Source organism: Scomber japonicus, chromosome 13 (assembly GCF_027409825.1).
Source record: "Scomber japonicus isolate fScoJap1 chromosome 13, fScoJap1.pri, whole genome shotgun sequence".
NCBI classification, from domain to species: domain Eukaryota; kingdom Metazoa; phylum Chordata; class Actinopteri; order Scombriformes; family Scombridae; genus Scomber; species Scomber japonicus.
Window position 1 is genome coordinate 6,890,274 of NC_070590.1, and position 139,046 is coordinate 7,029,319.

Sequence of the window (139,046 nt, forward strand, 5' to 3'; positions counted from 1 at the left end):
TAAAGAAATGAAATGTAGTCAGCTGCAAGCAAGCCAAACCTACAAGACAGAGTTTGATCATCAACTCTTGCTATACTACAGGATGTAATTTGAAAATTGTAATTTATTTATTTATTTAATGTAAGAAGAGGTGTCATTTAAAGGATTTGCCCATTTTTCTATAATTTTCTTATCACAAAGAGTTTGGGCATGTTAGTTTAGACATGGCTCCAAAGACTAATAGCAGTGATCCTGTTTTCAGTCTCTGGAGAGTAGTTCAGTGTAAAGCCCAATCTCCAACGGGTCCGTCAGCGGTGCGTTATAGCTACAAAAATCGGGCCGTTTGGTTGTGCTGCTACTACAGTAATTACGGTAGACTAAAGGCACTCGTTCAGATTTGATTGGGCTGCCGTAATTACTGTATTAACAGTGCAACTTCATTTTAAAAGGCAGATTTCTCTCCCAGAGCTCCGCTGTTGTAACGCCCCCGGTGTGAGTTGACACCGGGCAGAGGACGGAGCTAAACCGTGGCGCAGCTGTTCCGCGCCGCTGATGGACCCGGTGGAAATCCCCAGTAAGGCAGACACCACCACAACTTTATACTGAAGTTTTTCTTATAACAAAGTCAAGAGATTGTGATACTGTATGTAGCACAACAAGCTAGTGAAGCTCTGTAATCATGACTGCATTCCCGCACATGCTCAGTGGCATCTGCTTTACACTGAACTACTCTCCAGAGACTGAAAATGGAATCGCTGCTATTAGTCTTTGGAGCCATGTCTAAACTACCATGCCCAAACACCTTTTCTTAAATTAAATAAATAAATAAATAACATTTTCACATTATACCCTGCAGCATAGCGAGAGTTGATTGTCAAACTCTGTATTGTAGGTTTGGCTTGCTGACAGCTGACTCAATTTATTAGTTCCTTGGGGCCATTTCTATCTCAAGATCTCAACTTGCCCAAACTCTTTGTGGTGAATGAAAAAGTCACCCAGTGCAGCAGTGTGGCTCAATGATGTGCCTTTAATGGGTTTTTCACAATAAAGGAGCTCTAAGGGCACAGAGGAGTAAGATAGCCTGCATCAAGCACACAAAATACTTGTGAATAAGATTGCATGAGATTTATTGACAATATGGTAAATAATAAAATCCTTCCTTCTTCCTCTCTTCGTTCCTTTCCTTCCTCACTTCCATCCTTCCTCCCTTCTTCCTCCCTTCCTTCCTTTCCTTCCTACCTTCCTTCCTTTCCTTCCTTCCTTTCCTTCCTTCCTTTCCTTCCTACCTACCTTCCTTTCCTTCCTTCCTCTCTTCCATCCTTCCTCCCTTCTACCTCCCTTCCATCCTTCCTTCCTTCTTCCCTTCCATCCTTCCTCCCTTCCTTCCTTGACTCGAGGACAACAGGAGGATTAAGCAGCAGCAGCATACACCAGTATGAATTGTTGTAAGCCACTGGGGAGTTTTGTGTGGCACTGGAAAAGGAGTGAGCATCGTGTCCTGTGTCGGCCGCAGAGGAGCGACACTACGGCTAGACAAAGGGGCATACCAGTAAGAATCAACATATGATACTAAATCAATGGTAACACCCCACCTGTATGCTGCTGGACAGTGGTATCTCCCAGTTAAACAGCATATATATAGTTGTAGTCATAGCAATAAGAGTACCAGTAAACCTACTAGTTAGTAACAGCATACATATATTTTAATAACTTCTAATAATGCTGATACAATATGACTAAGACACTATTTGAAAAACAGGAAACAGCGAAGTAGATAGCAGTAGTAGTGCTTATGTCAGCATATAATTAAATGGCACAAGCTGACCACAAAATATGAGAACAGCTATTTTGCAGGTCATATGAGGACAAGCAAGTTAAGTTAAACTTAAGATGCACTTTTCTCACAAGTCACATCTTCAAATGACTGAAAAAACGTCTGTGCACACTTTGCAACATGTGACAGTTGCGATGGAGGAAAGCGCAACTTGAAATAAAACAATGTCACTTTACTTCTGAAAAGTTATGACTTCAATCTAATGCCACATGGGTTTTCATTGTTTTCACTTTTCTTTTTTACCAAAAGATGAAAAACATCTTTGGATGATCCAAAATACAAAATAACAGGGTCAAATATATTTATATAATTCAACAAAATTGCCTCAAAGGTTTCTTTTTTTTTACAATCTACACAACACCTTTTATAGTCGCACCCGTGATCTGAATAAGAATAAATGCCTCCCCAACAACTTAGCATTCTTCAACTTTCTCTAGTTGTTTTACAGGAAGTCAATAATTTCATGACACATGCACAAGTACTCAATTAATAAGCATAGTGTCAGGATGAATTTCTGCCTAGTCTTCAGTTTTTATAGCAATTGTGAGGTCAGTAAATATAATAAACCTTAACCTTAGTTAACCTTAATACTTCTGCTTATGTAAATTGTTAGTTTTTAGCGCCTATTGTCTTTAATATTACAGCTTCACACCCAAAGTCAGCTGGGATTGGCTCCAGTGCCCCTCTAGAGGATAAGCAGTTAAGAAAATGAGTGTCTCAATATTGCATTTTTTGTGGTTATATATTATTTCTATTGCACAATAGATAGGTTTTGTTGTCTTTTGTTGCTTGTCATTAACACCTCACTGTACATCCTGTGATCTGCATGTGAAATAATACACGTAACACTTTCTGACTTGTTCTGCGTTAGGGTTAGGGTTATCTATCTGTCATATCTGATCTAATCACTTCTAAATTGGATCAAAAAGCTGCCAAAGACTGTGTTAAATACCTCGCTGAAGCACTTTTTCTCCTGGATACAGTTATGGAAAACTATGAATGCACATCAAAAACTGTACTGAGGTGCAGGACTGTATAGCCAGGTTTTTCAGACTACTGTACCAATTCAGCTCCCTAAGACCTATTTTTTAACATCATATTTATGTTATAAGGAGCTGCAGGTCCATCATCAGCACATTTAAAACCAAATTAAAATGTCTGCTAATAGCTTCCTGGCACGGTAACCACTGAGTCAGTGCATTGTCTGTAACCACAGACTCTACATTGTATGTGATGTGCTTTTTTTTTGCTTTGTATTGTTACTGTAGTTATTGTGCTGTTATATGTTACAATATTGACCTACTGAAGTGATTGCCAATGGAAAGTAGCTATAAGGTTAGGGTTAGGGTTATCATAAAGCACATCAAATGGTAACTAATTAATTTAACACAGTGCACAGTTCCACTCAATAAATGACTTCCAGTTTTTAGCATGTTTAATTTTCACTACATCATGCTGTGTCAGTGAAGTGGCTGACTGGCTGTGAGATGTTAATCACAGTTTGTACAAGTGTCAAAGCAAGTCAGCACTCAGTCAAGCAATGCAATCATTAGACATTCATTACATAATGTTTGTTTCTATTGACATAAAGCAGTATGTGTGATTGCAGCAAAAAGAATCAAACCATGATGCCACCGACAGATGTTTTGAGCTTCAACCTACCTTGTTCGTTTATCCACTTGTTGATGAGGACGAAGATGAGGCTGATCATCACACTCACGAAAATGATCCCGAGTATCACCCATAACCAGAGATACTGACGCAAAAAACTCATCATGACCATTCTGCTCGACACCACAGGCGATTGAATAGAAAAGAAAAAAATCACATTAGGGCTTTTAAAACTTCTAACGCACACCAATAAAACATCTGAGCCACTGCTTTTTAGTATACTAGCGCTGTGGATCGGAAAGAAGACCATTCACCACTTCCTCTTTTTGAGAGTTGACTAAGTCTTAAGGTTATTTTGGTATACAGACTAGCATTCTGCGAATCAAACAATCCTCCTGACAATACACAGGGACTTTTTTTTTCTCATAAAGAAGTCTAGTTTCTGTTGCAATTTTAAAAAAGAGACATGAGCTGAGACTTTTACAGATACTCAGTTAATGCATCTGGGCCTGTTAACTTGACACAAGACTTGAAAGGGGAAGGCAGCTATTGTACTAATTGTTCATGCCAGCGACAAAGACGTGTTGACACTCCCATATCTCTGTGAACACAATGATATAAACACTCTTTTTTTTTCACAGTTTATCTGCAGAGCCCATATCCTCTCAATGCAACAGCTTCCTGCTGACTTCCAACAGAAAGACAGAGGGATGAGAAAACTTTGAACTGCTGCTGATTCAAAAGGAAGTGATAATAAAAGTGGCTTGAATTCATGTATATCCATATTTGAAGTTGTTGTTTCAGTCTTTATTTCTATTCATTTCTATTAAATTAATGATATTTATAATAAATCAATCCAATCCATCGATCTGCTTGTTTAGGATTCTTCTAAGCACATTTTTTTTAATTCTTCCAAAATACTGCAAAATCAGGCCTCACCTTTTCCGAGAGAACAGCTCACGGCTTCACTGCTCAGTAAACAGATGATGAGAGCGGATGGCGAGATGTGACAGGAATCACCATGTCCTGTATTTGCATGACAGTTTCGAATTTTAGTATAGTACAATAAAGAAGTAGGGAGGCTGAGACTGTACTATCCCCACCCTCTGCCATGCTCCAGTGACCTCAGAAAGAGGGCGTGTGCTTCTTTGTGTGTCTAGGAGAGTGAAAGAGACATACCTAGTGTAAACATCTGGGTGAGATTTTGTGATGGTGTTTTGGAGGAAGGTGAAGATGTTGTGCAATAAAGGAATATAGTTCATGTTTTGTGACTGATGTTGTCAAAGCTATATTTCAATTCTGGTTATCGTTGTTTAGTTTCAGTTCCTCTTATGTTTGCACATTACATTGTTTTGTATTTTTTTTAACCACTGTTATGATCTATCTCTCTGGTTATAATACAATAGGACACACATCATCCTTTAGTTTTAACAGAAGATGAGTTTATTAATACAAATTAACCAAATTAGACTACAAATAGTCATAACAGAGACTGTGTGAATCACAGGTGTCAGTTGTGTGTGATGATGCATGAGTGCAGGGTGTGTGTGTGTGTGTGTGTGTGTGTGTGGGTGTTGTAGGGTGCAAAATGAAACATAAGGATGAACTTTAACAGCATGAACCAAACCAAGAAAGTAGAGGGTGTCCGAGTCAGAGAGATAGAGAGAGAGACAGACAGACAGACAGACAGACAGAGAGAGAGAGAGAGAGAGAGAGACAGACAGACAGACAGACAGACAGACAGACAGACAGACAGACAGACAGACAGACAGACAGACAGACAGAGAGAGACAGACAGAGCGACAGAGAGAAAGAGGGAGAGAAAGGGCGGGAGAGACAGAGACACACAGAGATAGAGAGAGAGAGAGAGAGAGAGAGAGAGAGAGAGAGAGACAGACAGAGAGAGACAGAGAAAGAGAGAGACAGACAGACAGAGAGAGAGAGAGAGAGAAAGAGAGAGAGAGAGATAGCGAGAGAGAGAGAGAGAGAGAGAGACAGAGAGAGAGAGAGCTGTGCTGCAACCCGGACTAAAACAACATGGGAACACCTGAGCGTGTTCCCACCTCCAAAAGTAAACAGGCAGGTGAAGAATACAGCAAACACCACCACACTCTGTCATAGAGAGATTTTAAAGAAGTGATTTTTAATTGTTCAGTTTTTATAGAATAAATCTCAGTGGTTTACTGTAATACTTTAACTTGACCCCTCAACGACTCCCAAACAAAAAAGGAAATCATTTATTTTCACTATGTTTCGATCCATAAGTAACACAATAACTTAATATATGACTATGTTGGTCATGGGTTTCATACACTTCAACAAACATCAACATCAAAATATCATCAGATAGGGGGTTTAATTTGTGTCAGTTTAGGGGTCCCAATGTGAAAATCTTTGAGAAGCTCTACAGTAAATGCCTCATATTTATAAATATGTAAATCATGGTGACAGTAACTGGCTGGCAAATGTCAAAAAAAGAGGGAAGTTTAATTTGAATGAAGAACTTGATACTTTCTATTCCTCTGGAGAAAAAAAATCAATGTAAATTATTTGTGGCACATTCAAGCTTGTTAAATTTAGTGCACAATAAACAGGAAATAGGTGGTTGGTCTGTAAAATATTAGCATGTGTGTTTATAAGCTGTTCACAGTAATAATCTTTGTATTTCCATTTTATGTTACTCTATACTTCCTCTTCACTACATTTCACAGGGTAATATTGAGGTAACATTTCAGATTTACAGCTCCACCAAATAGTGATTTTCCCTCTAAACTTCTCACGTGGTTTCATTTCAATAAATGTTCAAATGATCCAATATTTCAGCAAAAATAAAAATTAGAAAAAAAGTTTCTTCTTTCCACTCCCATTAATCATCTCACCACCCCTCACATTTATCTGCTGACCCTTTGGAGGGGCCCCACCCCTAGGTTGGGAACCACTGGACTAAACTAGCTAACTGTATATAAAGTAGTGTAAACTAGCTAACTGTATATAAAGTAGTATAAACTAGCTAACTGTATATAAAGTAGTATAAACTAGCTAACTGTATATAAAGTAGTGTAAACTAGCTAACTGTATATAAAGTAGTATAAACTAGCTAACTGTATATAAAGTAGTGTAAACTAGTTAACTGTATATAAAGTAGTATAAACTAGCTAACTGTATATAAAGTAGTGTAAACTAGTTAACTGTATATAAAGTAGTATAAACTAGCTAACTGTATATAAAGTAGTGTAAACTAGCTAACTGTATATAAAGTAGTGTAAACTAGCTAACTGTATATAAAGTAGTATAAACTAGCTCCACCTCCAGCGGCTACAACAGTAACATGCTGCTCTAACACTGATGCATATTTAATAATATATCAGTCAGAGGGACCAAACCACTACTTTCACTGTAATACTTTAACTACATCACTCATAATACTGCAGTACTTTTACTGTAATACTTTAACTACAACACTCAACATACTTATGTATTTTTACTGTAATACTTTAACTACATAAAGCTCATAATACTTATGTACTTTTACTGTAATACTGCAACTACTTTTACTAAATGATTTGAATACTTCTTCCACCAGGGTATTTTCCATGTAGCAGCAGTAGTAGTAGCAGTAGTAGTAGTAGTAGTAGAAGTATTAATAGTGATAATAGTAGTAATAGTAGTGGTAGTACTTTTCCTGCAAGATTTATACTTATAACAGAGTATTTATACATTGCAGTTTTGGTACTTTTACTGCATTAAAGGATCTTCCACCACTTATAAAGCTTATGGATCTTATTTTGAAGGTCCCGCCGGAAGTCACCCTCCCCCGTCCCCTTCTCTAGCTTAACCATAGTTGTGATGTTAGCTTGTTTTCTTCTTCTTGGGCACTGCTAGCTCTTATCCCCTTACTGCTCTGGTGATTGTCTGGACCCCCCCTTTCGGGAAACCATGGCCGAGCAGGCCTCGGGATCCTCTCCGTCGTCCCAACATGACGGTAAATGTCTTCACTGTTTTTGTAGAGGTGGTGGTGTGTTGTTTTTATGTGTGTTTCGTAGGGGCGGCCTCTGCATCCTTCACAACATTAGCCTGTTAGCATCATCAGGGCGACGTGTCACTGCCTCATACTGTGCGTTTTATATCACTGTGCAGCGGCTGCCTTCACTAATACCGACTCTAACTAATAACTAGGAGGTTATTTAAGCTGTGTATTAATGCATATGAGCGTGTTATTGCTGCTACTACAGAATAAATTATATCTAAAGGTCGGCACTGGCCTCTCTGTGTGTGAGCCTGGCCCAGTTAGTGTTTAACCTGGATCATATGGGTCTTATCAGCCCCATTACAATGTGCTGTGTTTGGCCTACACACTCAGGGGGGAGTGGAGGGGGGCTGGACCCATAAATACAGGAGGTTGATTCATCCTGCAGGATGTTTCTCTCTCTCTCTCTCTTTCGCTCTCTCTCGCTCTCTCTGCTTGTCAAACATAGGTTCGTGGACCAGCTTGGGGTCACTGCAGAGAGAGTCTGACAGCTACTAGATAATAAGAAGTCTGTGTTGGTGTTTTGGGGGTCAATCATGCATGACTATTATCCATCTTAACAGTATCTCTCTCTCTCTCTCTCTCTCTCTCTCTCTGCTTGTCAAACATGGGTTCGTGGACCAGTCTGGGGTCACTACAGACAGATATAGTCTGATAATAAGTTCAGTTTAATCATGTTTCTGCTCCAGTTTGCACTCAAAATGTGTTTGTTATTAGCATATGTGGAAGTTTTGGGGGTCAATCATGCATGACTACTATCCATTGTTATAGTCTATAACTACAAATATCTTAAATTAAGTGTTCCTCCTGTTCATACTGGCCATTTAAAATATACCTTCATAATGCATTTACATTGTAAGTGATGGATGACAGAATCTACAGTCCTCCTTCTGTGCAATAACACATTAAAAAGTTGATTTGAAGTGAATGTGAAGGATCATATGGGTCTTATCTGCCACACTGGACCCATAAATACAGGAGGTTGATTCATCCTGCAGGAGCTTTCTCTCTCTATCTCTCTCTGCTTGTCAAACATGGATTCGTGGACCAGTCTGGGGTCACTGCAGACAGAGATAGTCTGATAATAAGTTCAGTTTAATCATGTTTCTGCTCCAGTTTCACTCAAAATGTGTTTGTTATTAGCTGATGTGGAAATTTGGGGGTCAATCATGCATGACTACTATCCATTGTTACAGTCTATAGTTACAAATATCTTAAATTAAGTGCTTGTTTTTCTTGCTGTAATCATTCCTCCTGTTCATACTGACCATTAAAAGATACTTTCATAATGCATTTACATTGTAAGTGATGGAGGCCAAAATCTACAGTCCTCCTTCTGTGCAATGATACATTAAAAAGTTGATTTGAAGCAAATATGAAGCTTTAAATCAAGTCGATATTTGTCAATGTTGCAGTGTTTTTAGTGTCAAAGTCCCTCTTTGTGTTACTATACTTTACAGGGAAGCACAAAAAGGGAATTTGATGCTAAAAAGACTGTAAATGTGACTAACTCAGACTGCTGAAGCCTCATATAAGCTTCACATCTACTTTTTAAATGACTGTGTGGACTCACTGTGGATTCTGGCCTCCATCACTTAACATTGAAACACATTTAAAGGAAATTCAAATGTCAGTATGTCAGTCAGTATGAAGAGGAGGAACGATTACAGCGAGGAAAACCTCTTTCATGAATCCTATTTCCACCCTGTAATATCACTACTATGGAAACATGACAAACCCCCCAAAATAACTTGATTTATCAGTGGGGTTTTCCATGACTAATCGCCATTAATCGGTTAGTTTTTTTTGGTCTATAAAATGTCAGGGAATGGTGACAAATCCAAGATACAACTTAAAATCATTTGGTTTTTATCCTGACCGGCAGTCCCTCTGGAAGATATTCAGTTTTCTGTCACAGAGGACTTAAAATATTCACATTTTAAAAGCTGGAATTTGGGGTATTTTGTTCTTTTAAAAAATGACTAAAATGATAAATTGAGTGTCAAATTATCATAAGAGTTGGCAATGGATCATCTGTCCGTTAACTAATTGACTAATTCTTGCTGTTATTAAGCACCCGAAGCACCGATCACTCTCTGTTTGTGTCAGCCGTTGGAGAACATTCATTTATAATCTTCCAGTTTGACCTTTTAGGAGGAGCTTTATTCCATAGTGTTATTACTCAGCAGCTCACTCAAGAAGTTGTAGCTCTTTCCTATATTGTTTAGTTTGCTGTCATTTTATTTTATGTTACATGGTGAAATTTTTACATTTTTTTAAGGTGGAGGCTTCTAAAATTAAGCTAATCAGGTTTTCTGCCTCTCCAAATCTGACAATTTGAGCGACATCCCTTGTATGAAAACTGCTCTATAGATTCTTTAATCACTCTTCTTCTTCTTCTTCTCCTTCTTCTTCTTCTTCTTCTTTTTGTTTTTTTCTGACTCTCCAAATCTGACAATTTCAGCTACATCCCTTGTATGAAAACTGCTCTATAGATTCTTTAATCATTCTTCTTCTTCTTCTTCTTCTTCTTCTTCTTATTTTTAAATTGACCCGCTAGCCGGCTGCAGCCCGTCTGTGAGGAGTTTGCATGTTCTCTTCAGGCCTTTGTGGGTTTTCTCGGGGTTCTCCAGCTTCCTCCCACAGACCAGAAACATGCAGCTTTGGTTAATTGGTCAATCTGAGTTGTCCATAAGTGTGAATGTGAGTGTGAATGGTCTGTCTGTCTACTATATGTTGGCCCTGTGATGAACTGGTGACCCCTGTGAACTTATGTGCGATAAGCAGTTTGGAAAATGGGTGGATTATTATTTTTTGATTTGTGCATAATAAACTAGGGATGCACCAATATATATTTATCAAATATTGGTATTTGGCCCTTTTTTTGACATTAGGCTTTACGCCGATCTGATCGGCTATATCGGATCGGCCGATATTTAGCATTTTATGCAATTAGTGAGATCGGCTGTAATGTCTTAATTCGCCGATCCGATCAATGACGTCATGTTGAAACTTTTTGCAGATGCTCCCGTTGCATAGATTGCAGATGGCTTGTGTTTTATCGGTCTCATTTACTCTGAAGAAGTACCACACCACCGACATGTTTGTTTGAATCCGACAGTTAGTTTTGAGTCCTGTCAGGATGTGATGGACAATAAAGTTTTTTGAATCTTGAATCATTAGCTCTCGGATTCAAACAAACATGTGGGTGTTGTAGGCAGACAGATGTATTCCTGTCATCCAGTCTGCGTCCACGTGGTGCGTTCAAGTTCAGTACACTTCATTGTTGAAATATCCTAATTGGGGAAACTCCGACCTCTGAGTAAAATTTGGAACAGCTCTTACTAGTATATAAAAATGATCGATTTTTGGCCACTTTTATCAATATTGGGAATATTATTATTATAATATAGTTTAATATAAGTAACTATGACGATTAAAGGTGTGATTTAAGATGAGCCTGTTTTCTTAACTGCACTTATAACATCCCTAATTTATCTCTGAAGCCTCTTCTTTTAATTATATATCTGTCATCCAGTCTGCGTCCACGTGGTGCGTTCAAGTTCAGTACACTTCAGTGTGGAAAATGGTGCGATACTGACTGAGCTTCTGTCCATATTTACATCCGTGGTGAAATGGAAATTAAACTTTAAGTGGGTTAATTGCTGCATGTGATCTATATGAGGGCAAAAAGTGTGACAAATGAATTTTTAGCGGCTTTTATTTTGAAAAACCATGAATGCACCAGCGTTCTGAGTTACTTTTAAGAGCTTCTCGACCTCAGTTTTATGTGTTATATGTGTTGCTGCTGGAATTTCTGCTTTAGGAGTTTGTTCAGCCGTCACATGATCGTGGTGGATTGAACCTTCGCCCTGCTGCTTTTTGTGCCACTAAATATTTCCATTCATGTGCCTGCGTTTGAGAATATCATCCACTCTCTTTCACCTCGGGGTTGAATAATAAAAAGACACAGATTAGATGTAAGGAAAAAAACTGTATTCATCAGCTTAAGCTTTAGATTTATAGAGGAATTAATACAAATAAATATATCCTGCTTTATTCCAAGTGATTTTATTTCTGTCTGAATGTGAAGTGTTTAGTTTGGGATGACTAATAAATCACTTGATGCTGCTTTTGTTCATGACTAATGATGTCCACTGTGTTGTGTAAACTAGCTAGATGTTTGATTAGATTAGATTGAGAGATTAAGTGTGATTTATATATTAGTTTATTTTAGCTTTTATAAGAATGAGAGGAACAAATAAAGGAGTAGTGACTCACACGTTTAAAAGCAAGGCGAGTTTATTTGTATATCACATTCAGACAATAAGAGAAGACAAATGGCTTCACAATAAAACATTAGAGACATCAAGACAACATTAAAATACATTTAAATACAATTTAAAATAGTTAATTAAGAGATAACGATAGAAAATGTGCACAGTTCCCCACTGTGGGAGTAGATTAACCCTAATTAAAGTTCTTTTTTATCAATAACTGATAATGAAGTATTTAAGATAAGATAGATTTTATTTGTCATTCAGATTATACACGATACAGTGCACATAAGAAGTGAGATTTCATAGTAATAGCTCAAAAAATAGTGCATGAAAAATAGATTTATGCTTCAGAAATAAAGTATGAAACTGTGATAGAGCCTTTTAAGAACAGGAAAAAGACTCAATTGAAGCTATATCACAGTATTATGATGAATAAAATCCAGGATAATATTTAATCTTGTATAATCTGAGTATCAATATATGATATGAGACTGACAGAAACACATTTCTCCTTTTTATGCTATTTTAACCAATTACTACCAAATTAGTCTCCTCCCGACTGAATTTGTATTTCAATTAAAACTCAATTCTCCAACATTTTTAATCATTTAGTGTCATTATCTCACTTCTTGTTCATTTGACAGCTCTGTTTTTAATGAGATGTAATCAACAGTTGATTCATTGTCATTTTTATAATTAAATTATTCATTCATTCATTATTCCAGAGGTGCTCCAGCAGCGAGTGGCGGCTCTGGAGCAGGAGCGGGCCGAGTTCATCAAACTCAAGCAGCAGCTGGAGGCCGAGTTCAACCAGAAGAGAGCCAAGTTTAAAGAGCTCTACCTGTCCAAGGAAGGTACGTAAGCTCACCTGTGTTTTTACATACTGTAGCTCACGTTGCTGGATAAATCATTGACAGGCAGGATAGCAAAGATAGTGGTGAATAAGGTCATAATGTTATATCTGAAATAGTCATAATTCATATGGAAATGTAGGCTCTTGATTTTTATCTGTCCCTCACTATGCTATGTTCTTTTGGCTCCATTCTCCATTTTCCTCCTCCTCCTCCTCCTCCTCCGCCTTCTTTTCCGTCGTTTTCCTTCTCCAGAGGAGCTAAAGAGGCAGACGGCAGCGCTGGAGGGCGCCCAGACCGAGCTGAGCTCCATCCAGGCCCAGCTGTCTCAGGCCCGGGCCGAGATAGAGACCATCAAAGCCGTGGCCACCGTGTCGGAAAACACCAAGCAGGAAGCCATCGATCAGGTCCGCAGCCAGTGGCAGGAGGAGGTGGCTTCGCTGCAGGCCATCATGAAAGGTAGAAACAGCTGCCTTTTGAATGTGAAGTGCAGTAAAAAAAAAACATTTCTCATCTTATGCTGTTATTAAATAAAGAGCATACTTAAAACTTTCCCAAATATACAGTAAAAGTCTGTTTTCTGGTATAAATAAGTTATTTTATCCAGATTCTTATGAGTTCTCAGATTATTAATAAAGTGATCAACAGTTAATTTACATATGCAGTGAACAAAAAAGTATCCCAAATATAGGATAAAGTCAGTTTTCTGGTATATATTATATAATTATAGTCAGATTCTCTGATTATTAATGAAGCGATTCTCAGTTAATTTGATAATTTACATATAAATGTTACAAAGAGCTGACTGTTTGGTTGCAAGCTGTGTTTTACTGCTGTGAAATTTAAAAGGAAAAAGTGCTATGTTGCCTTTTTAAAAAAATCTATCTATCTATCGATCTATCTAAATTAAAGTAGACAGGAGAAGCCGGTCTGTATTTCATTTGGGTGAGCGAGGAAGGCAGAGACTGAGACAGGAGGAAGGAGAAGAGAGAGAAAACTTGTGATAGCTATTTCACACGGTGTGAAGAGAGAAGAGAAGTAGCAGCTGATTGTAGAGAGAAATAAACGTCAAAAGGAGACATTATAAATATATTGCTGGAGTATTTATTATTATCCTAAAACCTCTCTTTCTCTTTTCTGTGATTCACCAAGCTTGTTTTCTTTATTTTTGGACTAAAGATTTTAATACATACATTCATCAAACTGGTAGTAGTCGTCTCTTCTGCTATGATTTATGAACTTTATACAGTTTGGAGGAGATTAAGTGTGTGCATAAGAGCAATAAAAGGAGTGATGGGTAAGTCCAGGAGAGGTTAGAAAAGATTAATTAACAAAATACATATTTAAAAGATAAAAGAAAAGAAGGGGATTCAACATATCTATCTACATAAACTAAAATTTAAGGGGCAGGAAACCAAAAGCTTTACATAGACATCTGCATACTAAACTTGTTTTAACCCTCCTGTTGTCCTCGAGTCAAGGGAGGAAGGATGGAAGGCAGGAAGGAAGGAAAGGAGGGAGGTAGAAGGAAGGAAGGGAGGAAGAAGGAATGAAAGGAGGGAGGAAGGGAGGAAGAAGGAAGGAAGGAAGGAAAGAAAGAGGGAGGGAGGGGGAGAAAGGAAAAGAGGAGGGAAGGAAGGAAGGAAAGAAGGATGGAGGAAGGAAGGAAGGAGGGAGGGAGGGAGGAAGGAAGCAGGGAGGGAGGAAGGAAGGAAGGAAAGGAGGGAGATAGAAGGAAGGAAGGGAGGAAGAAGGAAGGAAGGAAGGAAAGAAGGATGGAGGGAGGGAGGGGGAGAAAGGAAAAGAGGAGGGGAGGAAAGAAGGGAAGGAAAGAAGGATGGGTGGATGGATGGAGGAACAAAGGAAGGAGGGAGGGAGGAAAGGAGGGAAGAAGGACAAAGGAAAGAAGGAAGGGAGAAAGGTAGGGGAGGAAAGAAAAAGAGAAGGAGGAAGGGAGGAAGGAAGGAGGGAAGGAAAGAAGGAGGGAGGGAAGAAGGACAGAAGGAAGGAAGGAAGGGAGGGAGGAAACAAAGAACAGTCAAAACAGACGGGGTCAATTTGACCCGGGAGGACGACACAAAGGTTAACTGGATTTTAGCATCATTAGTGTAATCAACACCACACATCTGTTCTACTCCTCATTTGTTGGCAGATTCATTCACAAAAAAGGAGTAAAAAGAAGAAGAGAACCTACATTTTAGCAGTGTCAGTACTTGGTAGTCATATTCATGCGGAGCTGAACTGTGACAGGAGTAAAAGGAGGAGAGCTTTGACATTGAGTGTAGAAGAGGACGTAAATGGGAGCAGGTCAAGGTGTACTGTAGGTGATGTTACATCGTCAGGCGTGAAGGACGAAGGATGTTCCCCTGAGTTTTACCCTGGAAACAGGCTCAGATCCAACTACTACTGCATTAGAAAAAATGTGGTTACACCATTTGACATTTCAGGAGCAATGAAGCTAGACAGCTACTGTGATGTGAATAAAGCCTGAATTCATTTATTACATATACATTATTAGCTCCTTTTTTCTCACCTCCTCCAGACACAGTTTGTGAGTATGAGGTCCAGTTCCACCAGCGTCTGGAGCAGGAGCGAGCCCAGTGGAACCAGTATCGCGAGGCAGTGGAGAGGGAACTGGGAGAGCTGAGACGCCGCCTCACCGAAGGCCAGGAGGAGGAGAACCTGGAGGACGAAATGAAAAAAGTAGGCTTCCTTTTCTTTTACATCTCTGCGTGGGAATGTGTGTGTGTGTGTGTGTGTGTGTGTGTGTGTGTGTGTGTGTGTGTGTGTGTGTGTGTGTGTGTGTGTGTGTGTGTGTGTGTGTGTGTGTGTGTGTGTGTGTGTGTGTGTGTGTGTGTGTGTGTGTGTGTGTGTGTGGTTGTGTGTAGTTGTGTGTGTGTGTGTTACGTTTTGATGCTATAACTGCTCTCCAGTATCGCACTAGTAGAGATAATGAATTTTCTACGGCGTGGCAGAGCTTTTAGCAGTGAAGCTGAAAAGAAGTTGATATTTCACGCTGATATGAAATCCCAAGTTTCTAGTGTTTCCCCAAGAATTTCCTCATGGAGAAAAAAAAAAAACCCGAGCTGAACGCCAGAGAACAAGATGCTCGAGCCAGCTGGACTGAACGATATTAAACTTTTTGGTTATTCACTGCCAATATTCACTTTGTAGTTTTTTAAGATTAAAGCTGCTGATAGCTGAAACGTTGTGTCATCTGTTGTCGTATTTAAATTAGACAAACTGATACTGAGCCATAAAAATACTCGGGAAATATCATGTACATTTCTTGGTCTATACTTTTATTTTGGATATTTTTCATGATGTAATAATTTATCTTAGGCTGGCTCTTTATGCAGCTCCTCAGTTCAGCCTCGGTCTGTCTTTCTAATCTATCTTTATTTTAAGATGATTACTTTTCTGTCTGTGTAATTGTCTCGATGTCTTTGTAAAGAGTCACCTTCAAAGATCTCTCGGGTATAAATAAAGGTTACTGCTGCTACTACTACTACTACTATGAATGAAAGCATGTTGTTGTTATTTAAAGCAAGAATTGAGGTGCTTTTAACTAAAGACCAAATCAAAATCTCTGTCCTGATTTAACATTAATAAGCCGTATATAAACTTGTAATCTTTCACAACACACTATAATGTGAGCAGATATGTTGACATTTTTAAGTGTTTTATATTAATGTATTAGTTATATTTTCTCCTATGAAGCATCTATAACGGGTGCACAAACTATATACTTAAATATTAAATAATATAATAAATATAATTTATATAATAATAAATGTTTCATGTGCATATTTTGTTTATCATTCAATTGAAGCAAAGTTATAATTGAAACTGTTTTTTTTTTTTTTTTTTTTTTTTTTAAAGGCGCAGGAGGATGCGGAGAAGCTGCGTTCAGTGGTGATGCCCATGGAGAAGGAGATCGCAGCCCTAAAAGCCAAACTGACAACAGCTGAGGACCGCGTGAAGGAACTGGAGGCCTCTAAGGTTAGTCAGTAATGAGCCGATGATTCAGAGAGAGGAAAACACACCTAGTTAAGATGATGGACATTGATCAGGCATGACAACCACTATTTCTTAAATGTTACATTATAGTACACAAGGCTGGGTGTTGTCACTCAATGCATTCAAGGTATCGACCGAAATTACCATCAAATGATACCTACAATCAGTCCTTTTTGCATCCAGAGCTAGAAAATATGACCATTTGCACGGACTTGCTCACAGCCAATCTACGCCAGCTTTCTTCGATTTAATGCAACATGTGATTGGCTCACTGCCACAGCAGCTACGACCCGTCTGTGTTGGTGAAATCGTGGTGAAATTGAGTTAGCGCGCTTAGCAGTTCAGCAGCCGAGATGCCACCTAAACGCTCTACTGTGTGACTCCACTACTTGCCTGTTACAACCATAGACTGTATAAAAGAAATGGACGTGACGTCACCCATTGGTTTGTGGACTGCTGCTCGGAAGCCAATAGTTTCGAATCTAGGCAGCGCCATCTTGAAAATTTCAGGTGCATGCCGGGAAAAATAAAAACATGGATTCTACTTATATGGGCATGAGGCGGGGCCATGAGGCGGAGCCAACAGCGGAGCGGGGAGGTTGCTATGGTTGCGAGGGCTCAACCTCGCAACCATCAACCTGTCAATCAGGACGTAGCCACGCCCTAATGCATACCCTGCTTTATCGTCAAATATAAAATCAGGGAGGCCAAAATGTCCCAAATGAACATCATACTGCATTGAAGAAGGCTTTAAACTAGTGATTGAGACCACAAACACAATTTGAAAACGTTTACTGAGGTTAGAAATCAAGTGAGAAGTTGGTGAATTCTCCATTGACTTGTATTGTGATGGAAGTCCTCTTGACACCAAAGCGGTAGCCCCCTGGTGGCTTTTTGATAGAATGCAGTTCTAAGTTACTTCCGCGTTGGCCTCATTTCAGAGGACTAGAACTCCCCGCCTGGTTACACTGGATAAAAGACAGAGACCTAAATGTGTAATGGGTATCAAATGAACTACTCAGTTGGTATCAGTATCACTTTAAGAGTACTTGGATTGGTGCTGGTATCGTAAGTTTTGTAAACGATACCCAGCCTTAATAATACAAGTAGACGGCCTTTCTACTTTTTCTAGATTTTTATGTATCTTCCCTTTAGGGTTGGAGCTGATAGCAGACAGCCATCGAACACTAAGCCTCAACCCCCCTCCAGTCGTTTGCTCATCTTTAGCATTGATTAAATCGCTCTAACGGGCTATTTATACATGAGCTATTTATGTTATTTACCTAATTTATATGCGCTCGGTTTTTTTTCCAGCTCAGTGTTGAGTATCTTCTGCATTTTGCCTTCATGTATGGTCGACCTCGATGCATGACACACAGGACATTATGTAACCGCACTTAATTACTTGTTGTTATGATATAGGGTCATTATGGAGAAACATTCAGAACATAATGTACCTTTTTACATAAGACACATGATCTTATGTAAAACCAATAGGCTCCTTTTTTTTTAATTAGAATTATTTTTTCTGCTTCATTGATCTGAAAGTAGGGAGACTGCAGGTCCTAAAAACTATTTAATTTTGTTGCCTTAAAAAAAAGACCTTTGATGTTATTAAGAAATGTATTTTTATGAGATATCACCGTAACCCTGGCATTAATCTGGACCTCTCACCTGTAAAATTCATAAACTATACATAATGTTTAATTAATTCAGTATTCTGTTGCAGGCTTTGTAGCAATATGTTGAATTATGTATTAGAAATTATCACATACAGCTGGGAAGTGCTGACAAAAGGTTGACATTTATATTAGTAAATTCATGTACTGAATAGATATTTATAGGTCTAATTTCTCCTAATTGTTTTTCTTTATATCTTTTATACTAAGATTGCTATGATTGTATTAAATTTAGTTGTGCTGGGTGATAAAATGGTCTTAAAACTCAGCAGAAACCCTGTGAAAGGCTTAATTTAATTAAGTATTAGTATTGCTGATGATGTGTACACTCATAAGAAATATGTTTTATATCTGTAGAAGCATAGGAAAAAAGGAAATTAAATTATATTGCACCTAAAGTGTTTTTTATGTCCTAAGTTCTCAGCTCAGCGTTTTGGTTGATACGGAGCTGGACACCACAGAGACGAGCAAAGTTAGCTACTAGCTGGTGAATATGATCGAGGACTTATTATTAAGCTAAAGAGCTAAAACCTTATATTTGTTGTATGGCCAGAAAAATGACGCTCCATTTCAGAAGTGAATTTGTTAGTGTTGAGTTGAATTGTTTTGCTGTCTCTAACAATTAATTGAAAAATAATCGAAACTGACAATTAGAAACTGTCAATTAATCGTGCTGTTCACTGTTGCCATGACAGCAAAGGTTGCATATCTTTAAGGAATTTGAAAATTTGTCTCCAGTGATCATTTTAATCTAAACCATGATCTTTACATAGTTCTAATCAAGTAAACTAGACATTAACCACAGCGTCACACCTTTACCCTCCTGTTGTCCTCGAGTCAAGGGAGAAAGGGAGGAAGAAGGAAGGAAGTGAGGAAAGGAAGGAGGAAGGAAGGACGGAAAGGGGGGAGGAAGGAAGGAGGGAGGGAGGGAAGGAAGTGATGAAAGGAAGAAGGGAGGGAGGAAGGAAAGGAGGGAGGGAGGGAGGGAAGGAAGTGAGGAAAGGAGGGAAGGCAGGAAGAAAGGAAGGAGAGAGGGAAGGAAGGAAGGAAGGAAGGAAGGAAGGAAGGAAGGAACAGTCAAAACAGATGGGGTCAATTTAACCCGGGAGGACGACACGAAGGGCAGCAGTGTAAAATACAAAACAAAAGAAACTGTGAAAATACATCATTGTTCATCAAGGGTGGAGATAATCGTTCATTAATAGTAATCAAGCTTAAAAGTTCAATTAATCATGATTTAGATTTTTGCCACACCAACCAAACTTCTTTATACAAACATTAAGTTGCACGTTTCTTACTATCTTCTTTATTTTTTTTTTCAGGTCAAGGAGCTCAATCATGTTCTTGAGGCGGAGAAGTCGTGTCGCACCGACCTGGAGATGTACGTGGCCGTGTTGAACACTCAGAAGTCTGTCCTGCAGGAAGACGCAGAGAAGCTACGGAAAGAGCTTCATGAAGGTATCTAATCATAACGCTTTCTAAAATACAGATATGGCTTTTTACGAGTTCATGTGCACGTTATGAAAGACGGTGAGGCGGCTGAATGAAGGAGTGTTGCCGCATCGTACTTTTTAAAATAACTCAAAAAAGTCGAATTACAAGTGATGTGGTTTCTACTTCTCAACATTTGACTGTTGACTGACACTTTATGACAGCTTCACACTCTCTGTCTGACTTACTATGTGGTCTGTGTGCTCCGCCCAAAACCACTGGAAAACAGAAAACTGTATCTTTTCTCACCTGTACAGTTAAAGTCAGTAAGTCACGCTTCCAAAAATAAGGTTACAGACGTGCACACATTCACATGCGTGTCCTGCTGTTCAGCTCTGAGCTCCTTTTTTATTTGAGATAAAAGAGTTTAAAAGTGTGAATAGAACAAACATCAATGTCACTTTGAAGTGTCGACCCATTGTCTGACTGTGAGTATACAATAACGTTAACCTTTGCTCCCTTTGCTCTGTGTTTCTCTCTCTATCACTCTCTGTCTCTCTCCCACTCTTTCATCTCTCTCTCTCTTTATCTCTCTCTCTGTTTCATCTCTCTCTCTCACTCTTTAATCTTTCTCTATTTCTCTCTTGCTCTCTCTCTCTCGCTCTCACTCTTTCATCTCTGTCTCTCTCTCTCACTCTTTCATCCTTCTCTTTTTTCTCTCTTTCATCTCCCTCTGTCTCTCTCTCTCTCTCCCTCCCTCACATCTCCCTCTCTTTCTCTCCCTCTCACACTTGCTCTCTCTCTCTGTCTCTCTCTCTCGCTCTCACTCTTTCATCTTTCTCTTTTTCTCTCTCTCTTTCATCCCCCTCTGTCTCACTCTCTCTTTCTCTCTGTTTCATCTCTCTGTTTCATCTCTGTCACTCTTTCATCTTTCATCTTTCTCTTTCTCTCTTTCATCTCCCTCTGTCTCACTCTCTCTTTCTCTCTTTCATCTCTCTCCCCCTGTCTCTCTCTCCCTCCCTCACCTCTCCCTCTCACACTTGCTCTCTCTCTTGCTCTCACTCTTTCATCTTTCTCTTTTTCTCTCTGTCTCTCTCTGTCTGTATCTCTCACCTCTCTCTCTTTCACCTCTCCCTCTCTCTCTCTCCCCCTCTCTCACTCTTTCATCCCTCTCTCTCTCTCTCTGTCTTGTTATTTGTTGTTGTAGTCTGTCACAAGCTGGAGTTGGAGCGGCAGCAGCACAATCAGCTCAAACACACATGGCAGAGAGCCAACGATCAGTTCCTGGAGTCTCAGCGTCTCCTCATGAGGGACATGCAGAGGATAGAGAGCGTGCTGTCCTCTGAGCAGCTCCGCCAGGTGGAGGAGATGAAGAAGAAAGACCAGGTATACACACACAGAGAAGAGAAACACACTTATAACCAGTGTTGGGGAACGTTACATTAAAAAATAACTAATTACATTACAGCATTACCTTCTAAGATCACTGCAACAGGGCAACAGGCACGAACTTGCATGTTACTGTAATGTCCTTGTTCTTATTTCCTCCCATAAATTCAAAATAATGTGAATATTTCCACAAAATGAATGCTGTCCCTTCTGAGCTGCCGTACACATGCAGCAGTGATACAACCGGAGCACGTAGCCAAGTGCCTGCCTGCCAGAAAAGTAGTAATGGTGCAAATTTGTGGCAGATTTTCTTTTTTCTTGTGGCAAAAGTTACAGGAGTAGTCTGTTAAAAATAATGGATTACCTTTTTGTAAATGTAAATAAACCACTGAGTACTTAAATTGTGGACCTTACGCATTGGATTACTTGCTACATCAAAAAAGTAATCCAAGTACTCTAACACATTACCGCCAACACTGCTTATAACACTTTAGCTCACTATGTTTCGAGTGATACAGGATCAGCTTTGCACAGTTTGTGGTTAGCAGATCTTTCCAGCTGAGAAATTTGATCTTCTTAGAAATGGTTAGAACTCTTAAAGAGGACGTATCATGGACATTTTCATCCTCGGGGCTTCACTTGAATACATTGCAGCCGCCTCAGTTCAGCCTCTGTCTGAAACAGGCCGTTTTTAGCTCCTGTCTCTTTAAGGCCGCCACCCCCCCCTCTCTTTCTACTGATTAGCTTCCCGTCTGCAGACTTCCTGCAGTCCCCGAAGCTACGTCAACAAACCGCACAACAAACTCTAGTAGCAGAATATCACTTCTTCTCGTTCTTTACTCAAAACGTCAACTTCTCAGATACATCCCCACACACACACGATTTTGAGCCGAAATCCGATCGGAGCTCTTTCCGTCTCTCTGAATCATCTTTAATGACCCGTTAGTAGCAGCATGAAATTGAATTTGTAAACTAGATTTGATGTGAAATGAACTCTGTGTGTGACTCATTGTTCTGTGAGTTTTAAAGTAGCAACATTAAATGAATCTGCGGTTGTTTTGATAATAGATGCATCGTTTAAATCTTTTTTGCAAATGCAAAATAATCGCTAGTTGCAGCTTCTTAAATACAAGGATTTCTGTGTCATTGATGATAGTTCGCTGATTATCTTTGGATCTTGGACTACTGATCAAATAAAACATTTAACTTTTATGACATTTTATAGACAGAAAGATGAGTCAATAATGAAAGTAATCCTTCGTTGCAGTCTTGGTTTAAAGGGTAAATCTTTGCTCCTAGCATCCCAGTTAGAGTTGGATAGAGACAGAATCTTAAACTGGGATCAATTAATGGACCAGCCAGACATCGACTGTAAAAGCTTATCAGATTATCGACTGAAAGACGAGATGTTGATGAGTTAATGCGTCTGGGGGAGATTAATTTGCATTTGTTTTTGTGGTTTTTCAAATTTTGGTTTTATCCTTATGAGTATATTTAATAAATGGGATAATTTATGTGACAAATTATGACTTTATGATTAAACCTTTTTCCCTCTTTCAAGGAGGAGGATGAAAAAGAGCGGCTGAGCCAAGTGAAGGAGCTGCACGAGGAGGACGGAGGAGACAACACGGAGCCTTTGGAGGACTTATTCCTGGGGCTGAGCGTCGAGGAGGTATGAGCATCGCTACTGTAATCCGATGCGTCCCTCAGAGAGAACAGAGCAAGCTATTATCATCTTATCATATTCCCCCCTTTGAGTAATACGATCTTTAAACAGGCAACATGGCACCTTCACCGTTTTGTGTTTCTAGCGGTCATAAAATGAGCTCCAGTTATTGTTTCACCTTAAATATTTAAAGCTTCATTCAAATTCTTCTTCATTGTAAAAAAGCTGAATGACTTTTTTTCTCAGTGGAAGCTGAGTTTGGTTTTTTAAGCCAAATTAAATGTGATGAATGATTTTTTTATCTCATTACTGAATAATTCAGGAAGATGCTCATGAAGTATATTTTCACCAAGACTTAACCCACATTATTACTTTCTACTAATGGATGTCATAATTGTGTGTTTGAGTTGCATTGATGTCAAGATAAGATCAGATAAGATAACCTATTCCTTTATTAGTCCCACAATGGGGAAATGTGCAGTATTACAGCAGCAAAGTGGATGGTAAAAATAGAAGAATAAACAACAGTAAATAATAAGCACAAAACAATTAAACAATAGTAAAAAAAAAAGAAATATAATAAAGTAATCGTAACGTTATGTACAAAAGTAATGCCAGACAAACACTGCATGGATTAAGCCTGATTTTTAACATGTTACATCCATTAAAACTTTTGATGTTTAGTTTGGAGGGTGTCATAATCAATAATCTGGCTGTCGGATAATCTCAGTCAGCTTTCTCGAAGTTTGTGCTGCTCCGTTAAGAACTGTAGTTAGTTAGTTTTAATATTATTAGTATTTTACTCTTTTTTTGTTGAGGCTTCTGTAATCTCTTAATATCCCCAAACACTTGCAGCTTGATATTTTTCTTATCTTTCTTCCTTTCTTTTTTCCTTTCAAAGTAAAATTGCACAAATGAATGCTGCCTTTCTCTTTAGTCGGCATTGTTGAGAAAGTGCTAGTCTTGTTTGAATAAGATCCCGTGTCCTTACATGTGGATTTATCAGGATGTGTCTGCCCTACTTTTAAAAAAATGTGCTTTTTCTCCATCTCTTTGTCAGCACTCATGAAAAACACATTTTCTTATAGTTTTCTCTTTTTTCTGACATTATAGAAACTCTTTATTTACATATTTCACAGGACACTTTTTTGCCTTTTGTCTTTTTTCTCAGCCGCATGCCAACCACAGCGCCCATGGCTCTATGCACTCTTTAGACACTGATGTGGTTGCGGGGGGCCCCATGGACCCCTACAAGGAAAACCTGCGGAGAGTCCAGTCGACAGACAGCCTTGGATCCTCGCTGTCTACTCAGCAGGGCCTCGGCGGCCAAAACCACAAAGCCAAGTCAGCCAGCCACTTGGACGAATCGGACTTTGGGCCCTTAGTGGGGGCCGACTGTGGGGCCACAGACAGTAGTTTCGGTGAGACCTCGTCCATCAGCTCTATAAAGCTGACGGCGAGCCACTTCCTGCTGACTAAAGATCAGGAGAAGGCCATTAAAGCCATGACACCTGAGCAGGAGGAGACGGCGTCGCTGCTGTCCAGCATCTCTCACGCGCCCGACACCGCATACTTACCGCCTGTAGGCTACCGACTCGTCAGTGACAGCGAGTGGAACCTGCTGCAGCAAGAGGTGCATCACCGACAAGATTTTTAAGAAAGATTTTAGATATTTTTTTATTTTTTTGGACGGCAGATTGAAATACAAGCAAATAACAAACGGAGGCAGTATCATCTCTTCATCTCTTTTGCTGTCGACAGATTTCCAAGATTCATAAACTTCATAAACAGTTTGGGAGAGATTAAGTGTACACATAGGGGAAAAAAAGGTTAAACATGCATATCTATATAAAAATAAAGGGGCAGGGATACAGGAGCATTACATGATCATTCTCTTGACGCGTCCACATAATCTGGTTGCAAGGGCTTTACATATTTGACCCACTTATTCCAAAACTTAATAAACACAGTTTTCTTGAGATGGAGAGAGAAAGTAATCCTTTACATGACATGAATATAATTTACTATATCTATCCATTTTTGTATTGTGGGAGGTTCAGGAAGCAGCCAGCATCTCGTGAGCACTTTTTTTACAAGCTGATATCAAAATACAGAACATATATTCATCAGAAAATCAACATGTACTGAGAATAAAGTGTGAAACTGAAATGGGAGATGAGTATTTAAATCTGCTTATCAAGAAGTTTTAATAGCTGGAATACTTAAATGTGGTCCTAAACATTTAATTTCAACAGTTTATTTATTTTATTTATTTATTTATTTAAAACAGGAAATGGAAGCAAACTGCAGATAAACAACAAAATAATAACCATCCACCATAACAGTCTTAGTAGGGGGTTTAAGGTCTTAGTAGGGGGTTTAAGTTTTTTGTTTTTTTTTAAAGCTCACTTACGGGTGAATGTACCAATATTTTCCAACTATTTCGAGGGATTTCTTGCCAAAAAAATGACTTTAGTTTTTAAAGATAGAACAGCAAATGATTAATCAGGCTGACCATACAGAATAATTTGAGCCTCAGTACATTTTGAAGTGTGAGTGGTGCTATTTGTAACATGTTTTATAGGTGTGATCTGAGATTATTTATACATGCAGTGGTCATTCTGCATGTTCATTTTGTAGTTAGAGTCACTGATGCATAACTTTAGATCTTCATTCAGCTATTCAACAAATCAATGCATCAATGCTGCTTTGCAATAGATCATACTGCTCTGATTTGTTTGTCTTATTAAGCCAAACTATGAAAAGTAAGTGGATGAAACTGCTGCAGAGTCATGTTACTGCACTGTGATTTAAGTTCAGACTTCAGCAGTTCCTTGAGGTATGGAGATGACTTCATTGTGACTTCCTTCAGGCAGGAAATGGGTCCAGATTTTGCTGAGAATTCACAGAAAATAACAGGATGTCAGTTCTAGAGGATAAGATCTCTACATTTAATTGATAAACTTAATTGTCGAAAAAGCAAATCCAGAGGTTTCATAAATGGTTTTGAAGTTAAAATGCTGTTAATGAATATGCCAAATGTTTGTCTTTAAATCGTCTCTCTTTAAAATGTTACAGAAGTGTTGTAAATGTCTTGGTCTGTCGCCAGGTGAAGAATGCTGGCAGGAAGCTCGGCCGACGTTGCGATATGTGCTCCAACTACGAGAAGCAGCTGCAGGCCATCCAAGGACAAGAGGCTGAGACACGAGACCAGGTTCTTAGTTTTTACTGTCACTCCAGTAACGTTTTTTTTTTTTTTTTTTTACTGCAGGAATTTTTTGCTAACATCAAACTTACAGATGTGTGGCATTGTGTGGACTCGAGGAATATTTAACCGTTCTGTGTCCCGCTCCTTTTTCCAGGTGAAGAAGCTGCAGGTGATGCTTCGTCAGGCCAACGATCAGCTGGAGAGGACGATGACTGAGAAACAGAGTTTGGAAGATTCAGTCAAAGCAGGCAATGAGGAAACTGCTGCTAAGGTATGGACACAGTGAATGCACTAATAACTTAAAAAATATATTGAACACCCCCCCCCCCCCCCCCCCCCCCTCCTCGCCCCCCCTCCTCCTCAGATGTGAAGTGTTTGATGTGCAAATGTGGACGAGTACATGTAGAAATTTCAGCCTCAGTGTGTGATTCTGAAAGTGAAGTTGCAAGAATGATTGCAGAAGGGAAATGAGGTCATGGCAGCGTGAACTGGTTTATTAATGGTGTTGATTTCTACAGTATGTGTTTATTCTCCGTCTCGCGGGGTCAAGCTGTGCAGGAAGGCGTTAAGGCAGAACGAGAACTGAGTCAATCTGCATTTTTTATTACGGCTCAGTGCCGGCGATCATCCGTCCATCTGACTCAATGTGTGTCTCATTCTCGTGAAGGCAACATCTCGGGAATGTCTGGAGGGAATTTCATCACATCTGGCATAAACGTCCATTTGGACTCGAGGGTGAACTGATTTAGAAAAGGTCAAAGTTTAAAAGTCACTGTGACATCGCTAAATATGTTGTTTGGCCATAACTCAAGAATTTATATCCATGTGACAAAGTTTCACAGAAATGTCTAATGGGATAAACTGATGATGAAGTGATGACATTTTATATACAAAAGGTTTTAAAGGTTAACTTCATAGTGATATAATGTTCTGCAAAAATGCTTTTCAGGGCATTATTCAACTCCACAACTCTTACAACAGAGGAGATCGTATGTAATCAAAGAGATAATTAAATACTGGTGTTGCAAAGAGATTCCCACCATACAGTATAAGGTCATGAAACTTTCTTTTCAAAATAACTCTCCCATTGTCTTATCGTCAACCATATATATTATAAAGCATAAGGCAAGGCAAGGCAGTTTTATTTATATAGCGCATTTCATACACAATGGTAACTCAATGTGCTTTACATAAAACAGAAAAACATGTAATTTGAGAAACATTAAAACATAAAAGAGAGAAATAAAATACTAGAATAGAGCATTAAATATAAGATTGCAGCATAAAATAATGATTAGCTTTAAAATCATTAAAAGGACATAGGGTGCAAATGAAAGATTAAAATGTAAAGTGCTTTAAAAGAGCTCAATCATAAGCACAGGAGAAGAGAAGTGTTTTTAACCTGGATTTAAAGCATAAAGTATAAATTATCACCCAATTCTGTGTTAGACCCTTTTAGCCAAATTATGGTCAATAGGCCTCATTTAAATGAAATAATACCTCATTTTTGAGTTAAAGCCTGTTGTCCTCCCAGTCAAATGTGCCTCGAGAACAACAGGAGGGATAATGCTCAGTCTTTGTTCACTAAGCCTATTTCTGTCTATCATATCAGACATGTTTTTTTTGTCTAGTGTGACTAAAACCAAATTGGAGTTCAGCATCCTGACACATTGTCTGTTTTTTTTTTTTCGAGTCAGGGTTGCAGCATTTTCAAATATTATTTAATGAGAAAATTATCTCTCTCTCTCTTTTCCTCTCGTCGACTCTCTGCTAATCGTCTGCGTTGATGGGCGACATGTGTTGCAAGTTGATACCCGGCGTCCTCTGAGAAGCCGGGAAAGGGGGGGCGATAAACAACAGTGCAGCCGATGCATTAGTCTGGCGAGCTAGCGGTCAGTAATGGATGAAATGAAATAAAAATAAAAAAAACTTGCAAAACGGGGGGGGGGGGGGGGCTGCTTTAAAATCCCAAATGATTCGAAGAATACTGCTGCATTGTGGAAACATGACCTCATTGTGACAGCAGATAAAAAGCTGCAACCTTCCTCCACGACTCGCCTGCACACACTTCTCCTCTCTGGATTATAACTGTCTCCACTGGCGGGAAAAAAACACATTAATCTCCGGCCAACATTCAGATAACGTTAATTTATTAACCAGTTGGGCGGAAAATGTTTTATTTTGACATGGCGCAGCGTTACATGCCGGTAGTTAACTGTAAATTGCCTTCACTACAGATTAACTCATTTCTATGTGTGAGAAAGTCCTGCTAAAGCAATCATATCACTTTGTTTGTGAAGCAGAAAAAATTAATATTAACAAAAATACAGCCTTGATTGTTGGTTTTCAACCTTGCTTGTCTATGCTGGTTTCTTTACTGTATTGTTAGTTTAAAAAAAATGTCCTGCCATCATTTCCCAGAGCTCAAGGTGCCACATTCAAATAGCTTCTTTTGTCCGACCAAGAGTCTGAAACATAAAGATAAACAGTTTATGATCATTTATGACAACGAAAAGCAGCAATTCTTCACATTTGAGAAGCTAAAATCAGAGAAAGGACTTCAGCTCTACAGTTACAGTAAAGTACAGCTTATAACCTTCTTATATATCTTAAAGCTCTCTTTAAAGTCTCTTTAAACTTTAACCAGTATAATGGTATTTATTTTTTAAGTTGTACTTTATTAGGTCATGTGTTTTAATAACAGATTTTAGTGTCCTTATATATTATATTTCTTTTTATTGTCTGCTGTTTGTTGCTACAACTACTACTTTCATGCTTATATTGAGCTGCTGGAACCTGAATTTCCCATTGAGAACATTAAAGTGACTATCTATTCATCTATTCATCTATCAATCGATCTAATCTATCTCTCTATCTAAAGCAATGTGTGCCAGACATGGTTACATAGATTCAATCTTGAACAAATAGCACCAGACTTGTAGTAATTCATCAGGAGTGACTCAGATCTCCTTTTGGATTCATCACAATTCAAGCACTTTCATAAAAAATGGGAAAAAAATCACATCACGATTCATAGTTTTGTCTCCTCTATACATCGCTCGTAGAGAGGACGACCCGTCTGTCCTCTCTACTCCATCCAACAACAGCAGGTTACCAGGGCAACAGCCGCCTGCACCACCATCATCATCGTCATCATCATCATCATCTTTTCAAAACAGTGTCTGACAAAGCTGTTGCCTGCAGCATTGCATCTTTTATTCAACAGGCAGCCCTGTGGGTGCGATGACGGGCAGAATCATGACTGTTCATATAATAATCGTGTTGCTTCCATTTCACGCGGCGTTGACCAGAAACAACATTTAGAAGATGTAGAATTATTTGGTGACTATTAACAAGATTATAGAGCAACACTGTTACTGTTATGTAATGCAAGCAGTGCCATGCCTCACAGACACTTTTAGTTTTTGTTCCTAGTTTGGCAGTAGTGACTTTTAGAGCTGAGCTAATGATGAGCTGAGCAAAAGACAATTAACCACCAACTCATTTGCTAATCAGTGAATAGTTAAAGTCATTGTTTAAAAGCAAAAATGCCAAAAAATTGATGGATCCAGGTTCTTAAATGTGTGAATTTGCTGATTTTCATGGTCTTTTTTGGATATGTGCACGTTTTGGAGTGTATATTGAACAAAACAAGACATCTAATGATGCCACCTCATGCTCTAGGATATTGTAGTGATAGTGATTTGATACTGATTTCTGATGTTTTATAGATCAAATGAATAATTGATGTAGTCAGTTAATAGTCAATAGTCATCAGTTGCAGCCCTAGTGGCATTAATGTTATTGTAAACACACTAGAGCTGCACTTCAATTTTCCTCTATTGATAGATTTATAGTTTGAGCTGTAAAATATCAGACAACTGTAAAAAGACTCATAAGACTTCAAACAGTCCTTTTTAAGAAGCTTAAACCAGAGAAGACATTTTTCTTTGTTTGTGATTATTAAAATAAGTGCACATTTATTTTCTGTCGATTGAACGCAACCTCAATGAATGACAAGTCTTTTAAAATGCTGCTTTTATGTCATTTACTGAACTACAGTGCTGTTTATATCTGCAAATGTAGGAGAAAAAAAAGTCATGTATGGCAAATAAAATGACTGCTAGACTTTCAGTAACACTTAAGAAGTCAAAGTATTGTGAGAATTGGCAGATTTGCGCTGTTATATATTTACATTTACAACTCTGCGTGTCCTCTTCAGAGTTTATTACTGTTGTTTCTTCTGAGAGAAAAAAAGCTTTTATAGAATCTACTTTATTACCAAATTGTCAGTGTGTCATGTTGAGGAAAAGACTGCTTTTAAATGAGATGAAAGGAGCTGATGTCATCGGCCATGATTGTTAATATTTTAAATTTCTTTTATTGTTTTTAGAGGATTTTTTTTATCAAGCCCACACAGTGTGAAAGCAGATGTGTAGAAATCCCCCCCAAGTAGTAGTAAAGGAAATGTGTCATATCTTTAAAATCTCATATTTGATTAACGTATGATAACTCAAAGGTCACAACATGAAAAATGGGCTTGTTTGCATTACAGGAATTGTCACATTGACCACAGACCTTTTTTAAATGTGTGAGAACTTCTGTCAGCTCACAAACCTCAGGCTCATTTTAGACACATGTCAACACTGTGGTGCGGAGACATTTTGGCCTCTCACCTACTGAACTTGCTGTTTGAAACCTCGTGTGGTCAGCCGTCCTTTCAACTTCAGACTGCTGCTGTAGAGTATTGTAGTAGTTGTAGTTCTTAAAGTGGATTACTGCCTTTTAATTTCTACTTTGTGGTAATAAACTGTTTCTCCAGCTTCACGGTTAGGTTGTAATTGTCCTTTAATGCCTCTTTACAGACTTTAGTCAGCAATAAACATCCGTGCAGCTGTATGAATCATTGTGAGTTTATGATCTTTGTGGGCATAGAAGTGTATTGTCTTATATGCCTTTTATGTATATTATATAGTACAGTATGCATCATTTATATTCTCTTTCCTGTGTTGTAGGTGTCAGCCCTCGTGCAGAGAGTCCAGGAGTCAGAAACGCTGCTCAGCACACTACAACAGGCCTTCAGTGAAGCCAAGAGGAACACACAGGAGCAGATGGTGAGCAACATATTCTGTTTTAAGCACTGCTGTATCGCCGGTTGCGTTTGATGTTATGGAGCCTGCTAATGATGGCAAGAAGACTTCGCTCTCTCAAATAAGCATATTAATATATTGGTTTGACAACGGGCTCTGGCTCTGTTATCGGCTCTGCTTAATGCAGCCAAACTGAATTATGGATAATGCCTGTTTGGGTTTACTTTTTTGGCCCATGCAGTAGTGACGTCAATGTTCCTCACTACCACAGATATTTCACAACATGGGACATTTTTTCACTTAGTATATAAAGATGAATGTCCAAAATTGCGAAAGGAAAAACAAGAGGAAAGATGTGAGACAGAAACATTCCTCAGTAATGAATGTACTGCAAGTTGAATCGTGGCACATGCATCAATGTGCCTCTAAAGTCTTTGCAGGCAAACTTGTCAGCCAGAGGAATGAGATCTGCCTTTCTTTTTTTTTTCGCTGCATGTGGCTTTAATCTAAAGATGGATGATGAGTCTTGACACTGGTGTAAATTCAGGGAGAATTAGATGGACTGTGGCTCCAAAAAACAGACGTTGCCCAGTGAGTCAGTCTTCACCATGTGGGGACGTGCTGCTAAAAGAAAGGAAAACATGGTGATACACGATGAGATGGACTGAGATGTTTTATTTGGTCTGTTTGTTGTTTGGTTTTTTTAAGGTGGTACTGGTGCAGTCGAGGGAGCAGGTGGCAGACGAACTAAGCCGACTACAGAGAGACAACGACAGCCTACAGGGAAAACACAGGCTGTATGTAGAGCTGCAGCAACAAGAAGACTTCCAGATGCCCAACACTGTGCAAGTATGTGAAACCTAACTCACATCTTTCAAACTTTGCATCAGTATCGAAGCTCAAACGGGATATCCACACTTTTTGAAAAGTCTTAAAAAGCTTTGAATTCAGACCATAGAGGGTATTTTTCAACCTATTTCATCCTATTGTTCCATTATTTTGTGTCTAAGTGACTAATGGGGACGACAGTTTTTGAAATTGGTGTCTGAAAGCATTATGGATATGACCTCACAGACCAATAAAAGTTTTTTCTTTACATTAAGCTTGAGCAGGTCTGTTTGATCGTGTCTCCCTCAAGGAGAAGCCTCGTTCTGAAATCTCATGAGAGTTCAGTTGTTGTCGAAATCAGCCGAATATTCGGTCATGACAGAGATGGAGAAAAGGAGTGGTGAGAGGAGTTTGTAGTGTTGGAGTAAAGAAAGTGTAGTTTAGGGTTACCTGAAAGATTTGAAGAAGAAGAAGAAGAAGAAGAAGAAGAAGAAGAAGAAGAAGAAGAAGAAGAAGAAGAAGAAGAAGAAGAAGAAGAAGAAGAAGAAGAAGAAGAAGAAGAAGAAGAAGAAGACTCTTTAGCAAGACAAAATTACGATAAAGTGAAGACAAAAGACCCAAAAACACAGTAGAGAGTTGACAAAAGGACAATTAAAGATTAAAAAAAACATTAAACATATCTAAAAATAACTAAATAAAAAGGTGACATCATATAAAACCATGTCTATAACAAGAAGCATGCAGCATACTGTTAACATAACTTATCACTTATCACGTTAGTCTAAGTGCAATGAAAGCTCCTCAAGTAAAAAGCCAAGAATAATAATTTATCATTATAATCTGCACAAAAGATGGACAGACTCAAAAATGATGAAAAAATACAACTATATAAATGACATAAATCATCATAGACAATAAATACTGGTCCACTTTTATAGTTATTAAAGAATAATATAGCTTCATATTACTGAACCTTAATCAAGCGCTACTCTCCATTTATAAGCTGTCACAGTATGAGCAGTGGTGTGACCATGCATGCCACATAAAGAAAGTGGAAACTGACACCAAATTAAAGAAAAATAAACCCAGCAGAGTAGCGATCAGAGACTAATTGCTTCAGTGATAACACCTTCGAGGCTCCACCGGCTCATTTCCAGTGATTAATGGCATCATTACTGGTTTGAAGGTATCTGACAAGGTGAGAGTCCTTTTTTTAACGACTCTGTACTCTCCTCTCTGTTCAGCAGGTTCCCTCTTTAAACACACACATCTCCTCCCACACTCTTACTCACTGCCTCTTTCTGAATTTTGCGGTATATGTGAGAAAAAAAAAAAGAAAAAGAAAAAAAAGGAGTGGGCTTGTGCTTTAGTGGAGGCGGAGTAACTGATGATCCTGTGACATTTTAGACTTGTTGGTGGTTAAACGAGCTGCACACGTAACATTTAAATCTGATCTGTATTATAGCCAGACCTCCTCACACTGAATCGTGTGTGTGTGTGTGTGTGTGTGTGTGTGTGTGTGTGTCTGTAAGATAACAAATTTATATGTACCGGTGCAGTGTAACCCTCTGAGCATTTATCATCAAAATACTGCAGGTATAGCAAGACATTATACACTCGGTTCTTAAAAGTGTGTTTTTATTGTGAGGAAAAACTCAGTCAAAAAATTTCTTTCAACATTCTTTTTATTGAGTTTTCCTTGGATGCATTTCAACAGCAAATGTCAGGGCACCAGGGATTCATTTCAACATTTCAAAACATAAATAAATAAGATAAATAAATCTGTAAATATCAAAGTAAAAACAATGCCAAGATCATACAGAATCAAATCATACCAAAACAATGCAAGTTAAATAAAATAACCATATGAAATAAATAGAGAAAAAAAAGGAAAAATGAAATAAAAGTAAAATAAACAAACAAACAAAAAAAAGGGGGGGGGGCAAAAGGACAGATACAAACATACAGGAAGGGACAACAAAGACAGGAGGGGAAGGACTTGGGGTGGGGGGTCCAGTTGTGCATTCAATCACTCGTCCTCAGCTAGGGCATATTCCATCCATCCTTCCAGCTTTCCTTCCTTCCTCCTTTCCTTCTTTCTTCCTCCCTTCCATCCTTCCTTCCTCCTTCCCTCCCTATAATAACCCTGATATAGAGGAATGTATCATCAGCATATAGTATCACATATTTCCGACTACGCTTTTATTTGGACATTTAACAGAAATTCCTTCCTTTTTGTTGAGCTGTATTCAACCAAACTTTGCTCTATGATGATGAAGATGATGATGATGATGATGATGATGATGATTCCCCCAATTAGATTAGATGCCCCTTGTAATGTAGCTTGATTCTTCCTCAGGAACTACAAGGCATGGTGGTGCTGCTTCGCGAGGACATGGTGTCGGTACGGACGGCGGCTGATCACATGGAGGAGAAGCTGAAAGCGGAGATCCTGTTTCTGAAGGAGCACATCCAGGCAGAGCAGTGTCTGAAGGAGAACCTGGAGGACACGCTGCAGCTGGAGATCGAGGGTTGTAAGGAGGAGATAGGTGAGACTTACTAACTCATTGATCAACTATTACTGCAGATAATATCCAATCATTATAATGTAGATAATCAATCATTTTTTAGTGAAAGTAAACAAGCTTGTCAAATCTCTGTGGGGACGTTTCCAGTATACATCTTTGGTAACGATTTATTTTACATGTCCTTTAATCGTGGACCAATTTCCTGGAGATTTTCAAAGTAATGTTCAGGTATTTAAAGGTTAATTTTTAGGACATTTTACTTAAACGGCTGGTGGTTTTGGTACAAATTATAAGAAAAAAAGTGTAAAACTCCCACTTATATTTTGGTTCCTAGTTGTTTAATTAATAATTAATTAATTAAATCCTTGACAAATTAAATTCTTAACATTTCTTTAACAAACAGAAAATACTTAATTTGTATTGATATTTGCATATTAGAATACTTCACTATGAATTTTCCCATTTTTCTTTTTTTTTTAAGAGTATTTTATTTTCAGTATTTTTCAAGATATACATGAAAACACAAACACAGAACTCCAAACCCCTCTCCAACCCACCCACCAACAAATTGAGAGAGAGGGAAAAAAAAAAATATAAAAGATAAATAATAACAATGAGAGGCAAGGTAGACAGAAGCTTGTAAAACTACAACCCGTTCATCATAGAGGCTGACAGTGTGTCAACATATACCAAATAGGGTTGAATTTCCCCATTTTTCTTATGATTTGTACCAAATTTCACCTTTTTCTGTAAAATGTCTTAAAAAACTGGGAAATACCTGAGAATTTCCATGACATAAGGATAAATTGATGTAAAATACAGTGTTACCAATATTTTTTGTTTTCTCTACATCTTTTTACATTCTCTTCTGTTTCTGCTTTTGTTTCTTCATTCAGACATCTTGGAAGGTATGACGAACACTTTGAACAAGCTCACTTTAACTTGCCTGTATGTGTGCGTGCGTGTTAATGGCAAAGCTGTCAGACTAATAACCGTAGTGACCTTGAGGCGTAGTGCTTTTCCTCACACTTTTTTAAAACCTATAATAGCTAACGCGCATTAGCATGATAGATAATTCACTGTATTGTATGTTTTCCTCCTCCACAGATTGGTGAGAGCACATGGAAGTTTTAATATCAGATATTAAAAATGTTTGTTTGTAACACCGATGGTTTGTGTGCACTCACAACCTAAACCTAATGAATGTTTTAATGTTTACTGAAAGAAATACAGTCACTTCTACTACACTGGAGCTTTAGTTTACTGGTCATCTTTTCCAACATGAGAAGATTTATTTTAAATGAAACAGTCCAAAACCCCAAAGATATTTGACCTCAAGTTATATAAAACATGGACAAACAGATCATCTTCACATTTGCCATTTTACAATTTTATCAAATATGAATTTACAAATCTTACTTCTGTTCATTCTGTTCATTGACAAGACCCTCAACATATTAGAAAGTACAGCATATTGTCAGAGATCGATAAGGATAATACTTAATGACTTATTTCCATTGACAACTGATTAATTGACACATTTTGTCAGGTTTAGTTTATACCTTTAATGTCAAGATGAAGTGACCCTTTACTATCACATCAGCAGTCCCATTGTACACTTGTTTAATAATATATACCAAAATATTGATTTATTTGTATTCTTATATCTATACCTGCCAATTTCAACCAATAATATCATGACATCCACTTATCAATCAATCTTAAACTTTTAGCAGCAAACAGCTGAAGGTTCATGACAACACGCCTACTTATACTGTTTCACCCGGAAATACGTCACAATGCGGAAATGAGATACTTCAATAAATGAGATCTTTAAAAAATAAATATTCAAAATATTCACCTTTTTGTAAGTGAAATTGGTCTTTTTGGAACTTTTTATGGTGGAACATTTCGTTTTCTGAACAATTGAACTATGGCTAAGCCCCGCCCCCTTCCACTCGCTCGGACAAACATGTAACGTTAGGCTAACTTTAGCTAACGTTAGAGATGTTAAAGATAAGGTAGAAAATACACCCCGTCACCCAGCCTCTCAGGATACCTTGTGTCAGAGTTGCATGTACCCCATGAACACAGTTTGACCATTTTTAAACTTCAAATCTCAGAAAAACTTCATAAAACCGAACGAAAACTGACTCTCAGCAATGCATTTCAATGGATGTGCAGGCAAAGAATGTCCGAGTGTATGGGAATGGCTATACGCACTGTGATTGGCTCATCGCGTTTGAAGGCGGGACTTAGCCATAGGTTAATTGTGAACATAAAAAGTGCAAATAAGTTGTTATTCATTTAACAAATGATTCAATGATCATTTTAGTGATCCAAACAGTATGTTATTCATTTGTTAAATGAATAACATACTGTTTGGATCACTAAAATGATTGTCTTCATAATTTGGACCCTTAAACTGAGCATTCACACCCCTATGAGTTCTCTTTTAAAGTGACCAGTGAGCCAAGTTCCTAAAAACAAACAAAAAAAAAAGAAAAAAGTCAATTAAATGTTTTTATGTTCTTTAGTGTTGTTTTTGTCTTTTAGTTCAACTCCAGTATCAAAGCTCGGAGCGTCTAATAGCTTTCAGGGTTTGCTGCACACACATTCACACACACACACACACACACACACACAGCAGCGTTTCCCTCATTAAAGGTGCAGCTTTTGAAGTGCAGCATGAATTGCCAAATTACCTTCAAGGGGTTCGACGTCATAGTTACAGAGAGAATATTTGGACTTTTGAGATTGGGATGGATCCTCTCATGATGTTTTCTTCCCACAGCGTCGTTCTCCAGTTTGAAGACGGAGCTGGAGCGAATAAAAGCTGAGAAGGAGCAGGTACTGTCTCTCTCTGTGATATCATGTGACTCACAGCTCTTCTCCACATGGTTAAAATTCAACATATTCAATATATGTACTTCAATAAAAAGTCCATTCTCAGTGTATTTGCACAAGAGGCTTCAAGTTTCCACGTTACACTTTTGTAAGTAGCATACTGGACCAAGATTCGTGATGTTACAAATCACACCTCTTTAATTCAGATTTAAAGGATAATTACAGTTTTTTACAACCTGGACCTTATTTCTAGCATAAAATACGATCATTTACTCACCCTGACAACTTTGGTGTCATTTGGAATCGTTTGGACGAAATTAGCTCCAGTGTTGCACTGCGTATATCCGTATAATGCAAGTACACAGGGCACCGAGAGAGAGAGAGATATGAGGGGAGATTGTGAAATGCCAGAATATGAGCAGTATGTAAGGGTTAAGTTGTTTCCCTAATTGTAACAACAATTTATTTGCTGTGTCTTTGTGTATTTATATGTCTTTTACTTTGTTTATATAGCTGCAGAGAACTCTAGCAGAGAAGACTGAGACACTGGAAAGCATCCAAGCCCTGAGGATCAACCTGGAGCAGCAGCTTAAAGAGCTCACCACGGCAAAGGTAGGACCTGCCGCACCAAACTTTACTCAAAATACTGAAGTCAGAGCCTCGCAGATCCCACATAAATCCTACCTTTAATACTCTTAACTCTTAAGACATCACTCTTTTCTTGTCAGGATCTATCAGAATATACAACATGTAATCCACCAACATATTTCAACCTTCTGTTTATCAACATAACAACGTGGATGTTTTATTTGTATTTTATATTACAGTATAGTGTATTTTCTCCATTTAACCTTCGTGTCGTCCTCCTGGGTCAAATTGACCCCATCTGTTTTGACTGTTCCTTCTTTCTTCCCTTCCTCCCTCCCTTCCTTCTTTCCTTCCTTCTGTTCTTCTTTCCTTCCTTTCTTCTGTCCTTCTTTTCTTCCCTCCTTCCTTTCATCCTTTCTTCTGTCCTTCTTTCCTCCCTCCCTCCTTCCTTCCCACCCTCCCTCCTTCTTTCCTCCCTCCCACCTACCATCCTTCCTTCCACCTACCATCCTTCCTTCCCACCCTCCCTCCCTCCTTTCCTTCCTTCCTTCCTTCCTCCTTTCTTCCTTCCTTCCTCCTCCCTCCTTTCCTTCTTCCTCCTTTCCTCCCTCCTTTCCTTTCTTCTTCTTCTTCCTAACTTCCTTCCTTGACTCGAGGACAACAGGAGGGTTAAATAAAAGTAGGTTCTCTCTATTGAACGGAGAACTGTTGAAGACACTGAACCATTCATATTAAATTATTCATCAGCTGTGCTTCTGTGAAATATTTATGTTTTTTGAATTTCTATTGCTCGGTTTAGCATTTCTAATCGAGTGTGTGTCTGTTTTTTTGCGGCAGAGTGCACTAGAGGGTCAGGTGTTCGAGGAGAAAGACAAATCCCAGCGGCTGCAGACGGAGCTGGATGTCAGCGAACAGGTTCAGAAGGACTTCGTCAAACTTTCTCAGACTCTTCAGGTAAGAAGGAAGTTTACAGATAATATTATGCTTAAAGTTTAAAGAAAGCAAAGTGGTTAATGTGCATCTGAAAAGAGTAACTCTGGTTATAGCGAACTGTTAAGCTAATTGAATTCAAATAAATTAACCAACTGTTTTATTATCTGCCTTTATCCACTTAGTCATTATAGAGACTCCTGTGTAGACGAGCTGCCTGCTTGTGCCTCACTAAGGACATTTTTCGCTTTTCGTTTTTTATTTTCTTGATCCTTTGAGCTGTGTTCATGCATAGAGGATCAGATTCTCCAAGGATATTCTGTTTAATATATATTTTTATCATTTCAATCACTTTTAATAGGTCTATAATACACTTTATAAACTAAATTGTTCCTTTGGGATCCTTAGGGACACAAATACACACATTTAAATCCATTCAAACTTTTTCACACTCCTGCAAAGAAAATGACTCTTTCTTACATTCCTGTATACTGGGAAATAAATAATAAATAATAATGCATCAAAATCAATGTTGTTGCTAATCATTGACATATCCCAGACTCTGATAACCGCCCCCCCCTCCCCCCAACAAAAATTATTCACTTTCATTTAGTATATGGAAAATAATTCAAAACTGGTGTTACATGTAAACAAACTGGTATTTAAAGAGAAAATAAATCAATATTTGATATTTATCATCAGGACTGATGTCGGTTAAAACAAATAATTAATTGAAAGTGAAGTGAGGCACAAGGGTTAAACTCTCCTAACAAGATTATTTCAATTAATCACTTGATCTCCGTCTGTGTCTCCAGGTACAGCTGGAGCGAATACGACAGGCGGACTCCTTGGATCGAATCAAAGTAATCCTCAATGACACCAACTTGACTGACATCAACCAGCTTCCAGAGACATGATGATGCCACTTGAATGAAAACTGCCTTCACAGTTTCATCCCACCCTCCCCCTTCCACCCCCTCCCCCCTCCTCCCTCTTTTCTCTATCACTGGCCCGATAACGTTATTGACCCTAACCCCCCAAGCCCCTCCTCCTCCCCATAACCACTGTGGAAGAAGTTTGGAGGGACAAGGACAGAAATGGCCTTTTTTTGTGTACATTTTAAGAGTCTTTGAACACACCGTGGATAGAATAATGAAGAAGAACACTACTAAAAAAAAAAAAAAAGAAAGAAAAAAAGAAATTGTAAATAACTAAATGTCTGTCTATGGACGGAGGGAACGGAAGTCCACCTTCCTGTGGGTCTGTTTATGTCTTGTTTCTACTGTAGATATGACTGTCTGTATTAGCTCAACCAAAAAAAAAAAAAGGTTTGTCATCTTCTTTAAAGCACTTTCCATCTGAAACAGGTAAACAGACAACAATTTGGATGCATAGTTTTTTTCTCCTTCTGTTCCCAAAGTGGTTGATAATCGCTTCCTCGTTCCACTCCCATGTTCTTTCCGTGTGTTTTGTGGAGTTTTTTCCTGTTTTGTTTTTTTTCTCTCCCACCCTCTCTGGCTATTTTTTTTCTGTGACATTTTCCACCTTGTTCGAGTCATTTCACCCACGTTTCCACATATGACAAAGTCACGATGAAGGAAAATTCATGGAAAATACTTGCACATAACTTACTGGGATATAAAAAAAAAGAAAAAGAAAAAAGGAACATAACACAATGCAAGCAATACCCTCCATTTCTTTAAATATCCTCCACTTTTTTTCTGGCTTTCTGGTTCTCGCTCTTAACGTCTTGACAGAGGCTTTTTTTTTTTTTTTTTTTAAAGCTGCTGAAACACAGTGAAGAAACATTACTCATAGTCAAAGTTGTTGGGGTTTTATTTGTCGAGATTGTCAAGAAATCCCTCGAAACACTAGCTAATCCCAGTCCAAGACGAGGTTTTAATACCTAGGTCTCATCATTCAACACTTTATTCCTTTTATTGATAACTTTTTTTGATTTGACTTTTCTTAACATGATTCTCTCTTAAAGCTCTTAAATTACAGTGGGCGGCTTTTAAATTATAACCTATAAAGAGCACACTTTTGTAACACTGGACACAAGATTTATTGTTTTTTTTGAGCGTTCACAGAGAGATCAGAGGTCAGAGTCACACATAGGAGGTTTAAACCTGAAACTAAAAACTAGCCTCTGTACCTGACGAGGCCAGAGTGACTTTCCCAAATTTTCCTCCCTGTCTTACTGCAAAATTCAGCAGTTGTTAGAAGCTAAAGGACTTAAGTGTGAAACAGTTTATTCATCACTACAAGAAAAAAGAAGAATTCAATTATTAAGATTAGCCCTGTACAGACATGCGTTGTTTAACACTGTAGTGGCGGTTGGAACTACTCCACCAAATTTGCATTGCACTCTTTTTAAAAAAAAAACAATTTCAGACTCACGATAACAGTTTAATTTAAATAATAACAATAAAAAAGGATCAAAATCAATGCAGCAGAATAGAGATATTGTCTTTTTTTTTTTTTTTTTAATTCCACACTTCCTTCCTTTTTGTGAAAATCTTGCGCCTACATTACCCACAATGCTACAAGAGTCATAGATTCAGTAATGTGTGTTATGCTAATAGTGGCTAATGTAGCCTGGAGCTGCTACAGAGGTCTGGTAACCTCACTTCTTTATTACTCCACACCCCAAAAAGACTTTATACTTTTTTCTTTTTTTTTCTCCTCCTCCTCCAACATTTAATATTCTCCAACATCTGTAAACTGATGCGTGAAATTGCTGGTGTTTCCCTCTTTAAAGGATGTCATTTGGTTAGCAAAAATATAATGTATTTGATATGTTGTGAAAAAAGGAATAACTAAACGGTTAAACTGGAAGACTTTGCAACTTGTCTAAGTTTTGGCTAATTTACTGGAAGCCATGAAAGACCATTATTTTGGACAACTGACATGCTAACTGACGGAGAAATTTTGAAGTTGTAGGGCTGCAACTAACAATTATTTTAATTATCAGTTAATATACTGATTATCTTGTCAACAAAATGTTTACATAAATGTTATGAATGAAAAAAAAGTGCATTATAATTCCCCAAAAATCCAAGATTATGTATTAACATTTTATTTTGTAATCAATCAAAAGACTAAAACCAAAAAATATTAAATTTTCTATCAGAAAATCATCAAATCTAAAAAGGTACAAACAGTGAATGGTTGTCATTATTGCTTAACAAATAATAATAGAGAAATTGGAACTTTATTAAATTAACATGCCATCCAGTAGTCACAATCAGACAGTGAAAATACAAGATGTGAAGAACCCCGCTGAGTAGTTACGATATTTCTGTCATCACATGTTCTAATAATTTAAAGGGCACATAACATGCTTTTTTTGTGTGGTCATTTTCTGTCATTTCTATACTGTTGTGATGTCAGATGTCTATGTTAAACGTGGTCTGAGCTACAAAACTCAAGGTAAACTTAGCGTTTAGAATCTGGCGCTTTTATTTTGTAATTTTACCTCTTACTTCCTCCTTGAACTAATGTGAGATTGCTGCCCACAAATGGCCGTTTGTTCTGTAGTCTTTGCCGCTAAGGTTGATCCATATGGGTTGTTCACCGTATCCACTGGCAACATTTCGGATCCGATCTCAACTTGAACACGTACAGATGTGTTTTAAGAAGTTGACATCGTGAGTAAAGAACGAGAAAAAGAAGTGAAATCCTACGAAAGACAGGAGCTAAAACGGCTTGTTTCAGACAGAGGCTAAACTGAGGGGCTGCATTAAAGGGCCAGTAACAGATAAATAATAGTATTTTAAAGTGTAAAACATGCAAAAAATATTCCAGGTGAGCCCCAGATTAAAAACATAGACTTTGAAATATGCATGAAACATCCCCTTTAACAAGATGAACCTGCAGTTAAGGTCTTCTTTAGTAAAGGTGTGACTCACCAATTGAGATGTTCGGATACGCAAAGCTGCACATGTGGTTTCATGGATCATATGAGCTCAAATATTCCACGGATGGAGGGCTTCTCTTTGCATTGTGATTTTAAACAGTACACAATATACTTATATATAAATATATTATTACATACATACACATACATACAGCAGCATTGTATGTTTTAAAGACATGTTGATCACTGTTTTGTTTGTTTTGTTTTTGACTTGCATGTTTTGCGTTGTTTCCCTCTGTTGCATATGTCTATACTGTAGATATCTTGAGTTGATATTTATGATAGATTCATGCAATGTGTTATGAGATAAGTGTGTGGATGTGTGGGCAAGCCAGCCTGAAGTTGCACTGACAAGAAAACCTGTATGTCTTTGGCTTGTGTGATTGTGCGCTGATCGGTTGTTGTTGTTGTTAATGTGTTGGGCTACAGACTGAGAACTGGCGAACTTTAAAAGTAGAAATTTTACAGACTGACCATTACAGTCCTTTTACTGTGGAATTCAGGACATAATGTTCTTTAAAAAGGCCTTATTGCATTGGCTTGGTGTGTTTTTAATTTCATGTACCTGTAATGTAAAGGATAGGTTCACCATTTTTTTGAAGTCTTTCTTAAAACAAAAATCATATGTCCAAATGTGGGCCCAAACTTCCTCTTGCTGTAGTCCATTTTTTTAGCTGATCCATGATGTATAGTTACAGAAATGGCCGTGTACAGCCCCTTCTCTAGTCCAATGTTAGAAAGATGTGGGGGGAGGAGGCATCTGAAGGAGTGTATCACCCCTTTAGTTTATCTGAAGCTAATATAACGTTTCAGATTCGTCCAAAAGAGTCAAATCAAGTAGATATAGTTCAACGTTTGAGTCTTTTTAGTGCCAATTTCACTTTTTGTTACTATACTTCCACTAGAAAAAACTGAGAATTTTTTACTAAAAAGACTAACTGTTGAAGCTATCCACTTTATTTGATTAACTCAGATTGCTGAACACCCTCAAATAAGCTCTTAAATTCATTGATGCTCAAAATGAGAATTGTGGATTTTATCCCCCATCACTTACATTGGGGGGAGGGGGGGCTTCTAAACGCCATTATGGACAAGAGGAGCAAAACCTGTTTCAATCGGGTCACCTGACTATTATAAGAAAAACTTTTTTTTTTAAATTGTGAACTTATCCTTTAACGTCAGTCTATTACAGTAACAAACCCTTTACTTATGGCATCACAGACAGTCACTAATTTGTTGTTGTCATGTCATGAGAGTTTTTATTGAATAATCTTATCTACACACGTCTAACATTGCTGGATTACTTGCAAAAATAATTCAACGTTAAAATCCCCCAACAATTAGAGATGAATGATCTGAAAGCTCACACTGTGTACTAACAAATTCTCCATAAATAAACTCACAACTCAAAATGTTTGTTCAATTGAAATATTAGTTGTATTGATTTTTTTTTTCTTCAAGCATTTGACTTGTTGGAAATGTGCTTTTTAAAACACTTTCTTAGCCCAGAATAACTGAATCACTACAGTTTTTACACAAATATGAACTGAACTCTCACAACCTCAGAATATACAACATGTTAAGCTGTAACCTGTCAGTCGTTGCATCATAAGCATTGACAATAAATAGTGAAAAGAATCGACAAGAACTGGTAATATTGATTGATTGATTCCTTTTTTGAGTTTTTTGTTTTGTTTTTGCACTTTAATTTAATTAATTTGTTACTCCTTAAATCTGACTCAGGAGTGCACAGTTTGAGCTTTCAGAGGCAGCTTTTATACATGATGAATCAAAGCATTGTTATCTTACATGTTTTATATTTGACCTGTACTAGGGTTAGGCCGATATTCACAGTTTGCTGACGGTGGTGACATTTAGCAAAAAAAAAATCAAGCTGCTTTCAGTTTGATGGAGTTTCTACCTTTTTAAGACTTTAACTTATAATAATAATAAAGCAGTTGAAGGAGAAGTCAGACCATCAGTGTAAAACCTAAAATAATTGTGAGTTTCAGCTGAGATGTAAATGCTTGTTTTACCCCTGACAATAATGACATTTTGAGGGCTTGAATACTCATAATTTTGGGTCATTTTATGCCACAAAAATGGTCAAATTCCAATGTCAGACTCAGCACATGAGAAATGCTAGAAACCCCATATCGGTCCAATCCTAGTGTGTGTTCTTGTGAAACCACTTGTTACAAATTCATACTGTCCTACAAAAAACAAAACAAACAGTGAAATGTTTACTGGAAATGTAATTTTAGAGAGGCATGAGCAGCACGCTGAATGATGAATACAATGAAATTCAAACAATATTTACTATAAAGTTCTGCCCACTGAATTTGTGTCTTTGTCGTCTTACCCCCTCGAGTTTATAGCACCACAACATCCATCTAGGATTTGTAAGATGTTAATGTAGCGGTCTTTTTCCACAGCATGAACTTCTATTTGTGTTTCTGCTGTCTTTTGTCTGGTTTGGAGACAGGCTCCTGGAGCTAAACGTTGGCACCCCTCTAGAAATGATAGTAAATACTCGTGGTGGGGGTCAGGGGAGGACAAGGCATTCAGGTTGACCCTGACCCGTTCCGCTCTCACTTTGACCCGAGACGCTGGCTATGCTAAGCCTCGTTGTTAGCTTGTTGATGTAGCTTGTTGTGTGATTGAGATACTTTACTTAAACCAGTAGGAGTTATGGGAATGTTTCCTAATGTTTGAACCCACTATGGTACTACCTGTATCATCGTGAACAGTGTAAACTGACTCTAAAAAGGTCGCTAGCTTAAATTAGCACCATGCTAACGCTAACCGCGAGTGGCGCTGCCGCTACCTTTGATATTCAGTGTGTGAGTGTTAGCAGTGTGGCTAAATTAGCTAACGTGCTGCTACTGTAGTTAAATCTTTTCTTTTCTTTTATACAGTCTATGAGTTAAATGAGAGAAATAGAGACAGCATGATGCATATTTGTGTTGACAAGATGCCAGGTAATTGCTGTGATTGTGATTCATCTTATGTCGTCACAGCTCAATTACAATGACCACAACAGAGAGAGAATTATAATTTAAGCAAATAATTGAGAATATTGACCTAAATAAAACTTGACTAAGTAAGTATTCTAAGTAAATACAACATTTTAAGCTTGTGTTCAACCCTCCTGTTGTCCTCAAGTCAAGGAAGAAAGGGAGGAAGAAGGAAGGCAGGAAAGGAAGGAAGGACGGGAGGAAGAAGGAAGGAAGGACGGAGGAAAGAAGGAAGGTAGGAGGGAGGGAGAAAGGAAAAGAGGAAGAGAATAGAGAGAAGGATGGAGGGAGGGAGGAAGGAAGGAAGGTAGGTAGGTAAGTAGGGGGGAGGAAAGAAAGAGAGAAGGAGGGAGGAAAGAAAGAAGGAACAGTCAAAACAGACAGGGTCAATTTGACCCGGGAGGACGACACAAAGGTTAAATGTTTAAATTAGGGGTGTCAAGTATGAAGTATGAAAATTGCAGAAAAGTAATTCCAGATTTTCAATAAAACACATGTCTTTTCTCACTTATTTTCACTCGCCGTTCACAGTTAAAGCTTCTGATCTTCCAGTGGACGTCCAACTTGAGATAACTGACTTGCAAAGTGATTCAGATTCATTTCGTCGCTCCCTGTGAGATCAGTGTTTCCTTGTGGGGAGCGATGATATTAGAAACCTAGACACCAAACACTAAGACTGTGTATACCCTACTTTTAATAACATCTACTCCACAGGAGTTGGCTGACTGAGCTGTTAATTTGGGTTGATGAAATGACACCTTGCATTGATGCTACTTTCAGTTCATGTGAGCTGTCAAAAATGAACAAAAGTCTTGACTCCTGAGTCTCCGTCAGTGTGCAGGGGTAGCAGCTCAGGAGCCAACCACATTAAAGTTTCCCCTTCATTACCAGAGGAACACAATTTCTCTGCCTGCCAAACCTGCCTGTGAATTCACACTCTATTCTAAATTACATGTATACCTGCAGCGATACAATTAGGAGCTGATCATGTATAAATCAAATGGTGATATGGCTGACTGACACGTAGCCAATCCACTGCCTCGGGAGAGCGGCCCTGTTGGGTGGAGGATATGAGAAAAGGATAAGCATGGAGTTGAAATGGCATTAAGAGGCAGTCTGTACAGTTTTTAATAAAAACTTTGCTATATTTCTGACCATACCTATAATTTGTTTAGCCACTATAACAGCTGTGTTTGCAGCATTGCTTTTGCATTCCATCATAGTCTGTTGTTGTTTAGCATTGTCTCATTACGTCCACATCTGTGTGCATGGTTTAGTTAGACGGACAAATATTTAATTAAGGCCAAAACAGCCCCATGCTATTTTCTATGCACGTCATGCCACTATCCTATTTTCAGCATTGCTACCCCTGAAAACAATGGGGAGGGGGAAGGGGGAGGGGGGTGTTTCCTCTGGAGAAAAAGCTGTTTTGTACTTCCATACAATGTTGGCCCAACTACAGACGTTATTTACTAATTTGCTGCTTGATTTTCATTGTATTTTTAACTATTTCACTTGTGCCTGTATCTATAAGACAAACATTGAATTATAGGTTGATCTACTTGCTTTCAAAACATTTTTTTCTCCAATTTATTAATCAAAAATAGACAACTACAACAGGTGACTCACCCATGGCATTTTCTTGTCCTGCATTGTATTCATAGAACTGGAAACACATCCAGGTGACTGCTGTATTGACGCACTGCAGCACAACACTTCCTCTTAGTGCTCGAGGCATCATATGACATGCTGCTATGGCAGCGGCGGTGGCGGTGTGATTTCAGCCTTAGTCTTGAGTTATGGATTAGCTTGCTTTTTACTCACTATACTCACCAACTTTCCAAGAGTTAAAAGGGGAAGGGACCCAACCACTTCCAGCTTTTATGCTCTTGCTGACATCACTTATGATGCCATGAGTTGGAGTATGGGAGGGTATTTATTGTATTTAATGAAATGTTTTGTTTAGTATTTGGGTGATTTGTACACAGTTTCTTGGTTTATGGTGAGCATGTATTGTTTGGTTAATGTGTGTAAACAATGTCAGCTGATACCATTAATGTTGCCATTTACCTGAAATAGGAGAACACTGAAACCTCCCTTGAGAGTAATATGGATCTGCCTGAAAGATTATCAGGTCTATTTAAAGAAAGAGTTGTTGGTTTGAGGAGGGAGAGCAGAATCACATCAAATGAAGGCATGTTTGATTTGTTTGTTGTTCATTTCATATTTTTGGAGATACTTGGATCTGAATACTTTTTGTAGTTTTTCAAGTCTGAATCTGCTTCCTATCACCTTCCTTCCTCAAAGAAAGTATGTGGAAATATCAACTATAAACTCATTAAAGCACAAACCTCTGGCTCCTGAGCCTCCATCAGTTTGCAAGGTTAGCATCACAAGGTTACAAGGCGCCAATCACATTCAAGCTCTAAGTTTGGAAATCACTATCTAGTTACATCTGTACCGTTGCTTAAAAAAGTCACTTTTCAGGGGCAAAACCTACATACAAATCCATCAATGCACATGTGCCTCCCTGCTACAGGAACTGAACATACCACAATCCTCCATCTGCACCCTCAGATCTACCAACTGCTTGTTCCTGTGGGCCTCCACTACTAAGATCTGCACCACACTTGTAGAACAGTATTTCTAACTATCACCAGGGCAGCAAAGACTAAAGCACTTTGAGTTTCACAATTAATTAAAAGTGTATTATTATGTACTACTGTTCCAAGCAAGACTGGATTAATATTGCAAGGGGCCCCTGAGCACTGCCAAAGCTCAGGCTACAGTTTTTATTTTATTCAGATTTGATGACTTGGTGTCAGGTGGAAACCTTTCAACTCCATATTTCGTTTTAGACATATTAGCAAGCAACAATAATTATCAACATCAAAAGAGAGGGTGAATCTTTGTGTCATTTTGCTGTGGAGCCTGATAATAAAAAAGTGCAAACATTTTTTCTCTCACATCTTTGAGGGCATCTTTCTACTCAAATGCTCTTGGGCGCTTGCCCAGATTGCCCGTATGGTAGATTTGGACATGGTTCCAAGCAATGTTTTTTTGATCAATGTATTTTTATTGAGCTTTTAAACACAGACATAAACAAATCCCAAAGATAGGATATGATAAAACAAAACAGAGATAACAATGCACAAACAAACACACAGCAGCACAAAAAACAAACAAAACAAAATAAATAAAAAGTCAAGAGACATCGTCAGCTGTTCTACATACAAAATAAATGGAGTACTTTCCCACCACTGCTACAATGTGACAGGCAGCTGAAGTACTGAAAAGACTGATGCTGCACGTTTTAAGTACCTTACTATGTAAATCCCAGGAACATTGTACGTTTATCTCTTTTTTATTTTATGTATATTGCACATGTATTTATTTATATTTATCTGCATGAGGGTATATTTATATATGTAAATCTCAGGATCTCATACATTCACATGTATATGATCTCAGGAACTTCCAGAAGTACTTGAAGTACTCACATTCTGTACTTAAGTAGAAGTACAGACTTTGGTAAAAGTAGAAGTGCTGATTCAACTCCTTTACTCAAGTAAAAGTAAGAAAGACATACAATGGTCTGGTGTTCAAACCCCTGCTAAACTACTAATTTCACTGGATATGTGGATTAGGGTAATGTGGGACACTTTTTGCAGTTCTGACTTGTTCACCATTTTTAAATATGAATCCAATATATTATATCAACACCTAATATCATTATAAAATCCCTGAGATGTTTCCGCGTTTAATGAGAAGACAGTTTTTAGATATTGTGCTGACAAGGAAAATGGCACATGTATTAATGTTCCTTGTGTCAAATCGTTACAGAATTTGTAGATTTTGTAATCTGGGACACTATTTTTTAGGTTTAGAAATACTTTGATTTATACAAAGGAGCCTTAGCTGCCAAAACTTTCTGATTCTGAACTTTCTGCCTGCATATGTTTTTGTTTTCTTTCTCATCAGAAAGGTTAAAAACATAGTAGCCTGTTTGTTCAGATGTGTAATATTACACAATATAACTGACACAGTGTGTATATACTAGTTATATGTGATAATTATGATAATCAAAAGTTTTTAGATATGGTGAACATCACCCTAATCCACCCTACCTGTAGTACCTGCAGTAACCACAGCACTACCAGCAGGGGGCAGCAGACGCGCTATGATCTGTGTACAGCGCCGCAGTTACAGACAACGAAGAAGAAGAAACGTTTTGGACGACAGAGGGGTGAAAAAAAAAAGAAGTAACGATACTCCTGTTTACAAGAAGATAATGGAGATAAAACGACCAAATACCACCTGCAAGTGTATTTTACTGACTGGATTTACACTATGTATGCTATTAGGTAAGTGTTGAAGCTGGGGTGGGGTTGAATTTCGATTTGGAAATGTGTGATTTTTAAGGGGGCTTCAGTATTTTTAGGTTAGCTTTTAGTCACAACCCTGCTAATGGATGCTCCCTCTCTCTTTCTCTCAGCTATAGACGACATTTAACAACACGTCTGAACACATAGCTTCTTTTACTTGATTGAACCAAACGGAAACAGTGCAGATATATATATTTATTTATGTGTTTTTTTCTCCACTAAAATGTGAGTAAGATTTGCCCAGATTTTGGTGGCTACCGCCCTTTAGTGCAGTGTCGCGATGATAGTGAGATTTAAACCCTAAATAAAAGAGGCTAACATCATCACAATGATCTGAAATAAGACATACAGCACGTGGAAGAGTTGTTCTGAATTTTAAGAGTATTTTGCACAAAGGGAAGGAAAGAGAAATATCTAAAAATGTGTGTTATCAGTGCAGGTTATTTAACCCGATAAACAAAGCCATATAAAAAGTGAGATTTCTCTGATTGATTAGGTCGGTTAGGTGTGTCCTTTAAGGTTTGTCAATCACTATGCTATCCAAGGCATGCATTTACCACAATTTACAGTTAATATTGATCTATATTCTTCATGTGAAATAGCTAGATACTTGTGTTTTTATGAACCACACAGTGCCACGCATCAGCTCTGCAGGTAGTCTCCACTCCTCCACCTTCACCAGCTTATAGCATAGCATGTAAAACAACAAAAACCCCTTAGATAACATCTTATTTCCTGCTGATCTTTGTTTCCTCTTCCCTGAGCCAGTAAGTTGCCTTGCCAGCCTTCATATATCATCCTGAACATAATGTGACACGACTGTATGCGCACGATTTTGTGTGTAGAGTTAGTGTTTATATAACACAGATTTCACATTTATACACAAGGAGAGTAAGCACTAACATTTACCTTATGGCTAATGGTTAAATGTTAGGTTGCACAGTTTTTACCCAAATCTGTCTTAAAACAACAGTTAGGGGCTGAAATAAACCTGTTTTTCTTGCTGTAGTCATCCCTTCCTGTTCATACTGACCTTCAGAAGATCCCCTTTATAATACTCTTAACAAACAAGTGATGAGGGATACAATCCACAATCCCACAAAGAGGGAATTTGATGCTAAAAAGACTTATATAAGCTTCAGATGAAGAAGTTGAGGTATGAAAGTATGATAAGATTTATATTTACAAAAGATCAGTTTTATCATCAGTAAATATGTGTTATGAGTAAATGCATGGAGTATATGTTACATCCTCTAACTGGTAAAGAAGTGACTCCATTTTTAGTTTTATTCCTGTTTACTAAAAATATTTATCTAAAGTTAATATGAAGCTTCAGCCGTCCAAATGAGTCAATCTAAGTAGATATCTTTCAACGTTACAGTCTTTATAGTGTGAAAGTTCCTCTTTTTGTTACTATTCTTCCACCACAGAAACACAAAGAGGGAATTTGATGTTAAAAAGACGTAAAGATGTAAATGTGTCAGATAACCACTTGATATGACTAACTCAGACTGCTGAACCCTCATATAAGCTTCAGATAAACTTTGGAATGACATACTGTGGGTTTTGGTCACCATCACTTCACCTGAAATCACCCAAGGAGATCTTTTAATAGTCAGTATGAACAGGAGTAATGATTACAGCGAGGTAAACCACTTTCACTGTTAATACGGACACCTGACTACTTAAAAAACTACTTATGTATATATAACAGAGAAAATATAGGAAGAAAATAATAATGATAATAATGTGTGTGCATTGTTCTGAGGATTTTTCCTATATTTTATGCTTATGTACATACTTTGTATCATTGATGCTTAATAAAAAAGAAAAAGAAACTACTTTAACACATTTTTATATTCACAATACTGATCAGTATTTATCCAGCTACTGTAAAAATAGCTCAACAGCTCAGAGAAATGGCTGGTAGTTGAGGAAAGATGTCAAAAATATCCACCAGTTGATTATTAACTTAATATTCTTATTGTTACTGGACACTTAAAAGCATTAATTAATAGTTTATATTGTTTTAATTGTTTATTTAAAAACTGCACAACCTCTTAAAGTTATTGCTGAGTCACTACAAAAATGTAGTCATTGGAAATATTGGATACTAGCAGCGGCAGCAGCAGCAGCAGTCAGTGTCGTAAAGTGTGGAGAAATGGACCACTTGTGAGATTTCAGCTTTGAAATCTCAAAATAATTACAGCTGACAACAGGAAATGGATGACAAACGCATATCCTTCCACTTAACGTTGGGGAGTTATCTTCAACGGACTGCTGACTCGCTGCAGTCCGTGTCTGTCACGTTATTCTCTGGAGTATGAATCTGTGCCACTGTGCATTTTAGAGAGAGATAAAGAGAGAGAGAGAGAGATGGGTGCTTTTGTATTTGCAAGTAGATCCTTTTTTATATATGGAGAGAGAATAAGTGAAAGTCACGTGTCTGTATCTTTTTTTTGTTTACTCTCAGAGGCGACTATAACGTCAAACATGCCCTCATTGAAAGCTGTTTCTAGTCTCGTCTATCTAATAGTTACACAGTGTTCAGTGTCTGCGTGGTACTTAAGATTACTAAAGATTGTATCTGTGTATACTCGGTAGCTGCCACAATCATTTCTTACAGTGGGGAAACACAGTAGGTAGTTTATTTGACCTATTTCAAACCTGTTAAAACAATAAAATAAAATATATGGGTATTAAAACCATGCAAAATGTAGATACACAACAGATATAATAACTATTAAGTGTTGAAAAAAAGGACGTACTATGAAATGAGGAAGTTTTCTAGTCACGCTTTCTCCCTTAAAAAACAAACAAAAAACTTTTAACCATCAAATCAAAGCCAAAAAAACATTAAAAACACAGTCGACACACACAGTTGTGTGCTTTTGTATTTGCACCCATTCAATTTTAATTTACTTTTTTAAAATATTGAGATAGCAGAAGTGAAACTCGCGTGTCTGTAATATCCTTTTTTTTTGTTTACTCTCAGAGACGACTATAATGTCAGACATGCCCTCATTGAAAGCTGTTATTATTATTATTTATTATTATTATCAGCGGTGACAGGCTTTGTAGTTTATCTAATAGTGACACAGTGTTTCAGTCTCTGTGTGGCTTTACACATTTTCATACTTTAAATTCTGTATCAGTGTTTACGACCGCAGTCTGACTCCCATGGAAGAAAACAAGTCAACATATAAAATACAGTTTAGATTTTGACATTGTTCAGTAAATATCTTTTTATGTTTACTATGTGTATACTCAGTATCTGTAGTTAGTTTATTTGACTTATTTCAAACATGTCAAAACAACCAAATAATAAAATATGTAGGCAGCAAAACAAAACTAAATAGAAATGACAGCAAACTGTAAATAAACAACTATGATAGTAATAATAAGAAGAAGACCTAACCCTTTTAAAAAACAACAACTTTTAACAATGAAATCAAAGCTAAAAGCACAGTATTTTTAGACAGGGCCTGAAGCGGGTAATAATATTATAGCATTTACAGTCAGGACTCAGGTCAGGAGTAAGAATAAACTGGTTTCTTTGTGTTTCTATAAAAATGTCCAGCGTGTGATCACGTGAGGGCCGAGAAGCAGCGAGGATGCAAACTGCAGATCTGTGCAGAGTAACTTCTCATTTTCATCTAAATGTGGATATGAATACATGGGTCAATGACGTGATGCAACCCATAAAAATCTGATTTTATATATATATATATATATATATATATATACAGGAAAATAAATGTGAACTAAAATGTGGAATACATATAATGGGCTTTAGCAGTGAAACACTATGGTTTGTAACATACTTTACATCATTTGTCAAAACTAATTTAGAAAAACTTATTGTTTTTAGGGTTTGTCCTGCTCAGTATTGACAAAATGCTTTACAATTTCAATAAAGGAATACTCCTAAAACTTTTTCTTTTCATTTGGTGTTTATAAATTGAAGTAATTATGTGTATAAGTACACTTAAATACACTGTAGGTGGATAAAATATTTAATATTTATTATCATTATTTTGTGGTTACACCATTTGACATTTTCAGGAGAATTCAGTCTTACTTTTGGTTAAAAAATATAAATAAACTGTAGGTGGATAAAATGTCATTTCAAGTGACATAAAACCAACAAAAATACGAAATATACATTTTAACAAACCTGGTGCTGCTTTTAAGACAGTTTTTAAAGATGTTTTTGAATTGCTCATCTGGCCAACCTTTGTTTGTCACTGAGCCATATATATGTGTGTGTATATGTGTGTGTACAGGTACTTCAGTGACACTAAGATAAGATAAGCTGTATCTGTATTGATCCCCGTGGGAGAAATTCAAATGGACACAGCAGTACTGGGAACAAAGTAGCAGCATGAGAGTGTAAAGTGTACTGAAAGTAAAATCAACAATAAATAAGATAGAATAAAAATACTATATACAGTAAACTGGATCTTTGTGTAAATAAATCAGCAATATAAAAATGTGCGATATACAGAAGTTCCTGAGATTATAGACAATATTTATTTATTTATTTTGCCCAGCCCTAGTGATTTGTACAACACCATTTTCAGAACAAGATTGCTTCTACAGGCAGAAGTCATTATTTAGTGTAACCTCCTTTGGCACTCTTTTGGGGGAGCCCTTCCTTTTCTAAATTGGGCCCAATTGAACTTTATTTATTTATTAATCTGCCTTTTAATTTATTTTTGGTACTTGGACTATTCTGTTTATTCTATTTTATGGTTAAATAAATAAAATACAGTATAAATACAGTATAATACAATACATTATAATATGGTATAAAATAAAGTATAATATAGTATTAGCGCTTCGTTCTAGTTTTTCCTCCTCCGTAATATTACTGAAAGCTATATTCATATTATTTTTTTACCAGGAAACGTACATTTTTATTCCCTCTTTTTCTTTCTTTCTTTCTTTTCTAACAGTCTCAAACCCTACGTCTGCCATCGACATACACGCCGACCCTGAAGTGATGATGGAGAACGGCACCTCGGGGATCCTCCGATGCACCTTCAGGTCCAGCGAAGTGGTCAGCAGCACGACTACAGTAACTTGGAGCTTTCAGTCGAATCAGCCCGACAATCAGTTCTCAAAAGCTCCGTACGTGGTGAGTCCTGGCCGCTCGTATCCGCTCCTGTAAGGGGGGGGGGGGGTAGAAGGGGTAGAGGGGGTTAATGGGGTTAGATTTCCCACAGGTCCAGGATGTTTTCCTGTAATTGTTGAAGGAAAAGGCTTCAGCTGCTCCTCAGTACACTACGATCCTAATGCTAGATGTTTATTTACATGGAGTATTCCTTTAAAAAATATCTTTAAAACACTTTAATTGTAGACTTGCTTTCATTCCTGCACTTTTAATCACTTTCCTTTTATATGAGTGAGGTTTTTATGCTATAGTTTACATATATTATTATATTATAGATTTTTTTAGTTCATCCATCTTGCTTTGATGTTACGGTTTGTTTTTATTCTCCTGTCTATTTCTTACAGCACAAAGCTCTTTGTAAACTTTGGCTTGAGGGCTGGGATTTTCATACAGTGTTTATATTCGGGCGGAGATGATTAAGCTGACGTGTTCTTGTTTAAACATGAGTCATGATGACGATGATTACCACAAAAGTCAATTTCAAACAAGCAAGATTTACTGCGAGGTGCTAAAACTGTCTGAGTCGGCTACTGTGAACATGATTCATTGTAGACATGATTGTAATACTATTAACCTACTAATCTGAGACACTGAGCCGTAATACAGTATAAATACAACATAAAATACAGTACAAAATACAGCGTAAATACAGTATAGAATACAGTGTAAATACAGTACAAATGCATTATAAAATGCAGTATAACTACAGTATAATATAGTATAAAAATAGAGTATAAATACAGTATAACATAGTATAAACTACAGTACAAAATACAGCGTAACAGTTACAAATGCAGTATAAAACAGAGTATAATACCATAAAATACAGTATAGTACAGTACAGTATAATAAGGTAAAAAAATACAGGATAAATACAGCATAATACATTATAAAATACACTATAAGTGCAGTATAATAGGGTAAAAAAATATAGGATAAATACAGCATAATGCAGTATATAATACAGCATAATACAGTATATAATACAGTATAATTGGATAAAAAATACAGTATAAATACAGCATAATACAGTATAAAATACAGCATAATACAGTATATAATACAGTATAATTGGATAAAAAATACAGTATAAATTACAGTGTATAATAAAATGTAAATACAGAATAATAAGGTATCAAATACAGTATAAATACATATTAATACATTATATGTACAGTATTAATACAGAATAAGTGCAGCATAATACAGATTAAAAACATGAATACAACAGATCACTTTAACTTTCATCGCTGTGTTTGTTTACTGGGAGTGAAAAAGCAAAGTCTGTTCTATTGAATTCAGAGGGAGGAGTGCAGATCATATCCCATCCACACATCCACACATCCACCTTCTCCCCTTTTCAGGTTTACACCCGGCAGGCAGGGCGGAGGCTCATGATCTGTCCGCTCTGATCTCCTGCAAACAGAAATGACACAGCTGCAGGATTTCTTATTTGCACAGCAGTCACAGATACACGCTGTCAACAATTCAGCCGCTTTTCAGACACATGAAACGTTAACCATTGTTGGTTTCATCTGTCAGTTTTTCTCTAAGGAAAGAAAGTAAGAGAGCTTAAAGTTAGAGGACTTTTTTTTTCATGCATTGCTGATGGATTTTAAAACGTATTAAACTGTTCAAGCTTTAATTAATGACCGTCGGGAGCTTTTTGCTCCTCTGAGTGAATCAACTGATATATTGTCTCATCAATTTAATCATTAATTATATTAACTCTTACATACTGTTCAAATTCTGACTCATAATTAATCTCTACACCAATTCATTCATACTGTATGAAACCATAGACTGTATAAAAGAAATGGACGTAACATCCGTGAAGTCACCCATTGGTTTGTGGACTGCTGCTCGGAAGCCAATAGTTTCGGATCTGGGCAGCGCCATCTTGAAAATTTCAGGTGCATGTCGGGGGAAAAAAGAACACGGATTCTACTTATATGGGCATTAGTCATGGGCGGAGCGGGGAGGTTGCGATAGGTTGCGAGGGCTGGATCTCGAGGACGTTGGGCAATCAACCTGTCAATCACGACGTAGCCACACCCAAATGCATACCCTGCTTTATTGTCAAATATAAAATCAGGGAGGCCAAAATGTCCCAAATGAACATCATACTGCATTGAAGAAGGCTTTAAACTAGCGATTGAGACCATAAACACATTTTGAAAACGTTTACTGAGGTTAGAAATCAAGTGAGAAGTTGGTGAATTCTCCATTGACTTGTATAGAGACGGTCGCCCCCTGGTGGCCTTTTGATAGAATGCAATTCTAAGTTACTTCCGCATTGGCCTCATTTCAGAGGACTAGAACTTCCTGCCTGCCATGAACTGAATAATTTAACAGATTGACTACAAGTATCGATCCAAGTCTATTAAGTCAGTTATTTTAGCTGTTAACCACTGATCATTGTAAAACTATCTTTAATTAAAATAACTGTAAACTGCACAATATAATAGAAAAAAAGGCTATAGAGCAGCCTAGATATTCTTCTTATGAGACCAAATTACATTAATCTGGACTCATTCAGAGAAGGTTTTAGAAACTGTTTCTTAACTTTCACACACTGTTCAGACCATTCACAGTATCCCCAAATGATTAGTCAATGATAAACAGTAAGATCAGGCCTCATTTCAGAGGACCAGAACTCCCCAGCCTGACTCTTACATACTTTTCATATTCTGACTCATAATTAATCTTTACACCAATTCATTCATATTGTATAATACAGGTTATAGAATACATTGTAAATATAGTATAATACAGTATCAAGTATTTCACAGTATGATGATACAGCTTTTTCTGTAATCTGATGGCATTTAACTCTTTAGTTCAGCCGTGTTTAAAGTGCTTTTTTAAATCGCTGTCTGATTTATTGTGGAGGGATTTATTTTACGCCTAATATGCTGACATGATTTCACAGCTCAAATACAACGCAGACACTTTAGGCACTTTGATAACACATTTCCTCCTCTCCTCTCTGTCTCTATTCTTCCTGTTGCTGCAATATGAAAGCGATATCAAAACAGAACAGAGAAAAATTATGATCGGAGTACAGGAAACAAATCTTCACAATAGAAACTGTTCTGTTAGAGCTCTGTTTACACAGCTGGGCCACATAAAAATTTAAAAAAAAACAACATTAAAAAAAACTGGCTTCTGTCTCAACATGAATCAACCAAAACCAGATTAGTGTTTTAAAATGTCATGTTTTTACTTTTTATTCACCTCCGCCCACGGCTTGCTTAGTCAGCAATGTGAGTGAAGTGTGTGAGGATGATGTGCTGGACTGGTTTTTAAAAGAATAATAATAAATAAAATCCTAATATTCATATTTTTTCAATCAAAATTCAGATTTTTGCTAGTTTTTCTCGACTTGATTAAACATTTTGTTGTCTTACAGCAGCGTTAACAGTTAATATGTCTTTTTTTTTTGAGGAGTTTTTTAGGATTGAGGTCATGTTAAAACAATTATACAAACATTTGAGAGCAAGAGTGAAACACAACAACATCATATTAATACTGTAGATACATGTTTTTCTTACTTTCTGTTATTTATACTCTTACAATGTAACCCTCAAGGCTTCCTTCTGCTCCAAGTGTTTGTGATATCTTTTCCATAACCTTGGTTGCTAAGGTCGTTGCTAAGGTTCTTCCACAGGTTGCCCACGTGCATATTTCATATCAGATTCAGGCTCCAACATGTACGCATGTATTTAAGAGGTTTATACTTTGAGTGATTTAATGAGAAGAAGACTTGAAACCCAATTAAATTTAAATCTGAAATGTGTTGTTTCAAATAGAGGATGAACCGAGGCGCTGCATATTTAAAGAGTCAGTATAAGATTAATAAGGAGTCTTTTTAAACTGTAAATCATGGCAATATTTCCTAGATGAGCACCCATAGTAAAATTATAGACCTTACAATACTCTCATAATTAGTCTCATCACCAGTTCACATTTATAAGTTCCCCATCACTCATTAATACAGGTTTTATTGAACCTTAATGAAGCTGTCAGAGAGCAAACAGTGTATTATTTTTTTTAAAGAAGTTCATAATCACTGTATTATGGTCCAGTGTGGCATTTAAATTTTGCACATTTCCATTTTTTCTTAAAATTTTGTATAGGCCTATTCTGGGTCACATAGTCCATAGTTCACAAGTCCACCTAAAAGAAATGTGTATACAGTGTTTTTACAGCTCCGAGATGTAAAAATTAGTCAAATTTGACCCTAATTATTATGTAAAAGTTAAACCAGAACCAAACTAATGGCGCTTTTCCACTACGCAGTTCCAGCACGACTCAACTCGGCTCGACTCGATTCGGTTTTTTTTCAGAGTCATGAGACGTCCCACACAAGAATCAAACCCGGCATTTTTAAATACCGGCTCAGTTTTCTTGCTTTGTGTGTGACAGAAAGACACATACAGCAGCAAGTACACCATCGCCTCCATGTCCTCCATTGTTTATGTGTTTGTGTCGCGTATAAAACGAAGTCACGGCAGTTTCGTGGAGCCGTGCTATGACGACCCCGCCCACGTTGAGTAGGTACCTGTTTGTAATGGAAAAGGTCGTTCCTGGAACTGTGTCGAGTCGAGTCGAGCCGAGTAGTGCTGGAACTATGTAGTAGAAAAGCGCCATATATGTTTAAAATGCTCAACATTCAGCGTCACAATGTCCTCAGTCTCTATAAATGGTAAATGGACTGCACTTATATAGCGCTTTTCTAGTTCCTCAACCACTCAAAGCACTTTAACACTACACTCTGTAAATCTAAGACTAGAAATATCCTTTATGGCCGAGCTCTACCATTTTAACTTAAAAGAGACCATTGACCTTTTGTATACATACATGCGTGTATGTAATTTGTAATTTGTATTTTTGTGTCTTCCCCTTTTTTTTTTTTTGCAGATTTTCTACTTTTCCAACGGGAAGGGATTTCACGGACAAGCTGAGTTCAAAGACAGAGTGCAGTTTGTCGGAGACATCAACAAGAGGGACGCTTCTATACAGCTGAGTTCGGCTCAGTTCAGCGACAACGGCACCTACTTCTGTGACGTCAAGAACCCGCCGGATGTTCAGGGGACGCAGGCTCGAACGGAGCTCAGGGTCGTTCTGAGAGGTGAAGATGTGTTCATTAACGCCTCCACTCATTGTTGAATACCTTTTTATATATGTGTGTGTAGAGGGAAACTTTTAAAAAATATTATTATATTATGTTTATTAATTTTAACAAATTCAACAATAGCACCAAGACAAAGGGGTCAGTGACAAATAAAGGTCGGCAACATGAGGAATTCAAAAATATCTTAAATTTGCAACATTTGTTTTTTGCCAAAAGTTAGACTGAATGCTCCTGAAAATGTCAAATGGTGTAACCCCAGAAGAATTATATTAAATATCACATATTTTATCCACCTACAGTGTATTTAAGTGGACTTATACACATATTTAGAACAATTATTATAACAAATATAAAAAAGTTTTAATGTAAGATCATGCCAAACTAGTTGATATGGTGTTTTATTGAGAATTCAGTGTTTTTAAACAAGTTGAATTATTAGGTACAAAGTTTTTATGGTTATACCACATTTTTTCCATAATCCTCTAATATATTCTCTCAAAATGGATTAAAAGCAGAATTTGTTTGTGTGTACTTAGTCTCATCACCAGTTCATACATTTATTTTCACATTTTAACCCCTTTTTTAAATTTGACTAAACCACATGGACACAAAAAAAGTAAATGACCCATAAACAGGCAATGGGCTCAGACCTGTATGTAAAATAAGTAGCCTAATGAAAAATGAAAGGACAAGTGAATTAGAGAAATCAGAGGCAAAAATGGGAGCGATTAAATAAATGAGCAGACAAACGAATAGAAAATTAGATATTTTACAATGAATCTCAAACAAAGACAGGTAGGTATGAGGAAGCAATGAGGAATACTTCATTAATGATGCTTTTTTTCCTACATGGACTCGCGTCCATATTATGAGCTGGACTGCAGCTTTGGCCAGTTGTGTGCACCCACTCACTGATTGGACAATGTGACTGCTGTTATTCATCAGTCTTGTGCCTGCAGGCTGGCTCATTGTGCTCAATCTGTTAACGTTTCTAGGCAACTTCACTCTCATCTTTACTCTGTACTGACATTTTTGGACACAGCAGGCCACTTTAACCTCCCAGAGTTAATTTAAAAACCTGGATTATCTTAAAATGACTGCAGCACCAAAGCTTTAAATCTCACTTTGAACTCAAAGAGTGTTATCTTTTAAATCTTATTTAAGACTTTTTACTCTTTTCTAAACCTAGATCATCATCCACGTTGCTCCATTTAAACTGTTGAAACACAGTGGTAGTAAAACTGACACAAATAACTTGGTTTAATTTTTAAACATGAATTTTCAAAGTGGTGCCAGACAGAGAAATCTGGACAGTTGTGTCAGACTAAGAAGTAAGAATTTTGCATCGATGTGAGAACACAGTGGTATTAGCAGCCCTGAAAAACTACTTAATTTAAAGTTTTGTCACCTTTACTGACCTCAACTTTATTTAAATGACTCATGTTCTTGTTTTAACATTTTAACACCAGTTTAACGAAACTAGGATTAGAGGACGGGTCTCACAAGAGGACATTCTTTCTAAAAACACTATAAATGTGACAGATATCCACTTTATATATCATATAACTCAGACTGCTGAAGCCTCATATAAGCTTCAGCACACTGTCAATCATTTGGAGGTTCATATTGACACCTCACTGTTGTTTTAAGACATAATTGAATACTATTACTACTACTTCTACTACTAATAATAATAATAATTATACATTTATTTAGTATAGCACCTGTCACAGAAATAAAATTCACAAAGTGCTTCACAACAATAAGATTTGAAAAGATCATAAAAACATGCAAACATTAAAACAAAAAGCAATAAAAACAATACAATCAATGAGGGAGAAGCAAGAAAAACTATAAAAACAGAATAAAACAAAGGCAAACAGAGGACCTCTAAAGGAAACAAGCACTAAAACACTTCAAGGTGAAAGAGAAGCCAAATTGTGATGAACATGTCCTTTTAAAATCTAACCTTAGCTTGAACTGACTCTCACCTCGTATGTTTCTGGACACTTGCAGCTTCAGTTTAACATTTTCGCCTCCACATCTCGCCTGTATCTTCACTGTGAGATCTGATATATTCAAAACATCAAAGCTTTTCCTACTCAGAAGTGACTCGGGTCCATTCTTGTTGTTTTTGTTTTCAGTTACATGAAGCCCACATGTGTGTGTGCATGTGATGGCTTGTCTTTATCTTTTAGCCCCACTGATCCAGGTGGGAGTTTATCATCCTTTCTTTTTAGACTGTGCCTTGTTTTCTCCCAGCTGTCACGGACGTTTTATTTTTCCTAAACAAACAAAGCTTTTATAACTTCTGTGGCAGTCCCAGCTGTAATTAAAGTCTGTGTAAAGTAAGAATAAATATGTGTTCTGAGTTTGACATACCACAGAAAAGTGTGTTGTTAACCACCCTGCCAAATTTGAATGATTAAAAAAATCGCCAAATATATGAAATTAGGCTTCAAAGTTGTGTAAAAATCAGCCTCTTTCTCTGCTACCAAACCCTGTGGGAGTGCCCGCTGAGTCTGCTGAAACCCCGCCCCCTAGCAAGTGGCACCTGTCAATCAAAGTCACCACCTCTACCAGAAACATGGACACTACGTCTGAGAGCTTTCTGCTGCTAACTCAGCTGCTAGCTCAGCGGCTAACTCAGCTGCTAGCTCGGCGGCTAGCTCAGAGGCTAACTCAGCTAACTGGCTAACTGTAGACTGTAGTAGTACTAGTGTGCGCTGAATGTATTTATACCTCTATAGCAGCAGGGGCAGGTTTATGATTTTCAGACCCCCCCCCCACTAAATCCTGAACACATGGTTGAAATGCTTTTTACACCTTATTTAGAAATACATTTATGACCTATTTAATGTGTTTAGAAGTTGAATTATATCAATGAAGAAATGTAACTTTAAAGACAGAAATTCAGTGTGAGAGCTTCAAAATGCCTCAGAGAGAAAACACAAACCATCACAAGAGTCCAGAGGCTGTTCAGTTGTTTAATTAAATGTATAATTGAAAAAAATCAATTCAACCAACCATGAATTGTTGTTTTTTCGTGTCTAGAATCTCTCCCACAGAGCAACACTGCCATCATAGTCGGAGCAGTTTGCGGCGCTTTATTCGTGCTCGTCCTCATCGCTGTAGCTGCCTGCTTTGTCATGAGGATGCTTCACAACCGCCATGATTATGAAGGGTGAGTGATGCTGTTTTTAACCAGTGTTTCCATTCAACACTAGATGTAGTTTTCCAGAATAATAGTTGGATTTAAAGAGTAATTTGAAGTCTGTGAGAAAATTAACACACTTGTTTTTAGTGTCAACCTTATTACCTAAAAAAAATGCTATAAAAAGTTGTGAGGATGTGTTGGAAAAACAAGGTATAATTAACAATGCTAAAAACTAAATAAATAACAAAAAGAACAATTAAAAAACAATTTACAGCATTTACAATCTAAAAAAATAGCAATTAAACCTTGGAATTGAGTCAATGCTGTTAATGAGTTCAAATTAAAGGGTAAAAATGTACAAATGAACAAATGCTGATCCCTCCTCACTGAAGAACATGTAGGTTAGTTTAATGTAAGAAGTACAGTTGGGTCAGTATTACCTGCATTTACAGCATTTTACAGCTCAAGCATTCAGTTAACCTTCATATTTGATGTTAGAGTTTCACAGATTTTTTTTTTTTCTGTTCATGTTTGACCTGTGTGATTTTTTTTAGTCAGCTTTTACTCTGTCAGTGATTAAATCATCCGACCGTAACAACTTTCTCTCTAACTCTCTGCATGGGAGCAGGGTTCAGTCTGTCTGTGCAGAAAAAATCTTTGTTTGTGTTTTGGGGCCGTTTCGTATGATATGATGTACTAATTATTACTAAACATGTTTGTTTGTTAAAGACATTGTCAAAAAAACTAGGCTTTAGTTTCCTGTGTATGCTTGAGGTAGTTTGAACGTTTCCACCTCGCATGCTGCCGTCTCTCTCCGACTTGCTCTTTCTGGAAGAGATAACCACGTATCGAGAGACGTTTAATTTAACATTAGGACAAATTTTAATGGCGTTTTTCAGACCTGTGTGTTTTTTTGTTTTTGGCCTGGTTGAAGCAGAGTTTGGTTTCTTTTCCCCCTCCTCTTGGTGCGATTCGTTTGGGGCAGATCTGAACATAACACCAGAACAACCAGACTGAGACCCTTCGAGGACGTGGTCTAGGTTCGGTGAGGTCAAGGTCTGACCTCAGTTTAAGCTCAATGGCTCCCGCACCCAGGTGTACTTGCATACTGGGTCTATATGTACTATAAGAATATAATATATGGATGGATATGTATAATGGACTCAAAGATGGAGCCAAAGAAAGTTTCAAACTTCTGCAAAACTCCAAAGAGACTAAGCAGCCACACTTGTCTCTGTTTATGAGCGACGGCTAAGATAGACAGTAAAATGAGAACAGCCTGTCCACCTTAAAGGCCCGTCCAGCTTAATTGAGCCTGGTCAAGTTACCACACCACTCTTACAACAGTACCTTTCATGTAGATGTTCTTTTAAAGATGAGGAGAGAGAAGAGATGACTCAAAGCACCTCAACAGTAACTAGGGTGATATCGTGCAAGTGAAATTCATAGTAGCACGTTGATATTAATGATTGTGTGAAATTTTAGTGAGTAATAATGTGAAAACACAACCTAATTTGCATTTTGAGGTGTTCTGTCGACTGTCTCTTTAAGAATAATAGTAGTCTTCTATGGAGAAAATGCTTTTTAGGGCTCCCAGTACCCACTAGGAAAATTTGGAAGTAAAACTCAGAGGCGCTGGTGTCCTCATCTCTATTAATACATCAATGCTGCTGAGATGCAGAGGAGTGAAATCAACAGTTTGTAGCAGCCACCCAGAGAACGAAGGGAGGTCTGTGCGAGGTCACATTTGTCTGGAGGACCTTTTTCCTGTGTTTATGTTCTTGTTCCTGCCCCAAACACATCTGACCAAAATCAGCAAAGTGATGCATTTCGGTTCACATGGGAGTTTCATTCTGTGTGAAAAGAAACCAAACGAAAAACGCCCCAAATTTAACAAATTGTTTACTGATTTTTGGACCAGAGTAAAATGAACTACAGGTTTGAAAACACCCTTAAAGTAAGGAGTAAAAAAAAGAAAAGAAAAGTGGGCTAACTGTTGGGGCTTTTGGATGATTTGAGTCTGTGAGCTGAAGTATTGGTGATCTTTTTGGTGGGTTGCTGTGTGCATTGGTGCCGGTCACTTTCTTCCATTACACTGTGTTAACACAAACTAAATTCACTGCATTTTGTTTCCACTAACTCGTCATTGTGTTATCTAATCATTGCCTTCTACTAACTGTCATAATATCACCTAATCATTGTTGTTTCTATCACACTTTTCATAACCAGCTTTTCTTTTCTTTCTTTTTAAAGAAGCATGTTAAGTCAACAAAAATGTTTTTGAGACATTTTGTTGAGTGTTGAATCACTTTAAAATGATAGAATATAAAAAGTTGACCGCTCATTATTAAGCTTGTGTAGGTGAGTGTAATAATCTGCCACCAGGACACTGTGGCAGGATCTTTACTAGAGGTGCACTGGTAAACAGATCTGATTTTATGATCCATGAACCATAGACTGTATAAAAGAAATGGACGTAACATCCGTGACGTCACCCATTGGTTTGTGGACTGCTGCTCGGAAGCCAATAGTTTCGAATCTGGGCAGCGCCATCTTGAAAATTTCAGGTGCATGCTGGGAAAAATAAAAACACGGATTCTACTTATATGGGCATGAGGCGGGGCCATGGGGAGGTTGCGATAGGTTGCAAGGGCTGGATCTCGAGGACATTGGTCAATCAACCTGTCAATCAGGACGTAGCCACGCCCTAATGCATACCCTGCTTTATCATCAAATATAAAATCAGGGAGGCCAAAATGTCCCAAATGAACATCATACTGCATTGAAGAAGGCTTTAAACTAGCGATTGAGACCATAAACACATTTTGAAAACGTTTACTGAGGTTAGAAATCAAGTGAGAAGTTGGTGAATTCTCCATTGACTTGTGTAGAGACGGAAGTCCTTTTGACACCAAAACGGTCGCCCCCTGGTGGCCTTTTGATAGAATGCAGTTCTAAGTTACTTCCTCGTTGGCCTCATTTCAGAGGACTAGAACTTCCTGCCTGCCATGAACTGAATAATTTAACAGATTGACTACAAGTATCGATCCAAGTCTATTAAGTCAGTTATTTTAGCTGTTAACCACTGATCATTGTAAAACTATCTTTAATTAAAATAACTGTAAACTGCACAATATAATAGAAAAAAGGCTACAGAACAGCCTCGATATTCTTCTTATGAGACCAAATTACATTAATCTGGACTCATTCAGAGAAGGTTTTAGAAACTGTTTCTTAACTTTCACACACTGTTCAGACCACTCACAGTATCCTCGCATGATTAGTCTCAGATAAACCGCAAGATTCATCATTAATAATTAAGCTTTCAGAGAGCAAAGAGAGTTTATTCTTCAGTTTTTACACTAAAAACATGTAAATGTGAAGAATGTAACAGTGTTGTTTGACTATGGGTCAAAAACTCTACAAAAACGTGTATCAGCTGCACAGTAATGTTTTTTAAGGAGTTGAAATATTTACATTTTTGTTTATTCTGGGTCACATTAGGAGAGGTCATCAGATGTCAGACTAGAAGTAAAATGATTGATAAAATGAGTGTTTTTTTGTTTTTTTTACTGCTCTCAAATGTTAAAAATGACTCACATTTGACCCTGAACAGTATGTAAGGGTTAAAGAAAAACTACAACACAGGTTTATTTTTATTCAGAACATCATCAGTGCTGTGACGTAAAATATGACTGCTCATGTTTAGTATCCTGTCGGGCCGATATTTAGCAATACTGCCGAGCTCAAAGGTCAATTACTCTGTTTATTACTGGGGCTGCAGCTAATAATTATTTAATAATTGATTAATCTGCTGATTATTTTCTTGATTTAAATGTCAAAACAGACAGAAAACAGCAACAGTAAAAAAATAAAACCCATGATGCCCTGATGGCAGATCTGCTACACATAAGAAATTAGAAAGTTGATTCTGTCACAGCTGAAATGGAAAGTGTGGCTCGAATGTTTTTAAAAATGATTAATAAATGATCAAGGACAGATCTTAGCAGGTTTTGTGAGTATAATGTTGTCATGGACCAACAGGACCAATAGCCGGAGCTACAGAATATATAATGATTATAATAATAAATTTAGATTGCACTTTTCAAGTAAGAAGCACAATGTGTGATTTCGTGCAGGGAGACGGAAGAAAAAATATTTAAAGAAATGATAGATAAGATGAAAAACAATTAAATAATTATAGCAGTCCAGCACATAAATAATAGAAGAGCAACAACAGTAATAAAAAGAAACATAAAATCCCATCAGAATAACAGAGCTGCGTTATATGAACAAATGTGTGTACCAGTCAGATATGAATGCTTTCTTTGAAGTCAGGCATTCAAAAACCGGATGACCTGGTTTGAATATCCTATTGTTACATCAAGAAAATATTTTACTTCCTCCACAAACTTTTTAAATGGTGTCATATATCACAATCGGTGCACCTCTAGTCTCCTCCCAGTCGCACTGCTTTCAGTACTTCTGCCAAGTCACTCCAAGCTGCCGTGCACTTTGTTTCATGTACTCATCTCTCATTGTATTATTTTTTTTGTCTTGTGTCCCATTCTTTTTTTTGTCCTTGTCTCCATTTTGACTGTGCACCAATGATTGCTCGACACCACGGCAAATCGTAAACCCTAATCTAGATGTACGTCCTTGGAAAGCGTGAGCTCTCAGGCTCCGCAGCCACGAAAGAAGGTGGAATCCAGCCGGGAGGGCTCCAGGTGTACCAGCCCCTCGGGTCCACTACAGGTAGGAGCTGGGGGAACGAAATATCCACTGGCTGCCACCTTGTGCCGCATTTATGTCAAAACAAGATGTGAAATATACTCTTTATCTATAACTCTGCCCACTGATATAAGGTAGTGAGCGGTATTTTGCTCAGACGATTTAAATCACCTTTTAAAAACAGGGTTTAGAAATGGTTTTGACACACAAAGCAAAGACATACGACACAGAGAGCAGTAACAAGACCGACATTAACAAGATGACAGTGAAATACAGCTAGGAGATTATTAAAAAGATCCTAAAATAAAGTAAAATAAAATGAAATAAAAAGACTGTAACAATGATCAAATGACATCACATAAAAGTCTGTAAAAATAAGTGATTTTAAAAGACATTAAAGATTCTTCTAGCCTTATTTCCTCAGGCGCGGTCACCTTTTAGATAGAAAGTCGAGTTTGAGATCATGTGACAAGAATATTATACGTTTTTGCACCTGACGAAGACCTTTCGGGGTCGAAACGTTGTGGTGGTTTGTAATTAAATCACGTGAGCACAATATACAGTGTGCGGGTGTCTTCCTTTTTATCACAAGAATATTATAAGTACCAGAAATAAAGACTTAAATACAGTGAACAAAAAACGAGCAGATGTTAAACCCATAAGAGAGGCTACTTTTGGGCGGTGAAGCAATGAAATTAAATCCAGAAAGTCCAGTTGAAGCTACCAATTAAAAATGAGATTAATGACTTTATTTGCCAGATGACCCTGCATTGTTTTACCAGATTTCTCCCCCCTGTTGAAATGAACGAGAGGGCTGCAGTTATTCATGCAGAGCTAATCTCTCTAAAATGTCAAAATCATCAACATCAAAAGTCAATGAAATCATACATAGATGCATATTATTCTTGAGTGTGGATGGTGTTAGATACTATTAAAAGGAGTCTTTTCTATATGGAGATAGTTGTAGAGAAGATAAATATTTTGTTAAGCAAAAAACCTGAATACACATTCATGGAGCTAAAAAAAAAAGGATCACAATATCAAGTTACTATTAATTTGGCTCCGAAACAGTGTGTGTGGTTTTTACAAGGTCCCCTTTTACTAAATTGTATCACTGCTTCCTTGATGTGATTAATGTCCTTTCTTTAAATCAGGATGTAGAGCCAGGAAATGAAACAGTGAAGGATCAATGCTAAGTAGTTCTGGATATATATTAAAAAACAAGGTCACTTCTGAAGATGGACTGTTTTCCTGGAGGTTCAAGATCCCAGTTAATGAGATCTGAAATTTTTTGGTTTAGTGTGACCTTTTTCCATCTGTGGAAAATGCTGCGAGCAGTGTGTGTGTGTGTGTGTGAGTGAGTGAGACATAGGAAACACTGATTTCCAAACTTAACTCAAAATTTCCAGCGAAAGCCTCTTCTTTTAAGCTGCCGTTGCCTCATTCGTGGACTCAAAACAAACTGAAAATTACAGTTAATTTTTCCCACAAGTTGACATGTGAACACGTCTCTGTTCACTTCACATGGAAAAATGCAGCTGAACAACAACATTCGCCACATTTTCTGTAGAAATTGGGGTTTGTGACCAACTTAAAACCCAGAAAACCCTTTTTTTGTTTATATTTTATGTCCAAGAAGGACTAAATGGGGACTTTGCTACTATCATGGTTTATCCTCACTAATATAATACCATCGAGACTCTCAGTGAAAATCAAATTGATGATGATGTCATGATCTAATGACGTCTTTAATTACAGATTAATGTGCAGATTATTTTCTGGATTCATGGTTTTGTCTAAAAGAGGTCAGAAAACATTGAAAAACGCCTTTTATAATTTTCCACACACTCATTATTTTATCTGACCAGCAGCTCAAAATCCAAAAATATTTAATTTTATATTATATATGACAAAGAAAAGCATCAAAACTGCACATTTTAGGAGTCACAACCAGTAAATTCTTAAAAGTTACATCATTAATCAATTATCAAACAGTTTCAAATGCACTTTTTGTTGATCGACTAATCGTTTTATCTTCATGTTTAACGTAATCCACTAAACCCTAATCTTAACAACTAATTCATAGTTAAAACAGTCACACTCGGTCTTTAATAATCTTTTTTGAAGTGTAAAATTGTTCAAATCTGCGTCATATTTGTATTTATTAACAAACATTTGATGGATATGGGGAACGATAAAGGCTCTTTGCTTATATCCAGGTTCTTCTCTCTCCTTGGCGTCTGGTTGTGATTAATCTGGATGTTTTGGTGTCTTCTTTCTTTTTTTTTTTAAACTAACTTCTTCTCTTTTCCACTTCTTTCTCTCTTTTTTTTTTTTGTTCTTGGTATGTTTCAGGGCCCGGTGATATACGCCCAGTTGGATCATTCAGGCAGCAAAAACTCCTTCCATAAGATGGAGCCAGTGGTCTACGCTGACATCCGTAAAAACTGAAGAGGAAATGGGGACCAAAAAACAAAAAGGAAAAAAAAACAAAAAAAACACAAAACAGTAAAGTATCAGACCTCTCTATCAGCTGCTCGTGGGAAGGGTTGGGATATTTCAACAGGGACCGAATTGGTGCAGTTTCATTTTTCTTTCATCTTTTATCCTCTGAAAGCATGATAATAATGAAATAATGATTCCATGTGCTTTAATGTAAAACACTATTACACTCCAGTGGACACTACATCGCTCTGTTACATCTTGCCTTGAAACTGTCGTCTAACACAGGGATTAAAGTTAAAAAAAAAATAAGAATGCCTTCATTAAAATCATTCCAAGTGTAAAAATATTTGTATTTTAATACTAATAAAAAAAAAAGAAAAAATGAAGCTCTGCAGGTTGTTGCACCAGCTGAAGTCAAATATTTGAGTGTAAAGCCCCTTTTTATTCACTACAGTTTACACGCATTAAATCCTGTTAACTAGTTAATTTTTAAGTTGGAGGTCTCCTTTTTAAATGTCTAGAAAACCACCAAAGTCAATACCGAAACTGCTACGAGTCTGTGTATACTGTAAACACTCCAATAAACTAACAACCCCAGTGGTGCTAACACTAATCATCACATTTCCCATCACAAGTGAATGAAGCATTAAGCATTAAATTACGTTTTGTGTGTCGTCATCTACTCTAAATATCGACCTCCAGCCTGTTTTATTTCAGTCACAGCACATTCTCATTTAACACTACAGTTTTAGTCACAACACAACACGTACAGTTAATATTAGAATAAACTTTATTTATACAGCGAGGATATAACCCTAACCCAAAAATTGGAGTACTACAATTAGGAAGTAAAACCAAACAAACAACACTAAGAACAAAAGCATTAAGACATCTACAGTAATAAAAAATATAGGTATATCAATTAGATAAAGGCATTATTTAAAAAATCTTAAGTGTTAAAAAGTGATATAAAAGGCAGCGGTACGAGAAATCGAATCTTGGTGCTACTCAAGCTGCAATCAGTCGTCATGACTACCCTTAAGCTGGTCGTGGGTGATCAATCTGTACAGTTGCTAGACAGATACTGAAATCCAAGTTATGTAACTAACTAACAAGCTGCAAAAGTTTCTGGATCATGTGAGCGGTTAATCGGTCGTCATGACTACCCTTAAGCTGGTCATGGGTGATCAATCCGGGTGTTAAATTAATGCCTTTATCTGTACAGTTGCTAGACAGATACTGAAATCCAAGTTTTGTAACAAGTATGTAAGTTTTTTTGCGTGATTCCCAAACTAGATTTTGCTGTTGATTAAATTGACACACAGCTGGTGCAACAAGCTGCCCGAAGCTCAGTTCATTCATCTCCACCGTCGTGCAGTTCCATAGTGATCTTGTATCATAAAGGGGGCGAATAATGTAGAGTCGGATTTCACATTGCCTACAGTAACTTTGCATGCAGTTGTAATGACATCTCCAAACTGGTACTGCTCAACGAGTCTCAAAATCAGAAGAAGCCGTCTGACGTTGTTTTACTGTGAATGCTTCAGTTTTCTGTAAACCTCTGGCATGTTGGTACCTTTTTTAAAAAAAAGACATTGCCTCCCTTTTCGATTTTCACCTCAGTGGAACATGTTCTTTAACCTTTTTTTATTTTCTGGCTTCTTGTTAATACCAGAATATTAAATAATTATATATATATCGAACCCAATTTTGGTTGCTTTTGTTGTCTGTCATCATTTTGAACACAGACTCTGCAACCGAGGTAGATGTTTGTTTTCTGCTTGTTTAGGTGTGCTTAGAAATAAGAAGTTAGCTACTGGTGGTAACAAACCTGAGCTTTTCTTTTTCTTTTTCTTTTTCAACTTAGTTTTGAGTAATTTTTAAAATATGCATGTTAACACAATGTTCCACTGAGATGAAATATCTCTTTCTATTCAAACTGGGAGCTCTCCTATTTGTTGGGACAAAAAAACAAACACGCTAAAACACTGTTTGCATGCAATGTACTAACATAACAATCATAATTATGAAAAATATCCATCCTTTTTTTGAAGAAAAAAAAACTATGTATCACATAAAGGTTTTTTGTTTTTTTGTGCAAAATTATGGGCCAAATATCTAATGTCAACGGTAATATTAGGTAAGTACTTTTCAGATGCTTTAAGCTTTACATTGCATTCCAAATTCATTTTCTTTTGTCTTAAAGCATTAAGCAACCAAAATTTGTCTTTTTTTATATTTTTGTTTGTCAACAGTTTGGTTACCTATGAGAGTGATGTTTGTGTTGTCTAAAACAGTCTAAATGCCTTCAGCTTCAGCTCGTGATTCCAAAAAATGCAGTAAACTTCTGTGTTGACCGGTGTTTGTATATATTTCCTGCTCATGTAAGATATAGTGCTGTTTACTGTAACTCATTCCAGTGTGGTATGGCTGTGGATGTCTTTCCAAGAGAGAGGAAAGTAGATTGCTGTAGAGGTATAGAAAGTTGGTGGCATGCTTAGTGTTTATTATCTTTCTAGTCTTAATTATTCGTCACCGAAACACTCCAACTCACTCCATCACAGTGTCTGCAGGAAGTGCTAAGCCTGTCAAATTCAAAATGGCTTGAATTAAGCTTTTTATAGTCAAAAGTTTGGCTGGCTTAAAGTATTGCTCCCATGTCCTATGCAGAGTTTCTCGTGTCATATTTAGTTTATTTTTGTTTCACTACGATGCTCACAATGAACCTTACAAGACTCTGTGGCTAAGCTAACAACCTGGTGAGGTGATGAAGCTCATTACACACGTGAAAACAAAATCAGTGGATAGAATAGATTATCCCACCAGGAGAGGAAATCGAATATTAGACTGAAAAGAAGCATTTCTCCAGCTTCTCTGGCTGAAAGTTTGAGGTCTTTTTTTTATTAGCAATTTAGCATGTTAGCATTAATCTCAAAAATACACCTGAGGCTTTATATGAAGGCGGCCATTTATTTCACGTTTCCTAATTGAATTTAAGTTTTAGACAAGTGGAAATGTTTTTTGGTGCTAGAAATCATTACGATTGATCCAATGAAGGCCGTGAATGTTTATACCAAGTGTCATTAAAAATCCTGTCAGTAAAATTCATATTTAAATAGCTTTTATGGCATGACCATAACAAAATAAAGCATTGCCAAAGCACTCTATGAATGATGAATATTAATAATTACACCAAACAGACCCCTTCATTAGGTGCAACCTGTGCAATATAATTCAATCCAATACAACAGCTCTGTTTTAAATTCTGCTTTTTTCTACTTTATGCTTATTAATGAGGTCGCACTAAGTGTTGGTGGCATACTGGCATGAATTATATTGAATGGCGTTCCTTATATTTAAAGCAGAATTAAAACCATGATAATGTAAAAAAAAATAACAAAATGTATAAACTTCATAAATGTGAGATTTAAAACAGAGCTGTTGTATTGAATTAAATTAAATTGCACAGGTTTACCTATTAAAGTGACCAGTAACCCTATTTATAAAACAATCTATGAAACTCCCAAAGGCTGAATTAACATCTCAGTAACTACTACATTATATCTGTTAAATGTCTTTCCACTTATTAATTATGTAAATGACATGGATCAACATGGGCTTAATTCTTCATTTTTATACACTAATTTACACGTATGACTAAGTATTCTGTTGCTTCACTACACCATCGCTATTGTTATACTTTTACACTTCAGACCAAATACTCCGTTAGTTGCTTCACTACGACATCGCTATAGTTGTACTTTTAGACTTATGACCAAATACTCCGTTAGTTGCTTCACTGCAACATCGCTATAGTTATACTTTATCTCTGCATGGTGGCATCATTAACTACCTTCCAGTTTAAGAATAGTAATCTTAATTTAATCCATTTTGATATCAGGCTGAAACACCACCGCTGAATGCAGGCACTGTAGTCTTCCAGGTGTTTTTTTTTTTTTTTTTTTTTTGTTATCAAAAAAAAAAAGTCATTTATGTTGGTTTACGTTTGTTTTTTCACTAGCTAGCATGTAATTCAACGTATTCACCAGAAGAAAAAAAAAAAAAGAAGACAACCTGTATGATACTGACATGCCTTTACTGCTGGTCGCTTTGCTTCTGATTGTGACTTGCCGCGGTGTTTAGTGCTGTTGTAGAAATTGTGATGTAAACTATAAATTATGAAAGATTTTTCCAATTGGACCAAGCTCACGCGCAACGTTTGGTGTGTTGGTGTCTGAAAAGTTTCGAGTGAATGCAGAATTTTGTTTTTTTGCGACACTCCTGACGAGTCTTAAAGTGCGTGCCTAGTGTTTCTTCGATGGTAAATAGTCGTGTGTGTTATTTGAGATTTGTTTGGTATGTTATGTTGTAAAATCTGCACTATGTCTTGCATATCAAAGACAACAAATGCCCTGTGATTTTTCTGTTTTTTTCTTTTCTTTTTTTTTCTTTTTTGTTCTTATTTTCGTTCATCTCTGAATGACTTTGGCCTCTGTTTTAACGTCTTTAAAAAAAAAAACTGGAATGTTGTACATTTAGTGCCTTTTACATTTCATCAGCTAACTTGAACATCTGCTCAAAAATAGAAAAGATAAGATTCATTTATTTTCCTTTTATTGTATGTATTTTTTTATACACATAATATCGCCTCTGTATCCACTTGTTCAAATTTTATATAAAACCTATTCCTGGCCAATTATCTATGTGTTTGTTGTTGTTTATTATTATATTCTCATTCAAACTCAAAACTTTCTCTTTTAACATACTTTTCTCTTCTCTAAATATCCAGCGATGAAACTCTTACTAATGGATGAACTACTTTGATACTTTATGCAATGATATTTAAGGTGACACATGATGATGCTGGCAATAATTATATGAACTTATATCGGCCAAGGTGGAAAGTGTTTTTTTTTTCATGATTTAAGAAGTTTTAATCTATTAGTAATTTAAATTCACCTGCTAATAACTAAAGGCATCACCTGTTACATCCCTATAATTACATAAGTCACTCCATTTGAGCCGCCTTACTATGAATTTTGAAAATATTATCAATATTTTTAAAGGTAAATTGCATAGGATTTAGTGGCATCTAGTGGAGCAGACTTGGCAGGAGTTGAACATAATATTTATGTTTTAATTAGTGTAAAATCACCTGAAAATAAGAATCATGTTTCCATGACCTTAGATTGAAACTTTTTAAAAGGTCTTTATAGATGTGTCTCCACGTTCTTCCCACAGCTCTGCAAAAGTGAAGCCAAAATATCTTGTTTCAGGGAGCGGCCATCTTGCTTGTGTGTGACATCATTTGGAGCCAGATGTTTTATGCTGAGTTTCATTTACCTCGGAAGATGGAAGTCGGGGCTGGAAATAACGTCACACCTGAGTTTGATTCTTTCCAGTTTAGAAGTTGGAAAACCAGTTCTAGCCAAGTTAGCCATTAATAGCAATACCAGTTAATAAAAACACATTTCGCTGTATCTTGTTCATGCAAAAAGTGTAGCAACATGTCTACAAATAGAAGTTGGACATTGCTGTGTGTACAACTGATTTAATGAGACACAAATATGGAAAAATGCTAATTAACAGGACATTAATACAAATTTCACACTGTTAATGCACAGGGCTACCATCTTGGATTTTGAGGTCAGGGCTAGTGAGTTGTCCGACTTTCTAAGTTGGACATCCGACTAGGAGATGTTTCAGTTGAAATTTCCGAATGGGAACTCGGAAATTACAACTTCAAAGTACAACTGGAATGCACCATTAGCTTATCTTTTGGTATCATGACGTCCATATTTATATCCAGTCATTGGGTCCTCTTCCACTGAGCCTGCTATGTTGCACCACCACATTTCTACAGTAGTCCAACAACAACAATAAGTCTTAACTTAAATATCATTTAATAGTAATTTTAACAATGTATCACATGAACAAGTATACATCCTCTCACATCCTAAGGAGCTTACTAAGGTATTTTCTTCTGATTTGCTCTTCTGGTTTGCTTTGAAGCTCAGAAAAAACATCTTTAAAAATCCACTATGCTGCCTGGCTAGCTGCAGTGTTTGCCTCTCAAAGAAGGCATAGGTACATTCAGGTCACAGAAGTAATTGATTTTTAATAACTGACTAGTGATATTTGAAAAAAAATGTCTAACTAGATTTTGCAAACAACCACAATGACAATACATGAGATGTTCACACTCATGCTAGCTACCCACCCATCAAACAGCAGAGTGACAAAAGCTAGCAGCTAGCTAATGGACATAGTGGAGCCAGCCAGATATTTCCCTCAGGAGTTATTGAAGACCAAAAACAGGTAAAAGAAAAATGTAAAATTCATCAGGTGTCCAGAAAAAATGACTTAAATTAATTCTAATGTCACTTTGAATATGTTTGGATGAGTTCAAGGGTATCTGTTTACTAGCAAGTTCACCAGAGCTTGCTAGCAAACAGCTTGTTTCTGCTGCCTGTTAAGTGGCTTTATTGAACAGTAAACAAATGTATGTCTTTATATTTAAACAGTCAAAAAACAGGATAAAAACAACAGGACAGTTAAACTAGACTGTGTAATGTGTATTTTCATGTAAATATATGTGTAGGGGAGAGTGGGGTAAGTAATGCCAATTTTTACTTAAAGTGCCCTTAAAACAAGGGGACAACAGTAATGCCTCCAACTAAGATATCTACATATAGTTTAGGATGCTGTGCATCCCTGGGAACAATTACTTTGGATCTTAAACAAACAGTTTGAGAAATATAGCTTTAGAAAAAAAAAGTGTCCTGTGGCACAACTTGCCCCCGGTAGGGGGTAAGTTGTGCCATTAGAGAGAATACAGTGGGGTAAATTGTGCCATTGATAATTGAAGTAAAACAGATCATTTTAATCTCACAAATGATAATGCTATATAAAAGTAAAACAAATTCAATACAATTTACTTATAAAAACATTCGTATTGTGCTGCTAGAGGTGAAATTCTCCTCCGGAGCATAGAAGGGTTCAATGTCTCCTTTTTGTATTTGTATTTGTGTGGCATGATGGTCTAAAATTAAGAATATCACATAGTTTTAGTGATCAAATGTAAGAATACAATATACAATAACAATAAAATACAATTAAGTAATATATCATAAATAATCATAAGTTGGGTTAAGTTGTCCCAGTGGCACAACTTAACCCAGGCCTTTGGCACAAATTACCCCAGACCCACCATTTTGAAAAAAAATGTATCCCCCAGCTGTTTTGAGCTAGTATCATGCTAACTGTATATACTCATGCTGTAGCTTACTAAAGCACTAAAACATGTATGAACTGTTTTCAAAGTTGTCTACAATTGTTCAAACACAGCATTAAAAAAAACTTGATCATAGAAATTTTACTTTGGAGGGCAAAAAATTGTTTTTTGAACTTAAATGTGCCAACCTCTCAAGCCAAGTGTCTCCCCTCTTCACAAGATGAGTGAAATGGATGCCTCTTCAAAAATATGTGGTCACATGAGCAACTTCTTCTATGGTTTTCTAGATAACCGGGGTGGAACTACTTACCCCTTGGCACAAATTACCCCACTCTCCCCTATGTATTTTATATGTGATATCAAACTGATGTTGCCATTACAGTACATGTTACAAACTGTAGACTACTGTCTCATGGTCCGCCAGACTGTTTTTCTTTTACAACACAGGATACTTGTGTGTTTGTGGAGCCACGTTCAGTAAACTGTCACTTCCCATGTGCCGCCTTTTATGTTTTACAGCACTGGAGTGTCTATTTTTGTGTCGCCTTAGTGTGTTCATGGGTGTGCTAAACTTGCTTTGTGGCGCCTCAACGGACACTTGGTAGTCCAGAAAAAACAAGTAAGTGCCTTTTAAGTAATGCTTTGTTTGTGTGAATACCTTTTTTTCTTTTTTCTTTTTTAAAGCATTTATTTATTGAACATTTTGTTAATTGTTCAAACAAGGAACAACACAGAACAGAAAAGGTAAAAAATTATATAATCTCAGCATGTACACATACCTATTCATATGTATAATACACAAACAGCACGGAAAATATGTATATTACCACAATCTGTATACACTAAAACCATCATACTAATTTAAAAAAAAACAAAAAAACTCAGTTCAGTTCATCTTTCCAACCATCTACTTCACTATCATTGTTCTCAAGGAAATTACCGAAGACGTTCCAAATTTTCCAAAACTTGTCAAGCTTGTTTTTTGTGGTGTATCTTTTCTAAAGCAAAGTAAAAAAAGTCATTCCTGTCATTCAATGCGAAGTAACACAAGATGTTTAGCTATACATCTTTTAGCTTTAAAAAAAAACCCAAAACAGATATTGAGTAAGGATCTTTCATTTTTAGAGGCCACAAAGTCGTCTGTGCAATTCTTTATCAATGAGTCGAATGGCCAGGTCCAACACTGTCCTCCAAAAAGAGAGTAACAGGGGGCATTCCCACATACAATGAAATAAAGATCCTTTCTGATCTTAATGCAAGTAGTGAATAGCTTCTTATTTACATGAATACACCACCAGGCTGCGACATTGTACAATCTGATGTATTTACAAGGATCCGGTTTGTATCCAAAGCCTGATAGTTTTTTCTGAGCCAAAGACCTCTGTGAGATTAAAACTAGATGACATCACTTTTTGCTGATGGGACTATTTCTTTCTTTCTTTTTGACATTCTATAGACTAAATTGATGATTAAAAAAACATATATAAATCAATACTTAGAAAAAAAAAAGATCAAATGCAGACATATGCTGTTATAATTTAATTTCTTTATCTCTACTATAATGTCATCCAGACTGTTAATACCAACGATGCTGATTTCACTCCAGTTTCTACCAGAACAGTTGTAAAAAAAAAAAAAAATAGTGTGTATACAGTAACTTACTGATATCAAAGTCAGATGCATAATTTCAAAGGGGAAAAATGTGCATTATCTGAGTCTGAACAGTAGGAGTCAGCATTGATCTAACAGTGGAGAAACTGCACATCAATCCCTCCTCACTCCCTTTATTGGGTTACTGATTAATGTGTGTGTGTGTGTGTGTGTGTGTGTGTGTGTGTGATTGTGTATAACGTGTGTGTAATGTGTGTGTAATATGTCAAACAACATCTCATTGATCTCACCACCTTGTCCCTTCAGGAAACAAAAAACATATGGAAAACACACCCAACCCAACCATCGGTGACAATGATGCTGAGCGGCATTCAAAAGGGAAACTAAAAGTCTGGGAATCCCGGGAAATAAAATAAAAGGGGACAACCCCCTCAGGGACGGAGGTATCATGTGATGCTTTTTATTTGTAATTTGAAGCTGTGGGGTTGTGTGTGTATGTGTGTATGTGTGTGTGTGTGTGTGTGTGTGTGAGCTGAACACATGACACCACCGGTAAAGCATAATGAAGGATGAAGGATGATGTTTTGAATGTGAAACCAAACCTGCTACGAATGTGCGACAGGAGACCAGGTAAGGTTGAATCTTATATGCTTATCTTAATATTTATATGTTTAAAATTCTTTCTCACCTATTTGCACATACCTTTCAGCAGTGGTGGAAAGTAGCTATAAATAACATTTACTCAAGTACTCCACTGAGGTAGTCATTTCAGGTACTTGTTCTTTGTGTATTTCCATTTTACACCACTTAAAATACTTCCACTCCACTTTATTTCAGAGGTAAATATTGTATTTTTATAGTTAATTTTCTAAGATTTTATACTCAAAACTATTTAAAACAATATAGATTAAACAACCCAACTGTATGCTGTATAAAGTAAAGGGATCAAAGCTAATTCTTTACCCTGTAAATAGTCATTTGATAAAAACAATTCAAGGTCCGCACTCTTTTCATCAGCAGATGGCGTTTGCTCTGTTGTCATGGTGACGGGTCTATTTAGCAGCTGCTATCACTGCATCTGTTACACTTACAGGACTCACAGGTTGATTCCTAACATTGGAAACAGCTTTCAACCGTATTATATGGTCTTCATCAGCAGCTGGAGACCATCTTCATAGTCATCTTTTTTGTGGTTCTGTTTTGTCAAAGTGTTTAAAAAGCGGCTAAAATTAGCATCACGTCATTGCCTCCACTAACTGTGATGTAAACATGATAATAACTTTTACTTTTGATTCTTTAAGTTATGTTTGCTGGTAGTACTTATTTACTTTTACTTCTTGTTACTGCATAATTAAAAGTACTTATACACTGTAGTATCGCCACTTAATTATGCACTGAAGTACTGAATACTTCTTCAAATTTACAAACTTTATTGCAGACAGGTCCATATAACACAACATACAGTACCAATAGTATAAAATAGATATTTCCCTGCAAGTGTGTGTGCACAGCCTAGGAAATAAATGTTCATGTCACCTGTGAAGCTGTTATCATTGCACCTATTACACTTTTAGGACTTTTTTGCCTTAATAATATAAATTTAAGTATCAAAGTTTATTCCTTATGTTGGAAAAACTACCTCAACTCACGGTCTACTTACCAGCTTTTAACTGCAGCTTTCATAGTCTTCATCAACAGATGGAGGTTGGCCTCTTTGAGGGAGAGTTTTGTCAATGTAGATGAAGTAGTTGGAATTATCTTCTTACTGCAACAGTAAAATGTTTTCACACATATTAATAATAATATAATGTGTTACTCACCGATCACATTTTTCTGCAAGAGTGTTTTTTACTTTGATTACTGAAGTTTAGCATGTTGTATTTATGCACTTTAACTTATGTAAAGATTAAGAGATCATTATCAAAATACATTTCCCTGCATTGGTTCCAAACATATTTGTACTAAGAAGAAATATTTTTTAAAAACTTGAACAAGACAGGAAACATAGTATTTTACGCTGTAGTAGTGCTAGTATGCACTGAACTTCTGAATACTTCCTCCACAAATACATTTCAGTTGTGAACAGGTGTTTAAAGGAACAACATACATTTACAAATACATTTTTTGAGGTACTTAAACAAAATATGAAGTAGGTAAAATCAGCTCCAACTCAACCAGCAACAACATTAAAATGCTACCGACTCATTAATGCATCAAAGATAATATTAATCCAATATTATACACTACATAAACAATACATGGGCCATTCCACATAATGAATACTTCTACTTTTACTTTTAAGATACTTCATCCTTTAGTAAATGTGTAATTCAGTTGCTAGGAAACCGTGTATCGATTGCTATCTGTGGTCCGTTAAAGCAAGAAGTAAACAGAAAGTCACTGTAGCATCACATAAACATCTGGCCAAAATAACAGAAGTGAAACCAAGTCATACATTCACAAAGGATGGTCAGATTTAAGAAGTTTAAATCCCCTTAAACTATATGTATGGTTTGAGATGCATAATGTGTTAACTGTCATTTTCTGGTCAGGTAATTTGAGGTTTAGTGGGGGTTTTTTTATGTGAAATGAAAAGCTTCAGGTCAGATATGTTGATCATATTCCATAAAATACCTTTTTTACTATGTAATGAACAAGGCAATTCAGTGATATGTAAATCTCCACTCATAACCTCATCATAACTAGGCTAAATGTATCTGTATTTTGCATTGTGTCTTTATTATGTTTCACTTAAAGGAGCAGTTGTTTTTTTTTAGAGGGATCTGTTAGCAGATGTGGAATATAACATTTTTAATGAAGAAAATAGGAATTGTCATGTTTGTGTTACCTTAGAATGAACCCTTTGTATTTACATAGAGAGAAGATCCTCCATGTTGCACCACTAAGTTCATACAGTAGCCCTGAATAAACAAACCAGAGGCGCGACAGAGGGCTTTTCATGTTTTCTGCATGTTTTGCCTCCCACTCTCCTCTCAAAGGAAAGAGATATTATCTTGGTTGCAATCTGAAGCCTCGTCACTAGATGACACTAAATCCTACACACTGTTTCTTTAAAGATGCCCTCCAGACATGTTTTAAGATGAATATAAAATATGCTGCTTATTAATAATTTATGTCTGATGGTTTTTTCAGAAAAAAAGTATGATTACCTCGTTAAAATCGTTAGAAATAGATAGATAGATAGATTGATAGATAGATTTTTAATGTATGTGCAGGTGTATGTGGACTGTCAACCTGACTTATAAGAAAGATGGAAACGGAACAATATTCAACAGAAGCGTTTAAAATAAGTCCAAAATTAGACATGACATTAGACATGATACACCGCAGTAAAAGGTGATTCACTTAACAGCTCCACTGAACCAGTCTGAGGTTCAGTGCCTTGCTCAAAAGCAATTAAAAAAGAGTTTTCACTGACGAAGAAGAAGAAGAAAACGTTACTCATTAAGTTTCCCTGCTGGTCGAGACACTCAGACAGTCGCACAGTCATTTAAAACGAAATGTGTCTGTACGCATCTTAGTCATTATAATTTGAAGGCTTGTTTATTTACAGTATGGTGAACCATAAAAAAGCTACATGACATGAAGTCAGACTTAACTCCCACAGTCTCAAAAAGGATGTGTGATTTTTCAGCACACCCACACAAATCTGATGGGCGGACTTTTGAATTCCATCATCTTTTTTCTCTGGGTGGAGATGTGCAGCATTAAAATATTTTAAAACATTTCTCCCTAAAAGGTTGCTTTGAAAAATTTCAACAACAACAAAAAAAAAGAGTCAGATGTAACCCTTGAACTTTGTGGTAAAACATATTAAAATACCCCAAATTCCAAGTGGAGATTGGTGTGTGAGAACATCCAAAGTATTTCTTAAGAAATCATCCAATGTTAGGATTAATAAGGGGGTATTTTTGGAGGGGAGTAGGGGTGAGGAGGTACGGTGGAGTTGTGGGGGTTGTCTACTTGAAGTCAAGCATAAAACTGGACTTCCCAACCCCCTTATAAGGCATTTCCATGAGAACAGTGGGAGGGGGGAAGAGGCCGAGCGATGCAGGATATTCTCACAGGATGTGATGGCTGGACAGCAGCCGGAGCCGTGCGATGTGGAGGGAAGAGTCAGCTGAGAGGAGCTTTTTGGTTTTCGGTGTTTGGTTTGTTACTATCGATCTGTGAGTGGGTGGGTGTGCACGCTGAGGATGTGAAATCAACATGGTCAGGAGACACTGCTAAAGATTAGTCATCAGCTGAAAGTAAGGTAAACGTTCAGCTCTCTTTAAAAAAAGTCTTCAAGTGTGATGATGGTGCTGTTGCATGTTTTGGTTTTTTTTGGAAAGCCTTGGTGGTGGTTCCATAACTTGGACGGGACCGTGGGAGCAGATGCTACTTGTTGGAATCTGTGTACATGATTACAAACAGTGTTGAAAGAAGTACTCTTTGCTTACATACATTTAGATTAAAAAATAATCCCATAACAAATCAAAGTCTTGCATTCAAATTCATACTAAGGTAAATGTACAGAAGTGTTATCAACAAAAGTCCTGCAGAAAATTGGCCCATGTGGCTGATAAATTATGACATATGACATTATTATATTGTTATAACTGATGCATCAATGTGTAAGTAATACGTAGGTAACTTTATTATATATAGTTGGGTAGTTAAATCCAGTGGTTCTCAACCTAAAAGGTCAAATGGTAACAAAATAAAGCTCACCTTTTTTACTTTTTTGTGTGAAATATTGGATATTGGATTTACCTCTTTCTGCTTTGAACCAGAAACCATGTGAGAACTTTATAAGAGAAACTTGTAATCTGTGAAACTGCTAACGACTCAAGACATCTAAAATGTGATTATCAAGCCAAAACTATTAATCTGTAACAGTACACTGTATTTCAAACGCCTATTGTATGTTTTTTAAAAGAAACCAGAAACTCTTCAAATAAATGTAGCAGGATAGAAAGTACAATAAATCCCCCCACCCCCCCACCCCCCCTTATAAAAATACCTCCAAATTATAAATGCAGTTCTTGAGAAAATATCTCACTCTTAGTCGAAGTCCACAGAGGAAGTGTACTGGTGGCTCATTAAAGGCTGCTGTGTTTTATCAGATTATAAATGTACAATAAATCTTCTGTATTTCCCTTTAAAAACATCATGTTGCAGCCTCTTGATCTGCCTTATATTGCAGGTGAATTTCAGCTGGTTGGATTATTTTCACGGTGCTTATTGAGTGATACACGTCTGTTTGTTGATTGCCAACGAATACAAATACTTTTCAGCAGCACTACATGAATGTTTCTTTGAATTAACGCACCTACAAGTGCTCTTCACCTGCTTAGACTCAGCATTTACTCACAAACATCACAAGAGCACTTTAATGAATATATTTGAATTTGCACAAAGTAAACTAAAGACACTAAGATGAAAATTAGATACGTTTTCATTTTAACAGCGCTCACAAATAGCATTTCTAATTCAAAAACCTGTCTGGGTTTTTTTTTTTGTTCTATTTGCGCTATCTGCAAACCTTTATGGTAGCTCTAAATTTCCACATGCTAAGCCTCCCCACGGGTACTTACCATTACTGCGATACTAATTACTCCCACATTGTCTACCCTATAAGGTTACGTGTTGTTTTGTTTTGTTCTGGGGAACATATCAGGAAATATTTTGGCAAGTTTCCGCACCATAACGAGCTACAGCACATGTGTTTCGTACAAGATGACTCACTGAGGCTGGCAGACAATCTTTATTTTTTTCTGTTTCAAAACAATAACCCTTAGTTACATAATTGATAACTTCTAGTCAGAACTGATGGAAACCCTTTCAGCTGCATTTGCTTAGTCATTCTTTCTCACTTCTTCACCTAAATACAACGTGCAGTAGTAGTGTAAAGGAGAAATGTCATACAGTCCATAGAACAAAAAGCCCCTTTTGTATTCACATTTTGTCATGTCACAGTAGGTAAGCTTTCGTTCCCTTTTTGAGTCATATCACCTCCAGCATGCTTCCTGCATTCATGTATTTCTTACTCGTGTGATCTGGACTCTCCCTGTGCTGCAGCACCATGGCCGCCTTCCAGCTGTTTTTCCCGCTGTTGGTCAGCTGTGTGGCGGCATCCGCACGCCCTCCTCGCCACCTCCCTTCATGTCAAGTTGTAAGTAAATCCTGGTAAACACACACACACACACACATACACACACATACATACACAAACAGAGATTTAAATTCAGATTTTTCTCCTGTTCAGTGATCTTCTCAGCACATTCCTTACATTTCTGTTTAAATAAATAGAGAATACGCACAAGTTTTTTTCATCTGTTGTTAGTTTATTTTTACGGGTCGCCCATGGCAACTGAGATGAGCTACCTAATCCATCAGGTGCTTGAGGTATTTTGAAATCTTCATTGGGCAGATGGTTTATTTGAAAGCTTTTGATCTGCAAAGGTCTGGTTTATTAGTTTTAGCTCTTGAACTGTGCTGCCAGCAGACCTTAAGACTTCAGTGAAACATTTTTTTGGCTTCGCCGGAGGAGTTTTTGTACGATACTGCAGACGTTACTTGCCAGTCAGACCTGTCCTGTGTAGTACTGTGACGTCTTTTCCTTGGAGAGTTTGAAGGAATCATGTTTTATTTTTGGCTGCAAATTGCTTACAGTAGCTCTTAACTGCGTAAGAAACTGGAAATGAAACCTGCTTCAATGTTCTGTGTGTCGGAGCAAATATGTAGAAAAGCTTTCAAGAAGTGACCATAGCTTAGATCACTACTGTGTATTGTGGAAATTAGTGACTGAGTGTGTATCTGGCTGGTTTTGAATGGACAGTAAACACAGCTGAGTCCTTACATAGAAACATGGAGGATGAATGAAATAGAGGAGCATCAGTATGAGTATGAAAGACTTGGATTCAAATCATATGGTTTATTTTAATGGCCTGATACTGAAACTAAAGGTCACTTCACTTTTGGTTAATGTGGGAATAACTGTTTCTATAAATATCCAAATATCAATAACGGTCTCACTAGTAAAGCCTGCCAGTTAAATGCAGAAGCTTCATCACATGTTTGTAATCACATGTTTGTAATAAAAAAAAAACTTTGTTCACTTTGTGTTTCATGTATTATAAGTGAATATATGCAACAATAAACAACAAAAGTTGAGCAAAGACCACATTTCAAGAACTGTATGTATATTTATTTTTATTTTTTTACAATACTGACATGCCTCACTGAACTGTATAGAGCTACAGGTTGCTTTAATCATTCCTCGTCTCCATACTGGGGTTCATAGCTCGACTTCAGTAAAAGACATGGGAAATATTTTATGCCTTTATTACAGAACTGGCAGGAGAGAAATGTCAGGAAATGGAGAGAGAGAGAGAAAGAGAGAGAGAGAGAGAGAGAGAGAGAGAGAGAGAGAGAGAGAGAGAGGATGACATGCAACAAAGGTTCTTGACCGGAAATCTGATGGTTCATGGTCGACGCCTTGAACCCCAGCTGTGCCAAAGACAGACCGAGAGTGCCACAAGATTTATTTTCGCTTTTGTTTTTCTGTTAAACATTTAATAATAATTTCACCACATACAATCTGAGGCATCATTTACATTAATCATCTAACCTCTTTACCTGATGAAAGACTCAAAACTTTTGAACTATTTCTAATCATAATAAAGAAAAGTACTTTTGGAATTGGGTATTTTTCAGTGTTGTGAGTCCTCGGGAAACAGAAACTCTTTTTTTTCGGACTCTGAACGAGAAAGGTGAACATACGCATAGAAACTGAAGAAATAAGGAAAAGAAATTACCATTATCAAAAAAACAAAAACCCCTTAAATAATCAATCATCCCATAGCTATAACTGGTTACAGCAGTTTGCGGTTGCCAATAGTGACTCAACACACTGTTTGGCACATAAATTTTCAAGCTCACATTAGTCATAAATTTTGACTGTCAGAACAACTGATTGGAAAGATTTAGATTGGTGCAATGGAAAATAAAGGAGTATTGTTTTATAAAGTTTGGGAAGTGTTTTAAGCTTAGTATGGAGAAAATCATTACAGTGACCAATAACTGTTTAAATGTATATGTGGGCCTATAAGTATATCTTTAAATCATCAAAATACTGGGTTTTTATTTGTTTTGGGTTTTGGGTTCCCATCTGTTGAACTGGTTTCACAGTATTAAAGTGACTAAATGTGAGGTAAACCAACACACACATGAATCAGATAATAATTTTTAATGATTAAGCTTTCTTAAGAATATTATCCAGGCCTGATAAAAGATAAAATATATATTTCGCCTTCCAATAATCCTTAAATTAGTCAGTGTGTGTTTGTTTATGGCTGGCTTGTAAGCAATGAGGAATGCCATTTTCAACATACCACAAATATGCCAAGAACCTCAATGTACTTGACCTCAGAGCGAAAACAGAGAAGGAGGCAGTTTTTATGAGCTGTTTTTTGGACAAGGGTGTCATGACCATATGGTTTCAATTATAAACTACACTCAGTTACTTAAGTGTTTCAGTCTATTACCAGGAAAAGGGAGAAAAGGTGACTACACATGTGGACTGATAATAAAGGTGGATTTTCTCCAAAACTGAAACTGTTTACTTTTAAAGTTCTTGGTTGAAAATAGTTGAGAATGAGAGCCATATCTTTAGTTATTAAACAGGAAATCACTCAAGTATACATTTGTATGCATTTTAAGACAAAAGGCTGTTGTAAAGTAGGACGAAAGGCTCTCATAAACATCAGAGTACTGTCTTTCTGCCGAGAACATGCTGCAGACACACTGACTCATAAATCAACCCAGCAAATACGCTGTCGACATTTGGTCTGTATTGTGTCTCGGTCAGGCTCAGTCTGGCAGTCTGCCGACATAATCAGACTTGTATGTTTGTCTTTGTTCGTAGGTCCAGATGGATGTGTTCTGCAGCGATCTGAGCCTCAGAAGTGCACCAGACGACCTCCCTCCTGATGTACAAATGCTGGACCTTTCACGTAACCAGGTGCAAAATCTCTCCCAGGAAACTCTAGCGTACCACACCAGCTTCCACCATTTGAATCTTCACTCAAACAAGATCCACTTCATCCAGCCTGGGCTTTTCAGAAATATGACTGATCTCAAAGTCCTGGATCTGTCCAGGAATCATTTAAATGTTTTTGCTCGCTCCAAAACTAACATTGGGCCTCTTACAGCTGTAGAGTCTCTGGATCTTTCGAGCAATGGGCTGTACACGGGGATGTCAGACTATTTCCTGGCTGATTCTCCATCACTGACAAACCTTTCTCTGAACAGCAATAGCATCACCAAAATAGCACAAGACACCTTCATTGGATCCTCGTCTTTGAAGAAAATCAGCCTCCACAATAATGTCATTTTAGAGATAGAAGATGGAGCTTTTGACTCCTTGAATCATCTGACTGAACTCGATTTGTCCAAAAACTCAATCACATGTATCACAGACTTCAACCTCTATAAATTAAAGGTGCTTAATCTCAGCAAGAACAGCATGGAGCTTTTCCATAGCTCAAAATCAACTTCTCCGTATGATCTTCTCTCTCTCGATCTGAGTCAAAACAAAATTTCTTCCTTTCCTCTTCTTCCGAGAATAAACAAACTTAAATATCTGGACATTTCACGAAACCAACTTCAGAGCATCAATATTACAGAAAGTAATACAAACATTATTTTGATGCACCTGAGTTACTTGGACATGAGTTACAACCAACTCAAAAGCATACCAGAGTCCTTTTTTTCCTGCATGATATCTCTTGAGGTCCTCAATGTGAGTAATAACTGTATTGATTCATTTTCTATCACTAATGAATTAAGTATAGAGAAAGTGAGGATTATCAATCTCAGCAATAATAACCTGCAGAGTCTGACATTTGGGGAAAACACTCTGCAATCACTGGAAGAGCTGGTCTTACAAGGAAATGACTTGACAACCCTGGACCATCAAACATTTCAAAGACTTCCTAGTATCATACACCTGCACCTTCAGCAGAACAATCTGAAAATCTGCACCTCAGAGAAAAAGCCATCACTGACAGACCTCGACCACCAAGATCCTTCAGGTTGTGTGTCCTTTTCTTCTATTCCAAGTTTGCAGTTCTTGTACCTCTCTGAAAACAATCTGGAGACTCTGCCTGCGAATGCGTTTGCAAACACCCATTTAAGGTTACTGGACTTGTCCCTGAACCCGGGCTTAGACATGCATAAAGACTCCCTCTCTGGTCTCGAGCATTCCCTGGTTCACCTGCTCCTGAGAGAAAACAACATTTCCAAACTGAACACGGACCTGTCCTCGCTGAGGAGTCTCAAACACGTAGACCTTTCCACCAACCAGTTGACTACTCTGCCAATGTGGAACAAAGATTCCTCCATTGAGTCACTAAATCTGCAAAACAACAATCTTGTCACTCTGGAGTACAACACCATGGTGGCTCTGGAGCGCTCACTAAAAACCCTCTACATGGGCTCCAATCCTCTGAGCTGCTGTAAAAACCATGGCTTCCTTCACTTGGTTCAGCACTCAGCCGTGGTCGTTCCCGACATTAAGACTGTGACCTGCATCCATGAGGAGAATTCAGAACCAGTCAACATAAAGACAGTGACCCAGGAAATGTGTCAAAGACAAGGACAGCCAAACTATATTATTGTTATTGTAGTGCTAGCGTTAGTTACAATCATCGTCGTGGGACTGGTGGCAAAATGTTGCCATGCGAGGAAACGAAAGCACAGCCGAAGCTTTAATGCGTAATGGGAATAAACTATTCAGCTCCACGAAGGAATTTATATTATATCTTCTTTTCACAAGACGGTTGGTGGGTTTTAAGTAGAGACAATAAAGAAAACAAAACATGAATGTAGTGTCTGTGATGGCGCCCAGCGGTTTCTGAAGAGACAATCTGAAGCTTTGATTTGGGTTTACCACTGCAGTCTTTGTTCATAGAGCAAGTAAATCCAGATTGGTGAAGCTGAGGCAGGACACTGAAGAAGCAACATAAAGCAAACATGTGCCCTAACATCTCCTCAATGAAGCAATAACTCCGGAGAAGTGAACTCAAGGTTTTTTGCAGTCAGCATCTAGTGGCCATTTGAGGAACTGCAACTTTAGACCCTTACGGCTACAGCAGTAGTTTCCTGCTTGGTTTTTTGATATCAAATCACATGATTATAATGAATGTAAAAAGGAAAAATCCACACTAAAACATGTTAACACTGTTTACCATTTTCTCCTATACAGTGGTCATTTTAGAAAACATGCTTATTCTCTTTCTTGCTAATAGTTAGATGAGAAAATTGATACCACTGTAGCATTCGTCTACTAAATATAAAGCTACTGCCAGCAACCGCTTAGCTTGACTTAGCATAAAGATTGAACACACTGGTGAAACAGCTAGCCTGACTCTCTGCAAAGGTAGCAAAATCAGCCTATCAGCACCTCTAACGTACTCAAATTAAAAGAAACTGAAGTGTAAAAGTGACGTTGGGGTTTTTTTTATGTCTGAAAGTTTTTTAGCCAATCATGATAGCTACATTTTTATGTTTTTTTAATCGTAATAAGCAAATGATTTAACATGCTAAGCTTTAGAGGTGCTGGTAGACCAATTTTTTTCCACCTTTGGACAGAGCCAAGTTAGCTCTCTCTCCATTACCATGCCAAACAAACTGAGCTGCTGGCATTTGCTTTGCATTTAACATAAGAGAAGAGCGATACCAATCCTCTCATCTTATTCTCTTGGCAAGGAGGCTTGGCAATGAGCTTATTTCTCACAATGTTTATCTGTATTCGTTTAAAGGTTGAATGAAGGGGTTCTTGAAAATGTAGATAAATCAGTGACTGAAACAGAGACAGATAAACCAGACTGACGGAGAGTGGAACAAAGTCAGATGTCTTCACTCAGTGAAGTTCAGTGTAAGATTATCTGAGAGTGGAATTTTCCTTGAAGCTAAGAATAAAGAAGACAACACTACAAAGGGTCAAGAAACAAAATGCCCTTTGTTCTTGGATGTATGTTTGATATTATTAGATTAAGGACATTATGTGAGAGGACTGCACACGGTCCCTTTACCCTTTATATAGATTGCACTTTACCTTTCCTCTTGTTTAAGTGATTGTCTCTTGTTCTGTGACTGTTAACACTAAGAAATGTATAATGTTCAAGCATATAATTTATTATTTTTTTACTATAAAAAACTAAGCTGGACATTTTAAACAGTATGTTCGTCTGTATTGATCCCAGGCCTATGGTGCTCCTTCTGGACACAATAATGTTGATTATCTTGACATGAAAATGTTTCAGTACCCCTTTTGGGATGAAGCGGAAAGCCAGAGTAAGCACTGACATTATTAACTGTGATACTCCAATATAGGAGTACCATATACAGTATGTACTGTATATATTTTAAATAAATAAACATGAAATCCAGCGCTGTATTGTAGTGGGTTATACAGGGATACGCAATTTCATGATGCTAATGCGCTTAATCCTGAAGCCAAATTATGTCAAGCTGATGACCTTTTTTACCCTGTGACTAAATATTTGTAAAACAACCAAAACCAAATGAAGGCCTTTTTTTTTTACATTTACACACTGTGTGAGAAAGTTATTTGTGTGATTAAAAAACAAAATGTGTATACCTCTGAACACTGTAACCACACCAGCACATTTCAGTTACCTCACTCCTCATTACTCAGCTTACGCCTTAAAAGTTGCATTTCACTCTGTACATATTCAGAATATTTGGAGGTTTGGCACACATTATGATAACATTTTACGTAATGCGATGCTTCCTTGATGAGAGTCAGATGGTATTGATCCCTCATCTAACTCTCAGAAAGAAAGCAAATAAGTGCACTTCCCAATATGTCGGATCTTTAATAATTATTGTCAGAAGTCATGACATAATATTAAATTGGATGTAAGTTTGTATTTATGTAAGTTTGTCTTTGGAGTATCATTATTGAACAAAATGTATATCTCAGTCTCATATTTATCTTATATATGATTTAATTCTATTTTCCAAGAAATACCATTGCAGATACAGGCTAAATATTAATTAATTAATGCGTATTGTTATAATGATTGATGCACAGCATAGGATTTTCTTTGAATATACTTACAGCTTTTAGCTTTACAATGCTTGTCCCAAACTAAAATGTCAGTGGTAAAGAAATGGAAATGTTAATTCACACAGTGTTGTAATTAAAGGGCATGTACACCTGATACACCTTTAAATGATTGTCCAACTTTCCATTTTATTAGTATCAGAATATCAGTCACACTTTCCTGTAATTGCAGATCAGATACTTTGTTTGATGCTTCAGACCAATAATGTTCTCTAATATTACTCAAAATGTAAATTATTAAGATTCATAGTCACGTTTGAGATGAATTTGATGTTTGCACTGAATTGTGATGAGGAAAAGGTTGTGGTCATTTACAACACAAATACAGTTTTAAATAAGGTTTTGTTTTTTTCACTTTTTGTGTGTGCCAGTATTCAATAACAATTCAAGACAGTCGACAGAAAGTTAGTCTGCAACTATTTTGATAATTGATTAATTGTTTAGGTCATCTTTTAATAAAACATTTAAAAAAAAAAAAAAAATTCTCTGGTTTCAGTTTCTCAAAGGTCAAGTTTTTTTAGTTTAGTGATTGTTAACACATGTTGGGTGACTCACCAGATGTTTATATGAGAAAATACAGATTAATCTATGATGAAAATAATTGTTTGCAAGAAATCCTAAATTACTGCAATCAAACATAATTTTCAGTCAACTACTGCCGGTGTTATATAAGTCAAGCTTAATACCACTAAGTTACTCTCCGACAGCGAGTAAGGTGGTGAATTCCAGTGACGTTATATGACACCCATGTTTATGAGCTTTGACTGTTCGCTTGAACTAGATGACGGGTAATTATATCCACTAACTTCCCCTTTCTACTATAATGTGACTCTAACATGGCAGGGAAAGCTGCTTATCGATGCTGACCTCCGTTATTTGCATTTTACACAGCCTTAGGGTGCACGTCATTGAATATTATCTCCGACCAATAACCATCCACATGCAAACAGCTGAAGTAGTTATGGCTTAATGACGCAGCATTAATATGGCCTGAGAAGATGGGATGTTTTTTATTGACCCTGGCAGCTTTAAAAGGTCACCTCACTGAAAGTACCTTAAAGGCCCTGACGGCAGCCAATACAAACAGTCTGCCTAATAAGGTGAAATATAAATAAATAGGCTATATATATATAAAAGGAGAACAATATACTCTATACTACTTGGAGATTTCTGTATCTGTGGTTTAAATCAACAAAGTCCTGATCAAGCAGAACATGAGATTTTGACCGCTAAACTCTAAATAACTAAGGATATTAGTTTACTTACTTTGATTGTTGCTTATTCAGTTTTAAACATTTATAGAGAAATAAAAGTTTTTATGGCCTTTAAAAGCTTCGGGTTCATGCTTGCATATATAAAACTGCAGCAAGGTCTGTGAATAGACATTTAATTTGAGATTGTTTTTCTGTTCCTCCTCTGTTCTCTTCCTCTTGTGTTTATCTTTGGATTAAAGCTTTCAGAGTGAGAAAGTGCTGTTCAGCATGAGGAACTTTTATCTCATCTGTCTAATGAAAGCCCCTTACCCCTCTGTGACTCAGACCCTCCATCCTGTCAGGAGAGAGAAACACACAGTTAGCTGGAACACATTTAATGTCCAGGGTGGTACAGGAAGTTGTCGACGCACCGTCCTGTTTTACGTCAAAGAGGAAAAAGCCTCTTTGTCACCGTCAAGACAGAAATGAGTATCTCACACAGTCACTTGGCAAAGACACGGGATATCATCTTGATAATAACGCACCACATTAGTTTACACATTATTTTGTAGCATGGCACTAATGTCAACATGTGACTGTGGGTTTGTGTTTAATTTAAATAGAGCTCTGAATCACACTGTGAGCCTGTTTAAACACAGTGTTTAAAGAAGAAGATACTGTTTAACTTCAAGAAGCTCCTCCATCCTGTCAAGTATGTATTTACTGAAACAACAAATATAGTTTTATCTATATATATTTTTGTTAGGGTACAGTTTGGGCTGGGATGAACTCCATAAATAAACACATAATCAGTGTTTTTACCCGACTTTGAAGCATGAGGAAGGTTATTTCAGTAACATTAACCATATGAACCCAGCTCATAATCTGCAGTGTTTTTGTTTGATTTATAATTGAAGATGAGCTTATTTACATATCTCTCTGTAGAGTTACAGGAAACACCAGAGGTAATCTACATCCGTTTCTAGTGTCTGTAACGGATTCCTACATCTGATAAAAACAATCAAATGTCTAGACGGTGTTTATGATAATTATGTTTGCCTTAATTAACAAGTGCAGCGGCCCTTCAACTGTTTGCTTCCAAGTTACATAACGGACATAAACTTGCAAAGTCCAACTGAAATGCAACTGCCTTTTTTGTCGACTACAGCATGCATATCTGCTCTGGAAATCACAATGCAATGTCCTGTGTTCTCCTTTGAGAAAAAAATCAGAAACCAAAAGGAGTTACATTTTTCAATTCCCTAACTTTTAAATTATTTTGATTAAATGCCCTTGAGCCATCCACTTACATAGCTGGAGTCCATATTTAGATGCAATGAATCAAATCTTCACATAAGGAGCGTGACCCCAATCAGAGGTCACACTGAGCCTGATCGCATCCTGCTACACAAAAGCCACAGACTCTGATTTACAACCCACGTTAGTATTCCTGTTTCCTGCTTCCTTCTTATCTAACTTACAAACATGACCACACATCTTGTCTAGTATCGTAGTTTGTTGAATAAGACACCAAACAAACTTTCATTGGGGAAACGGCACTTCTAATTTCAGTAAGCAGGCTAGATAGATCATTCGCTGCTCCTTAAAGGGGACATAATGTTCTTATTCTGGTTTTTCTGTTATTTATATACTGTTATGATGTGGGATTACCATTTTAAACACAGTCACAGCTCCAAAACTTGAGCTGAGTGTACAGTATGTAAACCAGGGCTTCAACCTGCTCTGACACTGGCTTATTGTGCAAACCCATAAACAGCCATCGTTCCTTAGCAATTATTTTGACTAAAGTTAATTCTCATATTTCAGATCAGACTTAGGCCCCAAATATGTGCTGATGTACTTGGAACATTTACATTTTAAGTAAATAATGAGGAAAAAGTAGTGAAATCAGAACACAGTGATCTCATTAGGAGGAAGGCCTTGAAGAGATAGGAGCTAAAATGGCCTGTTTCTGATAGAGGCTGAAATGATGCGTCCCCTTTAACTCTGTGGTTATTATTGTAGCACTGACAGTGAGGGGCGCCTAACTTTAAGGACGTTGTAACTTAGTTTTATTGCCCCAAACTTATACCAAGATTTAACCATAGGTAGAACATCCATATGGGTAATTTTGGGAGGCAATGACAACCCAAAAACGTTAATCATACTCTGAAGACTATGAATCTTCTCTGCAAATGGCGGCAGTACTAGTGGTTTAAATATGTTAAGGACTAAAGTGAAAAAACACTGCTTTGCTTAAACACTTAGGTGTATATTTGCAAGAAACTGGCACCACTAAGACTACTACTAACAACAGTAGCTAAAAGTCAGGTCAACACAAACACTCAGAAACTTCCTCCCTTACTTATTTAGCTCCAGGAAAGTGATCCACTGGGAGATTAAATGAGACTACTGCACAGCAACTTCATTTATTTTTCCAGCCTGGTATCACCTCTCCAGGGCAAAGTAAAAAATAGACAGCAGTGAAGCTTCTCTTCCTTGGGGAGAGGTGGAGGGGGAGAGGTGGGGGGTCATGATTGTTCAGCTACTGAAGGGATACTCTGTCCCTCCTCAAATTAACTCTACATGCATTAAACTGATTTTTAGCTTTACCCACATTAAGACCCAGAGACAAAACAAAGTCCTGGCAGCCTCCTAACAGTCGGCGCAGCTGTACCACCCTGCCGAAAGGCATCGTTTCCTTTCAAAGACTTTTCCTGTTCTCCTTTTGTAAAATTCCACCACTTTTTCCTTGTTTATGAGATGAGTAGAGATACTGTAGAACCAGAGGAGGCCTGCAGGAAGTATTTGCGGTTCCTTAATTGGAAGCAGACCTCAGTCACTTTTCCTCTTCCCTGTGACTGGGCATTGAGTCATAATTGAACATTAACCTGTATTTATCATAGTTTAGACTTGCTGAACTCCTTTATAAGAAGAGGAGACGTGACCAAGAAAGGAGGAGTTCACTTAGTCACATGGGCAGAATTAACTCATTTTGCAGGAGTTTATTCCAAGGAAAGTGAAGGGGAAGGAGAAAACAAGTTTCATCCTGTAATGTCTGAACATCTGTAAACAACTGCATATGTACCAAGCAACAAAGCAATAAAGCTCCTTTAAGGCGAAGAACAGGGACTGTAAATTTGTGTCACTGCTGTCAAGTCAAAAAAAAAAAACTTATATTACTTTGCAACTTGGTATATTGCTGTTTTAAATCACAGAAATGACAGAAAATGGAGATAATTGAACATTTAAGTGTCTCATAGTTATTGATATGCTTACATACTGTCAGATGTGAAGTGAGGAATAGACATGCTTAACGCTAAAGTTAAAATAAACAGTTAAATAAGATACTTAGTTACATTTGCCTTAAAGTTGGAGTGCAGGACTTTTGTCTCCACCCTCTGGCAGTGATATCAAAGGAGGGCGCTCGGCTGTCATTGGCTGACACAGGCATGCAGCGTGCTCTCATGCACAACCCAAACTATAGGCACACGGAGAAAGTAGAAACAGATATGTTGTGACGGTCCACCGGGATTTGGTCCCAGTATGCTTGATGGTCAGTGCACCACAGAGCGTAACCTACTGGTACGGCTGTAAAATGGTGGATAAATAAACGTCCGCAAAAAGGCCCGAGTCACTATCAGAATTTGATCTAATTGGTCTGATAACATGTGGAAAGTCTAAAAGAGACGCATGAAAAACTGCCAAAGAGCCAGCGTGGGAATGTCATGCCCGACATGAGATGAGGTGATTGGATTAACCCTCCTGTTGTCCTCGGGTCAAGGAAGGAAGGGAGGGAGGGAGGAAGGAAAGAACGGAGGAAGGGAGGAAAGGAAAGAAGGAAGAGAGGAAAGGAAAGAAGGAAGGAAGGAAGGAGGGGATGAAGGTAGGAGGGAGGGATGAAAGAAGGAAGGAGGGTAGGAGAGAAGTATGGAAGCAGGGAGGAAGGAAGGAAGGAAGAAATGGGGAAGGGAGGAAAGGAAAGAAGGAAGGAAAGGAGGGAGGAAAGGAAAGAAGGAAGGAAGGAAGGAAAGGAGGGAGGGAGAGAAGGAAAGAAGGAAGGGAGGAAAGGAAAGGAGGAAGGAAAGGAAGGAAGGAAGGACGGAGGAAAGAAGGAAGGAAGGTAGGTAGGAGGGAGGGAGGAAGGAAGGACACAAGGAAGGAAGGAAGGGATGAAAGAGAGAGGAAGGAAAGAAAGAGAGAAGGAGGGAGGGAGGAAGGATAGACGGAAGGAAGGAAGGGAGGAAAGAAGGAACAGTCAAAACAGACGGGGTCAATTTGACCTGGGAGGATGACAGGAGGGTTAATTAGCATTGAGTGAACTTGTTTGGCAAGGCCTTGAATGCAACAGACTTTCACTTACATGTAAAAGCTCCACACTGCAGGTTTAAACAATTAAAGTAAAACTGAAAATCTAATTGTAAAGACTTCATACCCACAACTAGAGAATATGTCAATTAATCTAATGACTGGATGATACTTGGCCCTGGCTTCTCTAAAACCTCCTACGTGATGTTTTCAGCTTTGGAGAAATGCACTTCAAAAGTCTTAAAACTTATTTAGATGTTATGTCTCATGGAGAGCTGCTGTCACCATGGTTAAGCAAACATTACCCTTTATTGATATTGTGCTGCTTTGTCTCTCCCTCTCTCTCTCCCCCCTTCTTTCTTTCTCAATCCAACCAGTAAAAGGCAGATAGCCACCCACCTTGAGCCCAGTCCCGCTCGAGGTTCCTTCCCGTTAAAAGGGAGTTTTTTCCTTGCTGCTGTGGCCAAGTGCTTGCTCATGTATGGTGAAATAAAGAGTACAGTCTAGACCTGCTCTAGGTGAAAAGTGCCATGAAATAGCACCATATACAGTAAGTAAAACTGACTTAACTGGAAGTGTAGATTTTCTGCCTGTTGAAACATGATGTCTTGTTTTCTATGTGTATGTGTTAGAAAATGTGACTTGTATTGATTAATTGCGTTGACTCCACATGGAAGAAAAAGAACATGTGTACCTATTAGTTCGTGCGCTAGGTAGCTTATATCTCCGTCCAGATGTTGTTATAATTAATTACATTTTTCCAGGAATGTGCCTCACACGAGGAAGGAAGAAGATGTATTTCCTCCTCCTCGTCTTTGGCTAAACACGCTGATCCTTGTGGGTGATCTCTTAACCCTCCTGTTGTCCTCCTGGGTCAAATTGACCCCATCTCTTTTTGACTGTTCCTTCTTTCCTTCCTTCCTCCCTCTTTCTTTAATTTTTCCTTTGTTCCATACTTCTGTCCTCATTTCCTTCCATCCTTCCTTGCTTCCGTCCTCCTTTCCTTCCTCCCTTCCTCTTTTCCTACCTCCCTACCTCCTTACTCCTTTTCTTCCCTCCTTCCTTCCTCCTTTCCTCCCTCTCTCCTTACTCATTTCCTTCCTTCCTTCCTTCCTTCCTCATTTCCTCCTTACTCCTTTCTTTCCTTCCTTCCTTCCTCCCTTCCTCCTGTCCTTCCTTGACCTGAGGACAACAGGAGGGTTAATTGTGTCACGTCACTGGCATGGCTAAAAATGGAAAAAATGACAAAATTATTTTTCTTATCAAAAAATGTGTTTTTCAGTGTTTGTGCTGGAAGAAATTAAATATATGAGCTCAGCTTTTGGAACAAATCCTGACGATGGCTCTGTTTACAGTGTCTGTGGGTGGATTAGCCAAAGTAATTCAATGTTGTCTGATCTCACTGGGCACAAGGGTAGGGGCGTGATGTCTTTAATCATGGGGATAATGGTTGACATTACCCTCATGGGGAAAAGGGTAGGGGCGTGATATTGTTTAATCATGGGGATAATGGTTGACATTTTCACTTTCCCCTGAAACACATTAAATGGTGTTGCACCCAGTTGTTGACTTAAGAAGTGAACGAAAACATAAATTAGTAGACATCAGATGGAAAGAGACTGTAAATGGCAAATTGTCGGTGTCAGATAGGTGCAGAAGGAACGGGTTTCTGGAGCTATCCCATGATCCGAAAAGCAGTTTATTAATAACCATAACTCTGGAAAGTCTGGAAAGAGGTGCTGTTGCTAAATCTTTCAAAGTTGTGAGCATCAGAATATTAAATCTCACTCAGCTCCATTGTTCAGGAGAGGAAGCAGGAATGTCAGTGCCAGATCCCTTTAACCCTTTGTAGGTCACACCAAGACAGCGCTATTTAAAAAAAATCATGTATTTGCTTTTCCTTCCTCTTTGTGGCCATGACAACATAAACATGGACTTTTTTTCTCATTGACCCTAGATTTGATGTTTTACAGACTTCTACAGACCTCATTCAGACTTCATTTGTTCAAAACATTTTTAAAAATATGTTAGAGACTCATTGTGTTCGTGTACAAGATGAAAAAATGAAACTCAACTTCAAAAATGCATTTGTGTTTTTCTTTGTTGGCTGTACACTAGCATGACCTGTGTCTAGCAACCATAGTGAAATCTGATGGTCTTTTTGTGCTTTACATACCTCATACTAGTGGTAAAGATTTCCCAAGAAGTTTGAGTCAGATATCATGACACAAAGTGACCTCTACCAAACTGTTGAGCAGACCTACAAAGGGTTAAAACCTTGGAAAATGAAACCCAAACCAAAATGTTTAACCCTCTTGTCATCCTCCCGGGTCAAATTGACCCCATCTGTTTTAACTGTTCCTTCCTTCCTTCCTTCTTTCCTTCCTCAATCCCCCTTTCTTCCTTCCTTCTGTTCTTCCTCCCTCCTTCTCTCTTTCTTTCCTTCCTCTCTCTTTCCTCCTGTCCTTCCTTCCTCCCTCCCTCCTTGTTTCCTTCCCTCCTTCCTTCCTTTCCTTCCTCCCGTCCTTCTTTCATCTATCCATCTTTCCTTCCTTTCTCCCTCCCTTCCTCCTTCCTACCTTCCTTCCTTCCTTATTTCCTCCGTTCTTCCTTTCCTTTCCTTCCTCCCTTCCTTCTTTCCTTTCCTCCCTCCCTTCCTTCCTCCCTCCTTTCCTTCCTTCTTCCTCCTTTCTTCCTCATTTCCTTCCTTCTTCCTTCCTTCTTCCTTCCTTCTTCCTTCCTTCCTTCCTTGACTCGAGGACAACAGGAGGGTTAAGTAAAAATGTGTGGGGTTTTTTTTGTTGAAAATGAGAGACACTTTAACAAAACTGTTGAACTGCTGAGCATAACTTACGTCATCCTTTCGCCTTGAGCATAATCGTAGACTCAAATCCATCAAATAAACTTTTCATCGTGGACAATAAAATTGGACTTTTGGCATCATATTATGTTTATCTCCACAGCCATGTGCACAAAACCCTGTCCTGCTCATAAAACAAGCCTGGCTCCAAAATGAATCAACCTGGACTTTCAAACACAATGTTCTTGGAAAGACATCAAAGCGGGTAGACTGAATATGCCCTTTATTTATTTATTTATTTATTTATTTTTATTTACTTTTTTTTTTTTTTTTGCAGAAACAGCGGGCTGTGTGATTCCATTGTCCTGAGTGTATGTCCTGTTTGCATGTTGTCTGCTGCCCTCCTCGATGTGTCTTCAGGCTCAACAGCTGTTTAGCACTAACAACTTGAGATGCAACAACAGAAAGGTTCATATAGAATAAACACAGAGTTGTGGTATTTGCATGTTGTGGGTTCTCTCCAGATTCTCCAGCTTTCTCCCAGAAGCCAAAAACAAGCAGCTTAGGTTAATAGGTCACATTGAGTTGCCTGTAGGAGTGAATGTGACTGTGAATGTTTGTTTGTACCCTGCCTCTCGCCTAATGACAGCTGGGAATGCAGCGCAGAGTCGACCTAGAGATCTTGACAGAAAGTGAATTTTCGGCTCCTGTCATTTGTGCAATGTTGAGCGCTGGTTTATGTTCACCTCCTAAAATCAGCTCCTGTCTCGAATGAATCTAACAAATTGAACAAACATAAATCTGCTTTATAACTTAAAACACAGGTTGCAGGTTAGAGCCCCCCCCCACCACCTCATTGAATCAATGTTTAGAAAAAATTTGTAGGAACTAGTCTTTAAAATATACTTAGAAACACACTACTGAAGCTTCTGGAGAATAATGTACTTCCACGTCTGAAAAAGCCGAACTGAAAGTTACGTAACGGGAGGGACGGGGGTCAACTTGAACAATAGGGAAAAAAAAGCTGATGAGATCAAACTAATTCAAGGCTGGCTCATGAACTGACTTTGAAACAGAAAACATCAAACACTGATTAATCTATAATGAAGGAAACCATGCTTTTAAAAATGAAGAGAATCACAGTAACTAACAAGATAACATAACTTTTCAGCATGATGTATATTTAAGCTCAGGGCCAAACTCAACAGTTTACAGTCTTGTGTCAGCTCAGTTTGTTCTAGCGCTCCGAGGATATTATATTGTTTGGGGTTTGACTTCTGTGAGAGAAAATATGAATATAAACGAAAATGAACACAAAAGGCTACATGTCATAAATATTATATTGGTATTAACCTTTGTGTTGTCCTCCTGGGTCAAATTGACCCCGTCTTTTTTGGCTGTTCCTTCTTTCCTCCCTTTCTTCCTTCTTTCCTCCCTTCCTTATTTCCTTCCTTCCTCCCTCCTGTCCTTCCTTCCCTCCTTTCTTCCTCCCTCCCTCCTTTCCTTCCTACTTCCTCCCTTCCTTCCTCCCTTCCCTCCTTCCTTCCTCCCTCCCTCCCTCCCTCCCTCCTTCCCTCCTTCTTCCTCCCTTCCTTCCTCCCTTCCCTCCTTCCTTCCTTCCTCCTTTCCTTCCTTCCTTCCTTCCTTCCTCTTTTCCTTGCTTCCTTGCTTCCTTCTCCCTCCTTTCCTTCCTTCCTTCCTTCTCCCTCCCTCCCTTCCTTGACTCGAGGACAACAGGAGGGTTAAATAAATTAATACCAAATAGAAGTTCCCTACCATCTGGCCTCCATATAGAGGAAATACATTTTAACCCTTTACACACTGTTCATATTTTGACTCATAATTAGTCTCTACACCAATTCACAATCATACATTCCCCATTAGTTATTAATAAATGTAAACCACCACCACCACAGCCTCCACCTTTCTTGTTCAGAGGTCCCATCATAGCTCAAGGGTCAATCTGAAATTCTTGTCTTGCCTTCGGCCCACTCTGCATAGAGGGGGTTACGCATTGCACTCCCTTTTTTTGGCTTTGCATGCTGCTGCCTAATCCAGAGAGCATCTTAGAGTGGAGCTTTCAGCGCCAAGCAAAACTATATTTCCATTTGTTCCAATAAATGGTTTGATCTACGACGTGAGTGTTCCTGACTGAATTTTTATTATGATGTCAGATGTTAAATATGGTCAAAATCCCAAAACTTGATGTTAACTTATGCAGAAATACTGCTTCCTCTACGTTGTCAGCTCGTCACACACGCCCGTAAATAGCCACATATAGTCTCGGACATGTACAGATGTTTTTGAGAAGTTAATATTTCCTGTAAAGAACAAAAAAAGAAGTGAAATTTTACTGCTATAGAGGCTCATCAGAGGGTGCTATCAGAAAGGGGGGCCCCTTAAAGAGACAGGAGGTAAAACGGCTTGTTTCAGACAGAGGATGAACTGAGGGGCTGTATTAAGAGCCAGAATAAGATAAATAAGGAGTTTATTGAACTGTAGATCATTCAATGGTCTCCCAGTAGAGCCCGAGAATATAAATACAGGCCTGTGAATGTGCTTAATATGTCCCCTTTAAGTATGCAGTCCATATCAAAAATGTGATACACTTTATATGCTCTTATGGTCCCAGTGCAGCAGTAAAGAGAAACCCTCAGGGAGGAACTTTGGAGAAAACTGTGTTTCAGTATGACAGAGTGACTGTATCACTGGTTCAACCTGAGGTGAGGCTAAAAGCTTTACTATGAACCTGACCATAACCTAACCTAACCATAACCTAAATGGATAAGTTTGCATGGTAACGTAGAGTTATTTAAACAACATTTATGAAATAAGCCTAACCTGGTGAAATAAGTCTGGTTTAATTGAACACCTCTTTAATCCTGATGGTGGTTTTAATCCTTGTGTCGTCCTCCGGGTCAAATTGACCCCATCAATTTTGACTGTTCCTTCTTTCCTTCCTTCTTCCCTCTTTCTTTGCCCCTTCTTTCCTTCCTTCCTTCCTTCCTTCTTTCCTCCCTCCCTCCCTCCTTACTCCTTTCCTTTCTTCCTCCTGTCCTTCCTTCTGTCCTTCCTTGACCTGAGGACAACAGGAGGGTTAAAGTAAAAACCAAAAGATTGAAGAAACTGTCACCATGCATCTACTCTTTTGTTTGTCTTACTCTTACACTGCTATACTTACAAACATCACTTGATGTAATCTGTGATATCTCGTGGATATCAGCAACTTCATGTAACTGGATGGAAAATGAACTCAAGTACGTCACATCTGACCTTTCTCATGGTCTTTGGCGATAAATCGGGATAGTAAACTGTTGCGTGGGTGCACTGGGATTACTGCAGATGAATAATAGGATGCTGTCTGCTCTCAGTTCGCTGGCCTCGCTGTATTTAAGCCTGGAGATCATAGAGCAAGGCACAGCCAATCGCACACAGATACACACACACACACACATCCATCTCCACTTCAACACTCCCGTAGAAGATTCTTGACCTGAAACAGATGGAAATAGGACTGAGTCATTATCAGTCACTAAATGATATTAGCTTTGTCTGGTATGACTTAGCATAGATCATCTCAATTTATCATCTTTAGGCAGCAGGAGCTTCTTTTTTTTAAGGAAAACAGTATTTCATAACTTTGGTCTAATTTTGTAGCTTTGGCCACTGTTTCCATCAGTTATGATAACACTTTAAACATGTTGGATCTTGGAACTTGTCGACTTTGCTAAAAATAAGTCCAATGGGCCCAATAAATATGAGCAGTCGGACAATAAAACAAACTGACGGTTCAGCCAGATTAGCCACTGGAGGTAAAAACTGGACATGAACTCGCTTGCACTGTTGAAAACCATTAGGGCACCAAGTTAAGTCAAATTAAAGTGTGAAGATCAGTGGTGTTTTGTGGTACATGTGGACAAAGTAAAGAAAAGAAGCAACACAGATCTTTGACAGACAAGTGTTACAGAAGGCACGGTCAATCTATTCCAGCTCTGATCTCCCACTTTTGGAGGAATTCATTCCTCTGCCGTCTGGACGGAGATATAAGATACCTAGAGCACAAACAAATAGGTACAGAAATCATTTTGTCATTTTTTAGCCATGCCAGTGACGTGACACAATTAACCCTCCTGTTGTCCTCAGGTCAAGGAAGGACAGGAGGAAGGAAGGAAGGAAGGAAATGAGTAAGGAGGAAGGAAATTAGTAAGGAGGAAGGAAGGAAGGAAGGAAGGAAGGAAGGAAGGAGGCAGGGAGGGAGGCAGGAAGGAAGGAAATGAGTAAGGAGGAAAAGAGGAAGGAAGGAAGGAAGGAAAGGAGTAAGGAGAGAGGGAGGAAAGGAGGAAGGAAGGAGAGAAGGAAAGGAGTAAGGAGGTAGGGAGGTAGGAAAAGAGGAAGGAAGTAAGGAGGGAAGGAAGGGAGGAAGGAAAGGAGGAAGGAAGCAAGGAAGGATGGAAGGAAATGAGGAAAGAAGTATGGAAGGAGGGGAAGAACGAAGGAAAAATTAAAGAAAGAGGGAGGAAGGAAGGAAAGAAGGAACAGTCAAAAAGAGATGCGGTCAATTTGACCCGGGAGGACGACAGGAGGGTTAAGAGATCACCCACAAGGATCAGAAAAATTTAATTAATTATAACGCCATCTGGACGGAGATATAAGCTACCTACAGCACGAACAAATAGGTACAAATTTTCTTTTGTATCACGTGCAATCAATGCAACTAACTTGTACAACTCTTAAATGCACTGCTCTCACTCAAATGTCTGTGATCCTTTAATAGATGACAGGTTTCACTCCTTTTATACTCTATTTTTACTCTGATCGTGATTGTTTCTTATCAAGTTTGGTTGTGCTGCATGCTGTGACGATGTTCTATGTCACTCTATATTTATTTATTATTGTTGTGTTTTTTTGTACGGTCACTGCAAATCAAATTTCCCCTTGAGGGACAATAAAACTCTGAACTGAACAACCAAATGGTTCCTGCAGGAAAAGAGAGAGAGAGAGAGAGAGAGAGAGAGAAAGAGAGAGAGAGAGAGATGTCAGTTACATCCCAGATTTTATTGACTACTGACAGAAGGCCAACATGCTCCCAGTAGGCCCAGTAAGATTACCCTCCTGTGGTCTAAAAACAAGCAGTCAAGCAGTGAGTTTAAGGGAAACTTAAGTGTTCTTTTCCAAGCTGAACCCTACTTTCCCATCTTTTTGTATCCAACATAAATGAATAATAGCAACAATATTTTTTGACTTTGGTCCAGTATTGAGTGAGAGGGCTTTAGCTTCTTTGACCACTGACAGGCTCAAAATTGTTATTATGTGTTTGACATCATTATGGAAAGGACCCTAAAGAGAAGTACGACATTATTCTTCACTTTACACTTGATCCAATCTGTTTGTTATTGGCTGTGTCTCAAATCTCATACTTCTATACTTAATATTGTGTATTAGGTTAAGTTGAGTGTGTAACTATGGACACTTCTTGCCCTCAACGGTCGCCATCTTGGCTCTGTAGCAGAAGGGGAGAGACCACTTTTCAAGCTGGAAATGGCATCTGGAGACATTGTAACTACGGTGAACATTGTCACATTATACACATATAAATTATATGTGTGTTTTTTTACACTAAGCAACACTATACTGTTGTCACATATAAGCTATGGGAGGTTTATTGGGTTAATTTAGCAATTTGTAATAATTTGGTATCACAAACGATAATGCAAATCCTAACGCTAGCTTGCTAAGTAGCTAGCTAATCGTCATTTCCAGTAAGTGCACAATGGCCGTGTTTGATTTGAGACGCTAACCCAGGGGTGTCAAACATGCGGCCCGTGGGCCAGAACCGGCCCGCCGAGGGGTCCACTCCAGCCCACTTTCCTTCCTTCCTTCTTTTCACCCCTCCTTCCTTCTTTCTATCCTTCCTTCTGTCCTTCCTTCGTCCTTCCTCCCTTTCTATCCTTCCTTCTGTCCTTCCTTTCCTTCCTGTCTTCTTTTCAATCCTTTTATCCTTCCTTCCATCTTTCCTTACTTCCTTTCCTTTCTTCTGTCCTTCCTCCCTTCCTTCATTCTGTCCGTCCATCATATCTTTCTTCCCTCCCTCCCTCCTTCCTTCCTTCCATCTTTTTAATGATCCGGCCCACATGAGATCAAATTGGGCAGTATGTGGCCCTTGAATGAAAATGAGTTTGACACCTCTGCACTAACCTGTCGAAATTTGCACACTACACAAGTTCATAGTGGACACAGTAACAGAAGTATGTGATTTGAGACGCAGCTATTGTGTCTCACATTTGCTCTGAAATCTTGCAAAAGTTTAATTGTTGTCAAAATTAGCTAAATATTCAGCCATGACTCTGAAAAATCTTTTAGATAACACTAAAGTACACTACACTCTATATAATACTCCCAACACAACTATCTACTCCCAACACTCCTCTCTCCAAGTCTTTAGCCAACTTCAACAACAACTAAACTCTCTTCGAGTGAGACCTGATAGAGCGAACTTTTAAGAAAAAAGTTTTATTTCTCTCGAGGGTCCTTTCCATAATCTTCTCAGACACTTATAATAACAATCTGAGCCTTTCAGTGGGAAAAAAAACACTTTTAGTGGACGTATATTGATGGGGTACGATTGCCCCCAAGGATTACAGTGTAGCCTGTTTTATAGCTGCTGGCTGAAGCGCTCTCTTTCAATACTGGAGCAGTTTCAAAAACTACTGTCCCCATAAGTCACTAAGACACAAAAAGATGGAAAAAGAGTCCAGGTTTAACCCTCCTGTCGTCCTCCCGGGTCAAATTGACCCCATCTCTTTTTGACTGTTCCTTCTTTCCTTCCTTCCTCCCTCTTTCTTTAATTTTTCCTTCGTTCTTCCATACTTATTTCCTCATTTCCTTCCATCCTTCCTTGCTTCCTTACTACTTTCCTTCCTTCCTTCCTTCCTTCCTCCTTTCCTTCCTCCCCTCCTTCTCTCCTTACTTCCTTCCTTTTTTCCTACCTCCCTACCTCCTTACTCCTTTCCTTCCATCCTTCCTCTTTTCCTCCTTACTCTTTTCCTTCCTTCCTTCCTTCCTTCCTTCCTTCCTTCCTTCCTTCCTGCCTCCCTCCCTGCCACCCTCCTTACTCATTTCCTTACTCATTTCTTCCTTCCTTCCTTCCTTCCTTCCTTCCTTCCTCCCTCCCTCCCTCCCTCCCTTCCTTCCTTCCTTCCTTCCTTCCTTCCTTCCTTCCTCTTTTCCTCCTTACTCCTTTCTTTCCTTCCTTCCTTCCTCCTTTCCTCCTGTCCTTCCTTGACCTGAGAACAGGAGGGTTAAAAATTACATGTTTGCCTTTAATTATAAGAGCTGACCACACCGCTGGTCAAAGTTGAAGCAGGAGGGAAACAGTGATGGTGATCATTCAGTTATTGATGAATCTGATTTTTTTTCCTTTTGCGATGTGGCCCAGAGGTGGAAAGTCAAAGATTTATAGTCAGCATGTAGATCCAAAGTTGTTTTATAGATTTTATTTCTAGGCTACACAATCACATCATCGGTCAAATGCACTCCAGTATGTGCAGCTTAGTAAGTTTAGTCTGTAGCTTGAAGCTGTTAAATGTAAAAAAACACTGTTTATAAGGTTAATAGCTCATAGTTGTCACATAAAGGTTTGTGTAGCTTTTATGGTCTTTCAATTGGTTTTAAATGAAGAAGTAACGCATCTGTGTATCTGGACTGAGACGACGACCGTGACAAGTAGCCCAACAAATGGCTGAAGAAATGTATTCACACAGATTTAATTTTATCAGGGGTTTAAATCAAATCACCTGAATTGAAACTGCTGCTCAGGTCCAACAAACAAGTCTTTTTTTCCCCAGCTGATAGAATCATAAAAATTCCTCATTGTTTAAGGTCACAGTTTTACAAGAAAAACCGCATTGACTCAGAGAACTCGAGTTTCATACAAATCACAATAAAGGATCCATTGTGTCTCTTAAAAACCCTGAGAAGCATCCTGCATGAGTATGTGATAGTGATAAGTACACCTTTATGAAGACTTTATTAGAAAAGCCTTTGTTTGGTTGAGTATCGACTATTCTTTATACACAAGGAAAATGAACATGTGAGCTTTCCAAGTAGGACTAAAAGGACTCACTCTGACTAAAGGGTAAAAAAAAAAAAAAAAGAGAAAGAGAAAGAAATGAAATCAAGTAAACTCAAGCTCAAGGAATGCAGCTCTGGCCCCCGTGATAAATGACAGACATGTCAGAGGAAACTCCTACCTCAACCCTTCACACACAATACTTTCCTACAAGGTCCAACAGATTTTAACTGTTAACAACAATGCAGACGGACCACCACACACATAAGGTCTCCGGGTGTATTTTCTATGAAGAGTTTTAGTAATCCATTAAATATGTGCAAGTGAAGGACAGCTGGATTTGTTTGGATTCGAGGAGGTTTCATCAGTTTTCCAAAGGGTTTCATCATTTCCACTGATCTGATGAGAGCATGAATGTATAATCTGTGGCGTGATTATATCCTTTTGACACGCTTCATGCCAAATTATTCAACTATTCAACGAGGATAATGTGAATAAATGTGCAAAGGAAAAATAAGAGACAGCAGTAGCAGACAACAACAAAAACCACTGGAACAATATGCTCTTTGAGTTTAATCCCACTCACATCATCCTGCTGCCAGATATACTCATCAGAGGCCCAAAGGTGTATTAATTCACTTTGAAAATAAGTCACCAAAAAATGCTCTGTTTACTTCAGTTTGAGCAACGTTTGCTAAAAAAAACTACAGTGCTCAGCAGCTTATTATTTGGCCTTTTAACACTCACATATGGTTCATATTCTGACTCATAATTAGTCTCTACAGCAATTCACATTCATAAATTCCTCCATGAGTCATTAATTAATGTTTAATTAATCCTTCTGTTTGACTAGTCTTGTGAAAAAAAGACATTCACAATCACTATTTTATGGTCCAGGAGAACATTTTGTTGAATATAATCAATGATTTTTGAATTTTTTGAATAAACTCAGGTCAAATCTGTACTTTTGCATGTTTAAAAATGTGAATCAAGTGAACAAAATAAAAATAAAAAGATGTATTTTATCTCCATTTCTGTACACTGTGGGTCAGATTAGGAAAAGTCCAGTTTAAAGAAATGTGCTTAGGGTGTTTTTACAGCTCTGAGTTGTAAAAAAATGGGTCAAATGTTACCCTAAACAGTATGTAAGGGTTAAAAACAATATATGTGTGACTTCTATTAGTCCATTAATTGATTGATTGGTTGCCAACTGTTAAGTTAAAGGTACAGTGTGTAGACTTTAGTGTCATCTAGGAGAACAGACCTGGGGTTAGGGTTAAGGTTATAATCTCATGAAAATAAAAACCATGTTATTTTTGTTACCTTAGAATGAGCCCTTTATATTTACGTAGTGAGTGGGTCCTCTTCCAGGAAGCCCGCTATGTTTCTACAGGAGCCCAGAACAGACAAACCAAACACTGGCTCTAGAGAGGCCCTTTTGTCTTTTTCATGAGTTTCGTTGCCACTGTTGGTTTTCCTTCATGCTTGGAAGGAGGAAATGTATTCAGTTTGTTGTGATCTTCAACCTTGCTGCTAGATATCATTAAATCCTACACACTGGCCCTTTAATTGTTGACTATTTTGATAATCAATGCGTCATTTTAAGTAATTTTTAAGACAAAAAAAAGGTTCATATCCTTTGATTCCATCTGTTGAAGTGTGAATATTTTCTGATTTACTGGACTATTGGACTATGGACAAAAGAAGACATTTAAATGCATGATTTTGAGCTTTGGGAAATGGACCAAACCAAACCAAATAATCGATTAATCAAGAAAGTAGTCAACAAGATTAGCTAATGATGAGTATAATTCTGAGTAAGACATGACCGGGGCACAAATCCTGGATGAGTGGTCACTTTGATATGTGTTCGATGACTACATGAAACATTCATCGTCTGCAGACCATGAATATCAGTATCAGAATTTACTCCAGGTATTTTTTTAGCTCCTGACTAAAACACTGTGCTGATTTATCTGTTTTTAGCAGTTTTTTTTGCTGTCAGGTGAGTCAGCAGAGCAGAGTAAACTGTGGTATCCTGCGGGACTTTGGCACCATAATCCAAGCAGGGGGTGCAGGGTGGAGGGACGGTAACTCAGCATGCGCCTAAACAGAGCCACATGTCTTCAGGTCGAGGCAGGCCAATCAGTCTCTGCAGGCTGGATCTGAACCCCCCCTTTGCTCCCCCGCCCCCCCTGGACCCCATTGGATCACTTTCAACATAAGGAGGAAAAGCCCCAGCGTGAAGCAGGACTCAGCCGGGAAGTGTGCATTAAGTGTGCATTTTTACACGTGTGCAGAGCCAAAAAGAAAAAAAAACCTCTAACGCCACAGCACAGCATCCAATAAACATAAAGTCTGGCTCAGACAGTCGTTATAATGCAATAAAATATGTTTTTACATTTGCCAGTAGGAGCCACTATAAATTCCAGAAATGTATTTTGGCTGCATGAGCAGATTTCAGGCCAAGTTTAAGTAGATATACAATCGTCGCACACGGCCAAAAATCAGCTCATAACACTTTATAAACCCTGATGTACGTATCTGAGTTCAGTGGAACAGGTAAGAAGGAAAGTCACAGCAACAGGAAAGACTCAAGTCATACTAATTTCTACATTTTTCAAGTTTAATCTAATAAAATAGTTCCCTAAATAGCAGCTGACATGTCCTAGCAGTTACAACAGAGAGTAAGCATTGGGGAACTACAAAATATTAGTGGTGATTTAACTGGTTTGGTTTTATTGGTGATGGTTTCAGATGTTAGAATAAGTCTGGTGATATTCAACATTTTTTTGTAATTGTGAGTAAATCCCGTAAAATGACCAAAACCAACATTGAATCGATCATTGTAACATGTTTTGTCTGTGAGGTCAAAGCATGATAGATCTCATTCCTCTGTGCAGAAGGGCTCCATTGTTGTTATAATGCTGTTTTAATAATGTTAAAAACTGCAGGACACTCAGTATAACGAACAAACCACACACACTGTCAGCTGCTAGAAACACTCATTAATGGTAGTTAATTCACAGCTGAAAATAATCCCCAACAAAGCACTATTAACCCCCAGATGAGGAACATTAAAACATTAAAAAGGAAGTTATTTAGCCTTTAAAAAAATAAATTAAAAAAAGCAAGCACAATATATATTTAAGAGCTGTTTTTAAAGAGCTACGTGATGAGCAGGAGTGAATGGGTTTGGGCTGACAGCCACGGACAGGGTGGAGACGTCAAAGTATTAAGTGACAGGCAAACAGCATTTTGTTGGTTTTGGTGTTTTCATGGGATTTGTTGACTGTTAGAAAAATACAGATTATTATCGCTTGCTTTAATAGTTTAAGCACATTAGAAGGATAATTAGGGTAGGCCGATGCACTCATGACAGTGATATAAGTGTGAGCAGCCTCTGCACACTCTGCAAGTATTTCAATGATTAAAAAAAAATCAATCTTTCAGTCTCAAGATCTTTGATTTGAAGGTGTAGAAACTTTGCAGCAAGTGTGCACAGCCTGCATAAAATATCCCCCAGTAGATGACACGATGACGATGCGACATATCTGATCGATCACTGTTGGTGACAGCAGTAAAATGCTCTGCTCTCAACCATCTGGAGCATTCACATGAATCTATTAGTGCAGAACTGCTGCCTAAAAGCATTTGGAGTATTCGAGGTATTCTGCTGAATGGACGCATTTTGTTGGTTTTGGTGTTTTCATGGGGTTTGTTGACTGTTAGGAAAATACAGATTATTATAACTTTAATAGTTTAAGCACATTAAAAGGATAGTTATGGTAGGCCGATGCACTCATGACAGTTATAGAAGTGTGAGCAGCCTCTGCACACTCTGCAAGTATTTCAAAGATAAGAAAAAAAATCAATCTTTCAGTCTCAAGATCTTTGATTTGAATGTGTAGAAACTTTGCATGAAATATCCTACAGTAGATGACACAATGACAATGTGACATATCTGATCGATCACTGTTGGTGACAGCAGTAAAATATTCTGCTCTCAACCATCTGGTACATTCACATGAATCTATTAGTGCAGAACTGCTGCCTAATGCCTAAAAGCATTTGGAGTATTCAAGTTATTCTGCTGAATGGAGGATTCGTACCACTGTCTGCACACTTAGCAATCTTCTGGTTTGACCTCAAACACAACTATCTGTGACGTGGCACAAAGCGGTGGGGTCATTTGTCAACTCTTATACAAGTTTCACAATGACGGGAAGCTTTAGAGTTTAGAGTTCAAGTGCTGCTGCTTTGTTGTTTTAAGAAGTTCTTCACAGGAAGTTCACAAGAAAAGAGGTATTAGGTATTAGTATGAGTATTATTCTTCTGGTAATGACGCTCCAGTCCAGCTCATGGTGGGTGTTTTTTCTATTGTTTAATAGTTTGAATTTGCACATGAAAGCTCACTAAAGTTGGAATTGACATAAAAGATTTGTGCAAGATCCACTACATCTGGTTCAATTTAGATCATTTTCAAAAAAAATCTGTTAATAGAGACACCTCACTTTTTTATGTGAATGTGAACACCAACACCTACAGCTCTCTAATAAATTCAGCACCACACTTTGACCTCCTGATTTTGTCTTTCTAATGTTCAAAATCTGTCTTTTTTGGCAACCAATAACCCATTTAGGCCTAAAACCCCTGGAAAAAATGGCTGTAAAACTTATGGGCGATTTTAATATAACCCCCTAAAACCTGAAACGCCTACTAAATAATTGATTTCTCAGGGTCTGTAGCAGATAGAAATGAAATCCAAAGAGTATTTAAGAGCTTATACCCGTGGCTTTCATGAGAAGTTGAGTTTATTTGTCCAAACCTTCAATAAAGTTTTTAAAAAATTCAACAAACTCATTGAGACACATCCACGTGTATATTCTGATGCATTTCATCGGCCAAGAGACAGGAAATAGATGGAAAAAACTACAAATACTACAAAATGATGTATCCGCTTTCCTGGTTTTAATGGTAGAAATGAAGGTAATGCTTTCCCGGCTTAAATGGGATAAATAAATGAAACAGCATAAACTGAAATGTTCTACTCAGCTGATTTATTGTGCAGGTTACATGATTTCTCTCAAGTAGTCGACTAGTCTGAAAAGGTATAAAAGAAATGCATAGTCCAAAAACTATGCAAAAGCAAATACATACTTCTTTTTTTCTCACAGGAACTTTTTGAACTCCAGAATATATCTTACAAAACAAAAGTACATTGCGAAATTGTTATGATTTTTCTTCTTTTTTTTTTTTACATCAGTTCAAATGATCAGTAACGTACATGTTGCACTCAATCCTTCCTCCAGGATTCCTTTTTTCTGGTTCGGTTTTATTTTTCCACACAGCACTTCAAAAATCTGCTCCAGCTTTGTTCTCTCCTTTGAAAACTAAACTTCAATCCCACAAAGAGATTTACTCTTACAAAGTTGCACCTCAGTCAAAAGAAAATACAATTCCTATGTTGATAAAACCTTCGAGTCATCAAAAGAAGACGTCACTTTGTACAAAAGTCTGTGTGAGCACAGTCAGTGGGGTTTATTTTCCTTTCTTCTTTTTTGGAAACACTAAACAACACAAACATAAATGCAGTCCTCTTAAAAACAGCGTGTGCAGCTGGTCCGACCCCCAGCTGTATATTTTGAAATGACGTTGGGTGGCACGGTTCGGAAAAAATCCAAATAATTTCATGAATGTGTGGACTGTCTTGCAAAAGTCCTGCAAGTAACCGTGGTGACACACTGTAATAATAAAGTCTGTTTGGAGAGGCTGTTTCCCAAAATGTCTCGGACTGGACTATAACTAATCCTCCCACCTCGCTGCCACTTTTTACATCCAGGGCTCCTCGTTGGCAATAAAAAAACATGTGCGATTTCTCGTAGAGCGGAGAGAGGGAGGGAGGGAAAGAACAAACTAATATATTTTACACAAAAAACACTATAAAAAACAGTCAGCACGTCTTTGTCTGCTGGGTCCGAAGCCAGGAAGCTGCTCGTCGGCTGTGGAGCGACTACGGTCGGTCGGGCGGGCTGGCTGCCGTGGCCTCGTCGTTGCTGCTGTCCACTTCCTGTTCCATGGGGCTGTCCTCCTCCAGCTGCTGGCTGGTGTAGTTGGTAATCTCCAGGAAGCCGCTGGGCTCCACCACCACGTTGGACTGGCTGGAGTCCGGCAGGATAGAGTACTGAGGAATCACCTGCATGTGTTAGTCACATTAGGTTTCAGTCAGTTCACTTTCCGTTACGTTTTAGATGCGTATTTTTAAGTGTATCGGTATTGATGTTTTAAGGATATGTGAACTGAAAAATAGCTATCAGTCGATATTAGAGCTGCAATGATAAATAGATCTAGTTTTGAGCCTTAAATGTCCAAATTCTCCTATTATATATTATAGTATTTGTGACGTCCCTCTCTCCCTTTTTCCTTGGGCTTCTTGGCTCAGGAGCCAGTGGGTGGGACTAGAGGACGTCAGGGAAACTACCGACACCTGTGTAGCTTAGGCCTCAGCCTATTTAGCTGGCTGCTTTGTAATTACTTGGGCTCTTCTCTTCCTTCCAGGCCTCCACCAACCAGATGGGTTAGACTTTTGGGTTTCGGTTGTGTTGGCACATATCGCACCACACATTTCACTCATCCACACACTGCATTCATGACTGATAGAACTGATTAACATTGTTATTTAACTTATGTTTGTAATAAATATTATTTTAGATACGTGTTGTCATGTGTGATTCCCATTTCTGTTATGGACTTTGAGCCGGTTCGTAACATATTTCATTAATTTATATTTTTCTATTTATATTTTCCTATCTTGGAGTTGCGGGGCCAAGACAACACATTTAAGGACCTTGCATTGGGCTTCAAACATTTTCTGACATTTTTAAAGCCAAGAAACGAATGAATTGAGAAACAGATTAGTTGATAATGATAATACTTATTAGTCGCAGCCCTAACAGACATATTTCATGATATTATTCTTGTTAGGCGGAAAGATTTTTCTCATAAATCTCTAATTAGTTTTTTTAACCTACTTGTTGCAGAGAATGACCTGAAGCGTACAGAAAACATCTGTTCTGTGAGGAGGAACGGGCTAAAAGTCCTCCAAGCTGATGTGCAGAGCTAATACACAGTTATCAGGAATATTTAGTTTATTTAATTATTGCTATGAAAGATTAAACTAAGGTTCACATACTTTTGCCTCACACCAATATGGAAAGATAGAAGATGATGTAATAAATTTCCTCAATAAATAAATACTCAGGACTAGTTTTTTATGCTAATTTTGAAAACATAACCATCATTAGTGGAGTGATTTGTTACATTTTAAGGGCTTCACAATTCTGACGGATTACTTTGAGCTCTGTGATTTGTTGCTTTCATATTTTTTGTGAAGAACTTCTCACCTCAATGACCTCGAGGTCCTCCTTGCTCCTCTGTGCTGTGAGGCCCTGCATGCAGCTGAACTGTTGGGGCTTCGTGTGAGAATGATGCATGGAGGCCCCGGAGCTGCTTATGAACTGGCCCGAGTCCAGCGTTCCTGACACGGCTTGGACCGCCAGGGCTTTCCCCAGGGGGCCGCAGTCGCTGGAGGAATCCACCACCATGGGCTCCGTGCTCGGGTCGATCTCCGCCTCCATCATGGAGATCTTCAGGATGTCCGACACAGAGGGCTTCTCTCCGGAGGGACCAGAGCTGGACTCTGGGAGCAGTTTGGCGGTGGCTTCGCCGCTGCTGAAGACCGGCGTTGAGTGGTGGGAGCTGCCGAAGCTGATCTTGGTGACGGTGGCGCTCTGTGTGATGATCGGCTGCTGTGGAGAAGATATTTAAAAAGAGAAAATAAGAAAACACTAGAACTGTGTAGAAGGGCTATGGACAACATTTGATCTACCTTATCCTGTATTATATGTTTTAAATGTGTATGTATATGTCTATTAATCACTGCTTTATCTGTACTGTGATTTTTTATTTATTTACTTTTTTTTTGCTTAGTTTATTTCCTTATTTTCAGATTCATTCGCTTATTGTATAATTTTAGATTTTCACTATTCATGTATGACTCTGTGGGAGGATGGCCAGGGGGCATTATAAAAATCGACCACATGCAATCTTTTGTATTTTGGTATTTCATACTGACTGTATTACAAAGCTGTTATGTTAAGAAAATAAAGCAAATGTAGGTCCTACGTGTTTATTTACTGTTTAATAAGTGAAGGGCCCTAAATAAATTAAACATATTTAGTCATGCTAGTTGGAAAGCTTTAGGGATGACCGGTTGATCGACCACTTTGGTTCAGACTGAAATATCTCAATATCTTGAAATTCAGTGGAGATATCGAAACAGCTCACAACATGAATCCTCATGATTTTGCTGCTCTGACTTTCACTTTCACAAATACTTTGATGGAGCGTTATAATTACACCGTGGCTTTCAGGGGGGTTTCTTTTCATGCTTGGTGGAGATGTTAAAAAAGCACATACATACACACATAACTGATACACAGTATGGTGCTAACATTTTAGGTAGTTTAGATTCTTATTCTTAATGCAACACCATCAGGGAGTAGTCTTAGTGTCTTATTGGTCCCAAATGTTTTCTGCAGCGAGACAACAACCTCAAGCATTCAGCCATGAAGAAATATCTACAGCAACAACCTGATTTCAACATCATGGAGTCAGTCTGGGATTATATGAAGTGACGGAAGCAGCTGAGATGTCGAAATCTGTGGCAACTTTTCCAAGATGTAGGAACAACTGACTTGCCGAGTACCTGAATGACTGAGTGCAGGTGTACCGAGGAGACCTACTGCTGTTCAAAGCTGCTCAACATTAATGGCGCTTTTCCACTACACAGTTCCAGCACTACTTGACTCGACACGGTTCCAGGAACGACCTTTTCCATTACAAAGAAGTACCTGCTCAACGTGGGCGGGGTCGTCATAGCACGACTTCGTGAAACTGCCGTGACTTCGATGGTGTATTTGCTGCTGTATGTGTTTTTTGTCACACACAAAGCAAGAAAGTTTGAGTTTGATTCTTGTGTGGGACGGCTCATGACTCTTCCAGCGACAACTCTTCTGACCAATCAGCGGCCGGCAGTCTGTTGACATCACATTTAGTATTGGCTCTAGTGGAAACGCAAGGCGAGCTGTGCTGGAACTGTGTAGTGGAAAAGCGCCATTAATACTGATTTTTATTCAGGTTCCTTCTGTTTTATCAACTTTGTATGAAGTTAATTGATAAATAAAAAGTATTTATTCAATTATCTTTGAAGGCATCCTCAATCTACTCAAATAGCTGAATTATTTAAATGTAAAATAAGCTCATTCTGTGGTTGGAGACACTTTTTAAGTGTATGTCCGCCTCTGATACCGAGTCTTATATAAAGGAAAAAAAAACAACCGTAAAACATAACTCATCATTTAGTGAGAAATCTGAGCCTGTCACTACATGACTTATTTGTCACTGATTGCGTAGGGTATAAAAATCACTGTGGGAGGTTGTTTCCAGCATCTATTCTACTCCAAAATCCTGTTTTTGTGTGCAACATAAACGAGAAACCTGATTGATGACACGCATGCAACCGGGAAGAAAGGTGAAGTCTTTACTGTATACTTAAAGTCAGAGAGGAGACTCTGCTTTAATACTTGGCACAAATGACTGTATGATGAAAACATAAGTCTCTGGTTTGTTATCTTGTCTGAACAGTCAGAATTCAACTCACAGTGATACAAAACAGAAGAACAGCGACGTCAAGCAGCTATTAATCAGTCTCTTCTTGCTTATCAGGCTGCGGCTCGTTCAAAGTAAACATGACAAAGGTTTTGTTGCCCTTTGCATGAAGGAAGGGAAACCACACCTTCACATATACTGGAATTACTAGTGAGTGGGGTATCAACTTCCGCAGGGTTTTTTTTTTTGTTAATCTATAACCACTCACCTGGCTGGAGGCGGTCTTTTCGGTGCTGACGGGATGGTGCGCCTGCAGCGGAGGAGGGTGGGACATCGGAGTGTGCAGAGGCCTGTGGTGGGACGTGGGTGCTTGCTGGAGCTTAGGGAGCTGCGGTGTCACCAGGGGTTTGGTCGGCGTGCCCGGGGTGATGAGCTTAGCGACGGGCTGGGCTGGTGGAGGCAGGGGTCTGTCTTTGGGGCTCTGGGTTAGAGTTTGGGGTTTGGGCTGACTCTGCTCTCGTAGCTTAGGGAGTTTCTTAGTCAGAGGAGGGGTGGAGGGGAAAGCAGTGGAGGAAGAGGGAGGCTGGCTGATTTGAGGTTTGCTCTGGAGCTGCGGAGGCGGTGGCGGCGGGAGCGATGTCGGAGGTGGCTGGGTTGGTGCGGAGCTGTGCCGGCTCTGCTGCTCCGTCTCTGGCTGGCTGGAAGGTGGCGGCTGAGCTCCCGCAGAATGGGGGATTTGCTTTACTGGGTCTGTGGTTGGTTGGCTGGAGCGATAAAACAAGCCTGTCTGGGGGTCCAAGGTGTCGCCCTCCAGCTCGCCCACCTCCAGCACGGTCTCGGTCTTAGTCTCAGAGGGCTGAAACACAATCAGAAAGAAGATACAGAGGGAGGACGTTAACTCATGAGCTAAATGCAGGAATACAACAACATAACATTAGAAAACACAAATAAATGAGGCACATTGGCCCTTTAAGCTTGAATCTAAGATAATTTACCTTTACATACTGTTCATATTCTGACTCATTTAATCAATTCATATTTATAAATTCCCCTTCATGTTTGATTAATCATTCAAAATCACTATTTAATGGTCCAGGAGAACATTGAAACTGATTTTTTTAATAACACAAGTCAAATTTGTACATTTACACATACAAAAATGTGTATCAGCTGCACAAAAATGAAAAAAAAAAAACGATTAATTATATCTGCAGTTTTGTATACTGTCGGTCACATTAGGAAAAGTCCAGCTAAAAGAAATGTTCATATGGTGTTTTCACAGCTGTCAAATGTACAAATAGGTCAAATTTGACCCTAAACAGTATGTAAGGGTTAATGACTTATTTTACAGCTCTACATTAAATTCTACATTTGCTCTATTTGGATTGCGTGCACACTTTCATACACTATCCACTTGTATTTGTTTATTTATCAACCATTTACAAAAGTGGAACAGTAGTTAAGTCCCGCTCTAAAGGCGTCACCTCACCATGTGGCTGACGTGTGAAGCTGTGGCTGCAGAGGAGACCGCAGCCGGTTTGGTTACCACGGTAACTTGGCTAATGCTTTTGAAAGGCTTCCCCAGCAGCTGACTAGAGGACGACATGACCACGTCATCCTCCGAGGGCACTCCCACTCTGCTGACTTTACCTGGCAGAGGGGGAGGAGAGGGGGGGGGCACAGTCGAGCTGTCAGGTGATCATATTCAAAGTAGGGCAGGCTGCACACATAGACACACACACACACACACGTACACACACACACATGCACACGTAACAGCTTCTCTTCCCACGCATCAAAAAAAACAGAACTGTGTTCCACTCTGTCAAATCTGAGGTTTAGTTTGAATCTGAGCTCACACATCATGAGCTGTGAACCACAAAAAAGGAAGTGCACAGTGTTTTGCATTCGTGTGTGAATATTTCATACAGTATGTCATAACACAGATCGGAGGGGTGTACCTGCTGGGATGTACTCGGTGCTCGGCTCGGCCTCTGAGGTCGAGGGCCTGGGAGACTCGGGGCTGGGCTTCTTCTCCTGGGCCAGCTGGATGGGCACGGCCATCTGGCTCAGGTCGATGGTGTGCTGCCTGGGTTTGGACTCTCCTTTCTCCTTCACTGTTGGGGCGGACGACACTCACATTCAGCAAAACATACTAATTCAAACCACTCCTGAAATATTGTTTAAAGGACGGGTTTCCAGGTTTTGAAATGGGTCTTAAAACAACAGTCAAGTGTCCCAATGAGCACTGAAGCATGTTTTTCTTACTCGTATCCTCCTGTTTATACTGACCAGCAGAAGATTACTTCATAATGCACAATGTAAATGATGGGGAACAAAATCCACAAGCCTCCCTCTGTGCAAAAATGTATTTAAAAGTCGTTCAAATGAGCCAAATCAACTATCTTTGAGCATTAGAGTGTTTTTAGAGCCAAAGTCTTTCTTTGTGTTACTATACTGCCACCACAGCTCAACAGGGAAACACAAAGAGGGAATTTGATGCTAAAAAGACTGTAAATGTGGCAGATATCCACTTGATATATGACTAACTCAGACTGCTGAAGTCTCATATAAGCTTCAAATCTACTTTTAAACTACTGCATGGACACACTGTGGATTCTGGCCTCCATCACTTTACACTGAAAACACACTTGAAGGAGATCTTTTAATAGTCAGTATAAACAGGAGGAATGATTACAGTGAAGAAAACCTCTTTCATTATGATTCATATGGACACCTGACAGACTTGAAAAATTGCTAACTTATCCTTTAAACAGTTCATATTCACAAATTAACTTGAATTGGTTCAATCTGTGTCAAGCTACTGTTTAAATAAAACTACTAATGAACATTTCCTGCAGATGTTTCACATTGAAACCCGACCAGGAAAAGTTGTTTTATTGATGGGAGCTTAACCGCAATAAAAAGAAAAAGAAAAAAGTTGAAGTACACTAAATTAAAGTGAGACATAAGAATACTGCTGTTGAGAGTAGTGAGGATGATATGACTGAATTCAATGCAAACAGGTAAACATGGAGGAAGGTTGCACTATCAGTAAACAGCATCAACAGAGGCTGAAAGGTGCCAAAATATACTTATTAAAACAGGGAAAAGTAAAAATAAAGATCACATAAAGTTCTGGTTTAACACATCTGGGCCACTATTTGAGAATTAAGTATTTCAGAAGTTGATAACAAGGAGTTTTTTTAGATAGCAGACAATATGACTAGGCAACACTTCATTTAAAAAGGTGGATCTTTTGGGAATTTACAGTCTGAAGGAGGGGAATGTCAAGTTTTGTATTGCAAATCTTATAATATAAATGTAAACACAACTCTCTTTCGTTTTGTGGGAATCTCCATCGCTCTGCGTCTACTCATCAACCCAGTTCTACTAGTTTGAAACCTCAAGCATAAAAACATACTTATGGTTTTATTTAATTAAGGCCATTACCATTCATTTGAATCAAATTTAAATCAGCGTTGCAGTTTTAGTTGTAGTCTTTGTAGTATTTCTCGTGAGGCCTGGCACTTTGCTGTTGTCAGCATTAGTACAGGTGATAACACCCCCCCCCCCCCCCTCCTCCTCCTCCTGTTTTTCCACCTCATCAGTTTCCAAACTTTCCCATGACATAATAGGCTCACCTGTTTGTTGCAGCTCCAATAGGGCTTTGATGGTTGAAGTGGCGGACTGGGATTCCCCTCCAGACACCTCCTGGTAGATGATAGTGGGGCTGGACTCAACGGCTACTTCCTGCTCAGTCCAATCCTGCTCTCTGGAGGTTACCACATGCACTACAGGCGGAGGGTCTGAGGGAACGACGGAAACAATTTGGGACCATTTTTAATTTCTTAGCGTAGCTTTAAAACAAACAGACATTAACGTCCCATAATAGCATCGTCTTTCAGATCAGCAACAACTGAATCATCTGATCTTATCTGTTCATTCTGTGCCACGGGAGAAGGACATGAGATATGTTTAAAGGAATAAGATAAGATATTCCTTTATAAGTGGGGAAATTTACCTTGGGTGCTGCCATGAGAAGTCTCGCCAGCTAAGCTGCTCGGTTCCGTGAAAGTGCCGGACTCGTCTTTCGTTGACCCGTCCTGGCTTGAGGTCTGACCCTGGCTGATGTCTACTGAGCGGGTCACCTGCTGCAGCGTCTCAGTGACCAGCTGCCTGGTCTGTTCGCTCACCACCGCTGCCTGGAAGACTGGTTTAGGTTTGATGAGAACCTGGAAGGAAACAAAAATGTATATGTGCTCTGTAAAGAAGTGGCGTTTAGTAGCTGATGAACCCCCACAAGACCCTTTTAACCCTTCATCAGCACCAACATGCTCCAAATGTGTTCTTTTTAATGTCATTTAATATTAGCAGGTACATAAAAGTAGCTGTATGCTGCACAATTACCACTTGGAGAGGAGGGAGCAGGATGTTTCAATCATGTATTCATTACTTTAAGTCTATTTCACTTTTCTATTTTCTCATTTTTACAAGTTTTCAGTCACAGCTGGAGATGTTCAGATGTTACAGCTTAGTTAGTACTGCTTATTGTGATCAATGTAATTCCTGTTTATAATCCTATTTGAGTGTTTATTTCTCTTATTAACACAATTAATATTCCTTTTAACCAAAATGTGATGTGCAGTTGGTTAAATAAGCTCAATTTCTCCCAAATTTCTTCCACACAGCTTCTGTAAAATAGAGAAGTACGCCTGGGGGAACAAATACTCACGGCTTAAAATAAACTCTCAAACTTTGTACAGGGATACTTGGGAGGTTTCTTTTTCATTGTTGTCTATAACTACATCATTTTTCCATCAGCTTTGTTGCATCAATAAAACCTCTGACGGATTTGCAAGTCGGGTGAGCAATTCATAAAACCTCAAACTGTCTGAGGTCAGAAGATGCATTTCTGAATGAACAACAGCTAGCGGTAAAAACAGGTTACAAATTACGTCCGCTGGAAACGGAGGAGGGGTTTCGTAATAAGCCGCCATTTTCGTCACTGGAAAGTGTTTTGTAATGTTGATGCCAAAAAAATGTAATTAAAACATTTAAGGGTGATTTGAGATTGTGTTTACTTTGTTCTGGCTTGTCTGGTTTGTGGCTTCACTGAAACTGCACAGTAAGTCGTCATTATGTGTGTGTGTGTGTGTGTGTTTAATGCAGTACGTTATATACGGAGCGTAGACAGCTGACTCATTGACCTCAATTTCCTCTTGATAACTGAAAACAGAAACTGAATTCAAGCTATATTTAGACCAGACTAGAGGGATGAGTTTGATATTGAAACTGTGACATAATATTAATAAAGTGAATGAACAAAGCAATGATATAATGTTTTTTTTAATGACAAGATGCTTAAATCTGACCAGATACTTTTATTTCATCCCTACGGTGCGACAGAAGCACAAAAAAAAACACATGATGGGATTTACCCTCAGGATATCTTGTGATACCTGCATCTTAAATTGAAAAAATCCCCCAAAGTTTTTGAAAGCTTTACATAATTTCAGTGGTATTCTTTATTTACAGAGTGCTTTTAGGTGTTATACAACAAGCTGAAGGTTCTCTGTTGAGTTTTTTACTTCCACTAGCACTATTGAGCATTTTTTTTTATAAGTGGGTTCCCGTTTCACACTTTCCCACTGATCAAAAGATTGAGAACAAGACTTCAAGCTAGTAAAAATGGTCGTAAATGATGCATGATTTAAAAAATACTCTACATGAGGATGGAAATGGATTCAACCCATTATTAACAGTGAATGTAATCAAAGTCTTTTAAAAGATTCTTGGCCCTGTTCACACCTGGCTTAAAAATGCACCAAGGATGCTTTGAGATCTGAATACTCAGACCACATTCAGAGACGGTCTGTCCATGTTCTTTTAGTAAAATATGCAAAAACAGGGTTGCATTGCCAAAGGTTGACAGTTAGTGTAACTGCTGTCTGTAATTCATAATGTCATTATAGTCTTTTATAATATATTGGAGTCATTTAGGATATATTTTAGTTGTCTTTGTATTATTTTAAGAGGGCTATCAGAGATAACTTTTATTGTGAAACAGCCACTTTTATTTTGAAATCCAGTTGTGCTATTCTGATGTACCTGAGAAGGGAGAAATGAGCTAATATACTGGATAAATATCAACCCATTTAAGTGGTTGTAAAATGTTTAAGGGTTCGGGTTAGAGATAAATCATCTCAAAGATAATTCCCTCATTTGTAGCACACAGTTAACAAGGCAATATATGTTATTGTCTTTTTTTTTAACTTTGATAAGCCGTTTTCCACATGCTGTAAATGCTTTTATTTTTGCTAACTTTGTCTTTATACTGTGTGTGGGTGTGTGTGTGTTTGTGTTTAGTTTTTTAGGTGGATTTGGAGAGAAGGAGACAAATTAATTGTTAGAAAGCCACTTGTATTTGCCTGTGCTTCATCGTGATAACTTTTACATTTATATAACATTAAATCTCTTTTTTATAGCCAAATTCAAGGTTGCAGACATCCATAATGTGGCAGATCATGTGTGTGGTTTTGGTGAAGGATTAATTGAGATTAATGTTAATCATATCAGATTTGTCACAGTTTGAGGAAGGCGGTTTGCATCCATTTCAGGTCGGGGAGCGGAGTGACAGTAAAGGATTCAGTGGGAATGAAAAACTGAGACGACTGATCATTGAACCCCGTGGGACACCTTTGGACAGAGTAGAGGTGCAAGAGATGCAGCCATTGATACTCTTGAACTGAGAAATGTGACTTCAGCCGGGAAAAAGTTTCACCGGTGATGTTGAGGGAGGATTTAAGATGAAAGAAGAGCGGTGTGATTGAAAGTGGCAGAGGGCACGTTGAGGAGATGACCGGAGTCTGAATTGAGGATATCGTCGGGTGCTGTTTCTGTGCCATGCTCAGATTGAAACGCTTCAAACAGATAACTGGAGACGAAGCGGATCTTGAGTTTTGAGGTGTCATGTTCCAGTATTTTTGACAGAGAGGGGAAATGAGAGACAGGTGGGTGTTTCTGCTTAAATCGCTGGGCATACTTTCAAACCCCCACATCAGACATTCTTAGTATTTGTCCTTCCGCGTAAAGTTTTTTTTTTTTTTTTTAAAGCATATTTTAAAAAATCCCCATGAACCCAAAAACACCTACAGTTTCATTTGGCCCATTTACTCAAAAATGGTGCATCGCTAGTACGTATTCCCTTTGACAGAGGACAGAGCTACAATTAGAGATCGTAAAATACAAAATCTTTAATGTCAATCCCTCCCACGTGATCATTTATACGACGACAAAACATCAATATTGTGTTTAAAGAAACTTGATCATGTTGCATGAGACAGAAACTGTAATCTACATCTGTTTGACATTTTGTCTTTAGTTAAATACTTGTCTCTCTCAGAAATGGAGGAAGTAAAGGTTAGGAGGAAAGGTCAATCATCAGCCTATAGTTTTGGGGGATGTTTCATTTTTATATATAAACTGATGCATGCGTTTTTTCCCCTTTTTTATTACCAGATCTAACTTCTCCAGAAAAATATAAAGTGCAGGTGTCATCATATTAGTGACTGCATGCATAACTCAGGAGACAGAACAAGTCGCCTTCTTGAGAAGACTAAAAATCGACAACCTATTTTCATTTCCTCAGAAAGAAACCTGAATTCTTCCTACAGCTGAAACTACTAAACAGGAATTTTCAACAGAACATATGAATGTCCACTTCATGTTTGTTGAATAGTCATATGATAATCTCATGGTCTTGTGGTTCACCAGAATGTAATGAGGATGTTTAAACAGGTGAAACCTTAAAGCCACCATTTGTGGAATTGGAAAGTATCTGACTTTGACCCTTTGACTCCTCTCCGAGTGGCTTTAAATTTATAATACGTCAAAGCTGCATCCATAAATGAAAAGGCAACAAGTAAGAGAAGAAACATTTGATCAGCTGGTGGAGAACATGTCTCACCTGTGTCTTGCCTTGCTGGCCGTAGACGATCTTAGTTGGAATGATCTTGGTGGCAGTGGACTGCGATCCGGAGCCCATGCCTTTGGGCTGGGTGACGATCATCTTGGTGATGGGTCTGGAGGCGGTGATGATTGCTGGTTTGGTGCCCTGAACCGCCTGCAGGCTCTTTTCACCCTGCCGCACAGCAGCACTGGTTATGAACTATCCCACATATCGGATTACAAACAGCAGCATGAGATAAAACTTCAGTCACTCAGTATCAGACTTACATATACTCATCATTCTTACAACATCAATTTTACAACATTTGTTACTATTATTGTTTAAATTGCTTGTGCTTATTAGTCTTTATCCTTTTTATTGATGCTACTTGCTGATGTTACTCTGTACATCTCCCCATTGTGGGCCTAATAAAGCATTATCTTATCTTAATGTACAGTAGATACAGTCAGCTAATATTTATATTTATTTACTCGTTAGCTTTTGGGCAATAAACAGGCTAATAAATATCAATAAAATTAAAATAAAACAAGTTAATTGAAATGCATACTAACTAAAATAAAAACAGTTTCTTATCTTTGCAATAAACACATTTCTCTTAAATTCACAATCATTTCAAGATATAGGAAAATTCATGTAAGAAACAAATTATATCCATATTCAATTAAGGCCTTGGATTTGAGAATTTAAAGCCACTATGTGTACAATTTTCAAATTTGCCATTGCATGCAAGTCCGTTGATTTTTCGGAGGTTTTCTTCCATTTTTTTCCCGTTAAAAGGTTTTTATGGAGGAAGTGTTCTTATTTGAATGGAGGATCTAAAGATAGAGGATGGTGTATTGCTGTACAGCTTTTAGAGCTCAATGAGGCAAATCTGTGATCTGTAATGTTGGGCTATATAAACAAAATTGACTAAATAAATAAACATACCAGCAGCAAATTTAAAATGAGGGCTGTGGCTGCCGAAAGGTTAGAGAAGCAGGAACGTCCCCTGAACCAGCAGGTTAAATCTAAGAGGGTGAAGTGAAAGAGCAGTAATTTCCCTCATCCCTAATTAATAACACTGCGGTGCCTGTGAGCTCGGCAATTAACCTCCTCCTCCTCCTCCTCCTCCTCCTCCTCCTCCTCTTCCTGTAGAGCTTCTCAGTTGTTGTGGTCATACTAGACAGGTTTGAGGTATGAATGTGTGTCATTGTGTTAATACTAAAAACAAGAGGGACTGGTTCTTAAGAAAACTCCCCTGGATAAATAAGGAAATGTAAATGTCGAGTGGAAAACCCAGGAAGTCTCCACACCTGGCTGCTGTTTGTGAAGAGATAATAATAATAATAATTCACCAACAGCTTGCTCAGATTAAACTAGGAGGTTAAAAATATGTTAATCAGTGAGCTTTAGCTGTGATTGTAGCTGGGTTTTTTTCCGTTAGATGCAGCTAGCCTTCCTGGATTTATGCAAACCTAAGCACATACTCTACTAACTTCAGATATTTCAAAATATTTCTTAAAATTATGGTGTTTGACTGACCCCAGCATTTAAAAGTGTTGTGACAACATTCTTGCCAGGAAGTCCTTGGATGGTTGCTCCTTTGCCTGTGGTTTTCTGGACCACAATGACATTTGGTTTGGAGGTCATGGGGATGGTGGTGATCTTAGTTGTGGTGCCTGTGGCAGAGAAAAGACATAATTTTATCAAACCATAACTAATCTTTCTAAAAAATTGCACAAATTGTTTTGAACAAATCGCAGCAAATATAAATCTTATAAATTGAATCAGAATGAACTACAGACCAGACACAATGTTGCTGCTGATGATCTTCCCGCCAAGTGTGGCTAAAGACTTTGGCACCACTGTAATGATGCTGCCGCTGGTGGTCTTGACGTAGGTGGCCCCACCGCTGGAGGCTGATATTCTGGCTCCGATGCTGGGGCTCACAGTGGGTCTCGTATAGGTGGCCTGGGAAGCTGCATAGACAAATATAGTGTTGCTATTAACCCTTAAATACTGTTCAGGTTCAAATTTGACCCATATTTACATTAGAGAGCTGTGAAAATACCCTTTATTTATCTCTAATGTGACCCCAAATATACAAAAATGGAGATAAAAGGCATATATTTTTTAATTGTTGTGCAGCTATATGCAAAAGTCCAAATCCGGCCTGTGTTTATTCCAAAATTCTTCATATACCTGAACCATATATATAGTGACTTTGTCTTGTTTTCTTCCATAGATAAATATAATACCCTGTGTTTAATCTCTTCAGTAAGGATTAATCAAACATTTATTAATACCCGATGGGGAATTTATGAATGTGAATTGGTGCAGAGACTAATTATGAGTCAGAATATGAACCATATGTTAGGGTTAAATAAGTAGGCCCTGGGTAACAAACCTCAGTCCTTTTTTGAGTACCAGTTGAAATGTGTAGATAGCCTTGAGGATAAAGTCCGATATAAAAAGCTTGGTGAGATGCAACATGCTATATCTATTATTTTTTTAAAAAAAGGCTGCCATTGGTTTTAGATTACCCACCTGTGGGCTGTGTGACCAGTTTAGTGGTCATGATGGCTCCGTTGCTACTGACAACCATGATGGGCGAGGAGCTGCTGCTGGACAAAGCCACTGATGAAGGCTTGGGCAGGATTTTACTGGGCTGAACCTGCTGAGTGATTATCTTCACTCCTGCAAAGATGCAAGAAAAAAATACTCTTATATTATGCAACATAATCATATTAAGTTATATTTCTGCATTAACTTCTTTTGGAGAAATAATTAGTCACACTTTTTAAAATGTGTTTTTCTATTCTCTTTTTAAGAATGAAATAAAAACATCATTCTTCATCTCATCATTTCTTACCAGACTCTTGCTTGATCTGAATGGTGGGTTTGCTGCCGGGTGTGGCGGTGGTGGTCTGGGTCTGGCTTACACTAGAGCCCATCTGCAAGCCCTGCTGCAGCTGTTTGGGTGACTGCTGTTTGGGGAACTGGGTCAGGATCTGAGTGGGTGACCCAACCAGTGTCTTGGGTGAAGGAAGCCTGGCTGAAGCTACCTTCACTCCAGCTGAAGCTGCACCTAAAACAGTGAACACTCACAGTGAGACGAAACGCTAACCGGCCAAACAGACAAAGTTGATCAGTAGCTTTTGAACATAGATGAGCATGAATAGGTAGATACTGTTCCTCAGAAGTTGGTTGAAATCAAACAGCGAAAAAAAAAAGTAAATATTTGGCTCCAAATAAATGTAAATGTTGCTTTTAATGTCTGCTGCATGTGTAAATAGGTAAATGATGACTAACATTATAACTTTTAAAAGGTTGTATAATGTCAATGTTGTTTTTACAGCTTGCTCTGCTGCCCCCAAGTGGCCAAAAACAAATCTATTAATGTGTTTTTAATTTTGAGAGGCAATAACAAACTGCTCATTGACATTAGAAGCCATTCCTGAAATGTGTCAAGTGTTAAAGGGGACATATCATGCACATTTCCAGGTCTATATTCATATTCTGGTGCTCTACTGGAATATTTTTGCATGACTTAGAGTTAAAAAACATCTTTTTTTAATCTTATGTTGGCTCTTTATGCAGATCCTCAGTTCAGTCTCTAGCTGCAACAGGCTGTATTAGCTCCTATCTCTTTTATGTTCTTATTGGCCAGCTTTCAGAAACTACATTAACAATAATACTCTTCTGATTGGTTCTTTACTCAAAATGGAAAAATACCCAATAATTCTGTGCATGCTTAACATTCACTAAGGTATAAAAAATAACAGAAAATCTCAAAAAAGCATTTTGTGTCCCCTTTAAAGGATGTCTAAAATGCTCCACATGTGATATTCTCGGTGATGTGATACAGATGCAGAGGAGACACATACATGTTGCAACAGTAGACATGACCACAGAAGGAGTCGAGGAGACCACTGTTGTCACGGCGACTGTGGTGGGGTTGGAGGCCGGGCTGGAGCTGGCGGGGAAGACCACCGTCTGTTTCTGGGTGGGTGTGGTCAGCATGGAGGTGGAGACGAGCTTGGACAAAGCAGCGTTGTTGTGGGTGTGAGACTTGGAGAGGATGTTGGGGACAAAGTTGGAGCTCGGGGAAGTCGTCACGATGATCACCTGGTTATAGACAAGATGGAAAAAAATATTCTTATTTATAAACTTAAATATACTGTTAAATGTTTTCACCTGTTGTTTAAAAATGTTCTCAGATCTCATATCTCTAATGGCTTTAGGTAGAATAATCCATCATTTTGGAGCATAATTAAAGAAAGCTGTACTTCCTATTTTATTGTGCAGCAGTAGATGATTTGAGAGCTTGTGACGGATTTTAAAATGACAGAGTCTGTAAATATAGGTCAGTCCTCAGAAACCATTTGGAGCTTTAAAAACCAGTAAAAGAAGCTTAAAATGTACTCAATATACTGGGAGCCAATGAAGTGATTTCCAGCCTCACCTTCTGTGTGGTTGTGTTGGTGGTCTGGATGGTGGGTTTGGTGAAAGTGATCTTGACAGGAGACAGGTGGGGCGGCAGGGAGTTGGCGATGCTCTGCATGATGTTGCTCATCTTTGGGCTGCCGCTCACCGGCACCGTGATGTTTTTGGATATCGGCGGGGACACTTTGGAAACCTCCTTCAGCATCACCGGCGACGAGCTGGACGAGTTGGTCCGCCTTCGCTTGCGTGGCTTCTCGTCTTCATCGGAGCAGCTCACGCCTGCGAGGAAGGTGGAGGACAGAAATTCATGATATTATTGACATGAATGGAGCTCTGTTTGTGAGTTTGTTTCTTTGTTTCTCATCATTTGAAACGTATGTAATGTAATAAAAAGAATAAAAGAGAAAAAAGAAAAGTTTATAAGTGTAAAATCACTGAACAAGTTTGAACATCTCTACCTTAAAACCCTAATTTACAAGTTCCTATCTTCCTATAAATGCAGAAATCTGACAAATGTTCTTTAAAGTAAATGTCATTATATCTCAATGTTATCTTTCCTCTACTGATTCTGCCAGACATTGCTTGTACCAGCTGTTTAATATACACGCACACAACAGATCCTAACAGAAACCGTTTTTTAAGAAAGTCAAATCACAGCCAGTGAGGAGTCTGCAAGTGTGTGGAGAGAATTATTAAATAATTTAACTCATTGAAAGCCTGAACCGTCACATATTAAAAAAATAAATAAATGTATATCTTCAAAGAGTTGAGAAAACGTGCTCCTCTTGACACAAGAGAAGCTTGAATCAGTGAGTAAATAAGTAAATCATGTGCTGCCTCCTTTAGGCAGAGTGAATGCATTACTCTTATTCTCTTTGTTTTGCCTAAAAGCCAATCAATGTTGTCCAAGACACTAAAAACTAGAAACCACAATCTATTGTTCTGTGTCTGACTACAACATGAAGCTTTAAATGTGAAAGCTGTGACAGATCATTTGGCTTTTCTTTTACAAAATAAAGAATTTTTCTCAAGAATAAAATTGAATTAAGTGTAAAATCTAGTAAATTATATCAGTGACTGTGGTGTGACTCGTCGTATCTGAAGATATTACCGTTTATTTTTAAAGAAATTGTTGAAAAAAGGAGAAAAGAAACTTCACTGGAAACAAGTGAAAAAAACCTCAAACCACTGGTAGGTTTCTCCCAGGAAAACTGAAAGTCTCCACAGAAAAAAAAACGGAACATTTGGTTTGAACTCTAAAACACACCTTCATTTACAATTTCTTTTTTTCCTTCTATTATTGTAATCTAAAAAGGTATAAATGAGCAGATGTTTAGACACTCACTCTTCACGTAGACAGTGCTCCCGCTGGGCAGCACCACCACATTGGACGAAGGGCTCGGCGGTCGCGGTGATTTCACCGTTGCTCCTATGGTGCCGCTGGTTGCCGTGGCGCTGGTGGAGGTGCAGGTGGTGCTTGTGTAGGAATAACACACAACCACTGCAGGAAGGAGATGAAAAACACATCATTCAACATCCAAATCGGTTATAAAACAAGCTTTAGTCTAACACAAAGTGATGCTCAGCTCACCTTCTTTGTTTCCCGTTTCCGCTGGCAGCAGAAGGGAGGCGTTCTGATTGGCTGTTGCACTGGCCACAGCGTTAGCCGTCACGGTAAAAGCCGTCTGAGGGACGAGCCTCGGCATCAAGGGAACGAGCCGGCGGCCTTCAATCGACCATTCTGACGAGCTGTTAGGACCCGACATGCTGGGAAAGATATAATGTACCGTTCAGTACTTCAGTCACTGGTATTAAAACTATGATTACCAGTACAGTGCAGTGGTGATCCTATGGGCAACAACCTCACATTAGCAGTAGACCAAGCCTTACTTAGTGATGCACTTTAATAATCAGAGGCACAAAAACAAACTGCACAAAACAGATATATCTTTTAAGCATGACTACATCAAAGTATCATGTTTTATCTGAATCAAATGTAGAAGTAATCAGTAGATCTGAGTAACGACAGCTTCACTGATAACAAGCACAATTCATATGAAAGAAAGAAGTCAGAACCTGCTTAAACAATTAAAATGATAAAATGGATCTGAGCTGAAGAGGTCAATTATTCCAATCTGATGGTGCTTTGAACTTGAAAACTCTTTTAACATGAGGAACAGAGAAGTAAAGCTTAGTCAAGTATCTAAGCTGCTGATATGAAGTGATTGGTACAAGACTGGTACAACATATTGCTGTAAGTAGGCGGGATAGTTGAAGGTGATACATTAAAATATAAATTGAAGCCAATGGGTGTGTCTTCTTACAATCAGATAATAACCTGATTTAATACAAATATAAGTATAGAGCAGTTCAAATTGTTGGTGACTTAAGTATTAAATATTCCTCAAAAGATTTTGATTGAGTTTGAATGTTTTCTATCCTCCATACTCCATAAGAATATCCACTCCCAGCTGCATTACCACACAATGATACTGTAGCTAAGGCTTATACTTATCATCTGTTTGTCGCAATTTATAAAGAGAAAATCCCTGCGGTTGTCCAACAATGCACTGAAATGTTTGGCCATTCCTGTTGCATTCAGGGCATTTTTGAGGTTTTTTTTAAATGAAGCAAACAAGCTGTTTAAAGCCTGTATGCTCAGAAATAAGTTTAAAACATAACTGATTGAAAAAAATGAGACTTCTGAGTATTTTATTTGTTCATCGTTGCTGAAATCAATAGAAACAGTAGAAAGAGGATACATAAGTTAATACATGAATCTACTTGTTTCCATTTACTGTTACTCCTTATACTATTAAAAAAGTACCGCACGTAATGATTTACCCTTAAAACATGACCAGCGAGGGGACATTGATACACTTACTGATACGCGATGGTGGTGAGGCGTTCATCATTGACAGCCCTGCGAACTTCTGCACGATGGCGCTCTGTTGAGATGCTGAGGAAGGTATAGTAAAGCACATTTTCAATAAAGCAGTTAGTATATAAGTTAAGTTTGTCTCAAAATAAAAAGATAGAAAGTGCTTCTCTGGCGTTGTGTGAATATGCAGCAAAAAGCAATTACCCGAGGATTTTAGTGAGTTCTCCCAGCAAATCCTTCTTGTCCTTCGTCAGGTCTCCTTGTGCTCGCAGGGCACTGATGACTCCGGCGTACGCCTCCAGCTCTGAGAGAGAGACACAGAAACATCAAACACCAAACACCAAACCAGTGACACCCGTTTGGATGAGAAAGATCCTCTATTCTACCGTCTATGGGAATATCAGATTCAAAACTTCTGTGAGGATGTTAGAAAATGTAAAGGATAATTACCGTTTTTTACAACCTGGACCTTATTTCTAGCATAAAATATTCCCCTCCGAGCCTGTGGTGGCATGTTATCAACATCCGGGGTCTGTAGGTTGACCTACTAACCTCTGATCTGGATGATGTCATTGAAGGTCTTAGCCATGGTGAACTATAATAAGAAGGTTAGTAGGTCAACCTACAGACCCCGGATGTTGATAACAGGCCACCACGGGCTCGGAGGGGAATAGCACTAACGTATCATAATTAAATATTGGTGAAATGAACTAGTTTGGCAGCAGATAATGTGTTATATAGAGGCTGAGCTTCAGTGCCCCGTGTACTCACGTTATACAGATATACACAGCGCTCCACTGGAGCTAATTTCGTCCGAACGACTCCAAATGACACCAAAGTTGTCTGGGTGAGTAAATGATCGTATTTTATGCTAGAAATAAGGTCCAGGTTGTAAAAAACAGTAATTATCCTTTAAGATAAGATAAGATAAGATAAGATATTCCTTTATAAGTCCCACAATGGGGGAAACTGCATGATTACAGCAGCAAGTGGACAGTAAAAAAGAAGAGCAGCAAAAAGAAAATAATAAAGAACAATAAATAATAAGTAAGTAAATGCCAAAACTTTCTGTGCTTTGAATATATCAGAAGGACTTTGTACAATCAATGAAACAGACTAAAATTTGGACTTTGGATTTCTTTAAGCCAGGAGGGTTATCACTTGTTCCACTCTGGTAACCATGCATGAATATGGAAGATGAAAGATGGAAATGTAGACTTTATTTTATTTGTACTCAGTCAAATGTTTTCTTGATGGGAAGTCATAACACAAGAAAATGACAATTCAAATATTGGAGGGGGAGAAAAAAGGAGTGACACCAATTAAGCCAGCGTATACCCAATAATATAAACATTAACATCCAACTTTTTATGATCAATGTGATACACAAGAGGAAGCAAGTTCAATCAGATCAACTCAAATATGAAAAACGAAAATAAGCTGTTTATATTATGTTTTATTCTTAGATCTTCCATTACTTATTTTATTTAACCTTACCCAGTTTACGGAGAATTCTTTTGCACTCATCCCTGCCCAGGTCGAGGATGGTGGGCCATACCACCGGCATGGTACCAGTCAGCACCGGCTTCTCCAGCTGAATCATCGGCTAGTCGGAGAGTAAACAGTGACATATGTTAAGACCCACGTTTCCCATAGATCATGCTGCTGCCTCCCTGCCTGACCTCCCCCAGATTCTGCACTATATGTTTATTTTAAGAGGTTTTAACAAAGATGAGAGCCAGTGACAGCAGCAGAAAGTCAAACAGATCATGTAAGGTCATTAGATTTGTTCATCTTTTGCAAAGATAAGAAAAACTGCTCTTGATTTTTGCTACTTATTACAGTTAAAAGTCTAAAAGTTAATATAATAATGATATATTGATGTATTAATATACTTAAATCTACATAAATTAAATGATGCTTCGGTCATCCAAATTAGAGAATAAATATTTTCCTCTTATTTTACATATTTATTTACTTATTTAATTTAATGTTTATCATCCTTAATTTCTCTTTTTTTTGCATTGGTCTCAATTCTTGTATTTGAATATGTTGTTACTTGTTCTATCTTATTATTATCAGCGTGTCAATCAACTATAAAGCACTTCCGAACTACATTAACTTGTATGAAATATGCTATAAAAATGAATTTTAATTGATTTTGTTAATTCAATGTAAGACTTTAAAGGCCTTTTTGTTAGGAAACCTTTAAATGACTTTTCAATACAAGGTCCTGACGATTACAAACTAATAAAGGTTGTTTTAATGTTACCAAGTTTCCATATTTGAGGACAATAAAACAATAATTTATGTGTGTTGTTTTCTTCAAGGCGGCTAGTACTCTAGTAGCTCTTCCTTCCTTTCTTTCTTCCTTCATTCCTTTCTAATCCTCCAAATGATGCACTGCAAACTAAACCAATGCAGTAACATTAAAGTGCATTTATACAGCGTTTAAGAGGAGTATTAACATCTTTGACAGATTGAATAAAATCATATTTTCGTGCAGAAATCCGCTGCAAAGTCTCTTACCATCCAGTTAGCAGGGCAGCTTCAAGGCCTCGGTAAACGTCCTTAAATCCCAAAATAAAAACGAGCATTGTTGAATATAAGACATTTAACCGAGCTACCGCATCGTGTAGTTACTCTACAGCAAAAATGTGGTGATAAAGCATGAGTTAAAAGGGTTAAAATAAGCTAAACTCTCCACGAAGATGTGCAAATGTTTACGTTGTCGGCTAACTAGCAGAGGTTCTTCTTCTTCTGTTGTTTTTTAATGGAGGCTCATGAAGTGATGTTATAGCTGCGCGGCGCCACCTGCTGGTGAGGAGGTGTAACAGCACCACAATTCACAACAATAATATTATTCAGGATATTAATTTAATCCTCACATAGTGTTCATAATTAGTCTCTCAAATGATTAATGAATGCCTCATCAGCACCAGGTAAATGTGTGATTAATCCTTAAGGAAGTTTTTAGAGAGCAGAGATTATTGTTATCATCATTATTATTATTATTATTATTTATTCTTCAGTTTTTATGCTTTTTATTTACAATCACAACTACGTTAGATAAAACAGGGGAACATGACGAGTTCAATGAATTATATTAAATGTAAAGAATGCAACAGTGATTTATGAATGTTTTAATTAAATATGGGCCAAACACTCAAAAAAATGTATGTTAGCTGCATACAAATGTTCATGTTTGTATATTCTGGGTCATATTAAGAGAAGACATCAAATTTAAGGCTAAAAGAAAACAGTATTTAGGGTGTTTTTACTGCTCTCAAATGTCAAAATGAGTTGAATTTCACACCATTTCACCAACCGGGTTAACCCTTACTGTTCATATTATACACCCTTGCAGTAAGAATCACCTCATAAAAAGTGTCTATACCAAATTTTATGGATATGTTTAGAAAGCATCAATAGTCAATCTGACTGATCAATAAATGTGTGATTAAACCTTGATTAATATCTCAGAGAGCAGAGAGAGTATATTTTTTAGATTTTACACCACTTATTTTTGGAGAATATCATTGAAACTATTAACTACATTTTTTAAATTTTTGCACATTTTTATGGTCACTTTAGGAAAATACAAATAAAAATCCTCATCTATAAATATATAAATATGCAAATATATTACATTCCAAGTTTAACTGTTGGAAACAAAATATTTCCTGCTTCATTAAAAAAGTCTATGTTCAATGGAGGCTTCAAAGTTTCCAGTCCTCACTTATAATATGTGAATACTGGACCTGGACTGTCCTTCAAACTAGTTGTGATGTTGCAACTTGTAGGCACGCCCCTTAAAATCAGAGAGCACAGAGAAACGTTCCTTCACCTCAAGATGAATGTGAAAACAGCTGTTTAGTGTCAAACACATACAAACATCATTGTGAGGCTCAAACATTAAATTAAATAATAGGTTACAATAATGTTTAACTTGAATATTTATCTGTGAAATATAGTGGAGTGAAAGTAAAACATAGCAGAAAATGGAAATACTAAATAAATACTAAAATTGTACTCAAGCAGGCCTACAGTTTCTGAGTAAATGTAGGCTACTTAGTTCAGTTATTCTTAAACTCATTCGTGTAAAGGAGGCCTAACCTGAAACAAGTTACACCACGGACCCCCATCTAATAAGAGTTTTGCCTTTAGATGTTTTATTACAGAAAATGTGTGAAACCCATGACCAAAAATAGTTATACATTCAGTCATTGTGTTACTTATTGATGGATTTATAGTCAAAACAAAATCCAATCAATCAATCAAAATTTATTTTTATAGCATCTTTCATATAGGCTAGTGTACTACTACTAATATTACTACTAATTATAATACTATTAATAACATTAATAATAAATAAAACAAAATGGAGTAGAACAACATTTTTAAACCATCAAAACAAATTACTTCCATTTTTTGTTGAGTCAGTTTCCAAATTTAGAGATAAATGTGATAATTTAGAAAAATACGAGGAGGTCTTGAACGCATCGGGGTGGAAGGTGGGTTTTTCTCCTCTTTTTTACTCTTTCTGGGGTGGAGAGGAGGAGGAGAGGAAAGGAGGAGGGGGAGGAGGAGGAGGAGGAGGAGGAGGACGGGATAGGAAGGGAAGGGGAAGGGGAAGGGAAAGGGGAGGGGGGCAAAGCATTTTCATTTTTTCCATTTGCACTGTGGAGCAAAAAAAAGCCAAAGCTGCTGCTGCAGTAGTTACAAATGACAGCAGATTTAAAACGAAGAAGATCTGGAAGAGGATGCTACAGAAACGAGTCCACATCTGCACAATAACATCAAAAACGGGAGCGGAAATAAGACGAATAAGCTCATTTTGACTTTTTTTCCCTCCCCTCTTCTTCTCTTTATAGGCAAAGTTTGACGTAATTCTTCCCCCCTGGGTCTGGACATCAGGAATAAGCTGTGTAGTGTCATCATGGAAGTATTTCCTAAGGAAGAGTAAAAAGATA

At 38.0% G+C, this 139,046-nt stretch overlaps 4 protein-coding genes across 7 annotated transcripts; 3 read left to right on the forward strand and 1 right to left on the reverse strand.

The window, feature by feature from the left end:
- The first annotated feature begins 7,290 nt into the window (after positions 1-7,290).
- rabep1 (rabaptin, RAB GTPase binding effector protein 1) lies at positions 7,291-40,558 on the forward strand. Its single transcript, XM_053331617.1, has 18 exons — positions 7,291-7,406; positions 12,457-12,585; positions 12,838-13,041; positions 15,125-15,285; positions 16,465-16,584; positions 19,604-19,739; positions 20,920-21,098; positions 22,663-22,773; positions 23,939-24,400; positions 25,877-25,981; positions 26,130-26,246; positions 30,991-31,089; positions 31,774-31,914; positions 34,253-34,442; positions 37,216-37,271; positions 37,782-37,880; positions 38,694-38,810; positions 39,602-40,558. The coding sequence occupies exons 1-18, from the start codon at positions 7,361-7,363 to the stop codon at positions 39,701-39,703; spliced, it is 2,574 nt and encodes an 857-aa protein (XP_053187592.1). The 5' UTR covers positions 7,291-7,360; the 3' UTR covers positions 39,704-40,558.
- A 9,410-nt stretch (positions 40,559-49,968) lies between these two features.
- mpzl1l (myelin protein zero-like 1 like) lies at positions 49,969-71,196 on the forward strand. Its single transcript, XM_053331753.1, has 6 exons — positions 49,969-50,086; positions 55,066-55,247; positions 60,207-60,417; positions 63,475-63,604; positions 68,227-68,332; positions 70,664-71,196. Exons 1-6 carry the CDS (start codon positions 50,014-50,016, stop codon positions 70,757-70,759), a joined length of 798 nt encoding a protein of 265 aa, XP_053187728.1. The 5' UTR covers positions 49,969-50,013; the 3' UTR covers positions 70,760-71,196.
- A 14,490-nt stretch (positions 71,197-85,686) lies between these two features.
- Positions 85,687-91,052, forward strand: lrrc32 (leucine rich repeat containing 32). Its single transcript, XM_053331855.1, has 2 exons — positions 85,687-85,776; positions 88,531-91,052. Exons 1-2 carry the CDS (start codon positions 85,687-85,689, stop codon positions 90,382-90,384), a joined length of 1,944 nt encoding a protein of 647 aa, XP_053187830.1. The 3' UTR covers positions 90,385-91,052.
- Positions 91,053-114,364: 23,312 nt separating this feature from the next.
- Positions 114,365-136,792, reverse strand: emsy (EMSY transcriptional repressor, BRCA2 interacting). Of its 4 annotated transcripts, none has more exons than XM_053332321.1 (20): positions 136,603-136,792; positions 135,571-135,679; positions 134,278-134,377; positions 134,077-134,151; positions 132,784-132,959; positions 132,538-132,693; positions 131,212-131,471; positions 130,634-130,874; positions 129,619-129,834; positions 129,294-129,443; positions 128,552-128,725; positions 128,289-128,425; positions 126,765-126,929; positions 122,820-123,030; positions 122,440-122,604; positions 120,757-120,912; positions 120,285-120,445; positions 119,064-119,651; positions 116,530-116,934; positions 114,365-115,322 (listed from the first exon to the last, which is right to left on the reverse strand). In XM_053332321.1, the coding sequence occupies exons 1-20, from the start codon at positions 136,603-136,605 to the stop codon at positions 115,140-115,142; spliced, it is 3,831 nt and encodes a 1,276-aa protein (XP_053188296.1). In that variant the 5' UTR covers positions 136,606-136,792; the 3' UTR covers positions 114,365-115,139. The 4 variants fall into 4 exon arrangements, with proteins under 4 accessions (XP_053188296.1, XP_053188292.1, XP_053188295.1 ...); XM_053332317.1 differs by having other exon boundaries at positions 116,530-116,931; positions 126,765-126,965; XM_053332320.1 differs by having other exon boundaries at positions 114,365-115,310; positions 126,765-126,965.
- Between the last annotated feature and the right edge of the window lie 2,254 nt (positions 136,793-139,046).

Excerpts from the sequence above, each read along its gene's own strand:
- mpzl1l (XM_053331753.1), top strand. The coding sequence starts at position 50,014 with ATGGAGATAAAACGACCAAATACCACCTGCAAGTGTATTTTACTGACT. Across the intron at positions 60,418-63,474 it reads GCTCAGGGTCGTTCTGAGAG|AATCTCTCCCACAGAGCAAC; the intron begins GTGAAGATGTGT and ends TTTCGTGTCTAG. Across the intron at positions 63,605-68,226 it reads AACCGCCATGATTATGAAGG|ATGTACGTCCTTGGAAAGCG; the intron begins GTGAGTGATGCT and ends ACCCTAATCTAG.
- rabep1 (XM_053331617.1), top strand. The coding sequence starts at position 7,361 with ATGGCCGAGCAGGCCTCGGGATCCTCTCCGTCGTCCCAACATGACG. Across the intron at positions 12,586-12,837 it reads GCTCTACCTGTCCAAGGAAG|AGGAGCTAAAGAGGCAGACG; the intron begins GTACGTAAGCTC and ends TTCCTTCTCCAG. Across the intron at positions 15,286-16,464 it reads TGGAGGACGAAATGAAAAAA|GCGCAGGAGGATGCGGAGAA; the intron begins GTAGGCTTCCTT and ends TTTTTTTTAAAG.
- lrrc32 (XM_053331855.1), top strand. The coding sequence starts at position 85,687 with ATGGCCGCCTTCCAGCTGTTTTTCCCGCTGTTGGTCAGCTGTGTGGCG. Across the intron at positions 85,777-88,530 it reads ACCTCCCTTCATGTCAAGTT|GTCCAGATGGATGTGTTCTG; the intron begins GTAAGTAAATCC and ends CTTTGTTCGTAG.
- emsy (XM_053332316.1), bottom strand. Across the intron at positions 126,966-128,288 it reads CAACACTTTTAAATGCTGGG|TTCATAACCAGTGCTGCTGT; the intron begins GTCAGTCAAACA and ends TATGTGGGATAG. Across the intron at positions 119,652-120,284 it reads CTTCACACGTCAGCCACATG|CCCTCTGAGACTAAGACCGA; the intron begins GTGAGGTGACGC and ends ATTGTGTTTCAG.